Source organism: Dendrobates tinctorius, unplaced genomic scaffold, assembly GCF_039654945.1.
Source record: "Dendrobates tinctorius isolate UK_male_01 unplaced genomic scaffold, ASM3965494v1 ptg000014l, whole genome shotgun sequence".
Classification (NCBI taxonomy): domain Eukaryota; kingdom Metazoa; phylum Chordata; class Amphibia; order Anura; family Dendrobatidae; genus Dendrobates; species Dendrobates tinctorius.
In genome coordinates, this window is record NW_027361682.1 from 16,122,684 (window position 1) to 16,266,862 (window position 144,179).

At 44.5% G+C, this 144,179-nt stretch overlaps 4 protein-coding genes across 7 annotated transcripts; 2 read left to right on the plus strand and 2 right to left on the minus strand.

Annotated features, from left to right (window-relative positions):
- Nucleotides 1–1,283: 1,283 nt before the first annotated feature.
- LOC141070773 (uncharacterized) lies at nucleotides 1,284–88,314 on the minus strand. Its single transcript, XM_073559576.1, has 5 exons — nucleotides 88,182–88,314; nucleotides 61,068–62,684; nucleotides 44,533–45,628; nucleotides 4,520–4,553; nucleotides 1,284–3,729 (listed from the first exon to the last, which is right to left on the minus strand). The coding sequence occupies exons 2-5, from the start codon at nucleotides 62,603–62,605 to the stop codon at nucleotides 2,093–2,095; spliced, it is 4,305 nt and encodes a 1,434-aa protein (XP_073415677.1). The 5' UTR covers nucleotides 62,606–62,684; nucleotides 88,182–88,314; the 3' UTR covers nucleotides 1,284–2,092.
- On the plus strand, nucleotides 23,398–25,273 carry LOC141072225 (E3 ubiquitin/ISG15 ligase TRIM25-like). Its single transcript, XM_073559689.1, has one exon. It carries the CDS (start codon nucleotides 23,414–23,416, stop codon nucleotides 24,989–24,991), a length of 1,578 nt encoding a protein of 525 aa, XP_073415790.1. The 5' UTR covers nucleotides 23,398–23,413; the 3' UTR covers nucleotides 24,992–25,273.
- Nucleotides 78,480–81,886, plus strand: LOC141072241 (E3 ubiquitin-protein ligase TRIM58-like). The gene has a single exon (XM_073559690.1). It carries the CDS (start codon nucleotides 78,546–78,548, stop codon nucleotides 80,019–80,021), a length of 1,476 nt encoding a protein of 491 aa, XP_073415791.1. The 5' UTR covers nucleotides 78,480–78,545; the 3' UTR covers nucleotides 80,022–81,886.
- A 6,940-nt stretch (nucleotides 88,315–95,254) lies between the features above and the next one.
- Nucleotides 95,255–136,661, minus strand: NDEL1 (nudE neurodevelopment protein 1 like 1). Of its 4 annotated transcripts, XM_073559694.1 has the most exons (10): nucleotides 135,727–135,952; nucleotides 122,321–122,418; nucleotides 119,942–120,095; nucleotides 108,080–108,228; nucleotides 107,186–107,322; nucleotides 105,462–105,635; nucleotides 104,267–104,358; nucleotides 103,868–104,028; nucleotides 99,636–99,670; nucleotides 95,255–95,414 (listed from the first exon to the last, which is right to left on the minus strand). In XM_073559694.1, the coding sequence occupies exons 1-10, from the start codon at nucleotides 135,730–135,732 to the stop codon at nucleotides 95,407–95,409; spliced, it is 1,014 nt and encodes a 337-aa protein (XP_073415795.1). In that variant the 5' UTR covers nucleotides 135,733–135,952; the 3' UTR covers nucleotides 95,255–95,406. The 4 variants fall into 4 exon arrangements, with proteins under 4 accessions (XP_073415795.1, XP_073415793.1, XP_073415792.1 ...); XM_073559692.1 differs by lacking the exons at nucleotides 99,636–99,670; nucleotides 135,727–135,952 and adding an exon at nucleotides 136,505–136,661; XM_073559691.1 differs by lacking the exon at nucleotides 99,636–99,670 and having other exon boundaries at nucleotides 135,727–135,950.
- Between the last annotated feature and the right edge of the window lie 7,518 nt (nucleotides 136,662–144,179).

Sequence of the window (144,179 nt, forward strand, 5' to 3'; positions counted from 1 at the left end):
AGAACATTACCCACCTGACTGCATTGCATCTGCTGTACATTTTGGTGGAGGAGCATAATACTATGGGCTTATTATCAGGGGTTGGAGACAGTTCCTTAGTTCCAGTGACAGGAAATCCTAATCCTTCAGTACAAGACATTGTGGATAATTGTAGCTTCCATCTTTATGGGAACAGATTGGTGAAGGCTCTTTTTTGTTTCCCATGATTGTGCCCAGTGCACAAGCTCAATACAGACATAGTTTGGGGAGCATGGTGTGGGAGAGAGGACATGACCAACCGGCACTGAGCCAGGACCTCAGCCCCATCCAACACCTAAAATTGTGAGCACGTCCTCTCCCCAATATCTGGGTCTGACCTCACAAATAATGAAGGGGCAAAAATTCCCACAGACACCTCCAAAATCTTGCAGAAATCCTTCCCAGAAGAGCGGGCGCCATTATATGTGCAGAGGGGCCGACTCCATATTACTGTCTATGGATGTAGAATGGGAGTAAGAAAAGCTCCTGTGGAGGGGGCACATACTTTTCTCATACAGACTAGTGCACATATCACATACATGTGAAAACACTTTCATTTACTTAATGTTTCCCTTTGTGTTATCACTCGGTAATGGACATCAGTACAGATGAAAATCCCCTCTATAAGTGACATACAGCACAGCCTCCGGCCTCATCCCTACCACTATAATGCAACCCTTTGCCCTTCGAGGTAATTTGACGTTACGACTACTCTGGGACCATTGCATGACATTGCCAGTAATACGGCCAATGCTCGGAGGTGGTCGCCCATCAAACATCACAACGTACTGTGCTCACAGATCCTTCTGCTTATAAAAAGGAACATTACAAGCTGAAGTCTACAGTGCGGCAACGTAACAAGAGAAGCAGCTGGAAGTCAGGGGCTGCAAACGCTCCTGGACATTAGTGATCATGAGGACGGGGAAGATGCTGCTCTTACGTGACTTATAAGTGCAAGAAACTACGACCCGGTTATAGGGGCGGGCTGTGATGGGACAATAGTGACACCTTGTGCACCGTGTGGAATTACTACCGTCATTATGACCCAGGATAAATTCTTTTTAATGTGAACTGGCACTTTAAGAACCAACTGGCACAACAGAATAAAAGGGGGAATTCATCAAGATGGGGGCCAGTCCTGACCAAAAGAGGAGGTGATCAGGGGGGTCAGGGCGGGTTCTCGTCCGGCAGCCGGAAATGCTGGACCAGGGTCCTGTGAATCTTTATCAACTCTAGTCCTACCTAATAAAACTGATCAAATCGTGGACGTTTCCCCAGATTATTTTATTTCATTGACACACCAACATAGACTATATAATTACATGCAACGTGCTTTATATCCATAGGGTTTTAGTTTAACATTTCGATTACATATATATCATAAAAAAAATCATAGAAAATATACTAAACATCCACTAAAATAATTGATCAGATGTCCTAAGAGGAGCCCATGAAAGAAACTTTCTAGAAACAGCACCACTCTTGCCCATGGGCCGGGACTGGTATTGCAGTTGGATATTAATTTATAGTTAAACTGGAATATCAGACATAACCTATGGGTAACAGTGGTGTCATCACTAGAGAGGGAAAAAAAAACGAAAAAATACTTTGTTATATTCCTATACAAGTCCTTTAGAGAAATTCTCCAGTTTTATGCTTCCAATTTGGGCGGAAATCCCAAAATTCTGAAAACATAATCATCAATAAACAGCGCAGAGAAATATTAACCGATTAATTTTTTCATGTTAGTCTTGTCACATTTCAGTAGCTATATATAAACATTTGCACAATGATGAACATAAAAAAAACAACACCACCAATAGCAAACTCAAAATAGGCTTTAAAAAAAAGGTGCAAATAAAAAGAAAAACAAAATAACGCAAACAGATTCATCCACAATGTAAATGACAAGACAATTTTCAGGCCCATTTCCTCTCAATATATGGTGGGAATAATATCTTTGCAAGAGTTGGAGACCCCTGAAATGATGTCCATTAGATTTCTTTTGAGGAGCCGACATTGTTTGATGGCAAAAAATGCTGGTAACCTGGACAGACAGATGTAATAACTCCCTTCAAGCGATTCGAACCCAACCATTGCACACATAGAAGGCAGCATGAAGCGGCTCCTTGAATTTGGTGGTGACAACGTGCAAAAGTCTGATGGGGTCATTTAGTTCATAGAAGGATAGTTGTCCAGCCTCGTAATCTAGATACAGTCGAAATTGGTTATTTGGAGTTTTTTGCTCGATCAGGACTTCCCTATCGTTGTGCGCCACTGAATACTGGTTACTATTGTGGAACTTTGACAGACACCAGGACTTGTTGTTGCTACCTATTTCGGCCATATCTCCTGACTTGGGCATGCTGACGTAGCAAACACCTAAACTCCATGTTCCCGATTTACTGGTTTCCACGTCCCAGAAATGTCGTCCTGATGAAAACAGGCTTGAGCTTAAGACCTGACAACGTTCTAAATGCTTCTGCTGTCCTGGTCGTATCTGTTTTATTTGTGACCATGAGGCCATTTTTAAATCATCTGAGATATCCACGTTGACCCCGGCTCTTCTTGTGTCCAGTAGTAAGTCAGTCTCTTCATGAGTAAAAATGTTCTTCTTAGCATACGTCATTACATCAGTAAACCCTTTGTACAACATCTCCGAAATCACAACTGCATCCAGACCATCTGCAGCATGGAGAGCTTTACTCTCCACCAATGTGGCTTTCTCTTGGGCAACAAAAAGGTCCCCTTGGCTTGACAACGGTTCTTGCAAGATTGACCATGGATTAGTCATATGACACAGTTCCTCAAGGTGGCTTATCTTGCTGTATAATTCATCCTTTTTTATTTCCATTTCACGGATTAGGTCAGAAATGAGTGAAACATGATTGTCCGGTCTGGAGAGATGAGTCAAGACTTTTGTCTCCAGGTCGTCCAGCATGCTTCTGATGCTTCTGAACAAGGCAGTTACTTTTTCAATTTCTCCAGTTGTTGTTGTGTGTAAGCCATTTTGCTCTTCCTTTAAGCTTTGAAGCTTTTCCTCCATTTTTTCTTTTCTTTGGATCATCTTTTTCCGAAGATTTCGCATTTTCTTCTTTTTCTTCTTGGTGGCCTCATTTAGTTGCTCCACTGGATGTCCAATATGATCTCCAGCAAGACGACAGAGGAGACAGATACAGGTGGCATCCTTAGGGCAGTAGTATTGAAGGACCTTATCATGGATAGGGCATCTTTTGCTCTCCTTGAACACGATGGGATCGGTTAAGAGGTGTTCCTTTGACTTGCTGTGGACTTTCAAGTGACTATCACACAATGAAGCTTCACAGTGCAGACAGGATTTCACAGCAGGTATTGTGGCGTGAATACAGTAAGTACAGAACAATCCAGCACCCACCTGCTCAGACTGGGTAGACAGGAATCCCTCTGCAGTGATAGATGGAGTTACATTTCGGGGCAGGGTAGGATACTCCTCCAACTCTGCTTTGCAGTTAGGACAGGTAAAATCTTCAGGACCCTTGGTTCCCAGTTCCCACTCTATACACATACGGCAAAAGATATGCCCACATCTCATCGGCACAGGCTCTTCATGAATGTTCAGACAAAGTGAACAGAGAAGCTCATCTCCAAATTCTGCACACGCCATGGCTGTTGAGGAGAAATGAAACTTAAATGCATGGAGAGGGAGTTTTTCAAATAAAGAAAAAAACCTTCCTGTCACATGAGCCAATGTCTACGCTACTTATCATCTGAACTTTGTACTGTACTCAATAAACTGCAGCCAAAGCTCCAAAAGAGGGAGGAGTGGTTGTGAGAAATTAAAGAGGTTCAGTGTCCAGAACTTAAAGGGGTTGTCCGGGATTTCTGTATAATTTATGGATCTCGGAGTTGGAAAACCTCTTTAAGGTGGTCAAAAGACATTAGATAAGTCTGCCGAGTTTAGAATGAAGAGCTAATGATCTGATGTATATGATGGTGTCCAGAGGCAATACCCTTTGTATTGGTTTAGCACTGATAGGCCTTCTACAATACAGATCAGGCAAGTTTTGCGGATCATTACAAAAGCAACCGTAGGATGGTATATTGCCATAAAAAAAAACTAAGTTATAAAAATAATGCTAAAATGAAGATATTATTTATCATTCACAGCAGAAAACATAAAATAAATTACAAAAAAGCCCCTAAAACACCAATGTTAGAACTGCAGATTTTTGCGCAACATCAACACCTGTCTCTCCAAAACAAGAATAAAAAAAAATCCCACATGCTCCAAATTGGCACCTATGTGGGCTCTTGCAAAACCAGCTCTCATTCTGCTTTGTTGCCCCACAAAAAAATTCTTGGATGGTGGTAAGACAAAACAATTGGAGCCAGGATACAGTTTTAAGACTAATAATAATTTTATTTCTATAGCGCCAACATATTCCGCAGCATTTTACATATGAGAGGGGACTTGTGCAGATGATAAATACAACACAGGAGTAACACGTAATTCACCACTTACCAGGAGGAGTGAAGAACGACTCCTGAGCTACAATCTATAAAAAAATAAGGCGGACATAAAAAGTAAAAAAGTGCTTATACTGTATGGGCCAGGCATTGGTATAATCTATAGAGGTAATGATATAGACCTTAGGCACCATGGACATTGTGTCTATTAACTTAGGTGCGATGTATGTTTTTATTATGTTTCTCCTTCCCAGCCAGGAGAGGAATGGGTGATCAAAAGACTTTAGTTGTCCCTCGATTGCCTTGATCAATTTTTCAAAATTTTCCTTTGTATAGATCTGGGGGATTCTTGGTGAGGAAAATTCCTAAATATTTAATGTGGTGTGGTGGCCACTTGAACGGCGTCTTACTCTTAAGGAAGATGTCTTCCTCTGGGGCCGATATATTTAGTGCCTCTGATTTGTCCCAATTGATTTTGAAATCAGATAATTCGCTAAAATTGTGGAATATTTCAATTAAGTGCTGTATAGATTCTTTGGGGCTAGTGATGAGTATAAGCAGATCGTCAGCAAAGGCTGCACATTTCTGCTCAGCGTGTTTAACCTTTTATCCCTTGATGTCTGGGTTTTGACGCACTGCTTGCATTAATGTTTCTATTACTAGTATAAAAAGAGTAGGAGAGAGGGAGCAGCCCTGTCGAGTGTCGTTTCTAATGTCAAAGGAATGAGAGTATATCCCATTAATTTTAATCTTAGCGGACGGGTCTGAGTATAAGGAAAATATGGCTTTAACAAAATTGTTGGGAAACCCACATTCAAGTGTCTTTTCCATGAAATGCCAGTTTACACAATCGAAGGCTTTTTCGGCAACAGTCGATAAGAGAATTAAGGGAGTTTTTGTTTTGACAACATGGTTAATGGAGTGGAGAATCCTGGCCGTGTTGTCCTTCCCTTCCCTCCCTTTTACAAATCCAGTTTGGGTATAAGGCCACTTAGCCTGGTGGCCAAGATTTTTGCCCAGAGTTTGATGTCTATATTCAACAGGGAAATTGGGCGGTAGCTGCTACACAGCTCAGGATTCTTCCCCTCCTTAGGTATAATAGATATGAAAGCTTCCAGCGCTTGTTTAGGTAGAGGGGTGCCTTTTAAAAGTTCGTTAAATAGGCTAGATAGATGTGGGGCGAGGATATCAGCAAATTTTTTATAATAAATGATCGGGAAACCGTCAGGACCTGGTAATCGGCCCTTGGGTATTGATTTTAAGGTTTCTAGTATTTCGTTTGTAGTAATTAGAGCTAGTAATATGTCTATGTCTGATGAGTTAATTTTTGGCAAAGCAATAGAAAAAAGAAAAGCAGAAATTGTTTCCTCTGCTTTCATGGGGTCTTGCATTGAGATAGGTCTGGGCAAGTTGTAGAGGGCCTCGTAGAACCGCGTGAATGCATGAGCTATGTCGGCTGTCTGGAAAACTGTTTGGGAATATTCATTTTTTATTTTACGTATGAATGCTCAATCTATCTGTTTTTTTAAAAGCGAGGAAGTGAGTTTGCTCCCCTTGTTGCCATGCATATAAAATCTCTGCTTACAGCTTAGATAAGTTTTTGCGGAGCGAACATTTAAGATATCCTTTAATTTATTCCTCAGGGTTTTCAGGGATTCTTGGCCTTGGGTTGCTAAGGATTTTTTATGTACAGTTTCAAGAGTATTAATTTGATGGATAATAGATAAGATCTCTTTGTCTCTACTTTTTTTGGTAAATGAACCTAAAGCTATGAGTTCCCCTCTTATGACCGCCTTGTGGGCCTCCCAAACTGCAGGGGGGTGACATCAGGATGAATGTTTTCTTTAAAAAACAGTTCCAATGTGTTTTTGAGTTTATTGAGATTTTTATCATTATCCAGAAGGGTTTCATTTGATCTCCATGTTCCCATGGGCTTTGGAAGAGAGGCGATAGTGATTTCTAGATATATGGGCGCGTGATCGGATAGTGTGATAGTGCCAATATGGGTTTCCTTTATCAAAGGGAGTGAATGGTTTTGAATGAAGAAATAGTCTAACTTCTGGTATGATTTGAGCGGGGGGGGGGGGAAGAAAGTATAGTCTCTCATATCTGGGTTGTTTGTCCGCCACGGACCAATCAGGTTTAGGGAGTTCAGGGCGATATGGATCTTCCTAATTGCTTTTTGCGAAATATTTTTAGCTCCCGAGCATGAGTCCAGAGAGGAATTCAAAGTGACATTGAAATCTCCCCCAATTATAAGTAAGCCTTCCTTAAATAGGGATAGTGTCTCCAAAGTTTTGGACAGCCACAGGTCCTGTCGCTTATTGGGGGCATAGAGGTTGCATAAGGTCACCATTGTGTTGGCTAGATAGCCTTTTACCATAATCTAACGGTCCTCTGGATCTGAGAGCGTGTCCTTCCATTGGAAAGGAAGATTCTTGAATATTGCAATGCTGACCCCTTTAGAAGCGGAAGAACTGTTGCTGTTAAACCAAATGGGGAAAAGGGAACAGGATGTGTCAGGAGAGCGGCCTGTTTTAAAATGCGCCTCTTGGAGGAAGGCAATTTTTGTTTTATTTTGGATTTGCTGCGGTTTCTAAACCGCAGAAAGAAATGACATGTCAATTCTTTCTGCGGATTCCGCTGCGGTTTACCATTTCCTCCATTGTAGAGATGATAAACTGCACGGCAAAACCGCAGGCTAATCCACAGGTAAAACCGCAGGTCTTTTGACCTGCAGATTTACCTGCGGATTTTACAAAATTCGCACGGCCAAATCCGCAGAGCATTCCGTAGTGTGTGCACGTACCCTAAATTTTAAGTAGTGCTTATAAGGGTACGTGCACACGCTGCGGAATGCTCTGCGGATTTGGCCGCGCGGATTTTGTAAAATCCGCAGGTAAATCTGCAGGTCAAAAGACCTGCGGTTTTACCTGCGGATTAGCCTGCGGTTTATCATCTCTACAATGGAGGAAATGGTAAACCGCAGCGGAATCCGCAGAAAGAATTGACATGTCAATTCTTTCTGTGGTTTAGAAACCGCAGCAAATCCGCGCGGAAAAATCCGCACCTTCTGCACTGCGGTTTTTAATATCCATAAGATATTATGGTACTGTACACTGCAGCAGAAACTGCTGCGGATCCGCAGCGGCCAAATCCGCTGCGGATCCGCAGCAGAATCCGCAGCGTGTGCACACACCCTAATAATCTTCAGGGCTTGCTATACAGATACATTGTTGTGTTGCGTCTTATTTTCACTCTCCAGTGTGATGCAATCGAAGCGGGAACCATCTAGCAGATTTTGAGGCCTGAGCCTCGATCTAAACTTGTTCTTCTGCTGCCCATAAGGTCCCCCTCGACAGTACAAAGTGCTGTAGAGGGTGTCAGAACAGATGACAGAAGGACCAGATTCTGCTGAAAATTTAGAAAAGGGGAACAGGGAATAGTTTAGTGAGGCTATAGGCCCATCTGAAGAAAAGTGTACCGGCGCATGTAATGATTTTCGGCTTTGCCCGCAGTTGGGCAAAGCATACTGCGTGTGTATGAAGCAAGATTGCTTTGCGCACGCGCGAACGATGGAGAAGAATACCGGAGAAGAGCACGGACGGGGGGCCACGGATGGGGTGGAGAGAAAAAAGAAGAAACACCGCCCATCGGACCGGACCCAGGCCATTTACATAGGCCTACAACTTTCGGTGACCAGGGGAAGAGTCTTGAGGAGATCATTTGCATATTCCCAGTGCCTTCTGGGATAAGTGAAGAGTCTCCGCGATCACTGGGTTTTGGCCGTTGCAGCTGAAAAGAGGAAATCGGAAAACCAGGGGAAGAGTCTTGAGGAGATCATTTGCATATTCCCAGTGCCTTATGGGATAATTGGGATAAGTGAAGTGGGTTTTGGTCGTTGCAGCTGAAAAGAGGAAATCGGAAAACCGCGCGCCGAATTTTGGCTCATCTTTCATCCTTTTTAAGAAATCTCAATATGGAAGAGGCCAGGAGCCATTTGATGAGCTGCACTTCTTGCTACATGTTCACAGACTTACCTGTGGAAAAGCCAAACTTCACATGCCACAAATGCAAGCTTGTGTCCCTGTTGGAGGAAAAGTTGCAAAATCTCGAAGAGAGGTTAGCTACGTTGAAGATCATTAAGGAAGGTGAAGAGTTCTTAGACAGAGCAGAATTATCTCTTCATGTTACAGAAAGAGAAGACATTCGAAGTGCACCTGAAGAAACAGAGGAATGGAGACAAGTGACCCAGAGAAGCAGGAGGATCAGGAGGCAGTCAGCACCCATACTTCTCAGGAATCAGTACCAGGCTCTCACGCAGGAAAACAATGAAGAAATACTTCAGGATAAGACTTTGCCCACAAACAGCAACCTTGTACACCTTCAGAGTCCTCCTGGATGGAGAAAGAAAACTGTTGTGAAGAAGAAGCGGAGAGTGGTGGTCATGGGGGATTCCCTGTTGAGAGGAACAGAGGCCGCTATCTGCAGACCGGATATAACTTCAAGAGAAATGTGCTGTCTTCCAGGTGCAAAAATTAAAGATGTGTCTGACAGGATATCAGGACTATTAAGGGAATAGAAGAATCCAGGATATCTATAAACAGAAAGATAGTGAGGAAACACTTAGCTACCCTAAATGAATTCAAGTCTCCAGGTCCAGATGAACTACACCCCAGAGTACTGAAGGAGATAGCAGAAGAAATTTTTTAACCCCTCTCCATAATCTTTGAAAATTCTTGGAGAACAGGAGAAGTCCCAGAAGACTGGAGAAGAGCAAATGTTGTTCCTATCTTCAAAAAGGGGAAGAAGGTGGACCCAGGCAACTATAGGCCGGTGAGTCTGACTTCTATACCAGGAAAGATCTTTGAACAAATAATTAAACAACATGTATGTCAGTACCTGGATAAGAATGAAGTGATTAAACAGACTCAGCATGGGTTTGTAACTAATAAGTCATGTCAGACTAACTTAATTTCATTCTATGATGGAATCACTGATTGGGTGGATCAAGGAAATGCTGTAGATATCGTATATCTTGACTTCAGCAAAGCATTTGACAAAGTATCTCACACAATCCTTATTGAAAAAATGACTAAGTATGGAATGGACAAGGCAACTGTTAGGTGGATTCATAACTGGCTTAGTGATCGGACCCAAAGAGTGGTCGTAAATGGCTGCACATCCAGTTGGGAGAATGTCTCAAGTGGGGTACCACAGGGCTCTGTCCTGGGCCCTGTATTTTTCAACATCTTTATCAATGATTTAGATGAAGGAATTGAGGGTAAACTGATTAAATTTGCTGATGACACAAAGCTAGGAGGAATAGCTAATACTTGAGAAGAGAGAGAGAGGATTCAAAAAGATACAAATAAACTGGAGAAGTGGGCAACAACTAACAGAATGGTTTTTAACAGGGAAAAATGCAAAGTACTACATCTGAGCAATAAAAATGAAAAAGCATATACCGAATGGGAGGAATAGGGCTAAGCAACAGCACATGTGAAAAAGACTTGGGTATACTAATAGATCACAGACTGAATATGAGTCAACAGTGTGATGCAGCAGCAAAAAAGGCAAATGCAATTCTAGGATGTATTAACAGAAGCATACAGTCTAGATCACGTGAAGTCATTATTTCCCTCTACTCCTCTTTGGTCAGACCTCATCTGGAATATTGTGTCCAGTTTTTGGCACCACATTTTAAAAAAGACATCAACAAACTGGAGCAAGTTTAGAAAACAGCGACCAGAATGGTGACCGGTCTGCAAACCCTGTCTTATGAGGAAAGGTTGCAGGATTTGGGAATGTTTAGTTTGCAAAAGAGAAGACTGAGAGGAGACTTAATAGCTGTCTACAAATATCTAAAGGGCTGTCACATTGTAGAAGGATCAACTTTATTCTCATTTGCACAAGGAAAGACTAGAAGCAATGGGATGAAACTGAATGGGAGGAGACACAGATTAGATATTAGAAAAATTTTTTTGACAGAGTGATCAATGAGTGGAACAAGCTGCCACGAGAAGTGGTGAGTTCTCCTTCAATGGAAGTCTTCAAACAGAGGCTGGACAGACATCTGACTGGGATGATTTAGTGAATCCTGCTTTGAGCAGGGGGTTGGACCAGATGGCCCAGGAGGTCCCTTCCAACTCTACGATTCTATGATTCCCTTTAATTCTTGAAGCACAGCAGAAAAAAGAGCAGCACCGCTTACCTGCCCGGGTCTTTGAACAAATGCACTACAGGATGCAGCCAGCCCATATGGCAAGATGTTGGCAACACATGTGCAAAATAATAATTAGACAGCCACTCTCCACCTGCCTATTCATGGAGGGGGTGACTGCTTAGTATACATTTGCACAATAAAGGCCTGTATAAGGCGCTGTTCACGCAAAAGTAATGCATAATGTCTGGTTCTCAGCCTATTAGTAACACCCCTACTACTCGATTAGGCGGGCTGGCCAGCACACTCTCAATGCATCCCAATGTGAACACCCCTGTATACAAGACCTAACGTGCTGGGCTTGGCTACACCCTGAAAAATATAGTGCACAAAATACATAAAAATAGGTAAGGTAAGTGGTGCTGCCCTTTTTTTCTGCTGTATTTTTGAAATTTTGGAGGATTTTAGTACTCCTTTGTGGCTTTGTTATTAGTTTAGTGATAGGACTCACAAATGTGGGGACCCTTGGCGCTTGTTGCGAGCTTGCATATTTTGGCCAAAATATCAACCAATACCTCACTATAATGGCCTTGTTATACTAGTTTAATGGATATCTGTAGTGAAAAACACTGTAGTCTGGTTCTTTTTTAATTCACCTTAGAGGTTTTGGTGCCATAGACTCTTCGTGCATCAGGGCGGGACTGTGGGTAATGCCTGGCCTCGATAAAATAAAAAAAAACTATACTCACCTCCCATGCCGGCGGCGTTCCAGGTGTCAGCACTCGTGGTTCTGGAGCTTTGTTGTGACGGAAAGACACGTGTAGCCTGGCCCCCAATCAGCGCTGGTGTCACTGTCTCCACCTTCGTATGGATTGAACATGAACAGGAAGTCATGGCTGCAGCTGATCTGACTTCCTCTTCATGTTCAATAAGTACGAAAGCAGAGACAGTGACGCCAGCGCTGATTGGGGGCTGGGCACCACATGTCATTCCACCGCACCAGAACTCTGGTACCGCGAGTTCTGATCATGCTTGAATGGCGCCGGCACGGGAGGGGAGTATAGTTTTTATTTTATCGGGGCCAAACATTTAGTTATTTAGTTCAAGAAGGGGTTGTCCTAGAAGTGGACAGCCACTTTAAACTTTCTGAGTAATACTACACTCAGAATCAGAACCACAACGCTTATGGAAGCAGAAGTGAAGTGTTCAAAGCAGCCAGGTAAGGTCAATATGGATGTCCAGATTTGGGACTGCTGCAAAAGACATCCAATAATACACCAGAAAAGACACCAAAGGTGTTTTCCTAACTTGTCTTCTGCTGCAGAAATGATGCGGACACTCCGGCGTCTAAAACACACTGTGTGCACATACCATAGGGCTCCAAGGACGGACTTCAGAAACAACAACTGGACATGGTCCACAATTAATTAAAATCTGAACCTCAAAAGAACCATATTCAAACTGCAGAACATTTACCATTCTTTATTACGATATAAGTACATTTTGAAGAGAATCCCAGGTGGGGCAGAAATAGTCACTCAAATTCCATGCCATCAAGAGTAGATTGAAGACCCACTAGTTCTGGAGACTAAAAAGACAAGTGCTTGCAAAAAGCACCTCAGGGATCACTCCCTTGCCATATAAAAGGGTAACATTGATACTTCTGTTACACTCTGTATAGCTGGGATCAGTGAGCTTGGAGAAAAATATCAAGAGTTAATAGCATAAAAAAATCTTGCAAACTCATCTGATTGGTTAACACCTACACACCCATTACAGAGAATCGAAACTTGGCCTCCGTGTGAAGTACTGTAAGTCAGCGCCTAAATGGTCTTCCCTCCCCTCTCTCCATTTTCAGCTGTGGCAACTGATGTTTTACCAAAAAAAAAAAACGTTGATCTCTTGGTCTGAACAGTAAAGATAAGTGACAAGAAGCCTCATGACGCAGAATCAGCGTCCCATTGTTAAAACCCTAGCTAATGAATAGTTCAGAAATTCAGCAGATTGGGATTTTTTTGCCGCCTGTCACATTGCAACAAGAGACACCTTCGCCATGATTATGGCACCACGACATATCTCACAAATCGGCATGGAGCTCAAGCCTTAAGTTGGGGCTCAGTCGTCCTCCATAAAGGGCAAAGATTTAGTTTGGTGCTCTCCTCTATCTGTAACACTAAGGGTATGTGCTTGTGGGATCTTCCCACTGTAGACCTCTCACAGTAGAAATGCCACCGCCACATTTACTGAGTAAATAATGCAATCAAGATGCACATTTATTCCATCCTTTGTATTTCAAATCCCCTATACCAGAGGTGGGCAATTAATTTTCCCGAGGGGACATATAAAAGACCGTGACTGTTGTGGAGGCCAAACCAATAGGCTGAAATAAGTTAGGCTCAAAATTAATATTCATAATTTTATACTAATATTAATCGTATAACTTAATATTGAGCAGTTTTAAGTATGCAGACATCCCCCTATGTACACCGTATGGGCACCCACCATATAGAGTACGACCCCCCTACACAGCGTGTGCCCCACATAGCCTCTTATATACAGCATGTGCCCGATATAGCCTCCTACACACAGCAGGAGTGTACACATAGCCTCCTATATACAGTATGAGGCCCACATAGCCTTTTATATACAGTACTAGACGTGTGCCCGATGCTATCACATCAGGAGGGCAGTAACATCACGATGGGGGAGCTTTGTGGCGCTGGGGGTGGCGGCCCACCCACTTCCGTGCAGTCACAATTGGCAGGAAAGACGGTGTTTTGCGGCCTGTGCTGGAGATAGTGCGCGGCGCCCAGGGGTGAACCTAGCCTCTCTGCTGCCTGAGGCAAACAGCAAAATAACGCCCCCCCCGCGCACAAAGTAAATTCTCATATCTATCCTGTAAAACTGAGTACAGTAGTGGACATTTTGATTTAGATAAATAGAAAAAAAAAGGTGTCCAAACACAAGGATGTCAGCTCCATCACACGCACATACAAGAACAACACAGAAGTATCCAGAACATGGGTCATTAATGGCAATGGTAGGCCTGGCACAGGACCGGAATGGGACAAAACTGCAGCCCTGCCACACAAATCCCACCAGCCCACAAACTATAACACTCCTCACCCCGATCAGTGAATTTTTGCTATACTTTGTCGTCCCCTCATCACTCTCTTATAGGAGTTATTTGAAGAGCCACATGTGAATGGCACCACAGTGCGTATGACTGAACACAGCTCCATTTACATGGTGCTCTTCAAAGCTACATTTCCCAGGATCATGGGGGTCCCAGCGGTCAGATCCACAACAAACAGAAAGTCATCCCCTATCCCCACATAATGCGCCATACAGTATTATGTGGCCCATATATTACTTCGTACAGTATAATGGGCCCCACGTAATGCTCCATACTGCATAATGGGCCCCATATATTACCTCGTACAGTATAATGGGCCCCATATAATGCTCCATACAGTATAATGGACCCCATATATTACTTCGTGTAGTATAATGGGCCCCATATAATGCTCCATACAGTATAATGGGCCCCATATATTACTTCATACAGTATAATGAGCACCATATATTACTTCATACAGTATAATGGACACCATATATTACTTCATACAGCATAATGGGAACCATATATTACTGCATACAGTATAATGGGCACCATACAGTTGTGGCCAAAAGTATTGACACCCCTGCAATTCTGTCAGATAATACTCAGTTTCTTCCTGAAAATGATTGCAAACACAAATTCTTTGGTATAATTATCTTCATTTAATTTGTCTTAAATGAAAAAACACAAAAGAGAATGAAGCAAAAAGCAAAACATTGATCATTTCACACAAAACTCCAAAAATGGGCCAGACAAAAGTATTGGCACCCTCAGCCTAATACTTGGTTGCACAACGTTTAGCCAAAATAACTGCGACCAACCGCTTCCGGTAACCATCAATGAGTTTCTTACAATGCTCTGCTGGAATTTTAGACCATTCTTCTTTGGCAAACTGCTCCAGGCCCCTGATATTTAAAGGGTGCCTTCTCCAAACTGCCATTTTTAGATCTCTCCACAGGTGTTCTATGGGATTCAGATCTGGACTCATTGCTGGCCACCTTAGAAGTCTCCAGTGCTTTCTCTCAAACCATTTTCTAGTGCTTTTTGAAGTGTTTTTTGGGTCATTGTCCTGCTGGAAGACCCATGACCTGAGGGAGACCCAGCTTTCTCAAACTGGGCCCTACATTATGCTGCAAAATTTGTTGGTAGTCTTCAGATTTCATAATGCCATGCACACGGTCAAGCAGTCCAGTGCCAGAGGCAGCAAAGCAACCCCAAAACATCAGGGAACCTCCGCCATGTTTGACTGTAGGGCTGTGTTCTTTTCTTTGAATGCCTCTTTTTTTCTCCTGTAAACTCTATGTTGATGCCTTTGCCTAAAAAGCTCTACTTTTGTCTCATCTGACCAGAGAACATTCTTCCAAAACGTTTTAGGCTTTTTCAGGTAAGTTTTGGCAAACTCCAGCCTGGCTTTTTTATGTCTCGGGGTAAGAAGTGGGGTCTTCCTGGGTCTCCTACCATACAGTCCCTTTTCATTCAGACGCCGACGGATAGTACGGGTTGACACTGTTGTACCCTCAGACTGCAGGGCAGCTTGAACTTGTTTGGATGTTAGTCGAGGTTATTTATCCAACATCCGCACAATCTTGCGTTGAAATCTCTTGTCAATTTTTCTTTTCCGTCCACATCTAGGGAGGTTAGCCACAGTGCCATGGGTTTTAAACTTCTTGATGACACTGCGCACAGTAGATACAGGAACATTCAGGTCTTTGGAGATGGACTTGTAACCTTGAGATTGCTCATGCTTCCTCACAATTTGGTTTCTCAAGTGCTCAGACAGTTCTTTGGTCTTCTTTCTTTTCTCCATGCTCAATGTGGTACACACAAGGACACAGGACAGAGGTTGAGTCAACTTTAATCCATATCAACTGGCTGCAAGTGTGATTTAGTTATTGCCAACACCTGTTAGGTGCCACAGGTAAGTTACAGGTGCTGTTAATTACACAAATTAGAGAAGCATCACATGATTTTTCGAACAGTGCCAATACTTTTGTCCACCCTCTTTTTTATGTTTGGTGTGGAATTATATCCATTTTGGCTTTAGGACAATTCTTTTTGTGTTTTTTCATTTAAGACAAATTAAATGAAGATAATAATACCAAAGAATTTGTGTTTGCAATCATTTTCAGGAAGAAACTGAGTATTATCTGACAGAATTGCAGGGGTGTCAATACTTTTGGCCACAACTGTATATTACTTCATACAGTATAATGGTCCCCATATTTTACTTCATACAGCATAATGGGCACCATATATTACTTCATACAGTATAATGGGCCCCAAATAATTCTTCTCCCCAAACCCTGCTGCTCTGGTCTCCTCAGTGTATTCTGATCCTCTGCACTGCTTGGCACAGGGACATCATTAACTTTACGTATATAATTGTCCACTTGGACTGATAGTAATAGTGATTTGTTTGTACCCTGTTGTCTGGGGCTGGCCCACTTTATGGGGGTGCGCAGGGCATATGATTATACACCAGTAAAAAGTATGAGAGGCTCAATATGACCAGTGCCACCTAGTTTCCTACCCCTCTTATTCTACTGGTACTGTGGGCACACTGACTGGTACTGAGGAAAAGAAAGAAGGAACAGAGAGAAAAAAAACAGAGAGAGAAAGAAAGAAAGAAAGAAAGAAATAAAGAAAGAAAGAACAAACAAAGAGAAAGAAGGAGGGGAAAGAAAGAAAGACGATAGAGAGAGGGAAAGAAAGAGGGGAAAGAAAGAAAGAAAGAAAGAAAGAAAGGAAGAAAGAAGGAAAGAAACAGAGAAAGAAAGAACCAAGAAAGAGAAAAAAAAAAAAGATTAGAGAGATAAAGAAACAGAGAGAGAAAGATTCTATAAAGATACTATAGCAGCCCGGCTCCCACTGTAGTGCCCACCTGAGACTCCCGATGCAGGACATATCATGATCCGCTTACATGGCCGGCAACCCCAAGTCCAAAGCGATCCTGCTGTCCGCGCTGTTGGAGGAGGACACGTTGATGGATCTGAAACATTCCCTGAAGTGCCTCCATGGTTCCGTCACAATCTCCTCCCGAAATTACCTAATTTCCGTTCAGCTTCTAGCACATCACTTCCGGTAGAACGTCACGTGCGAATTTTATAGTACTCCGGCGGGGGTCCGCCGTGTACTCCTGTGTCCACGGGAAAAGTAAGCTCCCAGCCGGGGCAGTGGGACAGAATCTCTCTCAAAATCGGGACTGTCCCGCTGGGAGGTATGAATGCTCCCCACCATACACCTTGCACACGTATGGCTCTGCACACATTATAAACGGTTCCGCTTTTTATGCCTCGCACACACACAGCTCCGCACTGTACACCTCGCACACACACGGCTCCACTCAGTACACACATGACTCCACTCTGTAAACCTCGCACACATGCGGCTCTGCTCCGTACACCTTGTACACACGTGGCCACGCTCTGTAAACCTTGTACACAAATGGCTCCACTCCGTAAACCTTGTACACATGCGGCTTTGCTCCATACACCTTGTACACTCGCAGTTCCGCTCCGTACACCTTGCACACAGGCGGCTCCGTACACCTCACACATGTGTGACTCTGCTCCGTACACCTCGTACATGTGCGGCTCTGCTCCTTACACCTCGCACATGCGCTGCTCAGCTCCGTACACATCTCTGCTCCGTGCACCTTGTACACACACACGGCTCCGCTCCGTACACCTCGTACACACGCACAGCTCCACTTCGTACACACGCATGGCTCCGCTCCGTACACCTCGTACACACCCACGGCTCCGCTCCGTACACCTCGTACACACGCGGCTCTGCTCCTTACACCTCGCACACACACGGCTCCGCTCCGTACACCTCGCACACACGCGGCTCTGCTCCTTACACTGGCCGGGCTGAGATAAAAAAGCAGCCCTGACACAAAACAAAATTCACCAGCCCACATACAATGAATGTCCTCACCCAAATCGTAGAACACTGGCAGGTTGTGCCAACTTTTGCTTTAGCTCACACACACACGTGTCACACAGCTCACACAAGTAGCTCACACATAGCTCACACGTAACACACACACACAGCTTACACGTATCACACACAGCTCACACGTATCGCACACACACCGCTCACACGTATCGCACACACAGCTCACACGCATCGCACACACAGCTCACACGTAGCTCACACGTATCACACACCCAGCTCACACGTATCACACACACACACACAGCTCACACGTATCACACACACAGCTCACACGTATCGCACACACATACACAGCTCACACGTATCACACACAGCTCACACGTATCACACACACAGCTCACACGTATCACTTACACATACAGCTCACACGTATCACACACAGCTCACACGTATCGCACACACACAGCTCACACGTATCGCACACACACACACACAGCTCACACATATCACACACACAGCTCACACGTATTACACACACACCCAGCTCACATGAATCACACACCCAGCTCACACGTATCACACTCTGTATCACAGCTCACACACAAGTAGCTCACACAGTTCACGCTCACACAAGTAACTTACACACACGTATCACACAGCTCACGCTCACACACACATGTATCACACAGCTCACACTCACACATGTATTCCAAAGCTCACACACAGCTCACGCTCACACACACATGTATCACACAGCTCACACATGCATGTATCACAGCTCACACACTCAAGTACCTCACTCACGATGACAGCCAGCAGTCCTGCATAAACCAAGGAATGATGCACACAGGATCTGTGATAAGGTCACAGGAGGGGAGGAATCATGGGTCACATGATCAGGGGGCCCTGACACCTTACCTCCTGTGACCGCATCAATTACAGCCTCTTGCACGACCGCAGCATCAGCGTGCAGAGGCTAAATTGTAGGTGCTGCGGGTAGAGGAGCGCATAATGCTGCCCCCTGCTGCCTGCCGCTTGAGCAGCTGGTGCAAATCGCCTCATTATAGGTGCGGCCCTGGCGGCACCACCAGTGGGTGGCCGCACCCAATCTCCAGCACAGGCCTCAAGCCACGGTCTTTCCTGCCGGCTGTGACTGCACAGAGGTGGGTGGGCAAGCAGCAGCGGGATCTGGCGTGTGTAGTCAGGCGGTGGGTCCTGGCGGGGGTCCGGCGGCGGCATCCCTCTCATTATTCCCACCTCGTTACACCGCCTCATTACACCCTCTCATTATACCCCCTACATTACACCCCTCTCGTTATATCCCCTTGTTACACCCCTTTCATCACAACCTTGTGATCGCAGCGGCGGCATGGATCCGAGCAGCGGCTGGGATCTGAGCAGCGGCTGGGATCCCAGCGGCGGCCGGGATCCCAGCGGCGGTTGGGATCCCAGCGGTGGCCTGGATCCGAGCGGCAGCTGGGCTCCCAGCGGCGGTTGGGATCGCAGCGGTGGCTTGGATCCGAGCGGCAGCTGGGATCGCAGAGGCGGTCAGGATCGTAGCGGCATTCAGGATCGCAGCTGTCTCCTGGATCCGAGCGGCATCACTTGGGTGTTCCAAAATGGCGGTCGGCGTACTTCCGGTGCGAAGCAGTGGATTGTGGGATTCAGGGACATCCAGACGGAAGTGGATGACAGACAATTGAAGGCAATCATATATATAGATGGGCACACACAGTCCCCCTATATACACACAGCGTTTCAGAGTAAAACATACCTGGCTGAAATCACGCAGCCAATGTCTGAGACAGTCTGCCCACTGATCAGGAAGAATGTATCAGCTGCCAGGTTCCCTTAAAAGTGATTCTGATTAATTCCATAAATTTGGCACAACAATGACATTACATAGAACTTTATGTCCCTTAAAAAAAACTGATTAAAATAAAAAAATCGTTTTGAGAGGCTGCCAATAGGCCTACAAGCAACATTAAAGTCAATGCAATAATTTCTGCAAGTACTGGTTGTGTACTTAATGTGACAACAATCTCCCATTGTTGTGTCAGGAACGGGAACAACCTGTAATATATATATTCTCTGTGTTGAGTTTTTACTCCAATCAGAAAATTCCCTGTTGTTGCTAGGTGGAATTAGACTTTGTGAAGATTGTCCCTATGTCCCTCCCGTAGTTGGGCTCTATATTAGGTTGCTCCTCCCTTCTTCTTCAGTTTTGTCTACAGCAGCCATTACTCAAGACTCATGTGTACTCCCCTGTACAGATTACTCCTTTTTATCTACTGTTCATTGTAACCAATACAAGATTTTGGAAGAAAACAGCATCGTTTCTCCTGGTCTTTCTACAGTTCGCAGTGGCGGTCGAGTTTAACCTATCTGCGGACACCTGGTGGTGCGAGTATGAGTTCTACAATTATCCAAGAAGCTGAGAGAACGTTTGGGATTTTCAGCTATTTGGATGAGGCAGAATACCCATACTCTTCATATGGCTTGTCTATGGGGTAGGGTGACAAGACTGAAAGAAAGAACATCTAAGCCCTACTAAAAATGGCCAAAATCAATATCAACTCTAGCAAAAGCATGTGAGAAAATGTATTTATAGTCTGATGAGACCAAGGTGATCTTTTTGGCCCTGAATCCAAACAAGTACACCATGCCCACAGTGAGGCACGGAAGATGCATAATTATTGCTTTGGGGTTGTTTTTCAACAGCTGGAACTGGGGCTTTACTCAAAGTGGAGAGAATTATGAACAGTTCCAAATATCAGTCAAATATGCATCAAAACATTCAAGCATCTGCTAAAAAGCTGAAGATGAAGAATTTCATCTTCCATCACGACAACGACTCTAAGCATACCTCCATATCAACAAAATAATGTCTTCTCCAGAAGTAGATCAAGGTTTTAGAATTGTCCAGCTTGAGCCAAGACCTGATCCCAATTTACAATCTGTGCGTGACCTGAAGAGGGCGCTGTATGCAGGAGATGCCCTCGCAATATAACAGATGTGTAGCTACTGCAAAGAAAAAGCGGGCAAAGATTGCCAATCCTAGATTTGCCATGCTGATAGAATCCTACCCAAAAAGACTGAAAAAGGATATTTTAAAATATGCCGAGTGTGAATATTTATGCACCCACGTTTAGTTCTTTACTTTTAGTTTTCCACCGATGTTGGACTCCCCCTGTGCCGGAGAACGCACCTTTCCGGGCACATGACAGCTGATTTATACAGCTGACATGTGCCACGCAACAGCTGCGGTTGGAATCGTGATCCACCAGCGGTTGTTAACCCGTTAAATGCCGCTGTCAGCATTTAACTTGCGCTTCCAGCAAGCGCGCCGAAAATCCCGACTATAAGTGGCCCTGTGGTTGGCACTCCTAGCAAGTGAGCATTTCTGCTACATACAGGCAATTTGATAATCGCCTGTATGTAGCAGAGCCGATCGGGTTATGGCAGCTCCTAGTCTCCCATGGAGACTATCAAAGCATGCAAGAAGTTCAAAAAAAAAAAAAAAAAAGTTTTTAAAAATATAAAATAAGAACAAAGCAAAAGACCAAGTCACCCCCCTTTTGCCCCATTCAAAATAAACAATAAAAAATCAAATCTATACATATTTGGTATCGCCGCATTCAGAATCGCCGGATCTATCAATATAAAAAAAGAATTTACCCGATTGTTAAATGCCAAAACGAGAAAAAAAGTCAAAATTTCAGAATTACTTTTTCTTATTTGCTGCAACACTGCATTAAAATGCGATGATGAGCGATCAAAAGATCGTATCTGCACCAAAATGGTATGATTAAAAATGTCAGCTCGGCGCACAAAAAATAAGCCCTCACTCAATCGGAGATCATGAAAAAATGGAGATTAGACCTACCGGTAATATTGTTTCCAGGAGTCCATCCTGACAGCACCATGGAGGTTGTCCTTCCATCCTTATAGGGACAGGAAACACACAAGAGGTTAAAAGACCTCTCCCACCCAACTGGACATGGTCCATAATTAATTAAAATCTGAACCTCAAAAGAACCATATTCTAACTGCAGAACATTTACCATTCTTTATTACGATATAAGTACATTTTGAAGAGAATCCCAGGTGGGGCAGAAATAGTCACTCAAATTCCATGCCATCAAGAGTAGATTGAAGACCCACTAGTTCTGGAGACTAAAAAGACAAGTGCATCCAAAAAGCACCTCAGGGATCACTCCCTTGCCATATAAAAGGGTAAAATTGATACATCTGATTACACTCTGTATGGCTGGGATCAGTGAGCTTGGAGAAAAATATCAAGAGTTAATAGCATAAAAAAACTTGCAAACCCATCTGATTGGTTAACACCTACACACCCACACACCCATTACAGAGAATCGAAACTTGGCCTCCGTGTGAACCACTGTAAGTCAGCTCCTAAATGGTCTTCCCTCCCCTCTCTCCATTTTCAGCTGTGGCAACTGATGTTTTACCAAAAAAAAAAAAAAGTTTATCTCTTGGTCTGAACAGTAAAGATAAGTGACAAGAAGCCTCATGACGCAGAATCAGCGTCCCATTGTTACAACCCTAGCTAATGAATAGTTCAGAAATTCAGCAGTTTGGGATTTTTTGCCGCCTGTCACATTGCAACAAGAGACACCTTCGCCATGATTATGGCACCACACCATGGTGCTGTCAGGAGGGCGTCTTGGAAACCTGGGATTAGAACTACCGGTAATATTGTTTCCAGGAGTCCATCCTGACAGCACTGGTAATTCCCTCCTTTGAATTTTGTATTTGTGATGATTAACTTGTACAGAATTTCAATAAATAAGAATTGCATCCATCCTGGTGTGGCACTTGGGAAAATCAGTGGGGTGTGTGGGTGGGAGGTGTCTCTTAACCTCTCGTGTGTTTCCTGTCCCTAGAAGGATGGAAGGACAACCTCCATAGTGCTGTCAGGAGGGACGTCCTGGAAAATGGAGTCGCTACGGGTATCGGAAAATTACACAATTTTTTTTGTTTTTTTACGAACTTTGGAAATTTTTTCACCACTTAAATAAAAAAGTACCTATACGTTTGGTGTCTGTGAACTCGTAATGACCTGAAAAAATCATAGTGGCAGGTAAGTTTTAGCATTTAGTGAATATGGTAAAAAAAACAACTGTGGGATTGCACTTTTTTTCTGAAATTTCACCGCTTAGATTTTTTTTTTTACCAGTTTTCCAGTACACAGTATGTTAAAACCAATGGTGTCGTTCAATAGTACAACTCGTCCTGCAAAAAACAAGCCCTCGCATGGCCATTTTGACCCAAAAAATAAAAAAAGTTATGGCTCTGGGAAGAAGGGGAGCAAAAAAATGCAAATGAAAAAACAAAACAAAAAATAACAAAAATACCTCCGGTCGTAAAGGGGTTAAATAGAATTGTACAGATTACAGGTGACTTTAAAAGGCTAGAAGTGATGATGTGAACCCTACAGAGTCCTGACCTCAACATCAAGCCTGTTTGTAAAGTGTGTGCAGTTTTACATCTCTCTCAGCTCCAGGAGCATTATATTGACTAAAGTGGGTTGGTCCTAGGACTACAAGTCACAGAAATAATATGACGCAGATGGACAATTTTGTACTTCTCCAAACCAACGGAAAATTCCGTATATCAAAGTTTTTGAGCCGTGAAGACTTTCAGGTGAACATGGAGTTAATAGAGGCATTGGAATCACGTGTTCGAAAGGAAATGACATGGGACCCGCCTCACCGATTATTACTATCCTGCTTTCTGCAATGGCGTTTGCTGTCCTAAAAGACGAACTAACTTGCTCCATCTGCTTAAACATCTACACAGAACCAGTATTGCTGAGATGTGGACACAACTTCTGCCGGGTCTGCATCGATCGAGTGGTGGAGTCACAGGAGGCTTCTGAAGTCTATCGCTGTCCTGACTGCAGAGGAGAATTTCTGGAGCGTACCGCAATGCAAAGCAACCTAAAGCTATGTAACATAGTGGAATATTTCCATTCTACTCAATCCGAGACGGAGATATTCTGCGTTAGTTGTATAGACGCTCCTGTGCCCGCTGTTGTATGCTGCCTGCATTGTGAGGTTTCCCTGTGTGAAAACCACCTGAGAGTCCACAGCAAGTCCAAAGAACATGTCTTGATGGAGCCTTTTAGTTCCCTAAGGATGAAGAAATGTCCCTCTCACCAGAAGACCCTGACATATTACTGCTGTGATGAAAATGTTTGCATCTGTCTTTCATGTTTGCTGAGCGGAAAACATAAAGAACACCAGGTGATCGATGTGAATGAAGCATTCAGGAACAAAATGGACAAACTGAAAAGTATAATGGCAAAAGGAGCGTTAATGAGGGAAGAGGTTGACGAAAAAATCCAAAATCTTCAGACGCACAATCAGGACAGGATGGCAAAATCAGCAAATTTAACAGAGTTTGTTAATGTCACGTTGAAGGAAAAGAAGAGGCTGTTGGAGGTAGTAGCAAACAGAGTCCTGGGCGAGATTGCAAGACGCGAGGAGCAGACGTCACTCTCAATCTCTGATCTGAACTCTCAACTGGACAGAAAAAGGTCTGACCTGTCCAGGAAGATCCGCCACTTGGAGAAATTGTGTAACTCTGGCGATCCATTAAATCTCTTACAGGACCAAGAAACTGATGATGCCAATTACTTCTCTGACCTTGAGATGATGGACATATGCAGGAGAGTTGATAAACTCACAAATGCAGGAGAGAAGTTTGATAAGGGTTGGGTCTTAAAGATGGTAGACGTAGGTTTGTCTGAAATTATGGATGGCGCTGGCCAGATAAGAGATTTCCCAACCAACAAGGTTACTGAGATATTTTTAGACATCAACTCTGCTTCCAACAACATCTGTCTGTCTGGAGACCTGAAAACAGTATCTTGTTCAGAAGTAGACCAGAACCGTCCGGAGACACCTGAAAGATTTGAAGATGCCAAAGTAATAAGTACCAGGAGTTTTACATCAGGTCATCATTACTGGGATATGGATACTTGTAAGTCAGGGGGTTGGAGAGTTGGTGTAGCATATGCCAGTGTGGAGAGGAGAGGGCCTCTAGCTTTTATTGGGAAGAATAAGAAGTCTCTGGGTCTACGCAGGTTTGGTGACAACTACTTTATAAGATATAATGATAAAGAAATCAAGATAAAGCACAAGATTGTGTGTGAAAAAATCAGAATAGATCTTAATTATGATGCTGGGAAGTTATCATTTTATGAGCTGAGTGACCCCATCACTCACATACACACCAGCACTATTGCCTTCACGCAGCCCCTTCATGCTGCATTTGCCGTGTACGATAATGGGTGGGTCAGGTTAAGAAACTGAGGGTGAGCCCCAATAATACTCACAACCCAACGGCAATATTGACTAGTCATTTTCCACACGTTACTCCATTTCATTTTATGGGGTAAACGCTTTTTAATAATATACATACATCTGCCTTCATACACCATGAGAGTTACAAAAAGAAATCATACCCCCCTGCTTGTTCATTGTCTGCACATGCTTTCTCCAGTGATTTGCATGCTTGGGGATGTCTTTTCTTACATGTGTTGCAAGTTGAAAAAAAAAAAAATTTCAGAGTTGAATAAAAATTTTTTGACCCTGGTTCTCTCGTTTTACTGGTGCAGTAACTCTTTCTATACCTTGTACCTTAAAGGGAGACGTGTCACTTTAACGTACCGTAGTGAAAAGCTGAGAGGCTGCTGAAACATTACAACTCTTCCTACCTACATCAGATAGGCGTCTACTCTTCTACTCTCTAAAAGGATCATTTGTGCACCCGACTTATTGAGGACGGCAAGTGGTGTACACAACAAATGTAGTATTACAGCTCCTACATTGGGGTATCTTGGGTGAGAAGGGTTTAGTGTACGACTCAAATACACTAGTTATGCATGACACAAAAACAAACGCATATTTTAAGACCAGATCTATATTTCCCCCTAAGTGGAATACAAGTAACTGTTTGTTTGTTTTTACCACTATTGCTGAACATACTGAGACGCAAAATATTCCCAAGGTAGATGCTCGACAAGAGATAAATGCAGTAGCGTAGCTACCGGGGGACAGAGGCGCCGGTCACCCCAGGCCCTGTGCTCTGAGGGGGCCCACCCGGAGCTACGCTACCTTCAGGGCCGGCGTAAGGGGCCCCTGCCTCCGGTCAATGATTATCTTTTATTTCCCCTGCGTTTTTACGTACTGCGCATGTATCTAAAGTAACATGCATGGTACAAACGTGATCACAGGAAGTCGAATGACAGGCCTCCAATCAGAGTGCAGGGAGTGAGTCATGTGATCGCTCTTCTGCAGTCTGTGGAGGAGAGGGGGAAGCGAGGTCCCTCACCCAATCCTGGCTGAGAACGCTTTCCTTCAAAGTTGCCTGCTGCAGAGAAGACATCAGCTCCAGCAGCAGCCGGGACGCAGCGGGCTCACAGTCTGCACTCGTCTGTTTCTGCTTGGGAGGAGTCTGACAGCCAAGGAGCAGCACCCAGGACCAGAGGACACATTACACTGCATGTGGACTGATGAGTATCTTGGCACGTGTCATTTACTATTTGATATGTCTAATCTGTTGGTCGAATATATGCATACAGGTATATAAAGCAATGAAGGTTCTTACACTTCGAGAATTTTACTTATTGTTTCCATTTCTGGTTTATTTCTTTTGGTTTTGTGTCTGATTTTGTCGTCTTGTTTACTGATTGGAGTTTTGTTCTTATGTTTTATTCTGTTGTGTTTTATTTTGTAATGTTGTGAAGTATTTTATAATAATAAAAAAGACCTACAATTGTATGTCTTGTTTATCCTGCTAGCTGGACAGAGACTGAAAACTGACATGTGATTGATAAGTGTGTTGACACATAATTTATTTCATGTGTTTACAATAGCACAAAGCTAGATCAGATCTGGTGGGTTTTGTTATGTATACATCCACTAACTTGCCTACAATAATATGGAGATCCTCTTTGGCAGTGGCCAACGCATTGATCATGGGGACAAGATGAGACTGGATGACATAGGAGACGTCAGCCACATCAGTAAAGGGAGCAGGATGGCAATTGTAGGGTCAGAGGAGTCGCTGAGCTGGGACCATAGACACTCATCCGACTGGACGCTGCTGATTAGCTTACGAGAAGGAGAATGATTATTTTCTTATGTTTTCGAGCGGCTGGAATCTTGCAGGATGGCTTTTAAATGTGGCTAAAAGACGGTGGCTACAGGTCTTACAGATTAAAGGGATTGTCTGGGCCTTTCACATAATCTAAGTGCATATCTGGGCTGCAGAATGGTGACAATAAGTAATTTACCTTCTGTCACCAGTTTGCAGGGTTTTCTAGATATCACTCTCTTGCTTCTGATCAGAACGTCAAAGGGGGGGGGGGGTGTTCTGGCATTGAAATGAGAACTGATCGTTTCATCCTACTCTACTAAAAACCTGCCCTCTATAGCAACAACCCCACCCTCCATAGCAACAGGCCCTCCCCGTCCACGTGAACAAGCCCTCCTCACACAGTAACAAATCCTCCCCCTCTAGCAGCCTCAGTGCAGAGAGCAGAACCACCCAGCTGCTCCTCCCCCAGACACACCCTGAACAGTGATCAATGGAAAGTGAAACGCTAGTGAGGAGGGAAAATCGTCCTGTATTCTGTATTAGAAGCTGCAGACCCCCATCACTGGCCATCACACAGTCTGGTCTCACTGCTGCCAGCAGCTGAGCCCCATCACTGTCAGCCCAAGCCCCATCACTGCCATCCCAAGCCCCATCACTGCCAGCAGCCTGGGACACTGAGGGAAGGAATCACTCATAATGAGTGAGTTATGTATTGTAATCATGGAGTGGCCCAGAATACAGGACAATTTTCCCTCCTCACTAGCTTTTCACTTTCCATAGATCACTGTTCAGTGTGTGTCTGGGGGAGGAGCAGCTGGGTGGTTCTGCTCTCTGCACTGAGGCTGCTAGAGGGGGAGGATTTGTTACTGTGTGAGGAGGGCTTGTTCATGTGGAGGGGAGAGCCTGTTGCTATGGAGGGTGGGGTTGTTGCTATAGAGGGCAGGTTTTTAGTAGAGTAGGAGGAAACGATCAGTTCTCATTTCAATGCCAGAACACACACCCCCTTAGGACGTTCTGCTCAGAATCAAGAGATTGATATCTAGAAAACCCTGCAAACTGGTGACAGAAGGTAAATTACTTATTGTCACCATTCTGCAGCCCAGATATGTACTGAGATTATGTGAAAAGCCCGGACAACCCCTTTAAAGGGAGCCTTTCACCAGGCTGTCCCCATGTAAGGTCCAGCCAGCATTTGTACGCCCTCACATATAGAGAGCATTCTAGAAGACTATATGTCCTCAATCCTCTAAGCAAGGCACAAAAAAGAGCTTTTATTATCCTCACAGACAGCGCGGTCTGGGCATCCCTAGTCTTGATCCGGCGCCTACACTCTTCTTGTGATCGCTGTCCCGCTTTGTGTGGAAGATGCGTCCTACATCATGCATTCAGTGTCCTCTATCACACACCTGTGCAGGCGCACTTATCTTTGCCCTACTGAAATCAGAGCACAGTTTTGTAGTGCGCATGCGCCGGCTTTACTTTCAGGTCATCAGCACCCTTTGGCCTTTCCCAACACGTACGCACTACAGTACATAGCTCTGCTTTCAGCAGCCCAGAGAGAAGCGCGCCTGCACAGGAGCACAATGGGTGACAGTGTGTGGATGACAAAGGACGTGTCATCCAGATGAAGCAGTAATGGAGGATGGCGATCTTACGTCAAGACCAGCTATGCTTTGGTGAGCGCCATTGTTGAGTATAATGAGAGGTAATTTTCATGCCTTGCAGAGGGGATTGGGGACAGATTTACAGCCGTCCATATAGAGGCCGCCTATGTGGATGCATTACGCTATAGAGGCTGCATAATACTATATAGTCTTCCTATGGGAAGTGCATTACACTATAGAGTCTGCATATGTGGAGTGCTTTATACTATAGAGTTTGCCTATAGGGAGTGCAATATACTGTAGAGTCTGCCTATGGTGGGTACATTAAACTATAGAGTCTGCCTATGGGGAGTGCATGATACTATATGAAGGCCTATGGGGAGTGTATTATACTATATAGTCTGCCTATGGGGAGTGCATTATACTATATTGAGGACTATCTAGGGAGCCATCATACAGTGAGATTACAGTGATGTGGTCATCATGCAGTGTTGGAGCCATTTAACAGTTTGGGGGGATATTAAGGGGTCAGTATATATACAGTGAGGGGGCATTATGCTGTGTATAGGAGAGCATCATACTGTGTATAGGGGAGCTATACAGGCAGGAGGCTTGGGGCTTTATTAAATGTAAAGTGGGCACTTATTTTTATAGGGGAACTCAGGTTACTGTGACTGTCAAAGGGTCACACACAGGGTAATATTACTTTTTAGGGGACAAAATGTGGGCACTGTTTTCTAGGGCACTTGCACATGGCCTTGCTATATTCTAGAGGGTTGCTTTAAAATTTAGAGGTCACAGAGAACCACACAGTAAGTGCAGTAATAGGGACACATTCGGCAGCAGGGGCTCAGCACTGGGGTATCAGCAGGATGAAGAGTTTGTGCAGGTTGGGAATAGTCCCATTGGTGACATTGCTGAAAATGTGAGATGTGAAATGTGTCTTTGTTGTATTCTCTGCAGCCAAGTCCTGTCTGGAAAAAGTAGTAATGTCGGTCTGGGCCAGAGGGAAAAGACGTGAAAAGTGAACGACTCCATTAGAAAGAACATCAGCAGTAAGTCATTATCTGTAACTGTGCTGTTTATCTTACATTTTCTGTAGGACTGATATCTACCACTGACCATATGGCGGTAATATCCATGTTCGTCTATATATAAAGATTATTTTCAGTAACATCGCAGTCATCTACTGAGGTTCTCCTCAACTATTAGGGTGCATCACCCAGCTGTAATCAAGGTTACCTGGTTAGGGACCCACTGAGAAGTTCGCCCCCCCTGAGCCAAAACCCTATCTATGCCTCTGGGTAATTCCCAAGTAACATTTTTAACTAAAACTGGGTCCTGTTACAGTGTAGGAATGAATTTACTAATATTACAAATCAGTAGTGGTGCAACATAAATTTGTAATTACTCAATTAACATTTCCCTATTTAATGTGCATCACTGTATATCGCGCTGTTATGACTAAGTGTCGTCGATGTTTTTGCTCTGTCAACACGAATTTTAATTAGACCGATCAATAAAGCCTTGAAATTTCTTACATTAGCCTGTACAGACCCATTTCCAATTTTTTGCTTTAACAATTGGTCTGCCTAGATCGGCTCATGCACGAAAAAAAGGCAAGCTAGCGTCTATTATAATACCGCCTCCCATGCATAAGAATATAACTACTATACTACTACTCCCACATACAAGAATATAACTATTGTAATACTGCCCCCTATGTACAAGAATACTAACTACTATAATACTGCCCACTATGTACAAGAATATAACTACTATAATACTACTCCTACGTACAAGAATAGAATTACTATAATACTGCCCACTATGTACAAGAATATAACTACTATAATACTGCTCCCTATGCACAAAAATATAACTACTATAATGCTGCCCACTATGTACAAGAATATAACTACTATAATACTGCTCCTATGTACAAGAATATAACTGCTATAATACTGCCCCCTATGTACAAGAATATAACTACTATAATACTGCCCCCTATGTACAAGAATATAACTACTATAATACTGCTCCCTATGTACAAGAATATAACTACTATAATACTGCCCCTATGTACAAGAATATAACTGCTATAATGCTGCCCACTATGTACAAGAATATAACTACTATAATACTGCTCCTATGTACAAGAATATAACTACTATAATACTGCTCCCTATGTACAAGAATATAACTACTATAATACTGCCCCTATGTACAAGAATATAACTGCTATAATGCTGCCCACTATGTACAAGAATATAACTACTATAATACTGCTCCTATGTACAAGAATATAACTACTATAATTCTTCCCCTATGTGCAAGAATATACCTACTACACCGCTCAAAAAAATAAAGGGAACACTAAAATAACACATCCTAGATCTGAATGAATGAAATATTCTCGTTGAATACTTTGTTCTGTGCAAAGTTGAATGTGCTGACAACAAAATCACACAAAAATCATTATGGAAATCAAATTTATTAACCAATGTAGGCCTGGATTTGAAGTCACACACAAAGTTAAAGTGGAATGTAATGTCCTTAAAACAAGTCAAAATGATGCATAGTATTGTGTGTGGCCTCCACGTGCCCGTATGACCTCCCTACTGTACTACGCCAGGGCATGCTCCTGATGAGGCTGCGGATGGTCTCCAGAGGGATCTCCTCCCAGGCCTGGACTAAAGCAGCCGCCAACTCCTGGACAGTCTGTGGTACAATGTGAGTTTGGTGGACGGAGCGTGACATGATGTCCTAGATATCGTGTCTTTTGACAAGGAGATCTTTTTCCCACATTTCATACTAATAAGTCCATTTACGGGAAGTCAATGCAAAAAGTGATGTACAAGTGTGTAAAGTTACCATAAATGCTAATAGTTGTCCATATATGCGCCCTTTTCCATAGTGACCTCATGAGTACCACCATGTGAAATTGGTGCATGGGGGTGATGAAACACAAATTTCATTTTGGGTAATTGAGAGAGTTCAACCCAGGCTCTAGTCTACTTTTTTATGTGTTATGTCTCATTTTTTGAGTATTGGTAATTTTGCCAAATATTGATGTACATTATTTGTTAGGTTCTTTTGGGGTACATAGTTGTGTTCTGTGGAAGGGCAATTTATTCTAATGAGAATTGTGCTATTTTATTACATTTTGGGTTATTTTTTGATATATATTTGTGATGTTTTATAACATTATTTATATGCCGTTCCAACCTGAATCGCATTTGTCCTTGGAGCGTATTCTCGTTCTTTGGGCTGGTAAGTGAATTAGGGCTATTGCCATCGTGATTGCACCTCTAGCGATGGACTTCCAATGTTTTGCATGTATTCTGTGTTCCTTTTAGTTTATATCATGTGATCAGAGCATTGTTGCTAAGTAACCGCTTCTCCTCTGATGCAGTTCCTGTGTGTGGAGCGCATTCTGCGCTCCATTCACTATAATTGAGTAATGTGGCGTAGTAACCGCCCCCTTCCTGATGCATTTCCGGTGTATTCGTCACTAACCATGTGACCGGAAAAGATGCTGTATATGGGCCGCGGGAGTCTTCAAATGACGGCGCTTCAAGTACAGTTCACGCCGCACTCTGCATTCTGTTCAGCCGGTGGGGGATGGAACCCCTATGATTTTGCCCCTGATGAACCCTCAATGATTAGGAGGGGGAAACGCATCGGGCGTTTACGGCACATCAATGGCTGATAAGCATTTGTTTTGATTTTTGATTGTCAGACCAACTTTGCTCTGTGAATGTGCATCATGCTGTTTTCTATGGCTTTTGATGGCCATTGTGTTTGACGGTACATTGTTTCTGGTGCCTTGATTTGCCATGGAAATCATTTAATTTTGATTGCAATGAGTTTTTTTGATGGACTATTAGGTCTTTTTTGCATTGTTGGTTTGCAATTATATGGCTGAAGTGTTGCTGCTAATGCTGATGGTTATTGAGCCTGTTATTGTAGACGTTTTTTAGGCAATATTACTGATATATGTCCCACTGTAGTAGACGTATTTTTCATTACGAGATAAGATTTATGAACTACAGGGACTATAGTTTTTTCTGCAGCATATGTATTTTTAAGTACGAGATAAGTTATTCATAGCTGCATTATTCAATTTTCCTTGAGCCTTTTTTGACTACGTATAAATGTATAGCACTTCAGCACTTTCCTTCTATAAGGACATATTTATGTCTACCCATTAGGGTTTTTTTTTTCCGGGTATAATTGTTTGAGTGTGTATACTGTGTATCCCTTTTTTTTGTTTTGCTAGGGTGTTATAGGGTTTTTAGGGCTACCGACGTTGAGCGGGGGCGCCATATCGTCAACAACTAGGGTGCCAACCTCCGCGGCTAGGAAGGGACATATTAGGGTTTACTAGGGAGAGGTTCCCCCTTTCCTTTGATAGTGATTTTTGGCTATTCTTTATCTGGTTACTAATCTAAACCCATTATCACCTGGCACTTAGGTTTTCTATATCTATTTTAATGATTATTCAATAAAAGTTCTATTTTTTAGGGGCCTTTTTCCAATTTGTGCTCTTTTGGTTTTCAAAAAATATTTTTGGTCCTTATATTTTTTCTGAGGTTTCTTTACCACCATTCTGGACAAGATGCTTCAGAGCACTAGTTTTACATTAATCATCTAAGAGTCCTCCCCATGTTAGAGCCAGTTTAGAATGACGCTGATGATCCCGGTCAGTCTATTTTGTGAGTGTTGAAAGAAAACCCTTATTAAAATAAAGGAGGACATACTAACTCAGAACTAATCAAGTGTTGATCACATGATAGTAACAAAAAGCTGCAAAAGATGAATGTCTTGCCCTTGATGCTTTCTCACCATGTCAAAAACCTTAAGTTCTAAAGAAAGGCCCCAAAAATAGAAACATAAGAATATGTACTGGAATATGGCCAAACAGTCAGGTTCATTGTAACACAGGTATTAGGATGAAGTGACACAGAGGAACAGAGCAAGGGTTAACAGGGGAAAACAATTACTTGTTTAATAGGTACAGGGATAACCTCCTCCAGGGAGCAACAGGGAATAAACAAGTGAAGCCTGATGGGTACAAAGGAGAAGAGTAACTCAAGATGGCAGTATAGCTATATAGTCAACTTCACTTAACATAACTCTGTTGTCTTTCCCTATTCCTGGGTTGGATGGCTGGTTGCCGGTGCTGAGTTCTTCCAGCTTCCCCGCCTAACAAGTCGATCTCATTTCTGGCAGCAGCGGGTGGTCACCGGTCTTACCCGCTGAGCACCTAGTCCTTTATGCTGTAGCACAGCAAAGAGTAATCCACTGCGATCCTCCGCTCGGTGTACGTTCCTTCACACGCCCGATGAGGTCTGAGAGTACTTGCTGCACCCGGCTGTCCTTGCTGCTGTGCGGCCTATCTTTCCCCGAGGCCCAGTGCTGGTCCTCACGGACTCCTCTCTCCGGCAGGAAGCAACTCTCTTTTCCTGCACAAACCCTTTTATACCTCCCTGGCTCACCACACCTTTTCTACACAGGTCAAGGGTCTGCTCTGTCCTCAATCTCCTTCCCCCCTGCAACAGTAGGCCTGTGAAGGGTTAATACTAAAATCAGAGTTGAAGTTTCACTTCTCCATTTTTCCTGAAGGTTTCGTTTCTCCGTTTTTGTTGCTGTAAGATAAATTTTGTAATTAGGTAAAAGTTCAAACTGTCATGAAACCAGACTGTTCCCATCAGGTGCAAGATAAGGGAGACGGGTTGTAGAACTCTGAGAATATGCCATTTGGATACGGACATATACTGTATGTAGTTTCCGGTTTTCTTGCAATATTATTGGTTTATAAAGTAAAATGATGTTATTGGTAGTTGAGAACTTTGCATAATTAAGCAAAATGTTATAAAAGATGTGACTAAAATAAAGGGGCTTAGTGATCTGTCTCGATCCTCCTGTCTCCGTGTGGTCATTTGAGTTGCTAGCAACACTATGTGGAATAATTTGGACATCACTGGCTCAACCGTGAAGGGGTAATTTAGCCCTCCCTCAATAGCTACCCCGACAGGCCTGGCCCTATCAGAACCCACAGCCCAGTCTTCTACTCTACATCATAGCCGATCCAAGAACATAGTTGACTTGTCGCAGACAGGTTTATTGAAATGCTTTAATGTACATCAAAGACCGTTTATTGCTGTATACACGAATGGATATGCAGTATACCAATGTCCCTATATATGTTATCACTATACAAATTACATTAATGTAATTGCCCACATAAGAATAAGGTAAATATACTATATGAAGAAAAGTATTGGGACAGACATCTGAATCACTGAATTCAGGGTTTTCCATTCAGGTGTGTAAGATCCAGCCCCCCCTCCCCACCACGCCGTCTGTCATTAGTAACATGTTACACAATGGCTGGTGCTGCACACCTCACCGATACCAGCGCGGACTTGTAATAGGAGCCACGGGCGTAACAAGTCCATTCATCACATTTCTTCCTTAGAAATCTTCCCCCATCACCTGTGAGTGATATTATTGAGAAGTGGAAGGAATCGCAGCAACTCAGCCGCGAAGTGGAGACCTCATAATGTTACAGAGCAGGGGGTCGAGTGCTGAGGAGCAGAGAGCAGGAAAGTCACCAACACTCTGCTGACCCCCATAACTGCAGAGTCCAGACCTCCTCTGGTATTATCATCAGCACAAACACTGCACCCCCACCAGGAGCTTCATGGCCAAGCAGCTGTATGTGGCCTTATATCACCAAGCACAATGCCGAGAGTCAGATGGTGTAAAGTGGTGTAAGGCCGCCACCGCTGGACTCTGGAGAAAACGTGTTCTGTGCAATGAAGGATTACACGTCTCTATTTGGCATCTGATGGACAAGTCTGAGATTTAGGAAAACGTTACCACCGACTGCATTGTGCCACCTGTACAATTTGGTCTAGGTCACCTACTTAGTTATAGTGATCGGAAATCCTAATACTTCAGAACAAGACATTGTGGACAATTGCATCTTCCAGGTTTGTTGAAACAGTTTGGGAAAGGTCCTTTTCTGTTCACCATGACTATGCCCAAGGTTGATAAAGACAGGGTTGAGCAAGTTTGGTGGAAAAACCTGACCATCCAACCAGAACAGAGACCTCAGCCCCATCCAAGACCTTCAGGATGAATTAGAATGGACATTGTGAGTATGGCCTCTCTCCATCATCAGGGTCTGACCTCACAAATGCCTTTCTAGATGAAAGGGGAAAAAAAACTCCCACGGATGCCACCAAAATCTGCAAAACCCAAGACAAACAAAATGAAAAAATACAATGCAGTAAATAAGTGAAGGCAATAATACAAATAAATATTAAGAGTAAGTAGACAGAGGTTTGGATATAAAAAAAGATACCCTGCTATAAGTAAAGGCAATAATGCAAATAATAGCATAGGGTACTTAAAAAAAAAAAAAAAAAAACGCATAAAAGCCATCCCATCAACGCCAAGGTGTACCCAAGTTCAGTATGGTCCTAACCTATAATATGAAAACCATGTGTCATTGACGTACTGTGTGATGAATAAGGGCTGAGCAGGACCGGGTCCTAAACATGGACACACAGCTAGTGGGGAGCTTTTTAAGTGTAAAATCCAGCTCAAGGGAGGCCACACTCTTACCTGCAATAAATGCGGAAAAATTGTAATGGAGGTTAGAGGTTAGGACCATCCTGAACTTGGGAACACCTTGACGATGGTGGGATGGCTTTTACTTTTTTTTTTAATACTAAGTACCGTATGCTATTTGCATTATTGCCTTTACTTATAGCAGGGTATTTTTTCATTTTGTTGCTGTTTTGGGTCGTCCATTTTATGGCCAGTGTGAACCTGCTCCTATTTTGCATGGATTACAACTTGCACTCTGGTTCATTTTTTTTTCCAGTTTAGCCTCCCAAATCTTGTAGAAACCCTTCCCAGAAGAGAGGGCGTTATTAATATGATGTTAGTCCCTTTTCAGATATATCTATAGGTTTAGAATGAGATCAGAGAAGCTCCTAAAGCGTAATGTGGAGGTGTCCCAATACTTTTGTCTATAGTGTTATCTGAAAAAGAAAACATATCACACAAAAGTACAACACAATCAGTTTATATAGGTTTAGTTTATTTCTAATTTTACATCTACAATTATTCTACAAAGTCACTTTTCAAATCCATTGTGTCCACTTATGTGCGATCGTTACAACTTGTAATAAGGTTGGTGACGTTCCCTAATATGACAACCAACAGTCCCACTACCATAAAGATCTGAATAGACAGTTAGGAGTAATATCTACAACTTGCTATTTTAAAGTTCTCATGCATAGGGAGGAAGTATACAAGCTTCATGGTTTCTTATAATGCGTTACAACCATTTGCGGTACCATGAAAATCTGAATAGGGGGTCAAGGATAACCTTGAACATGATCTTGTATATCATCAATGTGAAGGAAAATGCAAGTTCCATGGGAATGTACCTAGACTAATAGATTGTGGGAAATCTAAGGGTGTGTGCACACGTTGCGGATTTGTCTGCTGCTTTTTCTACCGAGAATCCGCATCTCTTGGCAGAAACCGCAGGGTAAAAGACGTGCATTTTTCCTGCGGATTCCTAGCATTTGTACAGCGGATTTGATGCAGGTTCTAATGCGTTTGTACAGCGGATTTGATGCAGATTCTAGTGCGGATAGAGCTAGAGATACAAATATCTCTCTATGTCCCGGAACGTACACTGCAGCTGCAGTTCCGCAAAAAAGAAGTAACATGCTGCGGAAAATAAACCGCAGCAAATCTGCGCGGAATTTTCCGCAGCATGTGCACAGCAGATTTGGTTTTCCATAGGTTTACATGGTACTGTAAACCGCATGGAAACTGCTGCGGATCCGCAGGACCAAATCCACTACGGATCCGCAGCAAAAACCGCAACGTGTGCACACACCATTAGACTTCTGGAATTCTATCTTTTATACTAACATTGTGTGAGAGATATGCTTTTTGGATATATGTCTCCATTTATGCAAAGTGATTTGTGGGTGGTGACGATATCACTTATGCAGAATTGCTGACCATGCCCCAGAAGATTTTGACAGCGAAACCCAGGGTCGAGCTGACCAGGATGCTACTAAACTTAAACGTTGAAAGCCTTTTTTTTTTGTATTATACCTTTTTGAGAATTAAATCCTTTTTATAAACTGTGCATTACTAGATTGTTTGCTCTTTTGCACTTTGTTCACTTAACAGAATAGAACACAGGGAGAGATGGTAGATAAGAGGATTGCTTGGTGCAGAAGCCTGAGGGACACACATTGTTGGGAGGAGAGTTGAAAATGGACACAAGCAGCACACCGACAGTTTAGCCCAGCGGTAGAGCAGGGAGACATTATCTCCCCACTCTACCACGCTCTGTTGGGTAGACCGCAGGTCGCTTCAAGCCTGTGGTCTACAGAATTGGCAAAATGTGGACACTTTTCTAGGGCATTTGAACAGGGTATTCATATTTTCAAGGGGGCAATTTTACCATCTTTGAGGGCACAAAGGAGGCATCATTATGTTAAGGGCACAGTGGAGAACATTACTATGTGGGGCAGTAAGATAAGCACCGTTATTACACCACACAATAGGTGCAGTAATAGAGACATAGATGGGGATGGTGCTGGAAATGTGTGAAGTTAAATATGTCTTTGTTCTTATCTCTGCAGACAAGTCCTGGCTGGAAGAAGTCGTCATGTCAATCTGGGCCAGATGGAAAAGATGTGAAAAATGAACGACTCCATCAGAAAGAACGTCAGCTGTAAGTCACCATCTGTTATTGTACTGTAATCACATATATTCTGCAGGACTGGTGTATCACTATATGGTCACCTTATGGCGGTAATATTAGTGCGCCTCTCAGGGCTGCCACCAGGAATTTCAGGGCCTTATACTAGCAAAATTTTCAGGCCCCCTTGACACTCCACAAAGGCTCCACCCCAGCTCTGCCTCCACCTCTCGAACATTCCATGGTTACTCTTGGAAAAACTCCACTTCTGCACTATGTCCTCACCAATCACACATTAAGCCTGTTTCACACTTCAGTTTTTTGACGTCAGTCAAATTCCGCCATTGTTTTTGACGGATCCGTTTCCCCCCCCCCCATTGACTTGCATTAGCGGCGGATTTTGACAGCTGGTCATCCGTTGGATCCGTTTTTTGATGGATCCGTCATAATTTTGGCGTCTGCCGTCTTGAGTTGACGGACAATGAATCTTTTTTTGTTTGCGCCAAAACAGCGGATAGCAACGGATCCGCCGCTATTCACCATTCGTTATAATGGTCGCCTATGGGCGGCGGATCTGTTGGCAACCGTTAATTGACGGAATCCGGCAACGGAGCCGCTTATTTACACTGAGCATGCCCGGAAGGATTTCCTTACCCAATGCCGTTCTGGCGACGGAAAATTCTCTCTTTTTTCCCCCAGACTCGTTTTCCTTTAAACTTCGGTCACTACCTGCTAAAGCGGATCCGTCAAAAAACGGATACGGTGGCATCCGTTTGTGTCACAACGGTAACGGATCTGTTTTTCACAACCTGGCAGATTTTGACTGACATCAAACAACTGAAATGTGAAACAGGCCTTAAAGGCTATGTGCACACGCTGCGGTTTTTGCTGCGGTTCCGCTGCGGTTTTGGCCCTGCGGAACCGCAGCAGTTCCGCAGACATGGTACTTTACCATGTTAGCCTATGGGTTTTCAAAACCGCAGTGCTCACGCTGCGGTTTTTCTGCGCTTTTTTTCCGCAGCATGTCAATTATTTCTGCGGATTCTGCTGCGGTTTCACACCTTTAACATAGTAGAGGTGTGAAACCGCAGGGCAAAACCGCAGGCTAAAACGCAGGTCACTTTACCTGCGGTTTTACCTGCGTTTCCGCGCGGAAAAAGCCGCAGCGGAATCCGCAACGTGTGCACATAGCCTAACAGTTCCCATCAACATCACATACATAGCCAGCAGCTTTTGTTTTGGTCAAAAGATTTTTTTTAAGCCGAGCACTGCGCTAACATATTAACCAATTATAATATACTGTACTCATTTTAGGTTTACTTTTATTTTTCATTAAAGGAATGTATCTCATACATTTAACCCCTTAATGACCGCCAATACATCATTTTACTGACCTGAGATATAAGAGAATAGCATCCCCATACAAGTGACAATCCAGCAGCTGTCGGCTGTCCACTATAGCTGACAACTTGCTGTATCTTTTAAAACACAAATTTTATTTCAAATTTTCATAGACATTGCTTCATTTCACATGACAAGTCATTTTTCCAATAAACAGACAATAACTCAGCCTATCATCCTCCCTTCCTACCCTCCCTTAAACAAACCCTCTTCCTCTTACATTTTCAATGTTTTCCCCTAGCAACTTCGCACACATGTTATGTCTAGACCACTTGTAAAACACAGATTGCAAGCATCGCCTCTGTAAAATATCACCACACATTTTTCCTTTTTAACTCCTGTCCCTACCAGGACCTTACACCTCGCCTTCATTAGCCAACTTCAGATTCCCCAAATTGTTTTGGATGTCTTCCAGTAGGTACCATTCAGTATATTTAAAGGGCCTTACTATTCTCCTTATTTCCTCTTCATCACATTGTCTTACTATGAAAAGCCTCCATTTTTTAAAGAATTTACCCGTCAGACCCTCCTTGTTCCTTTCCGTCTCCAGCTGTTCGATTCTGAGTAAAGATTTAATCTGTCCCATCACCTCTTCCATCGACGGCACACTTCCCTCAAGCCATTTGGACAGTAGAGCCCTCTTACCTATCATAGCCACCCCATGAAACAATTTTGGTCATTTGGGCCTCTGTTCCTCTCCTCCTCTTACTACCTGTCCCTTGTTCCTATAATGAAAGATCCACAGCAATGGATCCATTTCAATTTCCACACTCCCCACTATTTGCATAAATGATTGCAATCCTTTCCAGAATTTCTGGCTCTCTGGGCATTGCCAGATCCCATGGAACAGGTCTGTTTTTGGCAATTTACATTTGGGGCATTGAGTCACTCTGTTTATCTGTTGTGTATTTGGGATGTTAAAACCATAAATTGCTCTATGCATCAGTCTATATTGAGTGTCCCTCCAACCTTCATTAATCACCTCCTTCCTCATCTTCATCCACCCCTGTAATATCTTATCCCCTGCTTCAAAGTCACCCAGTTGTCTTGCCCATGCTCTCCAGACTTGTTCTGGGCATATTGGAATCAAAACCTCCCTCAAAGCTTTATATAATGCGGAGATAGAATTCTCATGTCGGTCTTTCATAATAATTCTGTCCAACTAATTCGTCACCTGTTCCATTCTAACATCCCTCAGTTGTGACAGTAGCCCCTTTTCTATCTGTTTGTATTGGAGGATTTGAAATGTGGATAGCCCATATTTTGTCACGATTTCCTGGTATGTCAGCCATCTATTCTCCACCTCATGTATTAGATCTGTCACCCTTTTTATCCCCTTGTTCTTCCATTCTGAAAATAATTTGTTGTCTCTTCCCGCTGGGAAATCTGGGAACCTCCATATATCAAGATGCTTGGATATTCTCCAAGACAACTTTAATTTTTTCCTCACTGCTTTCCAGGCCATCACCGTATCTCTACATACCAGTGAGTGTTTAATGTTCCTTGGTATGTTGGCCAATGACGTGTGTAATAGTGCCCCTAAATCCCAGGGTTTACAAAACTCACTCTCCAAACGTATGTCAGAATGCCCATTTGTCTTCCTCAACCAGTCTATGGCATGTCTCATCAGGCATGCCAAATTATACCCTCTAATATTTGGCAGTTTAATGCCTCCTTGTTCCAAAGATTGCATCAATTTTTCCGTTTTAATTCTCGGTCTTTTCCCCCTCCATAGGAATGTCGAAAATGCTTTATTCAATCTATTTATGTCTGTGTGTTTCAACAACATGGGGATGGTCTGCATTGGGTAGAGTAACTTTGGAAAGCACATCATTTTCAAGAGATGATTTCTACCTAGCAAAGATAACGGTAGCCCTTCCCACAACTTCAATTCCCGTTCTATTTTCTGTATCAAAGGTTTGTAGTTTAATTCATATAATCGATGCTGACGTACATCCCATCTGTATTCCTAGATATTCAAGATGTGACTTTGCTATTGGTATCCCACAGATTTCCCCCCTTGTTCCATCTGCTACCATTAGTGGCATCCTTTGCCCACAGAGAAATAGTATTTCACACTTTGTTCTGTTCAATTTAAAACCTGACAAGCTCCCGAACTCCTCTATCTGTTTAATCACTTTCGGTAGGTCCCTCTGAGGATTGTTCATGAATAATATAATATCATCCGCAAATAGCGCTGAGTGCAGTCGTTCCTTCCCAACACTAATGCCTTCGAAACAATCTCCTTCATTTAACAGTCGAGACAATGGCTCAATGGCAAGGTTAAACAGGAGAGGTGACAGTGGGCATCCCTGTCTAGTCCCTTTGTTCAAAGGGAAAGACTGCGACAGGAACCCGGGCGTTGCCACCCTCGCCTGAGGATTCGCGTATAATACTCCTATAAATGTACGAAAGGCTCCCTCTATCCCCATATTGTCGAGTACCGTCTCCAACCATGTCCACCCCACGCTGTCGAACGCTTTTTCAGCATCAAGCGTGACCATGGCTGGACATTCCTCCTTTCGAAGATCCCTGTGTCTAATAGCATCCATTACCAACATGGCCCTCCGCACATTTGTCACCGCTGCCCTCCCTTTAACAAACCCCGATTGTGCCGGTGAAATTAAATTTGGTATTATCTCCGCCAACCTATTGGCCATCAATTTGGCCAAGATTTTACGATCCTGATTTATTAATGAAATTGGCCTATAGTTTGCTGGATTGTCTAGATTCTTATCACCCTTGGGTATCAATTTTATGTACGCAGTGTTGAGATGTCCCGAAATTCCACATCCTCCCAGTATTTTATTGTACATTCTAGTCAAAACCGGCGCCATCTGATCTCCCATTTCTTTAGAAAATTCCCCATTGAACCCGTCAGGTCCCGGTGCCTTGTGTATATTCAAATCCCTTATTACCGACTGTACTTCCTCTATTGTTATTTCCGCGTTCAATCTAGACAGCTCTTCCGAATTTATTTGCGAAAGTTTTATTTTTCCCAACAGATCACTTCCCCTGTCTCCCGTCTCTTCCCCCCTGCTATATAAATTCGCATAATACTTCCCCAAAATCTCTGTAATCTCCTTTGGGTTTGAGGATTTGCTCCCATCCGGTCTAGTCATATTAGTTATCAAGGTCATTGGTCGTCGTCCTTTCGCCAGATTGGCCAATAATTTCCCCGCTTTATTGCCAAATTTGTGTAGATCAACTTCATGTTGTGATCGTATCAGATCCTCTCTTTTCCCCACCCAAGAGTGAAATTCCTGTCTCGCTGCCTTCCACTCCTCTTTCGCACTTTGTGTCTTGTTTGCTAAGTACCCCACGTATTTCTCTCTGAGGGCCTCGCTTGCGTTTTGGTATTGTTTAGGAGTATGCTTTCTAAGTTTAGCTACATGTCCCATCAATCTACCTCGCAGTACTGTTTTTGCAGTTTCCCAGAACAACATTACATCCGCCGCATGTTCACTATTAGTACTGCTATAATCATCCCACCATTCGATCAGAGTTTTGGCAAATTCCTTGTCTCTAAGCAAAAACGACGGAAACCTCCACAGATAATCTGTCCCCCTCTGTATTGTATCAGTGATGTCTAAAAGCACTGGGCTATGATCCGATATCACCATATCCTCAATAACCACATCTCTAACCCTATGCATCAGAAGTTGGTCAACCAAAATGTAGTCAATCCTGGACCACGCTGCATGAGGATGTGAATAGTGAGTGTACTCCCGGTCATTTGGATGATGCAATCTCCAGCTATCTTTCAAATTTGTGTCCTCCAAAAGCTTGGCCATTAAACCTTTTACCTCCCTAATCGGCCTACCATCATCCCTACTATATCTCTTGTCTTCCCCCCTTGAAACCACCGCATTAAAGTCCCCTCCAACCACCCTTTTGAGTTCTGTATCCTTTTCCAATTCCTGAGTGATGAAGTTAAAAAAAGAAGTTTGTTCATTATTGGGGGCATATATGTTATGTATACCAAATTCTCCCTGTGGACTGGAAAGCTTGATGTAGATATACCTCCCTTCCTCGTCATTGGTCTGAGACACTATCGTGTGGTTAAAATTTTTGTTGATCAAAATCATCACCCCTGCCTTGCGTCCCATGGAGCCTGACCCAACTACTTTTCCCACCCATAGTTTTTGCATACGAAAGAAATCTCCCTGGGGTAGATGAGTCTCCTGTAATAATGCTATATCCACTTTCAATCTTTTGAGGTGCCTCAATATCATCATACGTTTATGTGGTGACTTCAATCCTTTCACATTCCATGTCACTATTTTAACCATTATCCCAATTCCTCAAATATGTCAAGTCGCCATGTGGTCTTTCATATGTGTGGTGTTGTGCTTCCTTCAAGCGTTCAGTGCGCTTATGCCGTTGCATTCCCTGTACCCATCCAACCTTCCTGTATCCATTAACAATTAACAACCCCTCAACTATCCCCCCCTGTACAATCAAATGTCTCTGCACTCCCATTTTTTCTGTGATGCTCCTGGCTCCGCTATTCCCCCTCAACCGTTTAATTAAGAATTATACATAGTCTATCCCTCGTTAATTTATTACCCAACTAACCCAGACAAGGCCTTCTTGTTCAGTAGTCTAGCCAACATATGGCACCCCCTCCCTCCTTTCCCATGCATAATATTTGTCGTTACTGAACCCAGAATCTTTCTTCTTCCCAGCATTGTGGATACCTCAACATCCAACAGAGGAGTTTATCAAATAAAAATATAAATGCGAAAGAAGCCCGATCCCCCCCAGATATTAGTACTCCCCTACCCCTACCCCTCAGAGTAAGCAAAACCCCAAGATCAATAACATCTGGAGAGACGAGAGGAACCAGTAAGAAGAGGCCACTTCAACCCCCACTATCCGTCAATCTCTCCTCCCATAAATCCCTCAGTTCAGTCTTCAAACCCACTCCCCAGAGTTTCTCTCAAGGCACTCCCCTGCCCTGGTTTCCCGACTTGTGTGACGGCGATCTTCGTGCCTTAGGGTTCTCCATGTGAGGCTCTTTCCCTTCCTCTCTCCTTTCAGTCCATTCGTTCCAGCCCTCCTCCCGAACCTCCCCTTCCCTCTCCCCGTGTCGACCACCCCTCCTCTCCGGAGATTCACTTGTCAGGTTTCTGTCCTCCATCCATCTCTCCGCCTCTCTCAAGTCCTTTGTCACAAAAAAAGATCCATTTCGTTTTGTCACTCTCAGAAGAGCAGGATAGAGTAGTTGAAACTTTATACCCTTGCGGTACAGTGTGGTGCATATCTTGCTGAAGGACTTCCTTTTCCGGGTGACCTCTGCCGAATAATCCCCAAAGATCAATATTTTATGTCCTTGAAGAGACAGTGGGGTCCTTCGTCCTCTAAATGCTCGCAACAACTCTTCTTTGTCCTTGTATTCCAAATATTTTATTATGACTTGGCGCGGTCTGGCTGATCCAGTCACCCCTGCATTACCCTCCTTCCCGTCCGCTCCCCATGCGCCCGTGTTTTCTCTTACAGGGCCCACTCTGTGCGCTCTTTCCACTCTGCATCTGTGTGTCAGGCCCAGCGCCTTGGGAAGCTCTGCTTCACAAATGTTATCCAGCTGCCGCATGGTTATTGATTCCGGTAACCCCACCAGTCTTAAGTTGCTTCTCCTGGACCGGTTTTCTAGATCTTCCAGTTTGTCTTTCATAGCCTGGGAACCCTCCTCCATCTCCTTCATTTTCCCCTTTAACGTTGTCACCTCATCCTCTTTATTAGATAATCTTTGTTCCAGCTCTGCCACTCTGGCTCCCTGCTGTGTGACCTGTTCTTTAATGGGGGATAGCGCCACCCCCACCATGGCCTCCAGGGACTCCTTTATCTTGTCCGCCAGGTGTGCTGCCACTGCTCCTGCCAGGCGATCATAGTCTATGAGCACGTCCGTTAACTGACTGCTCTGCTGGGCTGCCGGCTGCCCATGCTGCCTTCTCCCCTCCTCCTCCATCAGGCTCTGCTCACCTCCCTGCAGACCGCTGTATCCCGCGTCTGCCGCACCCGCCGCCATTTTGAGATCTCGTGCTGCGTGGTCTTCCCCAGCAGCTCCTGGCTTTAAGTGCTTGCCGCCGCTCCGGAGAAGGTACCGCTCCATATACCGGCGTCTCCTACTTCTTATCCCTCACTTCCCGCTGTCTCCCGCAGCCTTGGGGTGATCTTTGTCGGTCTTTGTAGCTGAGGGGAGCGCGGAGCTCTGTCTCCTGCGTCCTCACATCACAGCGCCGGAACCGGAAGTCAACTTGCTGTATCACAAATGATTAGTGTTGGCACCATCCAAATCTGTTTAACCCCTTAGTTGCTGCTGTCAAAAGTGACTACATCTAATAAATGGTTAATAGATTGTGGGGGCTTCCGCTTTAATCTAATTGACACACCGAGATCATGATTGTGTGGTCCTGATGTTTACCATAGCAGTTCATGGCCAAATAGCGGCCTTAAGGCCCCTTTACATTTAGCGATGCACCAGCGATCCGACCCGGTCAGGATCGCTGGTGCATCGCTAAATGATCGCTAGTGAGCTATCACACAGGCAGATCTCACAGCGATGCAGCAGCGACGCAACGCACGATACTCACCTTTCACACACAGCGATCCTGGCGTCCTCCCGCCCGCCTCCACGCGTCGCTCGTCGTCACACCAGGAAGCCAGGCAAGAAGCTGACGACGAGAAATGGAGCCGGACATTCTCGCGCGATCAGCGATGGACAGCAGGGGAGCCGGTCGGAGGTATCACACATAGCGATATCGCTATAACGTCACAAAATCGGTGACGTTATAGCGATATCGCTATGTGTAAAACCCCCTTTAGAGTCTGACAGCTATAGCGGTCAGTTCAGAAGTTAGTGACAATTAGGTGGTAAACAGACATTTTTTCATTCCGGCTATACCACTTTACATTAATTCCTGAAAATCACTTGAAGGGTTAATAAACTATTTGACAGCAGTTTTCAATTTGTCGAGGGGTGCTGTTTTTAAAGTGGCATCACATTTGGGGGTCTTCCAATATATAGGACCCCCAAAGTCACTTCAAACCTGGATAGGTCCCTCAAAAAAAAAATAACTTTTGTAAATTTCCTTGAAAAAAAATGAAAAATTGCATTATTAAACCTCCTAAAAGGCTAATAAAATAAATTAGCATTTTAAAAATGGCGCTGATGTAAAGCAGACATGTGGGAAATGTTATTTATTAAGGTTTTTGTGTGATATGACTATCTGGATTAAAGGGATAATCACTCAACTTTTGAAAATTGCAATTTTTTTTTTTTACATTTGTCAAATTTCTGAAACTTTTTATAAACAAAACACTTAACGACCTAAATTTAACATTATCATAAATTATAATGTGCCACGAAAAAAACAATCTCAAAATCAATGGGATTTGTTGAAGCGTTCCAGAGCTATCACAACATAAAGTGACACTGGTCAGAATTTAAAAAATTGGCTCAGTCACTAAGGGGTTAAAATGAACAATACCACACATAAGAAATACTGCCACACCATGGCCGAAGCACATATTACCACCACATAGAGAATGAATAATATACCACATACAAGGCAAATATACAGCCACACCATGACCAGACCACAAAGACCATATACTACATCATTGATCATTAATTTAAAAAAAATAAATAAATAATATTACCATAACTGCCATTATACACAGGATCTCTGTAAATAGTGTACAGTGTAGTGTCAGTGTACAGGGATCACCAGCGACATTATACCCAGGAGCTCTGTGTATAGTGTATAGGTAATATAGTGATCACCAGTGATATTATACACCGGAGCGCTGTATACAATATACAGTGCATAGTATCATTGTACAGGTAACACATTGACTCACGGTTGACAACTCTAGCTGAAGTCCTCCTTCATCGATCACAGACCACCATCACTTCTTCCAGCCAGGACATGTCTCTGCAGAAAATAACAGAGAATTGAAGAAAAAAAAAAAAGTAACAGTATCACCCTGCACAGTAACAAGACCACCCCCCCCTTGAAAACAGTATCCTCAAAGACTAAATACATCACAGCAGTAATAATATCCCTTAATTAGCCTCTACAATAACAATGTTCCACATTCTGCTCCCATATGTACTCCATTCTGGACCCCACATGTCCCTCTCCTTGCCCGAATGTTCTCCCATTCTGTCCCATGTGACTTCATCCTTCCCCCTTGTCACTCCATTCTGATCCCACGCCTCTCAGTCCTCTCTTTCCCCACCCCAAGTCTCTCCGTCCTGTTCCCATAGTGCAGATTATATATGTTCTCCTTACTTGGCCGCAGTCCAGCGATGTCTTCTCCCCGATTCATCTGAAGCGCCGGCATATGCAGTGATGCCATACGCTGGCGAAGTGCGTGCCAACGTCAGCTGCAGGCCTGTGATTGGCTGGAGGCTGTTAACTATTGGCTTCTTGCACAGCCATATAGATTTTAACTGAACCAGCAGAATCCTGAAGATGAGGACCGTTGATGAGAAGAGCGAAGCCCCATATGCCAATAAGGGCAGTAATGCCCAGATTGCAGCTCTGGTGCCACCATAGTTGTAATCAGGGTTACAGGTTAGGGACCAACTCAGATGGTTCGCCCCTCCTGAGCTGAACCCATAGCTATGCCTCTGTTTTAGATATACACCATTTGTGGGAAAAGCATAATATCTTAGGCCTGTTTCACACATCCGTTTGTCACCAGTCAGTCAAAATCCGCCGTTTTGCAAAAAAAAAAAAAAAAACGGATCCGCCATTTTTCTTGGCGGATCCGTATTTTACCCCATTGAGTTGCATCATCGGCGGATTTTGACTGACTCTCATCCATTGCATCCGTATGTCGGCGGATCCGCCAAAATTTTGGCATCCGCTGACATCACCGGACGGACAATGCAGTTTTTTTTTTTTGCGGCCGGATCCGCATTTTTGCCTTTTGCTACATATTTAACCCTGAATCCAATCTGGCTGCAGCAGAAAATCTCTCTCATCCCCGCGACATTGCCCGGTCGCCGCGAGATCTCTCCTCCAGTCCCAGCGAGATGCCGGCTCCCAGATACCGCCAGATGCCGACTCTCGGATACCGCTACATCGCCAGTATTCATTTTTTTTTCCAGGTGCGGTTCCTTTAACTTTCCCATATCGGCGGATCCCAGCGCACCAACTGTCCGGTGGCTCCAGTTGGTGTTTCGTCGGCCACGGATCCGTTCTCCGCCTTTTTGGCGGCTGCCAAAGGACACGAAAAATCCAAGTGTGAAACAGGCCTTAGCTGTGCTGAGGATTTCTTAATTTTTCTAAAATAGAAACGCAAAACTCCAGAGCTGCAGTCACTGTGTACATACATTACTTATCCTGAAATGTTGTGCTTTAAACTGTATATAAATAAAGTTTCTTCAAATATTTTGTCATATCAGCCTGATGAAGGGACATAAGCAGTCCCGAAAGCTTGCTTTGTAACAACATTCACTATTATTTGTTAGCCATTAAAAGGTATCATACCCACAAGATTCCTATTTTGTTTCTCTCACTGAGAGCACTTTATATATTACTTATCCTGAGTTAACTTATATCCTGTATTGTACTCCAGAGCTGCACTCACTATTCTGCTGGTGCAGGCACTGTGTACATACATTACTTATCCTGTACTGATCCTGAGTTACATCCTGTATTATACCCCAGAGCTGCACTCGCTATTCTGCTGGTGCAGGCACTGTGTACATACATTACATTACTTATCCTGTACTGATCCTGAGTTACATCCTGTATTATACTCCAGAGCTGCACTCGCTATTCTGCTGGTGCAGGCACTGTGTACATACATTACTTATCCTGTACTGATCCTGAGTTACATCCTGTATTATACCCCAGAGCTGCACTCACTATTCTGCTAGTGCAGTCACTGTGTACATACATTACTAATCCTGAGTTACTGTACCTCCTGTATTATACTCCAGAGCTGCACTCACTATTCTGCTGATGTAGTCACTGTGTACATACATTACATTACTTATCCTGTACTGATCCTGAGTTACCTCCTGTATTATACTCCAGAGCTGCACTCACTATTCTGCTGCTGCAGTCACTGTGTACATACATTACTTATCCTGCACTGATCCTGAGTTACATCCTGTATTATACCCCAGAGCTGCATTCCACTCTGCTGGTGGAGTCACTGTGTACATACATTACTTATCCTGTACTGATCCTAAGTGACTATTCGTTATTCAGATGTCAGTCTTTCATGTACACATTCTGTCTGTATTTTTTTTTTTTTGGATCAAACACATCCATAGCTCCCAATTCCCGCGGGACAGTCCCGTTTTTGACACCCCCCTCCCACGTCCCGCTATTTTTCCCACATTGCACTCAGCCGCCACGCCCCCCCCCATCCACCGTCCTCTCCCTCCCAGATAGACCCACCGCAGTCTGCAATGATGTGTCTGGGTTGTGTGTTCTGTGCGCACTGGACCTGTGAGAGGGGAGGAGTCAGGGGTCACATGATCAGGGGCCTCCGTGTGTCTGCGCTCTGCAGGACTCTGCTGTGCAGGTTGTCATGGTGCTGGATGAGGTAAAGTTTCTGTGTGGGGTCAGGAGGGGTTTACAGTGTGGATGAAGCAGAGCCGCGAGTGTACTGTACGAGGTGTGCAGAGCCGCGCGTGTACGAGGTGTACGGAGCGGAGCCACGCGTTTACGAGGTGTACGGAGCGGAGCCACGCGTGCACGAGGCATACAAAGTGGGCTTTTCCCACGGACACAGGAGTACACGGCGGAGCCCCGAATAGCACTTTAAAACTCGCACATGACGTTCCACCAGAAGTGATGTGCTGGAAGCTGACTGGAAAGGAGGTAATTTCATGAGGAGATTGTGACAGAACCAGGAATGCTTCAGATCCATCACTATGTCCTCCTCCGACAGCGCGGACAGCAGGATCGCCTTGGAATCGGGGATGCCGGCCATGTGAGCGGATCATGTTATGTCCTGCACCGGGAGGTTCAGGCGGGCATTACAATAGAAGCCGGGCTTCTATAGTAGTCGGCTCCATCAATTTCAAAATCCTATTTCAAAGTACTATTTCTAAGTACTGTTGAATTAGACTAGAATTCTAGAATGCATTTGGCCACTCATGACTCCTACAGTATTGTCATCATCAGCATCTGACCGAGATGTTCTTCTGTTCCCACAGGTATGCATTGCTGAATTTCCACCACTTTCCCATGCTCCCGAATGCCACATATGAACTGCATTGTATTTTATATGATATGCATTGCTGAATTTCCACCACTTTCCCATGCTCCCGAATGCCACATATGAACTGCATTGTATTTTATATGGTATGCATAGCTTACCCATCTTGTATCCATAATTGTACTCCATTCTTGTTATCTCTGCCACACATCTAAGTGGTCTGTATAACCCCTTCCCCCTTTTATGACCTCTGCATTTGGCCTGGGCAGTCACACCCCACTTTCACTCACACCTGATTGTGTTTATCTGCACATATATTCAGCACCATGGGTCTGCTCCAGACATAGTCGGCTCCATCAATTTCAAAATCCTATTTCAAAGTACTATTTCTAAGAACTGTTGAATTAGACTAGAATTCGACAGGAATTGACTGTAAGGTAACGGACTATAACACCACAACAAGGTTTCGCCTTCTTTTTACTATCACCCCCATACTACTCTATTTCTCCCTAACTCCTGCAATCCCCCCTCCTAGTAAGGAACTATTCATCTCCCCCCTCAATTCTCCCCAGCCACCTAACTTTCTCCTCACAACTGTTCCTCCCCATACAATCCTTTTTCTCCAGACATGCACGACCACATCATGTCCTATCCTGCTCCCACCTTCTAATGCTCTGTGTACTACTCCTTATTGCTGGTGATGTATCCCCAAATCCTGGCCCTCCTCAACACATCCCTACACTCACTTCTACCACGATCTTCTACACGTCTTCGTAACCATGACAACCTCATACCTATTCATCCAGCCCCCACTCCCCCAACCCCTTTACCTGGAGCCCTATGGAACGCACGCTCTGTCTGCAACAAGCTATCATTTATCCATGACCTCTTTATCACCAACAAACTCTCCTTCCTCCCCATCACTGAAACCTGGCTCACTCCCTCTGACACAGCCTCTCCAGCTGCGCTTTCCGATGGCGGATTCCATCTCTCTCACACCCCTCGCACCAGCAATAAACGTGGTGGAGGAGTTGGCTTGCTCCTGTCTGATACCTGCTCCTTTACCCCAATTCCTCTACCACCCTCCGCTACTCTTCCCTCGTGTGAGGTGCACTCCGTCCGCATCTACTCCCCTTCCAACCTCCAGCTGGCTGTCATCTACTGCCCCCCAGAACTAGCCATCTCCACCTTTCTCAACCACTTCACCACCTGGCTACTCCATTTCCTTTCTGCTGACATCCCCACCATCATCATGGGCGACTTCAACATCCCCATTGACACTTCCACCCCGGCTGCCTCTAAACTTCTATCGCTCACGGCTTCCCTTGGCCTCACTCAATGGTCCTCTGCGGCCACTCTCAAAGATGGTCACACGCTGGACCTTATCTTCACCCGGCCCTGTTCCCTCACTAATCTCAATAACTCACCCCTCCCCCTGTCTGACCACAACCTACTGACATTCTCTTCCCTCTCCTCTCCCACTGAGCAACCCCCGCTCCATAAACTCGCTCACCCTCGCAGGAATCTCAAACACCTCAATTTACAATCACTCTCTGAATCCCTTCTCCCCCTTACAGACATAGCTTCCCTTCACGACACAGATGCTGCTGCCACTTTTTATAACACCACAATAACAGCAACACTTGATTCGGCTGCCCCCCTCACGCAGAGCAAAACTCAAACAATCAACAGGCAGCCCTGGCTGACCAAGGAACGGAGACGGGTTTCCAGGGCCGCTGAGCGGAGATGGAAGAGAACCCATTCTACTGAGCACTTCAACGCATACAAGCAGTCCCTTGCCAGCTTTAAGTCCACGCTCTCTGCCGCAAAGCAAGCTTACTTCGCATCTCTCATATCCTCCCTGTCTCATAACCCTAAACAGCTCTTCAACACTTACAATTCTCTACTCCACAGCACCTCCTCCCCCTCCGCTCATCTGTGCTGAAGACTTTGCCTCCTTCTTTAAGCAGAAGATCAACACGATCAGACAAAACTTTGGCCCGCAGCCCCCAATGCCCCTCTTAACCGCTCAGCCCTGTTCTGAAAAAGCCAGCTTCTCCACCATGACAGAAGATCAGCTCTCCACCCTTCTGTCAAGATCACACCTCACCACTTGTGCCCTCAACCCACTGCCGTCCCACCTTATCCCTAACTTGGCCACAGTCCTCATCCCATCTCTAACACACCTATTCAACCTTTCACTTACAAATGGTGTCTTTCCCTCATCCTTCAAACATTCCTCAATCACACCCATCCTCAAAAAGCCCTCCCTTGACCCATCCTCTGTGTATCGCCCGATATCTCTTCTCCCTTACGCCTCAAAACTAATGGAACAGCATGTATATCTTGAACTGTCCTCCCACCTCTCCTCCTGTTTCCTCTTTGACCAGTTACAATCTGGCTTCCTACCGCATCACTCCACTGAAACTGCCCTAACTAAAGTCACTAACGACTTACTAACCGCCAAGAGCAAGCGACACTACTCTGTCCTCCTTCTCCTGGACCTGTCCTCTGCCTTCGACACCGTAGACCATTCCCTCCTGCTACAGATTCTCTCATCTCTTGGCATCACAGACTTGGCCCTATCCTGGATCTCATCATAACTAACGGACCGTACATTCACTGTCTCCCTCTCACACACCACCTCCTCACCTCGCCCCGTCTGTCGGTGTTCCCCAAGGCTCTGTCCTAGGACCCCTACTATTCTCCATCTATACCTTCGGCTTGGGACAGCTCATAGAATCCCACGGTTTGCAGTATCACCTCTATGCCGATGACACGCAGATCTACCTATCTGGACCAGACCTCGCCTCCTTACTGACCGACATCCCACAATGTCTGCTATCTCAGCCTTCTTCTCTGCTCGCTTTCTCAAACTGAACATGGACAAAACAGAATTCATCATCTTTCCCCCCATCTCACTCTACCCATCCACCAGACCTATCCATCAATATCAACGGCTGCTCTCTTTCCCCAGTCCCGCATGCCCGGTGCCTTGGGGTGATCCTCGACTCTGCGCTCTCTTTCAAACCACATATCCAAGCCCTCGCCTCCTCCTGCCGCCTCAAACTCAAAAATATTTCCCGGATCCGCTCATTCCTCAACCACGAAACCACAAAAACACTAGTGCACGCTCTTATCTCCCGCCTCGACTACTGCAACCTCCTACTCTCTGGCCTCCCCTCTAGCACCGCTCCAGTCCATCCTACACTCTGCTGCCCGACTAATCCACCTGTCTCCCCGCTATTCCAGGCCCTTCACTGGCTTCCTATTGCCCAGAGGCTCCAATTCAAAACCCTAACAATGACATACAAAGCCATCCACAACCTGTCTCCTCCATACATCTGTGACATGGTCTCTAGGTACCTACCCGCACGCAACCTTCGATCGTCCCAAGATCTCCTTCTCTACTCACCCCTTATCTCTTCTTCCCACAACCGCATACAAGACTTCTCCCGTGCTTCCCCCATACTCTGGAACTCCCTACCGCAACACATCAGACTCTCACCATCAACGGAAACCTTCAAGAAGAACCTGAAGACCCACCTGTTCCGACAAGCCTACAGCCTGCAATGATCCTCGGTCTACTGAACCACCGCACGACCTGCCCTACCCTCTCCTACTGTATCCTCGCCCATCCCTGCAGACTGTGAGCCCTCGTGGGCAAGGTCCCCTCTCCTTATGTACTTGTGTGTCCCTTGTCTTACACTTGTATATATTACACTTGTCTATTTCCCCTTTTCACATGTAAAGCGCCATGGAATAAATGGCACTATATAAATGCATAATAATAAATCTTTATAGAATCTTTATTTCTTTCGCTCTGTTTTTTAATCTGTTCTTTCTCTGTTTCTTTCTCTCTCTAATCTCTTTTTTCTCCTTTCTCTGTTCTTTCATTTTGTCTTTCTCGCTGTTCTTTCTTCCCCTCTCTCTATCGCTGTTCTTTCTTTCCTCTTTTTTCTCTCTGCTCTCTCTATTCTTTCCTTTCCCCTCTTACTTTCGCTCTCCCTCTGTTCCCTCTTTCGCTCTCTCTTTTCTGTCCCCTCTTTCTTTCTGTTCTTTTTCTCGCTCTCCTTTCTCTCTCTATTTTCTCTCCCTCTTTTCCTTAGTACCAGTCAGTGTGTCCACAGTACCAGCCCCTGTGCCTATAATGCCAGCCACTATGCCCCCAGTACCAGTCATTGTGAACAGCAGTGCAAAATGGGTGCGGTTGGGCATGGACATGGGTGTGACTAGTCGTGAAATGGGTGTGGTTGGGGCGTGGCCTAAAATTTGCAGCGGCATGCTGCGCGCGCCGCAGCCTGTGTCATTCTTTCCCTTCTTCAAGAGTTGGGAATTATGCATACCAATTATAATCTATGGAGGTGTTCACGTGTTCATGGTTTTTGTGGTCCTTGCAATATTTTTTTTGTGGAAACATGTCCATTGTTGAGTAAAGTCAAAAATGAGATCACCCGACAAGAATATGGGTCTGTGAAAAGCATAGACATCACCTCTGTGGAATCCAGGTCATGTCCATTTTTAACACTAATGAGAAGATTTTTTTTCGGCACATGTGAAAAAAACAAAAATAATTGATGGCAAAAATGGACACCAAGCAAGAGAAATTGGTTACTGTGTTTAGGGGTACTTTAGTTTGAATAATTCTTATTACTTGTATTAAAGGGAATCTGTCACCCCATTTTTTGACTATGAGCTGCCGGCACCGACATCAGGGGCTTATCTACAGCATTCTGCAATGATGTAGATAAGCCCCCGATGTAACCTGAAAGATAAGAAAAAGGAGTTAGATTATACTCACCCAGGGGCGGTCCGGTTTTGGTCCAATGGGTGTTGCGGTCCGGCGCCTCCCATCTTCTAACAGTGACGTACTCTTCTTTGCTGCCTGTCGTGGCTCCGGCTTAGGTGCACTGCTCTGCCGTGTTGAGGGCAGAGCAGAGTCCTGCATTGCGCATAAAAACATTCAAAGATTGTAAATTGCTGGGTTTTCCAAAAAAAGTCACGTCTCCGACATTTCGTAAACAATACATGGGCATACGTTTACCACCCCCATAAAGCCCCAATTAAAAAAAAACAAAAAAAAAAAAAACCCTCTCAAAATTACTGGGATATACTGAAACATTCTGAAGTTATTGCTACCTAAAGGGTCACATCAGAGTTGAAAAATTTGGGGTTAAAGCAGACAGTGAAAGCTCCATACTGTGCACATAGCCCTTAGCCAAATGTTAGAAACAAGCAAAAATCTCTTTCTAGCTGTAGACATTGTAGTAAAGATTTAGATGTGAAGTTGTATCTATCACTTGGCCGTCAGCAAATCATACAGTGGCCAAACTTTGAGCACCATGTTCTGTTGAGTGTTGACCACAAACGATTCTGGCCACAATCTTCGTAACCTGCATGAAGCCGCAGATGCCAAGTCCGATAAAAGTCGCTTATAGGAGGTCACCAAGAATCCCAAGAACAAATGTCTGATCTTACCAAAAGCCTTTTTCTGGAATTTTTCTTTCTTTGGACGATGTGTTGCAGGGATAAAAGGAACATCAAAACGGGGAGGGGCGGGAAACAGCATATCGTTGGTTAAAAATTAGTACCCCCATTACATAATCAAAACGTCTGAAACTGTAGCCTCTGCCTTACTTAGGGGAGGGAAGACAATTTAAAGCTGTGTCTTATTTCTTATGGAGATAGTTCAACTAGAACTTCATTTTTTAGCTGTGGCATCTGACGCTCTATAAAAGTTGTCCTCTTCTCTGTCTGAACAGTCAGGCTAAGTGACATGTGGCCGCAGGACAAAGGATCAATGTACCGTTGCTACAATCACAGCTAAAAAGATGCTTCATGTTGCAAAATGGTAACAGCCAAAAATCCAGACCTACCAGATTTTTGCACACTACACTCCCAACTGTGATAGCAGCATGCCACTGTTACATAAAGCTACATAGCCACAAATCATTATGCAACAGACAATATGGTTGGCTTTCTTTAATCAGGGGCATGATTTAATTTGGAGTTTCCCCCTTGTCTCTGAAACAAAGGGTATGACCAAGCAGGACATTTCCACTGGAGACTTTCAACACTGGAGGGCGAGATGGTGAGGTTAAGCTGCATATTTCACAACGGCTAAAATACCCAGTAACATCCTCAGCATTAATTGAAATTCTTCAGATTTCAAGCCCGCATGCCAATCAGTATACAATGCAGATATTTCTACAGCTTCTGTACGAGATTTCTGATAATCTCATACACCAGACCTTGGCAAACTGCGGCTCTCCCCCGTATGTCGTCCACCTGCTGTCAGAGTTCTCTGCATACTCGGGATGCAGACAGCGGCAAATACATTGGTAGCAAACAAGATCGCCTGCTCCATCTTCCACAAATCAGCGTGAGACATCAGATGCGATGACGTCATTTCATTGTGTCATGCGGAGAGTCAGTGTGTCGGGGAGAACAGGAGCGAGAGGAGTGCAATGGGGAAAATGAGTATTTCATTCGTTGCCGATTTTTCCAAGTTTTCCCCCAGTCAAAAAAATGCAGAGGTCTAATTTTTACTGTAGGTACACTTCAATTTTTAGAGACACTCAACCCCTTGACGAATAGGGGTACATTTTTTTTTTTTTTAAGTGATTAAACAAATTCCAAAATTTGTTTAAAAAAAACAAAAACACAAACAAAAAAAAAAGCGCCATTATCCGAGACCTGTATTGTCTCCGTTTTCGTGATCTGGGGCTGGGTGAAAGATTATTTTTTTGCGCGCCAAGCTGACATTTTTATTGATACCATTCTACTGTATATATGATCTTTTGATCGCCTGTTATTGCAATGTAGCAGCGACCAAAAAACACAATTCTGGCATCTTGAATTTTTTTCTTGTTGTGCCGTTTTTAGTGATCGGCTTTATTTTTTATATTGATAGATCAGGCGATTGTGAACTCGGTGATACCAAATGTGTATATTTGTCTTTTTTTATTATTTTGAATGAGGCAAAAGGGGGGGGGGGGGGGGGCGCGCGCGAGTTGAACTTTGATATTTTTTTTTTTTTTTTTTACTTTTGGCATGCTTCAATAGTCTCCATGGGAGACTGGAAACTGGAGTAATTCGATGGCCTCTGCTACACACAAATGCTCAATTGCTAAGAGCATACCTCCCAACTTTTGATGGCAAATTTTAGAACACTCCCATTTCATAACTAGTCACACCATTGTCAACGCCCAACCGCCCCCATTTGCCAGTGTTGATCACACTGACTGGAAGAGAGCGAAAGAAGAGAGCCAGAAAGAAAGAACACAGCGAGAAAAAGAAAACACAGAAAAAGAAGACAGAGAGAACAGAGAGAGAGAACAGAGAGAGAGAACAGAGAGAGAGAGAGAGAGAGAGAGAGAGAGAGAGAGAGAGAGAGAGAGAGAGAGAGAGAGAGAGAGAGAGAGAGAGAGAGAACCGAAGAGAGAGAAAGAAAGAACAAAGAGAGAAAAAAAAAAAAAAGAGAGATTAGAGAGAGAGAGAGAGAAACAGAAAGAAAGATTCTATAAAAGATACCATCGCAGCTTGGCTCCCACTGTAATGCCCACCTGAGCCTCCCGATGCAGGACATATCATGATCTGCTCACATGGCAGGCATCCCCGATTCCAAGGCGATCACGCTATCCATGCTGTTGGAAGACACGGTGATGGATCTGAAGCATTCACTGAAGTGCATCCATGGTTCTGTCACAATCTCCTCATGAAATTATCTAATTTCTAGTCAGCTTCCAACTTCCGCTGGACCGTCATGTGCGAGTTTTAAAGTGCTCCTTGGGGCTCCGCCGTGTACTCCTGTATCCACGGGAAAACTAAGCTTCCGGCCGGGGCAGACTCCAAATCGGGACTGTCCCGCTGGATCCGGGATAGTCGGGAGGTATGAATGCTCCCCATCATACATCTTGTACACGCACAGCTCCGCACACCTCATACAAAGCGGGACAGTGTGTGTATATGCCTCGTGCACACACAGCTCCGCTCCGTACACCTTGCACACACAGCTCCACTCAGTACACACCTGGCTCCACTCCGTAAACCTCGTACACACATGGCTCCGCTCCGTAAACCTTGTACACACTTGGCTCTGCACACACACTGCTCCGTTCCGTACACCTCATACACACACACAGCTCTGCTACATCCACCCTGTAAACCCCTCCTGACCCCACACAAACTTCACCTCATCCAGCACCATGACAACCAGCACAGCAGAGTCCTGCATACACCGAGACCCCTGATCATGTGACCCAACTCCTCCCCTCCTGTGACCTCATCACAGGTCCTGTGCGCACAGAAGAGAGCAGCCCAGCGACATCATTGCTGGCTGTGAGGGGTCTCTCTGGGAGGGCGGCTCAGTGCAGTGCGGGAAAAAGACTCCCGGGCGGGACAGTCCCACGAGAATCAGGTTGGGAGGTATAGCTAAGAGCACCAACCACGGAGTAGGTGGGAGAAACTTGCAAAATCGGCAGGGTATTGAATACTTATTTTCCCCTTTGTATGTGTTTTTTTAAATGTGTATGGGATGTTTGTATGTATATGGGAGGCTATATGGGTGCTCAAACTGCATATACAGGGGTCGTGTCCGCTCTTACATGGGTATATAGGGGGATATGTCTAGGCTCATATGGCGGTGTATATAGAGAGAGGTTAGCATAATCAATAGTAAGGGATATTAATTATAATTTTATATTTGTATGTTATTAAAATTGATCAGAATTAATTTCAGCTGATTGTTGCGAGGGCCAAACCAGTTTCACGTGGCTTTTTGGGAAAAATTAAATTACCCACCCCTATCATTCACAATGGTGAGGGTGTGGGTGTGTGTAGGCTGTAAGAGTAGCCGCCAGGCAGGGGCGTAACTACCACGGTCGCCACTGCGACCGGGCCCGGGGAGAATCAGGGGCCCGTAGGTCAGACCATGTTATCTCCCAACCGTGCCGATTCTCGCAGGACAGTCCCGTTTTTGACCCCCTGCGTCCTGCACTGAGCCGCCACGCCCCCCATTCTCGCCCTCCCATATAGACCTACCGCAGCCCCCCGCAGCCTGCAATGAAGTCCTTTTCAGTGCGCACAGGACCTGTGATGAGGTCACAGGAGGGGAGGAGTCAGGGGTCACATGACCAGGAGCCTCATTGTCTGCAGGACTCTGCTGTGCTGGTTGTCATGATGCTGGATGATGTAAAGTTTCTGTGTGGGGTCAGGAGGGGTTTACAGTGTGGATGTAGCGGAGCAGCGGGTGTACGGGGTGCGCGGCGCGTGCACGAAGCGTAGCCGCGCACGTACGGAGTGGAGATGTGCGTGTATTTTGGCATGGGGGGCACCATTTGAAAGTTTGCACCGGGCCCATATCTTTGTAGTTACGCCACTGCCGCCAGCACTTTAAGCATCTGAGGTCTGCATGTACCAACTCCGTTCATCAGTTGCATAGCATCATCTTAAATCATGATCTTCATATTTTATGCGGAAAAAAAAAAGTTTTGGTGGAGAAATTTTTTTTTCTTTTAGGAGGTCCTTCTTCAGAGTCAGAATCCGTACACCAGTGCTGCTACCATGATAGAACTCCGATTGGCAGAGATGAATGTTGAAGTATTCCCACTTCTAGAACTGATGCCTGAAAGGAAGGACTCTGCTCCACGATAAACAGTAGACCGAGAATGGCCAATATTAGGGACAAACCATCTGATTTTTTGCACACTGCACATCTAAAAACGTGTCATTCACAGTAATTTGATGTAAAACAAAATGGGCTACCCTAACATTGTAGCAGCTCTACTAAGCAGTGCATCTGATGATTTCTAATCACAACCAGCAGAACTGTAAATGCAGCTCCAGGCTATGAAACACTGGATTGGTGCAAAAACAAATTAACGCAAGGTATTATGCAACTTTTTATATAGATCTCACTGTAGACAGTTTACACGTTCCCTCAAAGGAAAACATCCATATAATTATAATGGTTTATTATTGAAACATAACTTATCATAAATCTGGTTAGAATTGCGTATCAAAAATTGACTTTTTCCTACTCTGTCAACTAAAGTGTATTTAATATAACAAGAGTATACTTGTCTAAATCTTTCCTTTTATCAGGTGGGTGGACAGGTATTTTTAGATTTAGGGGAAAGGCGTTTACCAAATTCATATGGCTATAGAGCTACAGTGCTTAGAGGGCCTGTACAGCGGGCGATGATTGACTGATCGATCGCTCACAATACTGTTTGTCTTCATCACATCCTGTATGCCCAAATACAATTAGTTTGTCCTCAGGATAGCCCCTTATGCAAATTGGTTGCTCACGGGCTTTATTAGATTTTGCTACCAGCCTATTTCAAGACCCTCACCCAAGCATTAGCCCATACAACGATCACTGGGTACAGCGCCTCAGTGAAGGTGGCATTGTACGTATATAAATGTCTCATCGAGTCACCCAGCTCATAAAAAGACAACAGTCCAGCTGCATAATCCAGAGAGATCCTCACTTTGTAGCAGGAAGGTCGACAAGCTAATGGAATTTCTTTTGCATCATGTTTTACTGAATACTGTTTGTTAAAGCTGCGCAGACCCCACGACTTTTTATTATTTCCAATGAGAGAATATTTTCCATTTCTACTTATGCTGGGATAAGCCATCCCCACTCTCCATCCTCCCTCCTTACTGACTTCTACGTTCCAATAAAGTCTTCCTGTAGAAAATCCAGTCGTGCCCAAAACTCTACGAATGGCAAATCTCCTCGGGGTTTTGGGACGATGCTGATGTACGTTTGACCAGGAAGCGGTGGTCAGGTCCTCCGAGATGTGCACGTCGTTAGCAGCAGTGTTCACGTCCAATAATATGCCAGACGCCTCCTGAACATAATAACCTTTCTGAAGGTTAGACATTATGTCCACCAGGTCAGAGTTCAGGCTTTTAATGAGCAGATCTTCAGACAGGTCAGGAACTTCCAGCTCTTTTAGGTTTTGACCGCTACCCAGCATCAAATCATCTTTGTCTGCTTGTAGGTAAAGTAGAGGATCGGTCACCTGGCATAGCTCCTCGATAGTAGTCAGTTTCTGGGACAGACTGTCCCTCTTATTATCCAGCTGTTGGATCAGATTGGAAACCGGAAGCGACACCTGCTCTTGTTGCTTTGAGAGATCGGTCAGTATACGGCTCTCTGCGGTATCCTGCTTCATCCGGATGTCTTGAAACTGGACACTGACTTTCTCCACAATACCTGCTGCTTTTTCTGAGATGTGTTTTAAATGGTCCTGGAGACTATGGACTTGCTTTTCAATCTTCTCCCTTTCTTGGAGGACACGGTCTCGAATAATCTTCAGTTTTGCTTTTTTCTGCCTATAGGCCACATAAAGAAAAGAAATTTCATGTCCCCGATGCTTCTCCACCAGCGAGCAGGAGGCACATAAACACTGGGCATCCTCAGTACAGTAATACAAGAATCTCTTGTTGTGGCGGTAGCATTTTCTGCTGCTGTAAGAGATTGTTGGTTCAATTAAGACATGTTCTGGTTGCTTGCTGTGTACGGTGAGGTGACCGTCACATAGGGAAACGTCACACATCAGACACGTTTTAGAAGCCACCATCGGTGTTTGGATACAGTACACACAGAGTATCTTATGTTCTTCCTGAGAACGGAAATGGTCTGCTATATTACACAGCGTGGTGTTCCTCTTTAGTGTAGGGCGTTCCAGAAACTGCGCTCTGCATTGAGGGCAGCTGTAACCATTAGACATCTCCTGTGAATCCAACACATTCTCGATACACTCCCAGCAGAAGTTGTGTCCGCATCTTAATGTTGCAGGATCGGTGTAGAGGTTCAGGCAGATGCAACAAGTCATTTCATTTCTCACATCGGTAGAAGCCATTGTTGTATGGTGATGGGAGGATGTAGACTTAAAGCTTTTGTGGAGGAGGGCGTTGTAGATTTTTTTTTTGTATGTGACTCTAGAAGTAGAACAAACAAACAATTGGTCCATTATCAGATACTATGTTAAGTTGTTAGACAGGTAAAAAGATGGAAAAATAAATAACCTGGTTACTGTAAAGTAGTGGTCTCCAATCTGCAGCTAGACAGCTGTTGCAACACTACTACCAGCATGCCCTCGAACCCAACAGTCTTGCAACAGTAGAACAGTCACAGGTTGGAGAATGTAATCACAACTGATTAATGAGCCCTATGATTAGGCCAAACATAGTGTCAGATCTAGTGAGCAAGGCTAGTCCTGGAAGCTCTTAGGGCCCTGTCACACATAGCGATCTCGCTAGCGAGATCACTGCTGAGTCACAAGTTTTGAGACACAACAGCGATCTCACCAGCGAGATCGCTGTGTGTGACAGCGATCAGCGACCGGCCCCCCTGCCGGTATCGCTGATCGCTCTTGGAAAGCCCTGGACATTTCTTTGATTGCTGGTCTCCCACTGGCCAGCACGCATCGCTGCGTGTGACAGGCGGGAGACCAGAGATCAGCTGGTAACTAAGGTACACATCGGGTATCTAAGGGACGTGCGTCACTTAGAAACCCGATATGTACCTTAGTTAACAGCGCACTGATGCAGGGAGCTGGTAACTAACAGAACACAGCGATGCCACGCACTCGGCATCGCTGTGCTAATCGCTGGTGAAGCTGTCTGTTTGACAGCTCACCAGCGATCACATAGCGACTTACCAGTGATCCTGACACGTTGATATCGTTGTCGGGATCGCTGGTAAATAGTCATGTGTGACAGGGCCTTTAGTCAGTGATTTTTGTTTTCCCACTTGTATGTGCATACCAGGAGAAGAAAATTTTGCCTAAAATAAAATTGAACTCAGAGATACACTTTAAAGGGTATACCTCCATACATGTTCTGAGAAACCCACCAAACATTGAAAAGACTGATCAGCAGCAGAAAGCTCAGTAAGGCCTCTTTCACACTTCAGTTTTTTGCATCAGTCAAGATCCGCCAAAAGGACGGATGGCGGATCCGTTTTAGTACTGATGCCAACGGATGTCACCTGTCCGTTTGAATTTTTTTTGTCCGCCACCCAGAAAGAATTTCGTGTTAAATGAGTGCCTGGAGGGTCCGCCACAGAAAAAAAACGTTGCAAGCTCAGTTTTGAAATCTTTGAGGATGGTGACGGACAGGAACTTTTGGTGGATCCGCAAAAAAAAAACAAAAAAAAAAAAAAAAAAAAACAGATGCAACGGACGGCAATCCTTCACAATCCGCCAATAATGGAAGTCAATGGGGAAAAAAAACGGATCCTCAAAAGAAAATTGCGGATCCGTTTTTTTCAAAACCTGGCGGATTGTGACTGATTGTAAAAAACGGAAGTGTGAAAGAGGCCTAAGCAGGAGCACGTACAGGCTCGATAATAAACCTAGGTGACCGTACACACCATAGCTTCCGTTCCTGAGCAGTCTGGAGTTGTCGTGAGCTCAGAAGCCGTTCCCAAATCATTCGGCAGGATATGCAAGGGGGTATAACATTAAAAGCTTTTTTTCTCTTTTGCAAAAACAAACACATTAGGATCTCTCCCCAATTCCCAAAGTTTTAAGCGTGCCTTAAAAACGCATTTGTTCAGACTGGCCCATCGCCGCAACGCATTAACTTAAATATCCCTGTGTGGCTCATTTCAAATTTTTTACCATTCCCGGTTCCTCACATCATGTTCTCACATGCTTTTTGCATTTAATAGCCCTCTGTTTCCGTACTGTTACATATTTAGACTGTCAACTGGTTCATGTAGCAACAGGAACACCCGATTCTTACACTAGGGAAGGTCCAAACCATAAAAGCAATTGTTGCCATCCACCTTTCGTGTCTCCCATTTTTCCTTATAGATTGTAAGCTTGCAAGCAGGGCCCTCATTCCTCTTGGTATCTGTTTTGATCTGTGATTATTGTTATGCTGTAATGATTATTGTCTGTACAAGTCCCCTCTATAATGTAAAGTGCTGCGGAATATGTCGGCGCTATAGAAATAAAATTATTATAATTATCACAATTGCCAGTCTTAAAGGGATGACTTATCTCTTCTGTTTGACAGCTTAGAGGAAATGGTCAGCAGGTTTTTTAATTTGAGCTACATGATGTTGGGTCGTCCAATTCCAGTGATGCGTCAATTACTGGGCTGCTTGTTGCAGTTTCAGTAAAATCAACTTTTTATGAGCAGGGTATCACTAGAGGGCTAGTTATATTGTGCCATCAAGTCCTCTTGCTGTGTAACTTCACCTCCACCACCGATTAGCAGCTTTCTGCCCATGCACAGTGTACCCAAACAGGTGCCACCAGTCAGTGGCGTGAACCGGTTTATACAGAGCTCAGCATTCAGTAGGTCTGCAGCAGAGAAAATGGATTTTGCCAAAATAACAGCATGCAGACCATAAGTCACAAAACGCTGGAATAAGAGTCTCTGTCCCTACATTATGCTGCTTTTAAATTATATAGCAAAAACCTGGTGACCGAAGCATACAGTAAAACAAACAAAATTCCTATGTTTCAGTATCTATAGTCCTAATAAGCTTGATTCACAGATTAACTTGATAATTGAATGTTAGGACACATACAGTAGCATAAATAAAAACCAAGCATCTTTTTTGTGTTATAACACCACTATTTATTAACACCAGTCTCAAAAATCCACTATAAAGGGTTTAGTTTATCATCTGGATGTAGTTTTATTATTCCATCTCAGTAATTACCAGTTTTCCAATAGAAACAGAAGTGGTGCATGAAGTCATTGTAGAAGAGGATACAAATGTTTCCACATAGCCAAGTCTGCATCAGGGATATCTGACCAGCCTCAAAATCCAGATATATTCCCAAATTGTGGCAGGAAAACGTACAAGAACTGTCAGGATTTGCAGCAGATATTTCAGTTCATTTAAGTGCACTGGAGAGAGAGACAAAGGACTTACAGCTCCCCTGCAACATAGTGCATTCCTGGTCATGTATCGGAGTCAGCGACCCGTCAATCAACCGCAGCAGAGTGGCGCCTGGCAGGGAATTCAGAGTGAGGCTGAGGAGATGCAAGTGCATCATCACGCCCCAATACATTTACAGACATATGGAGAATTTCAAAATATGATGATTTTTAGAGTATGACTTTGTGGTCAATATATTTATCTTTTAAGGGCTCTATAAAGTTAAATGGTTTAGCGGTGTGTGACAGGTTTCCTTTAAAAAGGGAGTCTAATTTTCACCCTGCAAAATTGCTGACAGCGCTGTACATTTAATTTGGCGTGTGCCGCTCCCAAAATTGATTTCCATAATGCCGAAAGGCACTCAGATGTTTGCAGTAAGCGCTCCACAACTCATTCCCTCTGCCTGGGTGCTGTCTGCAGTGTTTTATCGAGAGCCCACTACAAGCGCCTTAAGTGCAAAGGGGCTGGGTTATCCCTCACAACAAGATAGCATTCTACCATTAGGGACCACCCAAAGCGTGTGGAAGTGGCATATGCCGAATTAAAATACCTTCTCATTCATGTGGTTTCTAAAACCCTACGCAAGAATGTGGTCATAAATTGGCTTCAAAGATTTTTATCTAATGAATGACCAAGGTTACAAAACCCTGAATGAGCTCACTAATCAATTCATTGTCAAATCATTCTGCTGTCTGCTATGTGCTGTGATGCACAGGGGAACACTTTCAAAAATCTAGCCAAAGAAAATACAAGCTTTTAAGAGGACCCGTCACCAAATTGTTCTTATTTAACTGGATACATAATGTATTTCTTGTAAAGCAGGTTAAAAAAGAAAAGAAAAGAAAAAAAAAAGAAAAAAAAAAAAAAAAAAAAAAAAAAAGGGTTAGACTTTTTTTTTACATTTCACCTTCCCATTGCGAAGATAAGGACTCAAAGTATTTGGCACCCAATGCATAATTTTTGTCAAGTCCAAGTGGGTGTAGAGTTTTCACAGGGGTATGTACTTCTTACCCCTGTATGATGTTGCCTAGTCATAAGCAGGCAGCAAAAACAAAAACACAAAAAAACATAACTGCCCCACAATTGCTTAGGGCATTTTTTTCCCTCAGTGTTTGAGATGTAATACAAAACGGATACCCTGGTCTAGCCTCCTGCGTGATTAGAAAGTGCCAAGTAGGAACAGATGATTAAAGGGAATCTGTCACACCTTTTTTCGAATATGAGCTGCGGCACCGACATCAGGGGCTTATCTTATCCCCCGATGTAACCTGAAAGATCAGGAAAAAAAAAAAAAAAAAAAAAAAAAAAGTTAGATTATACTCACCCGGGGGTCCGGTCCGATGGGTGTCGCTGTCTAGTGCCTCTCATCTTCATACGACGCCATCCTCTTTCCTGCCTGTTGTGGCTCCTGCGCACTGCAATATTCTGCTCTGCCCTCAACAGGGCAGAGCAGTGCATCTGCGCCAGAGCCAAGATAGGCAGGAAAGAGGACGTCACCGTTAGAAGATGGGAGACGCCGGACCGGACCGCTACACCCATCGGACCAAGACAGGACCCGAACCGCCCCTGGGTGAGTATAATCTAACGGGTTTTTCTTCTTTCAGGTTACATCGGGGGCTTATCTACAGCATTACAGAATGCTGTAGATAAGCCCCTGATGGCTGTGCCGGCAGCTCATATTCGAAAGAAAAAAAAAAAAAAAAAAAAAGGGGTTACAGATTCCCTTTAACACCTTTCAGAGAAGGTCATGGCAGTCAGCACACTGCATATTCAGATACAAGAGTCCAAAAGGTGTCAGTAGTCCCACTTAGGGAAGAGTCAGAAGGCCACACAATTCGGACAGGGATCACAATGAAATGCTCTGACTGGCCAGCGGCTCTTCCCATCAGAGCATGACAGGATGTATTTCTAGTGTTTCGAGAAGGAAAAAGCGCAAAATAGGGTCTTATCCCAAAGACTTAGGACAATAAATATCAAGAAGCTGCTCACCCGATGATGAGAATTACACACAAAAATGTCGGCCGCTGCAGATCAAAGGGATGATAAATGACCATATGGTACAATGTATAAGAGGTGTGCAGATATTTTCTGCGCTGCCACAACAATACAGTTCCAAACTTGATGAGGTAGTAATGGTGGTTTATTTAACGACCATTACTACCGCATCAAGTTTGGAACTGTATCTATGCAGGTCGGGAGAGCCGCTGGCCAGTCTGAGCATTACATTGTGATCCCCGTCTGAGTTATACAGATGTCTGACTTTTTCCTTAGGTCTGTTGTGCTCATGTAAACCTGTAATCTCAGGCTGTCTCATTACACCTCACACTGGTCTTGCCTGCTCTGAGTTTGTGTGTGGCATGTTCTTATTTTCTCCTGTGTTTTATTGCCAGATTATAAACAGGGCAATGTCATACAGGGGAAGAATTACACTGCCCCCCCATGCAAATGAAAATTAACTCATCAGGTGCCCAATACTTTGATTCCTAATATCTCCATAATGGAGACAAAAAAAAAAAAAAAAATTAAAAAAGGAATTCTGCTCTGCAGCCACTATTACATTGTCTACCCAGTTAATAAAAATTGGGAGAAGAGTCTTTAAGTAAAAACACAGGTGTCCATATCCTTTATAAACCTCTACAGGCTGCTTTTCAGGGAGAGGATAGACATGAAAAGGTTATGTTTGCATTTTTAACACCATTTAAAAGTGAATCTGACAGAATAAACCTGCTAAGCCGTCTATTTGGGTATCTAGACCAGGGTTCCCCAACTCCAATCCTTAAGGCCCACCAACAGATCATGTTTTCCGGATTTCCTTAGTATTGCTCAGGTGATAATTGCTTTACCTGTGCAATACAAAGGAAATCCTGAAAACATGATCTGTTGGTGGGCCTTGAGGACTGGAGTTAGGGAACCCTGATCTAGACCATAGGAAGATGATAATGGTATATTGATATCACAGACATTACCACTTTGCTCAGTATACAAGCAGCCTCTTCAGAGAAAGGGAACAGGCACCAGTGCCATCTATGGGAGCTGTCATAGAATCGTAGAGTTGGAAGGGACCTCCTGGGCCATCTGGTCCAACCCCCTGCTCAAAGCAGGATTCGCTAAATCATCCCAGTCAGATGTCTGTCCAGCCTCTGTTTGAAGACTTCCATTGAAGGAGAACTCACCACTTCTCGTGGCAGCCTGTTCCACTCATTGATCACTCTGTCAAAAAGTTTTTTCTAATATCTAATCTGTGTCTCCTCCCATTCAGTTTCATCCCATTGCTTCTAGTCTTTCCTTGTGCAAATGAGAATAAAGTTGATCCTTCTACAATGTGACAGCCCTTTAGATATTTGTAGACAGCTATTAAGTCTCCTCTCAGTCTTCTCTTTTGCAAACTAAACAATCCCAAATCCTGCAACCTTTCCTCTTAAGACAGGGTTTGCAGACCGGTCACCATTCTGGTCGCTCTTTTCTGAACTTGCTCCAGTTTGTTGATGTCTTTTTTAAAATGTGGTGCCCAAAACTGGACACAATATTCCAGATGAGGTCTGACCAAAGAGGAGTAGAGGGAAATAATGACTTCACGTGATCTAGACTGTATGCTTCTGTTAATACATCCTAGAATTGCATTTGCCTTTTTTGCTGCTGCATCACACTGTTGACTCATATTCAGTCTGTGATCTATTAGTATACCCAAGTCTTTTTCACATGTGCTGTCACTTAGCCCTATTCCTCCCATTCTGTATATGCTTTTTTCATTTTTGTTGCCCAGATGTAGTACTTTGCATTTCTCCCTGTTAAAAACCATTGTGTTAGTTGCTGCCCACTTCTCCAGTTTATTTAAATCTTTTTGAATCCTCTCTCTCTCTTCTCTAGTATTAGCTATCCCTCCTATCTTTGTGTCATCAGCAAATTTAATCAGTTTATCCTCAATTCCTTCATCTAAATCATTGATAAAGATGTTGAACAATACAGGGCCCAGGACAGAGCCCTGTGGTACCCCACTTGAGACATTCTTTCAACTGGATGTGCAGCCATTTACGACCACTCTTTGGGTCCGATCACTAAGCCAGTTATGAATCCACCTAACAGTTGCCTTGTCCATTCCATACTTAGTCATTTTTTCAATAAGGATTGTATGAGAGACTTTGTCAAATGCTTTGCTGAAGTCAAGATATACTATATCTACATCATTTCCTTGATCCACCCAATCAGTGATACCGTCATAGAAGGAAATTAAGTTAGTCTGACATGACTTATTAGTTACAAACCCATGCTGACTCTGTTTAATCACTTCATTCTTATCCAGGTATTGACATACATGTTGTTTAATAATTTGTTCAAAGATCTTTCCTGGTATAGAAGTCAGACTCACCGGCCTATAGTTGCTTGGGTCCACCTTCTTCCCCTTTTTGAAGATAGGAACAACATTTGCTCTTCTCCAGTCTTCTGGCACTTCTCCTGTTCTCCAAGAACTTTCAAAGATTATGGAGAGGGGTTCAAAAATTTCTTCTGCTATCTCCTTCAGTACTCTGGGGTGTAATTCATCTGGACCTGGAGACTTGAATTCATTTAGGTTAGCTAAGTGTTTCCTCACTATCTTTCTGTTTATAGATATCCTGGATTCTTCTATTCCCTTAATAGGACAGTGAATAACAGTTGATGTTACATTTCCTTTCTGAGAGAAAACAGATGCAAAATAGGAATTTAAAAGTTCAGCCTTCTCAACATCCTGTCTTACCATTTCATCATTTTCATCCTGTAAAAATCCTATAGCATCTTTGACTTTTCTTTTACTTTTGACATATCCCCAAAATCCTTTATTATTGCTTTTGACATCTCTTGCAAGCCTCAATTCATTTTCAGCTTTAGATAATCTGATTTGAGCCCTGCAGGTTCTGCAGACCGCATTATATTCTTCTTTAGATATGCCTCCCTCTTTCCATTTTATAAACTACTCACGTTGCATGGAGCTGTAATATGGCCTCAGTAGTACAATTACTAGGTAAGGCTAGTTTCACACTAGCGTTTTGAGGCGCAGCGCACGCTTGCTGTGAAGCTCTGCCCCCCTGCCGCGCCTCCTCCGGTCAGCTCCGCCTATGAGCACGACGCTGTATGCGACCTGCATACCCTCTCTTTAGCATTGGGTACGCAGGCTGTGCGCAGGTGCCGGCGCATGCGTCCTTTTGATGGTGCGCCGGCAGCACCAAAATGCAACACGATGCGTTTGGCGCACTGTCAAAAGGACGCATGCGCCGGCAAAAGCATACCTGCGCATGGCCTGCGTACCCAATGCTAAAGATAGGGTACGCAGGTCACATGCAGCATCATGTGCCCATAGGCGGAGCTGACCGGAGGAGGCGTGACAGGGGGGCAGAGCTTCACGGCAAGTGTGCACTGCGCCTCAAAACGCTAGTGTGAAACTAGCTTAAGTGAGAGATTTGACTATATCACCACCTTTATGCAGATTTTCCAACTCTGAAGATGTCTAAACTTGAGTGCTTATTGGATGGAGCAGATCAGGTGATGTACATTTGTGTAATGGAGGGTGTAAGGATACAACACTCTTTATCAAGGTGTGCAGAATTAGCTTGTTTTCCTCAGGGAAAATGGTCCAAAAACTGATAAGTCAAAAATTGTTACTAGTCATATAGGTGGAAGCTGCACTCCTGAAATTGCTAAGATATTGGGACGATCACAGAATCATCATGGGTGGGGCTAAAGTGTATGGACAGAGACAGTTTTCTGGCAAGAAGTCAGATAGGGCCCAGCGTGTGCCAGAAGCAGATCTAAGGTCTGACTAGTCAGCAGAGCCACATGACATGGGTGCCCTCCCGAGATAAAGGATAGGGAGAACTGGAGTAAAGAAAAGGAAAAGTGACAGAAGGACATAGTGATGCACCGGAGACAGTTCCTGGGACATGATGCCTAGTGGTACGGCACTGAATTTGCCAGAGGTAACAGGGCAAAATTGAACAGAGACCGTGAGACAAAGAGTGCTCTGGGCAGGAGTTCAAAGGTGTTTTAGACAGCTGACATGTACCACTAACAGCCGCATGAGGAATCGCGATCCTCCCACAGCTATTAAGTTAAATGCTGCTGTCAAACGCAGACAGCGGTATTTAACATTCATTTTCGGCAATAGCGCCGGAAATCCGCCGATCGGTGACCCCCGCCACATGATTGCGGGTCACCGATGGGTTGGCATGACAACCAGAGGTCTCCTGGAGACCTCTATGGATGTCACTGAAGGACTGTTATGAGCACCACCCGGTGGTCGGCGCTCATACAAGTCAGCAATTCTGCTACATGCAGGCGATCTGATAGGGTTATGGCATATTCTAGTCTCCCACGGAGACTAATGAAGCATGTCAAAAGTGAAAAAAAAGTTTTTGGGTTTTTTATATATTTTTGAAAAGTTCAAGTCACCCCGCTTTTGGCCCATTCAAATAAAAAAAAAAAAAATTAAAAAAAAAAAACAAAACTCAAAAACATACACATATTTGGTATCTGCGCGTTCAGAATCACCCGATTAAAAAAAAAAAAAAAAAGATTAACCTGATCGCTAAATGGCGTAGTGAGACAAAACGTCAAAACGCCAGAATTACATTGTTTTGGTCGCCTCAACATTGCATTAAAATGCGATAAACGGGTGATCAAAAGATCGTATCTGCACCAAAATACTATCATTAGAAACGTCAGCTAGGCGTGCAAAAATTAAGCCCACACCCAACCCAATATCATGAAAAATAGACGCTATGGGCATCGGAAAATGGCGCAATTATTTATTTTTTTTAAACAAAGTTTGGATTTTTTTCTTTTTTTAACACCGCTTCGATAAAAAAAAAAAAAAAAAAAAAAAAAAAAAAAAAAGGAGCCTAGACACGTTTGGCGTCTATTAAATCGTAATCACATGGAGAATCATAATTGCAGTTTTAGCATTTAGTGAACCTAGAGAAAAAAAAAAAAAAAAAAAAAAAAAAGCAAAAAAACAACTGTGGGATTGCACTTTTTTTTTTTGCAATTACACGGCACTTGGAATTTTTTCCCGTTTTCCACGACACAATATGTTAAAACTAATGGCGTCGGTCAAAAGTACAACGCGTCTCGCAAAAAGCAAGCCCTCACATGGCCATATTGACGGAAAAATAAAAAAGTTATAGCTCTGGGAAGAAGGGTAGCAAAAGACGAAGACGCAAAACCAAAAATACCTCAGGTCATGAAGGGGATATATATTATACACATACACACCTCAAAAAATAAAGGGAACACTTAAAACAGAATATAACTCCAAGTAGATGAAACTTCTGTGAAATCAAACTGTCCGCTTAGGAAGCAACACTGATTGCACAACAGCATGTGAAATTGATTGTCAAAGTGAACAGACAACAGATGGAAATTGGCAATTATCAAGACACCGTCAATAAAGGAGTGGTTCTGCAGGTGGGGACCACAGACCACATCTCAGTACCAATGCTTTCTGGCTGATCTTTTGAACGTTGGTTGTGCTTTCACACTCGTGGTAGCATGAGACGGACTGTTGTGAGTTCATTTTCCCCTTCATTACTGAGGCCCGAGGAACTCCCTCTTCTGGTAAAGAAAGGTAGTGAGCCTGATTATCAAACACCTGAGGCTGATGATGATGACTGGCTGAGTGGAGTTACTGACTGGATATAAGGCTGCTGACGCCCTTCTGCCCTGCGGGTGATTTCTCTGTGGGATCCTTGGAGACCAGTCTGAATTCCTGCTCCTCTAAAGCTAAGTTTGCTGCTCGGCCTTTTGCTTTTGTGCTTTGACTTTGTTTTGCTTTGTTTTTCTGGATTTCTGCCATTCCCTGCTGGGGTGTGCTGAATTCATTTAGCTCTGTCTTCTGAAAATACCTGAGTGCTGATTTAGTTTTTGAAGCCTAGCTGCTTCAGGGCCTTTTTCATATCAGCTTGTTGGCTTATGTCTTTGATAGGGTTTTGGCAGATTGCAGACAGCAGCCTTCCTGTCCTTTCCTATCTAGGTAGTTTTGGGCCCCGTCTATCTTTCTGTCTGTGTTAGTATTTTCATCTTGCTTCACCGTCATTATATGTTGGGGGCTGCCTATTGCTTTGGGGCAGTTTAGATTTCCCCTCTTTCTTTCTTTAGGCCTATGTAATTCTCCGGCTGTGATCGAGGGGTCTAGGGCATCGTAGGAACCCCCCACGGCTACTGCTAGTTGTGTTGATAGGTTCAGGGGTCTGCAATCTGATAGTTGCCAACTTCTCTGGTTTTCTGGACTTAGCTTGTATTTCTGCTTTTGCCTCCTACGGTGACCCATTCATAACAACGGACTCTACAACCCACACAAGTGGCTCAGGTAGTGCAGCTCATCCAGGATGGCACATCAATGCAAGTTGTGGCAAGAAGGTTTGCTGTGTCTGTCAGCGTAGTGTCCAGAGGTGTATCAGGAGACAAGACAGTACACCAGGAGACGTGAAGGGGGCTGAAGGAGGGCAACAACCCAGCAGCAGGACCGCTACCTCCGCAAGGAGGAACAGGAGGAGCACTGCCAGAGCCCTCCAAAAGGACCTCCAGCAGGCCTCAAATGTGCATGTGTCTGCACAAACGGTTAGAAACTGACTCCATGAGGATGTTCTGAGGGCCCGAGATCCATAGATATTGCAACACAACATCAGGACTGGCAAATTCGCCACTAGCGCCCTGTGCTATTCACAGATGAAAGCAGGTTAACACTGAACACATGTGACAGACGTGACAGTCTGGAGACACCGTGGAGAGCGATCTGCTGCCTGCAACATCCTTCAGCATGACCGGTTGGCAGTGGGTCAGTAATGGTGTGTGGTGGCATTTCTTTGGAGGTCCACTGTATTTTTTCAAGACAAAAGTCAGCTCAGCCGTCTACCAGGAAATTTTAGAGAACTTCATGCTTCCCTCTGCTGACAAGCTTTTTGTAGATGGAAATTTCATTCTCCAGCAGGAATTGGCACCTGTCCACACTGCCAAAAGTACCAATACCTGGTTTAAAAACAACAGTATCACTGTGCTTGATTGGCCAACAAACTCACCTGACCTTAACCCCATAGAGAATCTATGGGTATTGTCAAGACGAAGATGTGCGACACCAGACCCAACAATGCAATCAAGCTGAAGGCTGCTATCAAAGCAACCTGGGCTTCCATAACCCCTCAGCAGTGCCACAGGCTGATCACCTCCATGCCATGTCACATTGATGCAGTAATTGATGCAAAAGGAGCTCTGACCAAGTATTGAGTGCATTTACTGAACATACATTTCAGCAGGCCAACATTTCGGATTTTTTTTTTTTAAGCTGGTGTTATAAAGTATTCTAATTTACTGAGATAATGACTTTTGGGTTTTCATTGGCTGTAAGCCATAATCATCAACATTAACAGAAATAAACACTTGAAATACATCACTGTTTGTAATGACTCTATAATATGAGTTACACTTTTTGTATTGAAGAACTGATATAAATTAGCTTTTTGATGATATACTAATTTTGTGAGAAGCACCGGTATATCTTTTGCTTTTTTTTTTTTTGCTATGGTACATATGATCGAGGGCTTTTTGGTGAGTGTTATATAACGTTTTGGATTGACAGACAGCAATGTAGTTGTGCATTAATAAAACTAATCAAAAATACAAGTATCCTAATTTTGCACACAGTATGTTGCTCTAAGGTACCTCAGTTTCATATGGAGGTACACAGAGAGTAAGGCTATGTTTCCACGGTCAGGAAACGCTGCGTGTTACAGCATTGTGGAGGGGGATTTCATGAAATCCCATCTCCACTATGCGTTAAAATACGCAGGAGGCAGACCCGCGTAAACAGACATGCAGCGCATCTTTCCAGAACGCAGCTTGTCTGTTTACAATGCGGCGACGCTCTGTCGCCGCACCGTAAATTTCCCATAGACAATTATTAGATGCGGTAAAAGGGCATCTAATGATTAGTGACATGCGTAGTAACCGCAGCTTACTACACGTCTACTAATTAAAATAAAGTTCTTACTTGTCCCGCCGCCGGAAGTCCGCGTCCACTGCAGTTCTCGCGATAACTTAGCTTATTGCGAGAACTGCCGTGTACATGACCGGGAGTTATCTCCGGTCACTAGGCTAGTTCTCACGGTCAGCTGACCGTGAGAACTACAGTGTAGGTGATCGCCAGAGAACATGGGTGGACATCTACAAGCTCTACTATATCTGGATGTTATGCATCCAGATGTAGCAGAGCTGGACTCGTCGTGCGACAGTCGTAATTAAATGGACTATGTCGGTACAGGAAGTATACGGTTGGTTATTTTATTTTTTCAGGAGATTGATGGCTTCACTTGGATTTGGGCTTGCATCTAAAATATGGAAAACTGTGTGTGGTGTTTAATTAAAATACTTTTTTCTGTCTTTTTTAACCCTTTAACTATAGGATTAATAATGGATTGGTATCTTATTGACACTTCTCCATTATTAACCGGGCTTAATGTCACCTTACAATCAAAGGTGACATTATCCCCTTATGCCACCGCTACACGGCAGTGGGAAGAGAGAGGCTAAGCGCCAGAATTGGAGCACCTTAGAGATGTGCCATTTCTGGGGCGGCTGAGAACTCATGTTTGTAGCCAGGGGGTCCAATATCCATGGATCCTCTCTAGGCTATGAATATCAGCCCACAGCTGTCTGCATAGCCTTTCTGGCTATATATTATATGGGGACCCCACATCATTTTTTTTTTTTTTGGGGGAGGGGGCACCCTATTTTAATAGACAGATATATCTGGCTCTCTCATTGCTTCTAAAACAGTCAGAGCGCTGCGGAATCAGGCTGTCAGAGTGACCCTAGAGTGCTGACCCGCAGGTGTTGGGCTGATGAGACTACTGTTCCCATCAGGCTAGGTCTGCTGTCACTAACAGTGACAACAGGTGCCGCTGATAGGAGCTCATCTGCCGGCACCTGTGCTCACAGTTAAGAATAAGAAAAAAAAAAAAAAAAAAATTACTTACAGGACACAACCACCACCAGGAGTAAATAACATACACCCATATTTGTTGATTTATTTTTTTTGTTTATTAGTAACTAACGGAGGGAAGTCATTTGGTGCTGTCATGGACTCCATAAAACACAATTACCAGTAAGCAATTTATTCTCTCTCACCACCACGACAGCACCCACCTGAGAGACTTTCAGAGAACCATCACGGTGTTGGGGGGGAGAGACCACCGTATCGATGACAGATCTCCCGAAAACCAAGTCAGAGGATGATGATAAATCATGTCTATAGTGGTTATAAAAAGGTAGTTGGTGAAGACCACGTTGCTGCCCTACATATCAGATCGATCGAGATGTCCGACTTCTCAGCCCAGGAGGATGCCATAGTCCGTGCTGAATGGGCCCTCACTCCATCTGGGGGGGTTTTCACCTTTCGCCGAGTAGGCCAGACAGATTGCATCTCTGATCCATCATATTAAAGTGCCCTTTGTAACTCCAAACCCCTTCCTGTGGCCCTGAAAGGACACAAACCGAGCCCTACTCAGCCTCCAGAGAGGAGTTCTGTCTATAGAATGTAACACAATTCTCCTCACATCTAAAATGTGGAATCTCTCTTCCTCAGGAGTAGAAGGGGTAGCAAAAAAGGAGGGAAGAAAAATCTCCTGACTTCTGTGAAATTTGGCAACTACCTTAGGTAGGTAGGAAGGATCTGGTTTCAGCACTATCCTATCAGGAAAAACTAAGAAAAGGAGGATCAATAGACAGTCTGTATGTCACTAGCTCTTCTAGCTGACGTTAGTCGCATAAACAATTTTTAACTAAATATATTTTAAAGAAGCAGATTCTAAAGGCTCAAATGGAGGATTTGTCAGGGCATCAAGGACCAGGTTCAGGTCCCAAGGAGGTAAACGAACAATGTCTACAGGGTCGCTACGCTCACACGCTGTAATAAACCATGAAACCCATCTATCATGGGCAATATTGTAACCATATAGGGCTCCCAAAGTTGATATCTGAACCTTTAGCGTGCTAACCGAAAGGCCCAGCTCCCGACTCCTCTGCGGAAACTAAAGGATTGCAGAAATTGGTACTTCATTAGAGAAGGGGACCGGTATGAAACTCAGGGAATTTTCTCCACACCCTACTGTATATTTTAGTTGTGGATTCTTTTCTACTTTGGAGAAGAGTGTTGATCCTCACTTGAGGATGATGGATTGGACCCTGAGAGCAGGCCCGGATCTAATGGGAGGATCTAGGGGTCAGATACAGATATGGCTCTGAGCCATGAAAACCAAGGCCTCTTGGGCCAGAAAGGAGCAATGAGGATCACCCTCGCTCTTTCCTTCCTGATTACTAATAGAAGCAGAATCATTGGAGGAAATGCATAGGCCAGACTGAACAACCAAAGAGACTGAAGGGAGTCATCTCCAGCTGGTCCGCCCTGTTCAGGGAGGCTAATCTCTGGACCCTCTGCAAGACGTTCTCCACACAGCTGGGAGTCCGACTGTGGCATTGACTAGTGATTGGTGATCAAACAAAGGAATCGATAGAATCAGCATAGGTAATTCTGCGAACATGCATCAAGATAATGGAAGATGAAAAGGCCCAAGAGTCGACATTTATTGTCTGCAGGATCAGTTTTTGGCTTGCCCTTGTGCTGCCCTCAGAATAGCTAACAGGAGGATTCCAAAAAGATCCAGCAGAGGAAGTTTATATACGGAAATGTGAAAGTTTTCTTCTTGTGCATGTGTATTCAATTAAAATTATAGTCTAGTCTAGCCAGGGGCAGAACCAGTTAATAATAATTCAGAAAAGGTGAGGTCTGACATTTCAGACTCGCCCTGAATAGGAATAAGGTAAAACACGCTCCACTAGATGTCTTAGACGTTTTTAACTCGTCTTCAATATTTTCCAGAATGGCGTCTGCTGATCTGACAGATACGCTCATCTGCTCCGCTTGTCTCACTATCTGCAAGGAACCGATAAGGCTGAGATGTGGACACAAGTTCTGCCAGGAGTGTATGGATGTGCAGAACACCCTGAAGGAATCTGGAGATCATATCTGTCTGGAGTGCAGAGTGGAGTTTCCAGAACGTCAGCTGTCCCCAGAGACACAGCCCTTGAGTGAAGACGATATCTTCCGTACAGATTGCACATTTTCTCCTCTACAAGCAGATATATCCTGTTCGACTTGTGATGCTTCTCTATGTGATAACCACTTGCGAGGCCACAGTAAGTCAGAGGAGCACATCTTCACGTGTTCCTCTCCCAAAAATGCCCTCACACATTACTGCTCTGAAGACGAGGCTTGCATCTGCGTCATCTGCTCTGGTGCTGAGGAACACGAAGAACATCAAGTGGAGCCATTGATGGAAATCTCAGAAAAGAGAAAGGAAAACCTAAAAAATGTTCTTGAGAAATTATCCGAAAAAAAAAAGGCTGCAAAGGATAGAGTAGAGGACCTACAAAAATATCTAACTGAAGCCCAAGAAAAAGCTTCCGGACTATCAGAGAGTGTTGTTGCATTATTCAGAGACATCAGAAGACAGCTGGATGCCCTAGAACAAAAAGCCTTAAAGGACATCTCCAACCAGGAGGAGCAGGTTAGAACATCAGTCTGTAATCTCATCCACGAGCTGGAAATCAAGATATCTAATCTGTCCAGAGATATAAAAGACATGGAGGAGCTGGGTACCATGACGGAGCCTTTGCCAGTCTTTCATAGATGGGAGTCAGTCAAACATGACCTTGGGGATGTTGAGGAGCTCCTTAATCATGACAGGTGTGATCTGGATGTAGGCCTGATTTCAGCAACACTACACACAGCCCTTTCGGATATCGTTACAAGTAGGAAAATGGGTTTCTACGTCGAGCAGACACCGGACATTGTGCTGGACCTTAACACGGCGTCTGACGACATATATATTACTGGGGACCTTAAAAGTGCATCTGGATCAGAGTTCAAGCAGAGCCGCCCAAAAATACCAGAGAGGTTTCAGTACAACCAGGTTTTAAGTGCCAGGAGTTTCTCTTCTGGTCGACATTTCTTGGAAGTGGAGACCTGTCCCACAGGGAATTGGAGGCTTGGAATTACATATCCCAGCGTTGCCAGGAAAGGCTACCACTCGCTTGTCGGACATAGTGATAAGTCTTGGGGTCTGTGCAGGTACTTGAATCAATATTTTGTCATACACTACAGAAAGGTCATTCCTGTTCCCCACAAGCCAGCGTCTCAGAGGTTGGGGATATATCTGGATTACGAGGCTGGACAAATATGTTTTTATGAGTTGTGTAATCCGATAAGACACCTGTATACCTACACCACCACCTTTAATGAAGGCCTTCATCTTATACTTGGTGTGTATACAGGCTGGGTAAGGATTAGAAGCTAACAGTTGGTTTCATTTATTCTGCTGGATTAATGTGATTATAATTTTTTTTTTCTTCAAAATGTTTATCATAAATATGTAAAATATGTTTGTACAAAAACATATTGAGCAACCTGAGACAGACTAGTTGCTTTAGATAAATTTATTAGCAACCAGTTTGTACAGTATAAATCAAAAGTCATTTGAGCCATTCTTAAGAGAGGGGTTGTCCAACTTCCAAAAGGAAGAAAATGTTATAAAAAGGACTCACCAGCTGGCTCTAATTCCCATGGCACCAGCAAAGGCCACTCCATTTTTCATGCACACATCATTACATCTTGCTCATCACCTACCACAACCAATCACAGGCATCAATCGTTAGGCAAGTTAAGAATGGGATGTTATTGCCTCCTGTCCTAGTGAGAGCCACAGAAGAGGCCTGTGCAGAAGCAATTGGGTTAGGGCTTCTTTCATAACATTTCATGCTAGTTGAATTTTTTTTTTTTTTGTTAGTTGGTCAACCCCTATAAATATTTAATAATAAATGTAATCAAGGGGTGACTATTAGGCCAGGTCTAGCTGGTCATAGTTCACTGTCCATACATGGACCGTAATTCCTGGACTGACCAGAGGTCTTCTGACTCGAACTTGGAGACTCATGAGATCAGCAACCAGTCCAGGCATTATGTTCTGTAAAATACCGTTGCCTGATCGAAGCCCAAGACTCAATATACTAAGTTATCTTAATTTATTGTCAAAGCTATTGGGGTAGAGAGGTATTTGTAATTTTTCATACACGAGAGACAAACTTATACACAAAACAACTCATGGGGCAATTGTGGAGCTTTTTTTTTTTTTTTTTTTTTTTTAAAGCCATGTGGACAGCTCCTTCAAAAAACAACAACTAGTGGTGGTGCTGGACACTTCCGTCTTGTTCTTGCATTAAGAAATTAGGGTGTGGCAAAAAAGGTCTGTGGCAAAAAAGGTCTGTGGCAAAAAAAGGGAGTCTGCATTGAAAAAAGTAAAATCTATCTTCTTGTAGCTGCCACTAGGGGGAGCTTAGATTTTGCATCATAGGTTTCTATAGTTAAAAGGGGCATTCCCAAAGCTGATGACTGGGGGTCTGACTGCTGCGATCCTAAGAATGGAGCGCCACCACCTCTCCATTAATGGTCTATAGCCCTGCTGGAAATAGAGTGCTGTACTCTGCTTTCTCATGTAGTCCTGTGGAGAATTAATAAACTGGAGGTCGAACACATGCACGTACGCTCTATTCAACAAGTCGCTCTGCAGAGCTTGGTTCTCAAGAATCACTGGAGTCCCAACAGTTGGACCCCAAGCAATCAGCAATTTATCCCCTATCCATAGGATAACTTTGGAAATAAATGTATGAATATGTTAAGGCCTGTCCCCCAGCGATAATGAGTACAGGGTCCAGTGTCCCCTTCCCCCTTGTGATATAGGAGTATGCAAAGCATGACCTTCGCTTCTATAAATCTATGCGAGTGATAGTGTGGATGTGTGACCGCCACATCTAATAACACAGGAAACAAGACTGAAGATCTCTGGATCAGTGGGGGCTAATACAGTCAGACTCTCACCATTCATGAATAAGTAACACAAGTTCAGGGAATAAAAAAAAAAATAAACAGCAAGCTCCTTCTAGTGGTGGTTCTATATAATAAGATCTGAGCTCCGACCCCTACAAACACATTGAGAACTGAAACAGCACGATAAAAAAACAAAAAAAAACAAACAAACGGCATTTTCTTTGTGAAGCACTCACCTATTATGTCATTGCTTGCAAAACAGATTACATTTCTACTCAGTTTTAGGAGCAAAAGAATGGCGGCACCTTTACTGACAAAATAAATACAATGTAAAAGTTGTGTGGGTTATCGTGTGTATATACATGAAGGTGGCGAGTAATCCCTGACGAGGAGAAAAATGTAGTTTGCAGTGGACGATGTGAATGATTTGGTATTTTAGCCAATCCCGGACAATGATGTAGGGGAGAAAAGGAGACCTTTTTTTTTTTCTGTTTAATTCAATCTAGAAAACAGACAAAACGCAACCCAAGACAGACCCCATAATAATCAATGGTGCCTCTTTCCTTTGGTTTGCTATAGATGCATTTTCGACATGCATGCCATTTGTCTGTTCCTAAAGCAGAAGTGTGAGCATCCCAGCTATAGATGCAAGTCCACTAAAAAAAAAAAAAAAAAAAAAAAAAAAAGGACAGACATTTAACACAAAAAGTGCAGATCCCCCTTTAAAAGTTTAAAATTGCCAAAATATGATTTAGAAAATGAACACTAGATGGCGAGAAACATCCAGAAATGATAGCTGTGCAGCTTGCATTAAATGCTATTACCTCAGAAATTCCAATCCATCAATGGTTAACATCTTCCTTTGGCACAAGTACTTACTACTCAGAAAATATTCAATACAAGCATGCATAGATTACATCACAGGTCAAGTCTGATCCTGTCATTAGTATTGTCTGATCAGGTATGAAAGATAAACATAATAACTGTACTATTTTCTATACAATTGGCTTCTTACTAGAGTTATATAGCTGCTGTAATAATGCCCCCTACATACAAGAATATAGCTGCTGTAATAGTGCCCCCTACGTACAAGACTTAAGCATCAAACGGCCAAGTTCTCCAAAAAATATGACATAGTTGTTATGGGAGATTTCAACTATCCAGACATTTGTTGGGAATCTCTCTCAGGCAAAACTAACAGGTCAAGGAAATTCTTATCCTCTCTTGCTGACAACTTTATCTTCCAAAAGGTAGGGGAGAAAACAAGGGGAACTGCTACCTTGGATCTAATCCTTATAAACAGGGAGGAAATGGTTGAGGAGGTAAAAGTGGCTGGAACCCTAGGAGGTAGCGACCATGCTATTTTAGAATTTTGGATAACTAGAGGCGGAAGACCTGTGAAGACTCAGACGTCAAGGTTAGATTTCAGAAAGGCAGATTTTAAGGGATTCAGAAAGATAATTGGAGGGATCCAATGGCTGGATATCCTTAAAGACAAAAATGTCCAGGAAGGATGGGAAATCTTGAAAAATGAAATTCTCAAAGCACAGTTGTTAACAATTCCGAAAAGAGGGAAGAATAGGAAGCATTTAAGGAAACCATGATGGGTGAACACAGAACTTAAGCACATGCTAAAAAGGAAGAAAAAAAATGTTTATAAAATGGAAAGAGGGAGGCATATCTAAAGAAGAATATAATGCTGTCTGCAGAACCTGCAGGGCACAAATCAGATTAGCTAAAGCTGAAAATGAATTGAGGCTTGCAAGAGATGTCAAAAGCAATAATAAAGGATTTTGGGGATATGTCAAAAGTAAAAGAAAAGTCAAAGATGCTATAGGATTTTTACAGGATGAAAATGATGAAATGGTAAGACAGGATGTTGAGAAGGCTGAACTTTTAAATTCCTATTTTGCATCTGTTTTCTCTCAGAAAGGAAATGTAACACCAACTGTTATTTACTGTCCTATTAAGGGAATAGAAGAATCCAGGATATCTATAAACAGAAAGATAGTGAGGAAACACTTAGCTAACCTAAATGAATTCAAGTCTCCAGGTCCAGATGAATTACACCCCAGAGTACTGAAGGAGATAGCAGAAGAAATTTTTGAACCCCTCTCCATAATCTTTGAAAATTCTTGGAGAACAGGAGAAGTGCCAGAAGACTGGAGAAGAGCAAATGTTGTTCCTATCTTCAAAAAGGGGAAGAAGGTTGACCCAGGCAACTATAGGCCGGTGAGTCTGACTTCTATACCAGGAAAGATCTTTGAACAAATTATTAAACAACATGTATGTCAATACCTGGATAAGAATGAAGTGATCAAACAGAGTCAGCATGGGTTTGTAACTAATAAGTCATGTCAGACTAACTTAATTTCCTTCTATGACGGTATCACTGATTGGGTGGATCAAGGAAATGCTGTAGATATAGTATATCTTGACTTCAGCAAAGCATTTGACAAAGTCTCTCATACAATCCTTATTGAAAAAATGACTAAGTATGGAATGGACAAGGCAACTGTTAGGTGGATTCATAACTGGCTTAGTGATCGGACCCAAAGAGTGGTTGTAAATGGCTGCACATCCAGTTGGAAGAATGTCTCAAGTGGGGTACCACAGGGCTCTGTCCTGGGCCCTGTATTGTTCAACATCTTTATCAACGATTTAGATGAAGGAATTGAGGGTAAACTGATTAAATTTGCTGATGACACAAAGCTAGGAGGGATAGCTAATACTAGAGAAGAGAGAGAGAGGATTCAAAAAGATTTAAATAAACTGGAGAAGTGGGCAGCAACTAACAGAATGGTTTTTAACAGGGAGAAATGCAAAGTACTACATCTGGGCAATAAAAATGAAAAAAGCATACATAGAATGGGAGGAATAGGGCTAAGTGACAGCACATGTGAAAAAGACTTGGGTATACTAATAGATCACAGACTGAATACGAGTCAACAGTGTGATGCAGCAGCAAAAAAGGCAAATGCAATTCTAGGATGTATTAACAGAAGCATACAGTCTAGATCACGTGAAGTCATTAGTTCCCTCTACTCCTCTTTGGTCAGACCTCATCTGGAATATTGTGTCCAGTTTTGGGCACCATATTTTAAAAAAAGACATCAACAAACTAGAGCAAGTTCAGAAAAGAGCGACCAGAATGGTGACCGGTCTGCAAACCCTGTCTTATGAGGAAAGGTTGCAGGATTTGGGAATGTTTAGTTTGCAAAAGAGAAGACTGAGAGGAGACTTAATAGCTGTCTACAAATATCTAAAGGGCTGTCACATTGTAGAAGGATCAACTTTATTCTCATTTGCACAAGGAAAGACTAGAAGCAATGGGATGAAACTGAATGGGAGGAGACACAGATTAGATATTAGAAAAAACTTTTTGACAGTTAGAGTGATCAATGAGTGGAACAGGCTGCCACGAGAAGTGGTGAGTTCTCCTTCAATGGAAGTCTTCAAACAGAGGCTGGACAGACATCTGACTGGGATGATTTAGCGAATCCTGCTTTGAGCAGGGGGTTGGACCAGATGGCCCAGGAGGTCCCTTCCAACTCTACGATTCTATGATTCTAAGAATACAGCTACTATAATACTGGGCCCCTATGTACAAGAATATAACTACTATAATACTGGGCCCCTATGTACAAGAATATAACTACTATAATACTGGGCCCCTATGTACAAGAATATAACTACTATAATACTGGGCCCCTATGTACAAGAATATAACTACTATAATACTGGGCCCCTATGTATAAGAATATAACTACTATAATACTGCCCCTATGTACAGGAATGTAACTACTATAATACTGTCCCTATGTACAAGAATATATCTAATATATAAAGGTGTGTGTGTGTGTGTGTGTGTGTGTGTGTGTGTGTGTGTGTGTGTGTGTGTGTGTGTGTGTGTGTGTACCCCGAGAGCGTCATAGGCTATGTTGTGAGGCGAAATTTTAACTCCGCGCGTTCCAATTCACCAAACAATTTTGCCCCTATCTACATAATGGGGAAAAAGTGTGTGCATCAAGCCCCGCCTCTCATTATGATGTCATAATGGTTGCCATGGCGACGCTGATTCATCATAGGTTGCAAGCCCCGCCGCTCATTATGATGTCATAATGGTTGACTATGGGATGGAGGATATGTATGACGGGTATATGGGCACTCGACTATGGGATAGAGGATATGTATGACGGGTATATGGGCACTCGACTATGGGATAGAGGATATGTATGATGGGTATATGGGCACGGGACTATGGGATGGAGGAAAATTATAATTTGTTATAACTAACCACAGTTAGTTACTATGCCCGGGCAGCGCCGGGCTCTTCAGCTAGTCTACTATAATACTGTTCCTACGTACAAGAATATAACTACTATAATACTGCCCCCTACGTACAGAAATATAACTATAATACTGCCCATTATGTACAATAATATAATTACTATAATACTTCCCTCTATGTACAGGAATACAACTACTATAATACTGCCCCCTATGTACAAGAAAATAATTACTATAATACTGCCCCTACGTACAAGAATATAACTACTATAATACTGCCCCCTACATACAGGAATACAACTGCTGTAATAGTGCCCCCTACGTACAGGAATACAACTGCTGTAATAGTGCCCCCTACGTACAGGAATACAACTGCTGTAATACTGCCCCCTATGTACAAGAATATAGCTACTATAATATTGCTCCCTATGTACAAGAATATAACTACTATAATATTGCTCCCTATGTACAGGAATATAACCACTATAATACTGCTTGTAGATCCACATTACAAGACATGGGTGATGTGATGTGAGGACGGCAATGTCAATGATTTAGAGGTCGCCGTATCCCCACACACAGACAATAGTCCTCTCATGATCACAATGGGATGTTTCAGAGATCTTGAGACTATGGAGAACACGGGATTCTCACATCGCTGGCATCTGCCAGACATGAATAGCCGAGAGCCACGTCCCACACACTGGACCATTGTCCGGTCACAACAAGGATCTGCATAATACAACCAGACATGGCAAACACAACAGTAAAGGGATGGGGGCCGATCAGCGCGGCCTCACTTTATACATACAGCTGTAGCAGAATTGTAACAAACCCTCAGCTGACATCAAGTAGAATGAGGCTGAAGTTGGTTTCTTATTTGGCAATTATAAAAAAAAAAAACAAAAACAAAAAAAAAAACAACAACACACGAACAAACGATAAGCATCACAATAATAATATACAATGCAGCGATGTGCCCTGATGACAATACACTTAAAAACAGCTACAAAAACTATAAAACTGGCATCAAAGTGGGCACCGAAGGGCGTTAATGAAAGGGTTAAATGACTTTGAGCAACTGATATTACACTGCAGACATATAGAACAGGAGCCCCACATCAAACCCAGGTCTCTCCAGCCTGGCCCAAAAGGGTTCTGTGCATTAGAACTGGCATCAAAGTGGGTAAACAGCTGATTTTCACAGATTTGAATAACTGATGATTTTAAGGGGTTAAATGACTTTGGGCCACTGATCTGACACTGAGAATACACAGATAGTGATGCCCTGCATCAAACCCAGGTCCCTCCAGCCTGGCCCAAATGGGTTCTGGGCATCAAAACTGGCATGAAAATGGGCAGTCGATTGTAGCCATTTAAATAGGAAACTGACAGTTTTAAGGGCTTAAACAACTTTGGCGTACTGATCTCACACTAAGAATAAACATCTGTGTATTCTTAGTGTGAGATCAGTGGCCCAAAGTCATTTAACCCTTTAAAAACATCAGTTACTTATTAAAATCTGTGAAAATTGGCTGTTTGCCCACTTTGATGCCAGTTCTGATGCCCAGAATCCATCTGGGCCAGGCTGGAGGGACCTGGGTTTGACACAGGGCATCACTATCTGTGTATTCTTAGTGTCAGATCAGTGGCCCAAAGTCATTTAACCCCTAAAAAACACCAGTTACTTATTCAAATGGCCAAAATAGAATGTCTGCCCACTTTGATGCCAGTTCTGATGCCCAGAACCCATTTCGGCCAGGCTGGAGAGACTTGAGTTTGATGCGGGGCATCACTATGTATGTAATGGTGGTGTGGAATCAGTGGCTCACAGTCATTTAACTCCTTAAAAACATCACTTATTCAAGTCTCTGAAAATTGGCTATTTGCCCACTTTCGTGCCAATTCTGATGACCAGAAACCATCTGGGCCAGGCTGGAGAGACCGGGTTTGATGTGGCTCCCTGTTCTACATGTTTGCAGTGTGATATCAGTGACCCACAGTCATTTAACCCTTTCATTAACGCCCTTTGGTGCCCACTTTGATGCCCATTTTTGCAGCTGTTTTTCAGTGTATTCACATCAGGGCACCTCGCTGCATTTTATGTTATTATTGTGATGCTTATATGCCTATAAAAAACAGAAAAGAAAAAATTGCCGAATAAGAAACTGACGACCACCTTCAGCCTCGTGCAACATATTATATCCATCTGTATACTGCAGACTTATTACCTGAGGTAATTTTTCCTCACAGAAAAAATAATGGCAGACAGTGAATGCTTCAGTCATAAAAATGCAACACGGAGGCAGAACATTATTCCTACTAGTCACACTGGGCTTCTTACCTGCCGCGTCCTGACCACACAGGCTGCAGAGAATCACTGCCGGGTGCTGGGCCTCATGTCACTAAACAGCCTTCACGTCTAATTAGTAATTACTAGTGTGGAGAGCAGGTGTAGGCAGTATTAACCAATCAAGTCACAGCTTCTTTGCACATTGATAGTAGCAACCAATCAGCTCACAGCTTTCATGTTTCTGCATTGGCCATAACAACCAATCAGCTCACATCTCTCATGGTATGTGAGAGTTATGGCAACCAATCTGCTGTCATGTTCAATAAATTGGCCGTAGTAACCAATCCTTTTGCTGCTTTTATTATTCTTTGCATTTACTTTAGCAACCAATCAACTCACATCTTTCATGCTCAATGTGTTACTAGATTGCAGGTTACATGTTAAAAGCACTGGCCACAGCAACATCAGCTAGCATGTTCAGCAAATTGACCATATCAACCAATCAGCTCACAGCTTATGTGTTCCAGACACTGGCTAAAGAAATGAGAGCTGTTATGTGATTGGTTGCTATGGGCAACTGTTTCACTTTGTCAGCACCACTTTCTCTTTATCTCTGTTAATGACTAATAAACAAATGTGCCGTTTTATTGCACTCACATGTTGGGGGATGAGTCTTGTGTACATAATATGTTGTAATAGGCTCTAACTTGATGCTCACTAGCGGGAACAACACTGCAGTTCCCAGGGCATGCTGGGAGATGTAGTTCTGAGCCATGTGAAGAGCTACTACTCTAATTAAAGGGATTTTATGAAAACCTTGCCACTTACCATGTCCTTTTAGTTTGTCAAGCGCCTTCCACAGCATGTATGAAAATAGATATAGATTTCGCATTCACAATATACAAGATCTTTGCTTGCTGTCAGTGAATGAAAACTATTTTTCCATCATCATGGGCAACTACCCTCACGTATAGCCATTGTTTCAGTGTCCGATGCGGCCAAATCATTCCCTCAATTAGTGGGTGGGATTTTGAAACTGAGGTTGGAAAGGTTGGGCTTGTGTAGCCTAAAAATACGCCTCAGGGGAAATCTCATTTACATGTATAAATATATGTGTGGTCAGTACATAAGACTGGCGCATGACTTATTCCTTCCAAAGACCATACTGAGGACTAGGTGGCACTCATTACAGGTGGAAGAAAGGCGATTCCATCAGCTAAATAGGAAAGGATTCTTTACAGTTAGAGCAGACAGATTGTGGAATGCCGACCATAGGAAGTGGTAATGGCAGACACTATAACAGCTTTTATACTAGGGCTGGATGATTTCCTCCATACACATAACATTGTGGGTTATAGATAAATTGGTGACAAAATGCACAAATAGTGGAGGAAGGTTAAACATGATGGACCGTGGTCTTTATTCAACCTATGTAACCATCTCTACGATTTTGCCTCTCGCTGTCCAAACAGCAATGAATTCCTATCATGGGCAAAAGGCAGCCGCTTATTTTAGAAGAAACAATGCCTTTGTCTGTCTCCCTAGACATGGTTGACCTTGGCGATGTCCTCTTACGGACATGTTGGTCCAATCTACTTGTGCAATTTAGAATAACTGGAGGCAAAAAATAAAAGTTTGCACCTCTTGTCAGATCAACATGGACCAGTTAATTAAAGAGGTTGTCCACTATCCTTAGGATAGGTCATCAACGTCTGATCCGTCAGGGTCCGACACCCAACACCGCCTTGCCGATCAGCTGTTGTCGGTGTCGGCGATAGCCAGAAATACTCACTTGTGGAGCTGCTCAGTCTTCTGATAGTGGCCATCGTAGGGTACTACACATCCGCCTGACTGGAATAGGAGGCAACAGCGTAGCGTCAAGCCTCGGCCACGGAATAGGAGGCAGGAGCGTAGTACCAAGCCACGGAATAGGAGGCAGGAGCGTAGTACCAAGCCACGGAATAGGAGGCAGGAGCGTAGTACCAAGCCTCGGCATAGGAGGCAGGAGCGTAGTACCAAGCTTCGGCCACGGCATAGGAGGCAGGAGCGTAGTGTCAAGCCTCGGCATCGGAGGCAGGAGCGTAGTACCAAGCCTCGGCCACGGCATCGGAGGCAGGAGCGTAGTACCAAGCCTCGGCCACGGAATAGGAGGCAGGAGCGTAGTACCAAGCCTCGGCCACAGAATAGGAGGCAGGAGAGTAGCACCAAGCCTCGGCCACAGAATAGGAGGCAGGAGAATAGCACCAAGCCTCGGAATAGGAGGCAGGAGAGTAGCACCAAGCCTCGGCCACGGAATAGGAGGCAAGAGCGTAGCACCAAGCCTCAGCCACAGAATAGGAGGCAGGAGCGTAGCACCAAGCCTCGGCCACGAAATAGGAGGCAGGAGCGTAGTACCAAGCTCCGGCCACGGAATAGGAGGCAGGAGCGTAGTACCAAGCTCCGGCCACGGAATAGGAGGCAGGATCGTAGTGTCAAGCCTCGGCCACGGAATAGGAGGCAGGATCGTAGTGTCAAGCCTCGGCCACGGAATAGGAGGCAGGATCGTAGTGTCAAGCCTTGGCCACGGAATAGGAGGCAGGAGCGTAGTAACAAGCCTCGGCCACGGAATAGGAGGCAGGAGCGTAGTAACAAGCCTCGGCCACGGAATAGGAGGCAGGAGCGTAGTACCAAGCCCCGGCCACTAACCGAAGACCCCCAGCATTTCCGGATGGCAGCCGCTGACAGAAAACAGCTGAACAGCGGTGGTGCCAAGTGTCTGACACAAACCAATCAGACACTGATGACCCCCTCCTCAGGAGAGGTCATCAATTCTAACGTAGTGGACAACCCCTTTAACCTTCAGTTAGTCGCGACAAAATACTTACTCGCTGTGGCACGTATAGTTGACGATGTGCCTCGTAATGCGCTGAGGAGGGAGAGGTGTTCGAGCTAGGAAGCTACTGAAACGAACGGTTACCTACCTTGCACACTTACAGAAATATGGCAAAAAAACTCGCTGGGACCCCACACGACTAAAGGTTAATGGGGGGGGGGGAGTAATCTGGCTCCATGCACATCTGCATCGGGAGGTGAACATGGCCGTGGACATCACATCTACATATTTACCAAACTGCGTGTTATGTATCACACTCCTGTCCCATTCATTAGCCGAGAATTGATGTAAGATCCCTGCCGCTCTCACATGTCCCAGCAGATAGCTGTAGATGTGATGTCACTGCTCACTCCCGCACTAGGAAGTCAGATTACCCCTTTAAAATAAGTAAAACATCGCTATTTCTTGGCCTCAGTTAAGCCTAGTAAGGCAGATCTTTTCCATTGAAATGAATGGAGCAGAGTAGCTATGGACATGTGTGGTGCTGCTTAGGGGAGGTTTTTTTTTTGTTTTTTTTTTTAAATCTTGCAATATTTCTTCTTAGGCCAGGGTTACACTTGCGAGAAACTAGCACGAGTCTCGTGTTTCAATACTCGGCACCAGTGTGTGCGGCTGCACATATTTCTATGCAGCCGAGCGCTCCGGTCCGATTGCCGGATATTGAGACGCGAGACTCGTGCGAGTTTCTCGCAAGTGTAACCCTGGCCTTAGTCAAACTATTCAAGCCAATTCAGGGAAGGTGAACAATCTTGTCTGAGAGTAGTAATAGATAAAAAGTTCAAGATTTAAATTAACAGAGGTAAAAATCAAAACTCTCACCTGGTGGGAGATGTGCAACATAGGTTTGCATATAGGAGTGAGAAAAGACACTTTGTCTGGGTGCTGCCCCCTCCTGGTAACCTGCAGGCATCTCCTCCCAGAAGAGGTCCAGCATAAAATAATAGTGGAAGGGTGAAAGGCAAGGTGATGTAGGACTCAGGATGTGAAAGGTGAAAAGTATAAAACCATCATATTAAAACAAAAGCACTTTTATTAAAAATAAAACACGCTTCAGCTACATTTTGCCGTGAACACCTGAAGGCAGAAACGCATTGTATTTTTTAAGGTGCTTTTGTTCTGTTTTTATACCATGGTATTTTACTTTTGACCTGTCATATAAGCTCTCTGCATCGGGAGCACCACAAAACCTGGTGCATTTCAGCCTTCCACGATAGATGAAAGGAGAGGTATGGTCCTGTGTGAATTTCTAGAAGTCTATACCACCTGTGGAAGCATTTATTGTGCTGCCATATAGTGCCACTGTTACAGTATCATAGTCATACATTATTATACCCATCAGATTTAGATTGGGGTCCTGTGTGTGCACCATATATTGGTATAATGGATCCATTACAGGGAGTTGGCTCATAATTTGAGGGTGTATTATACTTTCTGAGTCCTGCAGAGCAGGGGAGTTGGACCAGATGACCCAGGAGGTCCCTTCCCACTCTACCAATCTATGATTCTAATACAGGCTAATATATCCTTTTATTATGACCCTTTATCTTTGTGGATGCCACTCTTCTTAGAATCTATTGGCGCTTTCATTATTCACCATGGAGGTAGAAGTTGCAAACCAAAACACGCCATAGAAGGTCCATATAGGCCGGTGTTACCCATGGCAGTGTTATAGTCTAGAGATGTCTTACTTCGGCATTATTACTGTGAACATTTCACCCTGATGGGCGTCTGTGGCCTTGTACCAATATCCATTAACTGTAGAAACTTTCCATTTCCATCTTGTCATTGAGAGCCCCGCTTCCCCTCATCTCAATAACACACTTTCATTTTGTTCATTTGTTTTTATTCCCTTCTAAAATTGCCACCGTTTCCGACAGTCACAAAACAGATTTTGGGATATTACTTGCCGCGCCTGTGACGCACCCTCGCCTGCTGTCCTTGGAACATGCCCTATAGAATCTTCAATAAATATAGAACTACGTCGCCCGAGTTATGTACAAATATCTCAGGCCAAAAAAATATTATGTTTACAAATCTATATACAATAAAAACAAACAAAAAAAAAAAAAAATGTAAACAGTCACAACGTCAATGATAAGAACAGTGGGGGCGGGGCGGGAGTCAGGAGAGAGAAGGCGAGGGAGGGGCTAGGCTAAAATTAAGTGTGCTTTAAAATAATGTGCAGGGGAGGGCAATCAGAGAGAAAAGCAGTGGTCTTATGAGAAAAGTACCCGTGTATCAAACTGATCGATGCCCATCAATTGGAGGGAAGGGGGCTGGCATGAAAGTGCTCTTTACCTACAGTCTATAGAATCTGTAAATGAAGGCAGAGACTGGATGACTATTATACTTCAGATTGTACCAAAAACCTTGCAACTTTTTGACCCTTATAGGCCACTATATAAAAAGTGGAAACATATGACTGCTTTCAAAAAAACAGCGCCACATCTGTCGGTGGGTTGAGCTGCAACTCCAGACACAACCAGCAGTTCGGTGTTTTGACCCATGATTTTCTAGTCCCATACGACCCTTGAAAGGGGTTCTTGTTTTTGGTTCCTGATTAACAGTAAGATGTATAGCTGGTCTTAAAGGGATTCTATTAATGGTTTCAACCCTTCAAAACATCTGACGGCGGTAGTTTTAAATCCTCATCCTCCTGGCAGTGTAATCACGAGTCTCTGGGGAGTATCCTGTATTATGGAGTGTCCTCGGGTCACTGCACATAAAGCCCTCCAGACTCTAACCTTTAGCAGCCCCCAAAACAACCCCGAGTTCACAGCAGAGGAGAGAAGCCAGGGAGTTTACAGAGTCCAGGGCACTTCACATGAAGGTACCGCCCTCTGGACACAAAACAAGGATGACTATCAGCCCAGGTATGTTTTAACTGCAGTACTGCACACCTATCTAGTTTGGAGAGGTCATACTTACTGACAGACTCCCTTTAAGCTGCATCCTATGCACCGGAGGCCATAATGAAGTGTCGCTATATTGCCCTAAGTGGGTACAGACTGATCTATAATGGACGTCTCCACGTAGTTTATGTATAGATGTAGGAGGGAGAGGCCAAAATTGATCAGAGCATCAACCGATCAGAATATCAATACCCTGCGCAATAAGGGGCCCCGATATCTACATAAAAAATCAAGTTATGGGGCCTCCTCTTAAAGCCTTCTGACCAAGTTAAGGCAACAAAACTGAAATATGGGGTCTAATAATGTTGAGCGTTCTTTACATCATGTCTTATTCTCCAATCACACCCAGAGCTGCGATTGGCTGACAGCCTCTTGGCACTGGCAAGCAACGACCTGGCATCGTGGAGACTGCACAGTACCTGGTGTAAAGACTACATCTCCCACAATGCACCACAGCAGCACAATGTAAACAGCAGAATTTTGAATGCTGCTCTGGATGTGACTGGAGTATATCCCACAATGTAACTTATGATCCAAAGTCACTCTATATTCCAGCTGCTGAAGAAGTTTGGAGGGGGATGATGGGAGAATGTGGTATTTCATCCAGGGGATGGGACTTAAAGGGCCTGGCGATCTGACCTGCACTTATTTTTCTTGGGAAGTAAATGGGAGCTACACTGTGCAACACCTATGTACATTTCAGGGCAGGCATCCACAGGAATAGAGGCACAGAACAGCGGAGGGGATGGAGAGGTACAAACAGTATTTCTTTACCCCACATCCCTGTTGGTGACCCCATAAACATTACACTGTCAATACTGTTTAAAAAGGTGGAGAGGAGGGAGCGAGAAAAACAAAAAGACATTCTGATTGACACAAGCCGAGCTGCAATCCTGTAATATAGATCTGAGGTGGGAGAGAAGAAGGTGGGGAGAGAATCGGAGGCTCGAGATCCCACAGCCCAGTGCATCCTTCGCAGGTGTGGGACGTCAACAACCGTCCGCCGTTTCCACCTGCTGCGTCGTAGAGCCTCAGAGGGCGAAGTGTGAGGAGAGTACATACTTATTTTTAAGCCATGAGTGGTTGTGCCGAGCCTCCAGCATGATAAACACAGCCATTTCACAGCAGTACAGCAAACCGGGACACGAGAAGGAAGAAGTCGCGGAAGCCGTGTCCCAGGGGTTTTGAAGCATCCAAAATGACGGCAGCGGAGAGAGTATATTGCGCAGCCTCAATTCGAGCTCAAGTAAATATAGTTGAACCCCTTTTCCTGTTCCCGCCTGGTGGGAGCGGCGTCTTCTCCCTCCAAAAGGCAGTGAACAGGTTAAAGTGAAGCGAAGTTTGTCCTTTTTTTTTTTTTTTTTTTTTCAGAAACCGTGAAGAGTGAAGGTCCAGAGTCTTCTCGGGGGTTCCTGCGCTCATACACTGAGGGGGAGCATCCCAGGAGGAGACGCAGGCCGTGATCCTAGGATTCCCGGGGGGTCGTAACCGTTCATTGCCCTGCAGATAGAAATGAAGCAATATTAACAGACTGAAAGAAAACTACAGAGGAACTGACAAACCGGGCGCTGCGTGGAGAAGCAAATCAATTCTGTCATCGTCACTGAAAAAAAGGGACAAATTTCATTTTTGTGGATCTACCCTATGACTAGACTGAATGAGACATAATACACCCTGTATACGTGCTGCTGAATCTCCAATATAGCCTGACCGCTCCTCACTGTCCCTCCTCTCTGCTGCTGAACCTCCACCAACATAGCCTGACAGCTCCTCACTGCTGCTGAATTTCCAACCTAGCCTGACAGCTCCTCACAGTCACTCCTCCCTATTGCTGAATCTCTGCCAATCTAGTCTGTGCCCATCTAGTCTGATTGAAAGCTCACCTGTGTCCCTCCTACCACTGTTGCTACAGCTATTAAACTATCCTGAGCAAAAGCCTGTGTCTCTGCTCCTGCATCTTCGCCATCCCAGCCTGACCGACTGTTTCTCAGTGTCCTTGTTCCCTGCTGCTGAATCTCTGCCCATCTAGCCTGATTTACAGCTCCTTCAGTGTTCTTCCTTACCTGCTGCATTTGCAGTGATGTACCCTGAGCAACAGCTTCTCAGTCCTCCCTGCTGCAGAATCTCCCCCCAACCGTGATTGAAAGATCCTAAGTGTCACTCCTCCCTGTTGCTCATGGCTGCTCATCTCTGCTCATCTAGCCTTACTGCTAGTTTCTCACTGTCCCACCTCCTCTGCTGTTGCTACTGAAAGTATGCCAGCATAGCTTGACTGACAGATTCTCGGTGTCCCTCTTCCCTGTTGCTGAATCTCCACACATCAACCTTGCTCAGCAGTTCCTCAGTGCCCCTTCTCTGCTGAATCTACGCCCACAAACCCTTACTTTCACCTCCACCATGCCTCTTTGCGATGCTACTCAAACTCTGCCCACCTAGCCTGACTGATAGCTTCAAAGTGTGCCTCCTCTCTGTTGCTGCTGAATCTTTGCCATCCTAGTCTGACTGACAATTTTCCAGTGTCTCACTTCTCCTGCTACTGAATCTCCATCCACCAACCCTGTCTAACAGCTTTTCATTGTCACTCCTCCCATGCTATTGAATATCTGCTAACTAGCCTCATTGACGGTGTCAGTGTCCCTCCTCCTACATGCTGCTAAATCTCCAAATGCCTAGCTTAACACAGCTCCTCAGTGTCCCTCCTCCATGTTGCATATCTTCCCACTAACCCATACCCACAGTTCCTCAGTGTCCCTCCTACATGTTGCATATCCTCCCACTAACCCATACCCACAGCTCCTCAGTGTCCCTCCTCCCTGCTGCATCTCCACCACTAATAGAAAAAGATTAACCAGCTCACCCCAGCTAGGCATCCCAGGAGGCAAGGATCTGCAAGGAACCACTTGTGTAAATGAACAAAGAAGATGATCCACCTTCCAAAAATGTAACAAAGCTTTGTTAAAGAACGCAATGGATGTGCGAAACGCGTACCTGTGACTACACTCTTGATGGAATCTATTAATATTTTTTAATCCAAATAATTTTTACAAGCTTGGAAGCTGGATCATCTTTTTTTCAGCTCATCCACTATCCCTTACCCAAAGCTCTTCATTGTCCCTCCTCCCTGCTGCATCGTCTCTCACCCTTACCCACAGCTACTCAGTGTCCCTCCTCCATCTCCTCTCACTAATCCTTACCTACAGCTCCTCAGTGTCCCTCCTCCCTGCTGCATCTCCTCTCACTAACCCTTACCCACAGCTTATCAGTGTCCCTCCTCCCTGCTGCATCTCCTCTCACTATCCCTTGCCGACAGCTCATCAGTGTCCCACATCCCTGTTGAACCTGGTTCCAAGTGGATCCTGGAAACAAACACAACAAATCTGCTTCTCCCAAATGTTTCCAACCTTAACATATGATGATGCAGCCTGCAAAAACTTGGCACCCAATATGTACCCAACAGAGCGCTGCTGCCAGGAGTTTTTGCACCTTCATCATAACAGAGCATTCTGTATACACATATATACTTATTAGTGGAGGTAAAGTTAGGACACAGGTGCACAATACAAATGGTCACAGGAGAAGGGAATGTGCGTCCTGTTCTCAACACAACGGGGATTGGGGAAGCTTGTGTTCTGTTAAAATGAACTGTGCAGAAATCCAGTAATCTGGACCAAACCCTTGATTATCACCCTTGTATATAATTCAATAAAAGAAAAAAAATTGCAGTGTATATTAAAAATGTCAATCAGCAATTTACAGAAATAGGAGGGGGTGCTGTTGCATTGTTACCTATGGAAATCTATAATTGCAGTCAGTGGTCAAAAGTGGTACTGCAATTGATCAAAAGGATTTGAAGGAATTTTCCTTTCTTTCTTTTTGCCCAGTAACGTGTCTCAGCAGGTGAAACAAGTTCATTATCTAATTACACGCACACATGCAAATACACACACACATGCCTGTCCACATACGCACCTACTGAGCCTTTAAGGCTTTGCTTTTTTTTCCTGCGGCAGTAAGGTGTTGACCCAAGACTATTATGTAATCTTAAAGGAGATCAAGCAAGCGAGAGAGAGCGGCCATTGGAGCCAAGACCCTCTATTCTCAGGCCTGCTGACACACTGACAATCCTATTACTACTGAGACTTTGAGAGAAAGAAAGTGAAGGAGCAGCTAGGTATAGGAAATGACAATATGGGATGCCCATAAGCAGTGCAGCATCACATGCCGTGTCAGACTAGCAGCCCAAAGGCCCGGCCCTGCAGGATAACGACCTTCTCAGGGGATCATCACTAAGCTGGATGACCTTCGACGGCTCACATCTACCAGATGCCACTCTGCCAGGATTGCAGTTAACCAGTCTGTGGTCATATTAAAGGGCTTGTGTGAGAAGCAGCGCCCTTATTGTCCACAGGAAGAGTCTGGTATTGCATTTAAGTCCATGGAGCCAAGGAGAGGAGTATAGTAGTTTTCCCATCTACTTTTGAGCAGCCCCCTATTCATACCCATGTAATGATCACACAGACATACCCTTTCCTAAAACGCTATGAACGCTCCGCTTATCGTTCTCGGCGGCTCCAGTGATCGTGTTGCCCGCCATCTGTAAAAATCCACTATGTGAACAGAGTCAAGTCAGTGATGGATGGCGTGCCCACTGCCCCAAATGCGAGTCACCGGGGGTTATGTCGTTATTCGCATGAGTCAGTCATCATGCATTCAGTCAGTGGGTTATGAAAGGAAAGCATGCACTGCCACTACAGGACGAGGATAAGTACAGACCTGCGTGACGAGGCCTGGGGGGTACTGACAAAATTGTACACACAGGAGGGGAGGCCAACGCTAAAACAAGACAGGACAAAGCTGGGCGCCTAAATTAAATCTGATGATCAAAAAAATCCCCCAAAAACTAGGGTCCTCTTGTAGATCGCAACCACTGGGGGTGCACTAACCAAGCTGCATGGCTTGCACCTTTACAGGGTCGTTGATTCTATCTATAAAGGAGGGGTGCTGCGAAATAAAAGACTCTTCTCTACAGCCATTATAATAAAGGTTTTTTAGAGAACCCACTTTAATTGGCCAAACCACGCCTACATACAATATGTCACTTACCACATCCTCTGATCGCAGCTTGTACCATATCTTACGCTACATTCACTTCCAGAGCAGCGCTCCAAACCCTGTAACTCCTGAAGCTTCTGCTGTTTCACCCATTATGTGGCCGACATAGTTAACAATTGCCGCTCTACAGAAGCGGATCGACGGTGTTTGTGCAGATGACAGCCAGCAGAACTGTGAGTGCTGCTCTGGAAGTGTCTGGAGACTTAACACATCTCAAAACCAGTAACCTTCTTCTTTAGAGGGTTGCCCAGGTGCGGCCGACTTTTGCATCAATGGGTTATCCTGGACGCGTGCATTATTGGATTATTGGGAGGATGTCGTTAACATATCCTAATAGTGAGCGGCACCGGACAACCCGTCATATGAAGCATTTATAGCGTTAGTTTCATCTATCAAAGAGCTCTTGATCATTCTCCCCCCGTCACCCAATCATGATTTTTCGTTGACTCAGGTACCCCAGTAGCTCCCCCCGTTGTCCCCGGGGGGTTACTAACTATAGAGATCCACCCACATGCGGTTAGTTTGGACGCTTCGGAAAGAGTGGTTATTAATACAGTGCGCCACCCAGAGGTCACAGCAGCATGCAGCCTTATCACTATGTGCAATTACCCATAAACAACGTGGGGAATATGACCTTTTCCTGCCTAGTAAGGGGGAAAAGAAAAAAAAACAGATTACTCCGGCCGTCCGGAGGCACTTAAACACTGCACCAAACCTCCTGCGAGCACTTACCTGAGGGCCAGGGCACAGGCCTAAAAAGGAAAGGGCATCATCCAATGCCATGTAACCGGCAAAGAACAGAACTGGGCATGGACCAGCAGGAATAAACCTTTCCTGGTCGCCCAGTAAAGCGAACGAGCTGGTACCAAAGCGACACTATAAAAACAATGCGGGTCTTGTAGTAATCCGATGCGTCAACGCTGAGAGATCAAGCTATGAATTCACAAGGAAGTTCATTGGGGGTGTGTCAATACATTGACATGCCCCAAAAGCACTTCCTGGCTAATTTGCATGTAGCTATAAAGCTTGATTTCTCAGTGCTGGCACACAAGATTACTGCGAGACAGGGATAGTTTTTGTTCTTGTGCCACGGCCATACCATTGGCTTCAGTAGTAAAATCATCCTGACAGATTCGAGTTAAAGGGGTTGTCCACTACCAGGACAACCCATTTTCAAATGAAGTAGTCACACGTCAAAAATAAAAACACTTTATACTCAGCTCTTACACTAGCATGGCTCCCTCGATGTGGGCTCCAGGTCGCCTGAGGCTAGTGTGGCATTGTTTAGCCTTTTGTGCCCTGCAGCCAATCATTGACCACTACTGGGCTGCTCTGCTTTTACTACTTCCACTTATCTGAGGCTTGTCCAAAGGCGCGATCCTCCGAAAAATGGAAGACACGAGAGCGCAGCGGCCGCTGGGCTCATGTGGCTTAATGTCACAGAAGACTCGGAGCCGACATGGCTGAAGCAGTGCCAATGCAGGTGGGGGGGGGGGGGTATAAGGTGTTTTTATTTTACAAGGGGGAGAGTACATTTAAGAAAGGGGTCATCTATGTAGTGTACACCCCCCTTTACATTTAAAAAAAGGGGTCATCTATGTAGTGTACACCCCCTTTACATTTAAGAAAGGTGTACACCCACTTTTTACAAACACCTTAACCACTTCACTACCAAGGGTGGTTTGCACGTTAACTCCTGGGCCAATTTTTACAATTCTGACCACTGTCCCTTTACGAGGTAATAAATCTGGAACGCTTCCATGGATCCCGGTCATTCTGACATTGTTTTCTCGTGACATATTGTACTTCATGTTAGTGGTAAAATTTCATTGATATACCTCGCGTTTGTGAAAAAAATGGAAATTTGTCGAAAATTTTGAAAATTTCGCAATTTTCCAACTTTGAATTTTTATGCTCTTAAATCACAGAGATATGGCACACAAAAAACTTAATAAATAACATTTCCCACATGTTTACTTACATCAGCACAATTTGGAACCAAAATTTTTTTTTTTGTTAGGAAGTTAAGGGTTAAAAGTTGACCAGCGATTTCTCATTTTTACAACACCATTTTATTTTTAGGGACCACATCACATTTGAAGCCACTTTGAGGGGTCTATATGATAGAAAATACCCAAAAGTGACACCATTCTAAAAACTGCACCCCTCAAGGTGCTCAAAACAACATTCAAGAAGTTTATTAACCCTTCAAGTGCTTCACAGGAATTTTTTGAATGTTTAAAAAAAAAAAAAAACATTTAACTTTTTTTCACAAAAAAAATTACTTCAGGTTCAATTTTTTTATTTTACCAAGGGTAACAGGAGAAATTGGACTGCAAAAGTTATTGTGCAATTTGTCCTGAGTACGCTGATCCCTGATATGTGGGGGGAACCACTGTTTGGGCGCATGGCAGAGCTCGGAAGGGAAGGAGCGCCGTTTGACTTTCACTGCAAAATTGGCTGGAATTCAGATTGGACGCCATGCCACGTTTGGAGAGCCCCTGATGTGCCTAAACAGTGGAAACCCCCCACAAGTGACCCCATTTCGGAAACTAGACCCCCCAAGGAACTTATCTAGATATGTGGTGGGCACTTTGAACCCCCAAGGGCTTCACAGAAGTTTATAACGTACAGCTGTACAATTAAAAAAAATCATATTTTTTCCACAAAAATGATCTTTTCACCCTCAATTTTTATTTTCCCAAGAGTAACAGGCCCCCAAAAGTTATTGTGCAATTTGTCCTGAGTACACCGATACCCCATATATGGGGGTAAACCACTATTTGGGCACATGGCAGAGCTCAGAAGGGAAGCAGCGCCATTTAACTTTTTTTGGCTGGAATTGATATAGGATGCCATGTCGCGTTTGGAAAGCCCCTGATGTGCCAAAACAGTGGAAAACCCCCAATTCTAACTCCAAAACCTAACCCTAACGGGAAAATGGAAATAAATAAATAAAAAATGTATTTTATTATTTTTCCCTAACTAAGGGGGTGATAATGGGGGGTTTGATTTACTATTTATGGCGGGTTTTTATTTTTGGCAGCTGTCATACGCTAAAAGAAGCTTTTTATTGTAAAAATAGTTTATGCATCACCACATTTTGAGAGCTATAATTTTTCCATATTTTGATCCCCCGAGTCATGTGAGGTCTTATTTTTTGCTTGACGAGTTGACGTTTTTATTGGTACCATATTCGGGCACGCAACATTTTTTGATCGCTTTTTATTCTGATTTTTGGGACACAGAATGAACAAAAACCAGCGTTTAATGAATTTCTTTTGGGGGGTGCGTTTACACCGTTCCGCGTGCGGTAAGATTGATAAAGCTGTTTTATTCTTCAGATCAGTACGGTTACAGCGATACCTCATTTATGTCATTTTTTTATGTTGTGGCGGTATTATGCAATGAAAACCATTTCTATACAAAAAAATAATTATTTTTGCATCGCTTTATTCTGCGAGCGATAACTTTTTTATTTTTTTGCTGATGACGCTGTGTTGTGGCTCGTTTTTTGCGGGACAAGATGACGTTTTCAGCGGTCCAATGGATATTTATATGCGTCTTTTTGATCATGCGTTATTGCACTTTTTGTTCGGTGGTATGATAATAAATCATTATTTTTTGCTTCGTTTCTTATTTTTTAAGGGGTTGGCTAAAGGGGTTAACTAATGGGACAGTTTTATAGGGTGGGTCATTACGGACGCGGCGATACTAAATATGTGAACTTTTATTTTTTTTTAGTTTTTTTTATCTTCAAAAAATGAATTTAATAGGGAATTTTTTTTTTACTTTATTATAATGTCCCATGGGGGACATCACTGTCCTGTGACAGATTGCTGATCTGTCACATCACAGATCGCTGTGACAGATCAGCGATCTGTCACAGGCACTGCTCCAGGCTTCCTCATGCCTGCGCTCTGCGGGCAGTGAGGAAGCCAGCTCCCTGCAGGCCCCCGAAGGTCCCCGTTGCCATATTGGATATGGGGACCTGCAGGGAAGGCGACCCCCGCAGCGCGCTGCACATCGCGCTGCTGTGGGGGTCGCAGGGAAGCACGGAGGGAGCCCCCTCCCTGCCGATGCTTCCTTTAATCCCCGGTACACTGCGATCATGTTTGATCGCGGTGTGCCAAGGGTTAACGTGTCGGGGGCGGTCCGTCACCGCCCCTGACACATTATCACAGCTGACACCCGGCACAATCAGCTGACACCCGGCCGCGATCAGCTGTGCTCCCCCCGTGAGCGCCGCTGATCGCATTAGACATACTATTCCGTCCTTGGGACTTAGGTCCCAGCTCACATGGATGGAATAGTATGTCCAATGTAGGAAAGGGGTTAAAGGGAAATCTCCCTAAGCGTGTATGCCCAATCCTTCCATCCCATATGTATCGGCTGAGGCAATCTAAAGGGTCTGATATTAATTTAATGTGTAGGAGGTCTTGAGATAACCAATTTCTTGCTCAGTAACCCACTTTTATTGGCAAAAAACGCAGCAATATAAGTTATGGGTGCCAACTGATTAAGCCATTTACTTCTCCTTTGAACACCCCCTTTCAGTACTAAGTACTGGAGACCATGTTTTCTGGTAATATGCAGCTGTGGCGTAGTTATAGGAGACCATGCACGTTATTTCTAAGCAGCTGATAAATGTATTCATCATGAATAGTTACGACCGGAAGTGGCCATTTTGCTTTAGTTCCCCTTAAAGGAAGTGGAATCATACCGAATTCTGAATGATTCTCCGCAAGAACAGCCATCGGTCCTCCAGGAGAATATGCACAATATGGTATCATACAGTCCACGTCTGGGGACCGTCTGAAGGCCGCCATGTGTAGACTCACCCTTTATCGAAGTATGTTGTGTGCGCCGTATGTGAAAACTTGGTCCCGCTGTTTAGTATGCTGCTACTGCTGCTGCTGTTCAGACTGCCCGGGACGTAGGATTTCCGTGAAGCCTGATCCTTGGCAAAATTCCTGCATGCTGCCAGCTTTGATTCTAAGGCCTGGTGAGATGGAAAATAGCAGAGGTGAAATAGTAATACGTACCTACAACCTGGGAGCAAAGGTGCCACTTGTGAGACACGCCAATATTATATACCCGACAAACGAGACCCCCTTGAGCCCTCACTCGTCATTAAAATGAAAGAGATGGAAAAAAAAAAAGAGCTGCAAGACCTGCAAGTCTTGCTGCTTGTACATCGACATTCAGTATGAGACGTGTACAAAATGCAGAATACTTACACCCACTTTTCTTAAGAGGTCCCCTACAATGTTCAGGGCAGAGATTCTGGCGGACGGAGTTAGTGGCGTAGTACCAAAACCGTTTGGTATACCTGATATAAAAAAGCATTATGACTGTATTACACATGACAAAACTATTTGCACATGATTTAAAGGCATAGTCTCAGCACTGACACAGATGACATCTCTACCAGCGGCTCGTATCTAGAGAACAAAAGGATCGGCAGTCTGAAATCAGACATGGCAGATGCTCATCTCCCCTTATATGATCTGTCGGGGTCCCCATAGATATTAGACTGTCGGTCAAACCTGTCAATATAGAGGGTTTGGATGACATTAATCTAATGTGTATGGGGGCCATCACTGACAGGAACTCCTGGTGATGCCACCCGTGTCTGGTGAGACAACACTTTCAATGCGACTACAAAAGGTTTCACCTGCTATGTGAAATGATCATAGGATCCATCATGGGAGAATGATTTGCCTGTATAATTATATGATTTTGTGACTCAAAAGACTCCAAGGTCGCATCCACCAAATGCCCAAAATGCCAAGGCCGATAGACAAGACCACTTACATGAGGGAATCAGAAGCTCACTAACACAAGTGATGTCAGCTCTTTGCATTTGGATGCTGAATAGTGATGAGCGACTGTGCTTGGTTAAAGTGCTATGCGAACACTCTTGTGTGCTAACCAAGTGTCTTCAGTGTGCTTGAATAATATGTTCAAGTGTCCAAGCCTGCATGTATCGCCGCTGTCTAACAAACATGCAATCCCTTCATGTGTTGCGGCTGTTGAACAGCCGCAAGACACGCAACCGCGCGGACTCGAGCATATTTTTGAGTACACTGAAGTCACTCGATTAGCACCAGGGCATGCTCAGATAACACCTTATTAATGCTCCGACAACTTGAGGATCAATGGGAATCTGACTGTTGGGAGCCCCCACCAATCCTGAAATAAAGGATTCCTGTAGGAATGGAGCGGCGGCCACTCATTCTGAATGGGAGTGCTGCATGGTACAGCCCTTGGCTATCTCCAGCATTCCCCTAGAGAATGAGGGAATGACCCACCCTTTCGGTGTGAAGTGGAGACATCTGTCCAGATACAAGACATACAAATGTGTATAACGTAGGCCCGTTACTGCCTGGACGTCCTTGTGTTCTCGTGTGCACGACAAGAATGAAGCCATACCTTTCGGAGAGGTAAAACTGTTGTCTGAGATTTTGCCCACAGGGGTGGCAGGTAAGGAGAGCGAGGCTTGCACGGCGGAGTCTGCCTTCTCGCAGTCTAGAGTCGGGGAGCTGGGGGCGGATTTCCTTGTTCCATCAGTCTGTCTTTCCCGGACTGCCAGTTCCTGCCGTAAATCTATCAAAAAGAGAGAAAAAGGTGAAATATCTGAAGATCTCACTAATTAGAGGAAACATTGGAAAGATCTGATTATTTTTTTTTTTTTTTGATCAAATAGATTTTTATTAATCAGAATTCAAAATACAGAATATACAGTAAATCTTCCACAAACAATAGATTTACAAATTGAACATCCCTGTTCCCCCCCCATGTAGAGGAAAGATCTGATTATTAAAGAGCTAGCTGCTAAATGTTCCTACAAACCCAAAATAATCCCCTTCTATGAAATGCTGCCAGGGTGTGAGCAGCCCACCACTGCCTGAGGCACAGCCAGACCGGCCAAGACACAGACCTTGTATCAAAGGAATATACAAATGGCTGTCAGCTACTGTGTGAAAGTCTTTCCTGTCTGATCAGCCTCGCCATACTTTTCCCCATATACACTGAATGGCACAGACACTGGATATCTACCATGACTGCGTGGCTTTACTTGTTGATGATGAATGGCAAGATTTCGACATCTGCCAATAGGGTAAAATCGTTGCATGAACGCTAGGTTTCCCCACGTATCCGTGGCCTGATTTTTGCAATCAGATTACCTTGTTTTTAATAGGGAACTTAAACCCCTTAACTTGAGACGTATTTTTATATCACAGGTTGGGTGTGGGTTAATGGAGCATGCACAGGAGCGGAGCTTGCACCATACATGGCGAGTGATGGCTCTGTTATACAGCCGACGCCTGCCCCTAACAGCTGTTATTGCTGCCGCTTAACTATTTAGATGCCGCTGTCAATCTCCGACAATGACATCTGAAACAGTACGGGCGTCCGTTCTGGCACCTGTGGCCCAGCCCTAATCATCAAAATGATGGGGCACCAATGGGTTACTTCTGAAAAAGACTTGCTGCCATCTAGGAAGGTCAGCGTTAAGTATTTTTCTTTGCATGCCTGAAGTCTGGGAGACAGAACGACAAAATATATATGTAAAAAGTTAAAAGAAAAAAAAGAAATGGGTAAAAAGTTTGATCTGATGTTTCCTGCATATTTGAGAAAATCATCATGTGACCATCACTTTTGCCAATAAGGCGTTACCCTGATAAAGAGAGACAAGCCTCATTAACAAGGAAAATGGTAAAACCCGGTTATCAAGAATTTCCAGGAGGAGTAACAGAGGGTCTGAAGGTAAATGGCAGCGTACAGACTCTCCAACAGAGGCAGAGACAAGCCTCATCAACAAGGGCAATGGTAGTACTCAGGTATTGAGCATTTCCAAGAGGAGTAACAGAGGGTCTGTAAATGGCAGCGTACAGGAATGATACAAGTATGTAAGAAAGCAGAGGTGTAATGATCATCGTGTCTTTGTGGAGGGGGCACAAATTTATGTGAAGACCGATAGAAGCAGTCACACGAGTGTGGTTATAGCCGCGGATGCTGGACATAATGCTTCCCTTTGTCTGGCTATATTTAGTAAGGGAGCTTAATTTGGCAGCTTATTAATGCCTTTGGGTGTGTACAGGAAGATGAGCACATAAAGGTTGTTGTGTCCGCGCCAAGAGAGAAAGCCGTACCTCGCGCCTCGTCCTTTAATCTCTGCACAGACACCAGCAATGACTCCTTCTCGTCCAGCTCACTCTCTAAGAACGCGTTCCTCTCGATGGCCTGATTCAGCCGCTGTTCGAAGTCTTCCAGCGACACGATTGTGGCCCTACGGACGGGGGAGGGGGAAGAAAAAGGGAGTCATCAGCGGAGAAGTTTACTACAAGGGAAAGGTTTCTTCTGTTGTCCCTTTTCCTGTAGCCTGACAGTTCGGGGGGCAATATTTTGCCTTCAGACCACATCTGAGCCTGAAAAAAGGGTCTCAATGTGTTGACTACGTTTATCTAAAGTGAAGTCTACGGTTTGATCGGTGACACATATGGATCCATTTTACTGCAGTTTAAAGAGAAAACTCATGAAGAAACAGAGGCCAAATAGGTCTTTAAAGGGTTGTCCACTCTTGGGGACCTTTTTTTTTTTTTTTTTTTACACTTAAATCATAAGGTGCTTAATATTTTTGCAATTAAAATTTTTAAACCATTTGGCTTTTACATATTCTTTATATGTCCTGCCCATGAAACTTTTATGTTGAAAAAAATAAGTAAAAAAATCTAGAAACTCTCCCTTGAGACTGTCAGAATCAACTCACTGACTGATTCTCAGTTAGCTCATTCTGCAGCCAGCAATACACAGTGCAGCACAGAGGCTATAGAAAACCAAACTATTCAAAATTGTTAATGAAATGCAAAAAAATAATTTTTGGCCCCAAATGTATGCATTTAAGAAAAAAATAAAAAGGCGCCTTAAGGCGGAAAAACCAAAATAAGTATGCAGCAAAGAAATCAGTACAGAGCTCACATTGTATGTCTGGCTGAGGACTGCTTTGCTGTAACTCATATGTTCACCCCCTTGGGTGGTCCACTCACCGTTTCGCTCTTTCCAAGTCATCGTTGGCCTGCTCCAGCTCCCTCACGTACTTGTGCAGCTGGTCCTTGATGCTCCGGGCTCGGCTTAGCTCGTCCTCCAGAAGGGACACCTGCTTGTAGCTTTGTGCGTACTGATGCTCTAGTTTCTCCTGCGAGGTGCGACAATATCATTTTAAAGTCTGCACCACTACAAATCCCAACATACTCTGACAACCTGCGGTAGTAAAACACTGCTTTACCCCTAGACGAAGTAGGGTCAAAACACGTGTCAGGGTCTGAGATGGAGGCCGATGTGACATTCTGTTATTGGTTATGACTGATTGTAATGCAACTTTGTCTCTTCACTATTTATTTTATTTTTGAGCATTACATTGCACTTTGCTTTCTTATTTTTATTATGTTGTGTCTCTCATTGGCCTCCTCTTGCTTTCAATTGTTTCTTGCTTTCACTATTCACTTCTTTTTATTGTGTAGTTGTGCGTCTCAAAATATTTATGATATACCATATTTTTCGGACTATAAGACGCACCTAGGTTTTAGAGGAGGAAATTAGAAGGGAAAAAAAAAACCTGAATCAAAAAAATGTGGTCAATTCTGTACTTAATATCCCCTATCCAGGTAAATATGGCCTCCTCATCCCCATCCTGATACACATGGCCCCTCGTCCCTATCCTGGTATGCATGGCTCCCTCATCCCTACCCTGATAGGAATGATCGCCCTTATCCCTATACTGGAATGCAGGTTCCCCATCTCAACCAAGTATGCATGGCCCCATCCCGGCCCTGGTATGATTGGCCCCATCAGAGAAGATTAAAAACAAAAAACCATTACACTTACCTTCCTCCACTCCCTTGCATCATCCTGCTCCGTTGCCAGCAGCTGCTTATTGCTTGTAAGCAGCGGATGGCAGGGACGTCATGCGCTGCTTACAAGCAGAGCACACCGTCCGAAATACTTACCGGGACTGTTCATCCCAGAGGGCAGTGAGTATTCATTGCTCTTCAGTAGCGCGTAGTGTCAGCCAGGGCCTTCCTGCTGCTGCCGGCGGTCACCTGTGCCCGCTACTTGAGAAATGAATAGTCTGAATATTCATTTCTCTTAAGTATCGGCAGACGTGACCGTCAGTAGCAGCAGGAAGGCTCTGGCTGATACTGCGAGCTTCTGAAGAGCAATGAACAGTCCCGGCGAGTATTCCGGCAGCTGTGCTCTGCTTGTGAGCAGCGCATGACGTCCCTGCCATGCGCTGCTTACAAGCATTAACCCCTTCACCCCCAAGGGTGGTTTGCACGTTCATGACCGGGCCAATTTTTACAATTCTGACCACTGTACCTTTATGAGGTCATAACTCTGGAACGCTTCCATGGATCCCGGTGATTCTGACATTGTTTTCTCGTGACATATTGTACTTCATGTTAGTGGTAAAATTTCATTCAAATAACTTGCGTTTATTTGTGAAAAAAATGGAAATTTGGCAAAAATTTTGAAAATTTCGCAATTTTCCAACTTTGAAGTTTTATGCCCTTAAATCACAGAGATACGGCACACAAAAAACTTGATAAGTAACATTTCCCACATGTTTACTTTACATCAGCACAATTTTGGAACCAAAATTTTTTTTTGTTAGGAAGTTATAAGGGTTAAAAGTTGACCAGCGATTTCTCATTTTTACAACACCATTTTATTTTTAGGACCACATCACATTTGAAGCCACTTTGAGGGGTCTATATGATAGAAAATACCCAAAAGTGACACCATTCTAAAAACTGCACCCCTCAAGGTGCTCAAAACAACATTCAAGAAGTTTATTAACCCTTTAGGTGCGTCACAGGAATTTTTTTGAATATTTAAAAAAAATGAACATCTAACTTTTTTCATAAAAAAAATAATTCAGGTTCAATTTTTTTTATTTTACCAAGGGTAACAGGAGAAATTTGACTGCAAAAGTTATTGTACAATTTGTCCTGAGTACGCAGATACCTGATATGTGGGGGGGAACGACTGTTTCGGCGCATGGCAGAGCTCAGAATGGAAGGAGCGCCGTTTGACTTTTTCAATGCAAAATTGGCTGGAATTCAGATTGGACGCCATGTCACGTTTGGAGAGTCCCTGATGTACCTAAACAGTGGAAACCCCCTACAAGTGACCCCATTTTGGAAACTAGACCCCCTAAGGAACTTATCTAGATGTGTGGTGAGAACTTTGAACCCCCATGGGCTTCACAGAAGTTTATAACATAAAGCCATACAATTAAAAAATCATATTTTTTCCACAAAAATGATCTTTTCACCCTCAATTCTTATTTTTCCAAGGGTAACAGGACCCTAAAAGTTATTGTGCAATTTGTCCTGAGTACGCTGATACCCCACATGTGGGGGTAAACCACTATTTGGGCGCATGGCAGAGCTCGGAAGGGAAGCAGCGCCATTTGACGTTTTTGGCTGGAATTGAGATCGACACCATGTCGCGTTTGGAAAACCCCTGATGTACCAAAACAGTGGAAACCCCCCACAAATGACACCATTTTGGAAACTAGACCCCCTAAGGAACTTATCTAGATGTGTGGTGAGCACTTTGAACCCCCCAGTGCTTCACAGAAGTTTATAACGCCCGGGCGTGAAAATAAAAAATTCGTATTTTTTCCACAAACATGATCTTTTAGTCACCATTTTTTTATTTTCCCAAGGGTACCAGGAGAAATTGGACCTTAAAAGTTGTTGTCCAATTTGTCCTGAGTATGCTGTTACCCCATATGTGGGAGAAAACTACTGTATTGGCACACGTCGGGGCTCGGAAGGGAAGTAGTGACGTTTTGGAATGCAGACTTTGATGGAATGGTCTGCGGGTGTCATGTTGCCTTTGGAGAGCCCCTAATGTACCTAAACAGTGGAAACCCCCCACAAATGACACCATTTTGAAAACTAGACCCCCTAAGGAACTTATCTAGATGTGAGGTGAGCACTTTGAACCCCCAAGGGCTTCACTGAAGTTTATAATGCCAGGGCATGAAAATAAAAAAATCGTATTTTTTCCAGAAACATGATCAATTAGTCCCCAATTTTTTCATTTTCCCAAGGGTAACAGGAGAAATTGGACCCCAAAAGTTGTTTTCCAATTTGGCCTGAGTACGCTGACACCCCATATGTGGGAGAAAACTACTGTATGGACACACGTCTGGGCTCGGAAGGGAAGCAGTGACGTTTTGGAATGCAGACTTTGATGGAATGGTCTGCGGGTGTCATGTGCGTTTGGAGAGCCCCTGATGTACCTAAACTATTGAAACTCCCCACATGTGACCCCATTTTGGACACTAGACCCCCCACGGAACTTATCTAGATGTGTGGTGAGCACTTTGAACCCCCAAGTGTTTCACAGAAGTTTATAACACTCGGACGTGAAAATAAAAAAATCATTTTTTTCCACAAAAATGATATTTTTGCCCCCAATTTTTTATTTTCCTAAGGGTAACAGGAGAAATTGGACCCCAAAAATTGTTTTGCAATTGTTTTGCAATTTGTCCTGAGTAGGCTGATACCCTACATGTGGGGGTAAAACACTGTTTGGGCGCATGGCAGAGCTTGGAAGGGAAGGAGCACCATTTGACTTTTTCAACTCAGAATTGGCTGGAATTGAGATCAGACGCCATGTTGCATTTGGAGAGCCCCTGATGTGCCCAAACAGTGGAAACTCCCAATTATAACTCCAACCCTAACCCCAACACACCCCTAACCCTAATCTGAGCCCTAACCCTAGCCCTAACCCTAGCCCTAACCCTAGCCCTAACCCTAGCCCTAACCCTAGCCCTAACCCTAGCCCTAACCCTAGCCCTAACCCTAGCCCTAACCCTAGCCCTAACCCTAGCCCTAACCCTAGCCCTAAGGCTGTGTGCACACGCTGCGGATTTTGCTGCGGTTCCGCAGCAGTTTTGGCCGCTGCGGACCAGCAGCAGTTTTTGCTGCGGTGTACAGTACCATGATTCCCTATGGGAATCAAAAACCGCAGTGCAGACGGTGCGGAATTTTCCGCGCGGATTATCTGCGGTTTTCAATCCGCAGAAAGAATGGACATTCACCCGCGCAGATTTTGTAAAATCCGCAGGTGAAACCGCAGGTCAAAAGACCTGCGGTTTTACCTGCGGATTGCTCTGCGGTTTTGTCCTGCGGTTTGCCATCTCCTCTACTGAGGAGATGAAAAACCGCAGGACAAAACCGCAGAGCAATCCGCAGGTAAAACCGCAGGTCTTTTGACCTGCGGTTTCACCTGCGGATTTTACAAAATCTGCGCGGGTGAATCCGCACCTAATCCGCAGCGTGTGCACACAGCCTTACCCTAACGGGAAAATGGAGATAAATACTTTTTTTTTAGTTTTATTATTTTTCCCTAACTAAGGGGGTGATAACGGGGGGTTTGACTTACTATTTATGGCGGTTTTTATGTTTGGCGGCTGTCAGACGCTAAAAGACGCTTTTTATTGTAAAATAGTTTTTGCATCACCACATATTGAGAGCTATAATTTTTCCGTATTTTGACCCACTGAGTCATGTGAGGTCTTATTTTTTGCGGGACGAGTTGACGTTTTTATTGGTACCATTTTCGGGCACGTGACATTTTTTGATCGCTTTTTATTGCTATTTTTGGGACGCAGAATGAACAAAAACCAGCGTTTCATGAATTTCTTTTGGGGGGGTGCGTTTACACCGTTCCGCGTGCGGTAAAATTGATAAAGCGGTTTTATTCTTCGGGTCAGTACGGTTAAAGCGATACCTCATTTAGGTCGTTTTTTTATGTTTTTGTCGGTTTTATGCAATGAAAACTATTTTATATAAAAAATAATTATTTTTGCATCGCTTTATTCTGTGAGCTATAACTTTTTTATTTTTTCGCTGATGACGCTGTATTGTGGCTCGTTTTTTGCGGGACAAGATGACGTTTTCAGCGGTACCATGGATATTTATATGCGTCTTTTTGATCGCGCGTTATTACACTTTTTGTTTGGCGGTATGATAAATCATTTTTTGCTTCGTTTTTTATTTTTATTTTTTAAGGGGTTCGCTTAAAGGGTTAACTAATGGGACAGTTTTATAGGGCTGGTCATTACGGACGCGGCGATACCTTATATGTGTACTTTTATTGTTTTGTTTTTTTTATTTCCAAAAAATGGATTTATTGGGGGAATATTTTTTTTTTTTTTTTCTAATTTATTTGGCGATTTTTTTTAATTTATTTTTACATTTTTTTTTAATTTTTTTTTACTTTATTACATAGTCCCAGGTGGGACATCACTGTCCTGTGACAGATCGCTGATCTGTCACATCACAGATCACTGTGACAGATCAGCAATCTGTCACAGGCATTGAAGCAGACTTCCTCTTGCCTGCGCTTTGCAGGCACTGAGGAAGCCAGCTTCCTCAGGTCCCCGAAGGCCCCCGTCGCCATCTTGGATTCGGGGGCCTGGAGGATAGGAGCCCCCCGCAGCAGCGCTGCACTTTGCGCTGCCGTGGGGGGCTCAGGGAAGCACGGAGGGAGCCCCCTCCCTCCCGATGCTTCCCTTTAACTCCCGGTACACCGCGATCATGTTTGATCGCGGTGTGCAAGGGGTTAACGTGTCGGGGGCGGTCCGTGACCGCCCCTGACACATAGTGCCGGGTGTCAGCTGTGATAATCAGCTGACACCCGGCCGCGATCAGCGGCGCTCACCACGTGGGCGCCGCTGATCGCGGTAGACGTACTATCCCGTCCACGGTCATACGGGCCCGGGTACCGTGGACGGGATAGTACGTCGGATGTCAGGAAGGGGTTAAGCAGCTGCTGGCAACGGAGCAGCATGCGGTGAGGGAGCGGAGGAAGGTAAGTGTTATGGTTTGTTTTCTTTTAATCTTTTCTGATGGGGCTATGCATACCAGTACCGGGATGGGGCCAATCATAAGGATGGGACCATGCATACCAGGACTGGGATGGGGCCAATCATACCAGAATAAGGATGGGACCAATCATACCAGGGATGCCAAAAATAAATGAATATTCACTGCCCTCCAAGCCCATGAAATGCAGTGAATATTCATTTCTCTTTAGCAGTGGGCACAGGAGTTAGCCGTAGCCGCCGGCTCCTGCCTCTATGACCCGCTGCTCCACCAAAACCGCTCCCCCACACTTCCCCACCACAGCCAGTGCTGGTACATCCGGACTATAAGACACAACCCCCATTTTCCATCACATTTTGGAAGAAAAAAAGTGTGTCTTATAGTCCAAAAACGGTAATTAGACCTACCGGTAATTGTGTTTCCAGGAATCCATCCTGACAGCACATTGGAGGACGTCCTTCTCATCCGTAGTGGCACAGGAAACCACGAGAGTTTAAAAGGATCCTCCCTTTCCCATCCCTCAGTGATTTCACAAAGTAACACCTCTGGATGGATGCAAACAAAGATTTTATTTAAACCAACATTCTTCATACACATGTTACATCACAGTTGTATGGAAAGTATTATCGGGAGGGATCTAACAGTGCTGTCAGGATGGATTCCTGGAAACACAATTACCGGTAGGTCTAATTACCTTTTCCAGGTCACCACCTGACAGCACATTGGAGTAGTACCAAACTATATTGGTCCTAGGGCGGGACAACTGCATGGAGCACTTTTCTCCCAAATGCCAGCTGTGTGGATGCTATGTCTAGTTTATAGTGTTTGGAGAAAGTACTAAGACTAGTCCAAGATGCCGCCCTGCAGATCTGCTCTGCCGAGGCACCCCCCCTTTCTGCCCATGATGCGGCCATGGCCCTAGTTGAGTGGGCTCTAAGGTTCCCCGGGGGATTTTGACCCTGTGTTTTGTAGGCTATGCTAATAGTGGATCTAATCCACCTTGCTATTGTCAATTTTGATGCCTTTTTCCCTTTATTAGGGCCTCTAAACTATATAAAGAGATTGCTGTCCTGTCTCCAGGGTCTGGTTGCATCCAGGTACCTGAACACAGTTTCTTTTACGTCCAAGCTATGGTAGGTTTTTTCCCTGCTATTTTTGGGAGACTGGAAAAAGGAAGGAAATACTACTTCCTGATTCATGTTGGAGTTCGAGACGACTTTGGGTAGGAAGGCCGGGTCGAGTCTTAACACTAACCGGTCACTAAACACCTGAAAGTAGGGATCCTGGGTTCATAAGGCCTGCAGTTCTCCTAACCTCTTGGCTGAGGTGACTGCCACTAAGAAAGCTGTTTTAAGAGAGAGATTACGAATACTTATCTCTGCCCCTATCTGATATGGCTGCTTGCAAAGTGTATTGAAGTCTAGCTTAAGGTCCCAAGGTGGTATGCTGTTCCTAATTAGGGGTTTAAGCCTTTGCACCGCTCTCGAGAACCAGGCTACCCATGGGTGAGATGATAGGGCTGTGTCATAGAACACGCTCAAGGCTGCTATCTGTACTCTCAGTACTGGGTCTAAGGCCTTTCCTGAACCCTTCCTGCAAGAAGTCAAGTATTTTCAGAATGTCGGGCTGGTCAGTTCCAACTGTCTCCTCCCCACAAAAGCTGCAGAATTTTTTCCAGATTTTATTATATATTGCCGCGGTCACAGGTTTTCTACTTGCTTGTAGGGTAGAAATTACTTTGTCCGATAGACCCCTTGCCTTTAGGACCTGCCGCTCAGGATCCAGGCTGACAACTGGAAGGCTTCCGTTTTTTGATGCAGAACCGGACCCTGATGGAGGTGGTCTTTCCCTCTTGGTAGGGAAATGGGTTCCTCGCCCGCTAGCTTCCAGAGTAGGGGAAACCAACTTCTTCTTGGCCAGTAGGGAACTATCAATATAACGCTGGCTCTGTCCTCGCAGATCTTTCTGAGGACCCGTGGAATGAGGGCTAGGGGTGGGAAGGCATACAACAGTCCCCTGCTCCAAGATTGTGATAGGGCATCTATTCCTGCCGGATTTCCCAGGGGGTTCAGGGAGTAGAAGGTCTTGAGTTTTGCGTTCTCTTCCGCGAACAGGTCTACCGTTGGTTGTCCCCAATGATAGCACAGGCTGCTGAACACATCGTCGTTGAGCTCCCAGTCCGTTGCAGTTACCCTCCTCCTGCTGAGGAAGTCTGCGATCTGGTTCTGAGAGCCCTCCAGACGTACGGCCGAGATTGAGAGGACTTGCCTCTCTGCCCATCTGAAAATCTGATCTGCTAAGGCCTGAAGTGTGGGATGTCTTGGTCCGCCTAGATGACGGAGAAAGGCCACTGTTGTGGTGTTGTCTGACAATACTTTGACGTGTTTGTTCTTCACGTGGGACCTGGCGACGAGCAGCACTTTCCAGACCGCATGTAATTCTCTGACGTTGGAGGATCTTTTGCTGTCCTCTGGACTCCATCGAACCTGGTAATATTTTCCTGCGACGTGTCTGCCCCAGCCAAATAGACTTGCGTCCGTCGTCACTACAACCTCCGGGGGACTGAACCCATGAGACACCCCTTTTTAGGTTTCTCGGAATGGTCCACCATAGTAGCGATCTTCTGGCCCGGAGGGTTAAACGTATTTTGCTGTCCAGAGAAGTCTGCCTTCTGTCCGAGGATGCTAGAACTGTGTGTTGGAGGTTGCAGGAGTGGAACTGACTCCATCTGAAATGCAAGAAGTCATCAGCCCCAGGATCCTCATTGCATCTCTGACCGATACCCGATTTTTTGAAAACTGACGAATCTTCTTCGGCATTGAAGTCTGTTTCTTGGCTGGTAGATACGACATCCTTCTTTCTGAGTCTAACATGACCCCCAACAATTTTACTCTGGGCTTGGGTATGAGATCTGATTTTGCCCAATTTATTATCCATCCTAAACTCTGCAGCGTGGAGATTGATGATTGACAGTCGATCCTGAGCTGGGTTGCTGAATCGGCTATAATTAGGAAGTCGTCTAAAAATGGGACCACCGTGATATTTCGGGCCCTTCGGTAGGCCACTACCTCTATTATTACTTTTGTAAAGACCCTCGGGGCCGATGCTAGGCCGAAGGGTAGGCAACTAAACTGATAGTGGTATATTGTGCCGTCTCTTTCGACCGTGAACCTGAGGTATCTTTGGTGATCCGGATGGATAGGGACATGATAATATGCGTTTTTTAGATTCAATGTGCACATTACCACATCCTTCCCCAGAAGAGGAATCGTGGATCTTATCGATTCCATTTTGAAGCGCCTGTAAGACACCCATTTGTTTAGAGGTTTGAGGTTTATTATTGTTCGGGTTTCCCCCGAGGGTTTTTTTATTGCAAAGAGGCTCGAGTAGTGTCCTCTGCCTTCCTCCTGGGTGGGAACCGGAGTAATTGCTTCCATGTCTAGGAGATCTTGGATGTCCAACCACATGGGGGAAGCTGAACTGAGGCGTGAACTGGTCACTAAAAAATCTGTTCGGGGGCAGGGAGTTGAATTCTATTTTGTACCCCCTTGAGATGACCTGTAATACCCAGGGACTGGAGGTGACTTTCTGCCACTCTCCCGAGAATTTGAGTAGTCGCCCCCCTACTCTGGTGGCGTCATTTCTTCCGGGAGCTGGACCCTGGGCCGGAAAAGATGTTATCTCTATTCCTATTTCTACCTTCGCCTCCTTTGGGGTAGCTCCATCTACCCGATTTACCTTTCCCCCTGTAGTCCGCTCTATGGTTGTAACGGGGCCTACGAAAGGGCTGGTATCTTTTACGTTTCTCCTCAGGGAACCCCTTTTTTTCATCCAACGCTTTCTCTAAAATTTTTTCGAGCACAGGCCCCAAGACCCTGCCCCCCGAGAAAGGAATTGAGCAGAGTTTATTTTTTGACTGCATGTCGCCTGTCCAACTCTTAAGCCAGATAGCCCTTCTGGCTGTGTTGGACAGGGACTGGCTTCTGGCCGAGAACCTAACTGATTCTGCTGAGGCGTCGGCCAAGAACCCCGTAGCCAACTTAAGTAAGGGGAGTGACTTTTGGATGGTTTCCCTTGGGGTTCTATCTGACAGATGCTCCTCTAGGTCATCTATCCACAGATGCATGGAGTGTGCTACCGATGTCGCGGCTATATTTGTCTTTATGACCGCTGCTGAGCTTTCCCAGGCTCTTTTTAAGCGCCCGTCTGCCTTCCGATCTAGGGGTTCCTTCAAACTCGAGGAATCCTCGAACGGAATTGCCGTCTTCTTTGATACTTTAGCTACGGGAATGTCAATTTTGGGGATCTCTTCCCAGACTTTAACCTCCTCAGGGTCAAACGGCAGACGCGACCTAAAGTCCCTGGGAATAGTTAACCTTTTCTCTGCCTCCTCCAACTCCTCCAGTATCATTGCCCATATGTGGGTGTTTACTGCGAAGACCATCGAAGTCTGGGAGCGAAATCCTCCCAACATTTCGTCCTGTATTGAGAGGGAAGAAGGGGGTTTCTTAATCTGCATAGTCTGCCGCACCGCTCCCAATAGTTCGTCTGTATCCCCAGACGAACACAGGTATTTTCTCCCCCTTTCTGGGTGTTCTCTAATCTCCTCTTCCTCTGCGTCTGAGTCGGACAGAATGCCTTCAGATGACGTATCAGACTCCCTCTGTCTTTTCCTGGATGACTGGGGGTTCGCCTGCGGGGTCTGGGCAGTGGCTAGGCCGGATACCGAGGCTTGCACTTCTTCCCTAATTATCGCCCTCATATTAGACATAAAAGTAGCCTGCTCGTCCCCCATTATACGCCTTGCACATGCGTCACAGAGGGTCTTCTGTCACGTGTCCTTTAGCTTCTTAGAGCAAACCGGACAGTTCTTATCCTTCCGTTTAGGCTCCTTTTACTCAGAGGTAGAGGTTCCCCCCTAGAACATATAAAATACGGGTTCTGTGGGGTCTATCCTTTCGGGGCCCTGCAGTGACCGCTTCAGAGGTTACTCACGTGACCCTGGCACTCTGCAACTACCTCCGTCTTCTCCTGGTCCTCCATGTTCCTGGTGGTGATGGAAACCGCTGCTGACTGCTGTGGAGACACAGACCTGTAAGCGGTGACGGGCGCCCCCTGCCACCTGCCTGTGGAGCAGAGCTGCATACCGCCTATGTTGCCGCTGCCGATCCAGCCTCTTGACGCCTGCCCTTCTCCTGATGGGCCTATGCCGCCGCGGTGTGCTTGGTACCGGGCGGTCGCTGCCTGAGGTGTCCTGACGGTGACGCAGCCGGAAGTAATGCGTCCAGCCGGAAGTGACGCGCCCGTGACGCGCGCACCGGAAGTGACGGTCCTCCTCCGGTGGGACGGCCGACCCCGGGGAGCCCCCGGACTCTGACGCGCGCCTACTACTGCGCGCTCCTGCCTCCGAGCATAGCGGCCCCTCCCGGCGGTAATCTCCTGTAGGAGGACCGCTTGCGGGCTCTGAAACCCCAGCGGCGGTTTTCCGGTGGTGGCGTCCAGGGTCAAGAGCCCCCGTCAGGGGGAAGCGACCCGGCGTCCGGGAGCAGCGCTACACCGGAGAAGCTGAGTGACCCTCCATTGGGTGTCAGCTGCAGATCTCATCAGGTAGGAAGGGTGAGGCTGGGCCCCCCGATCCTGACCATCTGCATGGAACGGCCGGATCTTCTCTCGTCGTTCCCATCCGCAGTGGGACAGGAAAAACACTGAGGGATGGGAAAGGGAGGATCCTTTTAAACTCTCGTGGTTTCCTGTCCCATTACGGATGAGAAGGACGTCCTCCAATGTGCTGTCAGGTGGTGACCTGGAAATAAAAAAAAAAAAAAAAAAAAAATTATATATATATATATATATATATATATATATACACACACACACACACGTCTGATTTCTGATTAAATTATTATAACTCTTATATTTTACTTGTTTACAACCTCCCACATATACTTCTGATTCACATTACCCACGAGATTGACATTCTGGGCCCTCGTGGCAGACCCATACCTTTAATGACTCCACTTCGTATTTAAGTCTTTGGTTATCTGCTAACAAATCCCGGTTCCTCTGCTCTGCCTGCACCAGTTGAGTCTCTAGCTCGGCCTCTAACTCTCGGCTCCCTTCTTGAAACTCCACCAACTCGTCACGTGCTTCCTGGTAACTAAAAGTTAAAAAAGGAAACAAAAATGGGTAGTGTAGGATAAGAAAAAAAAATGGCTCCTTTCTTTTAAATACAGAGAATGTATGGGTTGGGGCTGGTATTGCTGCAATACCACATACAACCTTTGGACAAGAGGAGGTGCTGTATCTGGGAAAAAAATTTTTATTTCCTACAGCACGGAAATTTTGAGGTTGTCCCAACTTCTTTAGATGCATTAACCCCTTAGTGAAGGAGCCAATTTGCAGCTTAATGACCAGGTCAATTTTTACAATTCTGACCACTATCACTTAATGAGGTAATAACTCTGGAACGCTTTAATAGATCCCACTGATTCTGACAATGTTTTGTCGTGACATATTGTACTTTATATAAGTCGTAAAACTTCTTCGATATGACTTGCATTTATTTATGAAAACCGGAAATATGGTGAAAATTTTTAAAATTTCACAATTTTCCAACTTTTAATTTTTATCCCCTTAAATCGGAGAGATATGTCACACAAAATAGTTAATAATTAACATTTCCCACATGTCTACTTTTGGAAACAATTTTTTTTTTGTTAGGCAGTTATAAGGGTTAAAAGTTGACCAGCGATTTCTCATTTTTACAACAAAATTTACAAAAAAATTTTTTTTTTTTTTTTTTTTTTTTTTTTAGGGACCATATTTGAAGTCACTTTGAGGGGTGTACCTGAAGGAAAATACCCAAAAGTGACACCATTCTAAAAACTGCACCCCTCAAGGTGCTCAAAACCACATTCAAGAAGTTTATTAACCGTTCAGGTGCTTCACAGGATGTGGAAGGAAAAAAAAATGAACTTTTTTTCCCACAAACATTTTACTTCAGAACCAGTTTTTTTTTTATTTTCACAAATGTAAAAAGGGGAAAATGAACCACAAAATTTGTTGTGCAATTTCTCCTGATTAGGCCGATACCACATACGTGGGGGTAAACCACTGGTGCACGGCAGAGCTCGCAAGGGAAGGAACATCGTTTGACTTTTTCAATGCAGAATTGGCTGGAATTGAGATCAGACGCCATGTAACATTTGGAGAGCCCCTGATGTGCCTAAACAGTGGAAACCCAAAAATTTTAACTCCAACCCTAACATCAACACACCCCTAACCCTAATTCCAACCCTAACCCTAATCCAAACCCCAACTCTAGACCCAACCCTAACCATACCTTTAGCCCAACTCTAAACCTAATGGGAAAATGGAAATAAATAACCTTAAATCTCAGCGGTGCTAAAAAGCAGCGCTGTGGTTTACATACGCCTTTTCACGGTGGCAGTTAAGGGTATCAGTGGTAGTTAAGGGGTTAAGCCTTTTACCTGCCATTTTTATTTATGACGTGTGCTCTGGACAAAGTGAATGCATGCTTCCCCAACTTCCTTACAAGCATGATCAAATAGACAAAGTGATAAGCAGCTGCCGGTTATCCAGCGTGCCACTTCTGAGAATCAAACCTCCAAATAGGAGATGTTGGGGTACAGTTGGACTGTCTCCATATGTAGAGGGGGTGAATTGGTACTTCATAGAAGGCCAACGAGACCAACTCTCAGTCACAGCGGAGGTATTGCAGGAAAATGTAAAACACGGTCAGAGGAGCGCTTAAGAAGGCAATCACAATTTCAGGGTTTTCTTGCTTTATTACACAACACGTTTCGACGGTCAGAAGCAGTCTTCATCAGCTGGCAAGTCTGACCGTGTTTCACATTTTCCTGCACTTCAATCCCTCTGTTGAGGGTACCCGGATGGAGCTGCCACGGCATCATCGTTCTTATAGTTCTAGAAATCCCCAGTGGTCTGTTCCTCAGCTCCCTAGTGACCGTTTTTTTCACCTGAACAGCGGAGTTTAACACTTTTCTTTGCTGCTTAGGAGACCTACCACCACCGCTGCTGTCTAGCTTCTGAGCACTGTCCTGAAGCATTCAAGCATTAGGAGATAACAGTGAGCTCAATGCATCCTGCCCAGCTTCAAAACAGTGAATACAAGCTAAACAGAAAGCTTGTAAGCACTGAGCATACAGTATTCTGCTGTCTGACAGCGGTGGTCGGTCTCCAAGGCAACCAGTTGAAAACAAAAGAAAAGCAAATATCTCAAGAATGACTGAAAATTTTAACAAGTGGTAAAATGCAAAAATTTTTACAATATCCATCTGTGTAGATGGGAATAACCCTTTCTATGACCAGCGTTCTAATGGGGTGTCTGGCACCATGTACCTCTGCTTGTAGGTCTTGGACAGTTCCCTCCAGTAGACGATTTCTTCTTTCGGGCTCATGAACTCCGGGACTTCTTCATTGTCCATGTTTAGGGAGATCTAGAAATAAAAAAAAGGACTAGATGACTATGGACATTGGCATAATGAGGGCACAATCCCCATGAAAAAGATAAAGCAGGCAGCTTCGTCCTGTAGAAAAATCAAGTGGGGGGGGGGGGGGGGGGAAACATAGCAGGAAGCCTTTAAGCTGGCACGGACCACATGAATCAGAGTCAAAGCCAATTAGGAATGCCTCCTGCCCGCAGGCTTACACATAAGACACACTACGGAGAGAAGATCATGTGGTGCCATCGTCCCTGCACCCGGACTCAAGGGCAGCACAGAAAACGAGTCGTAAATCCACGGAAGGGGGTAAACATATGGATTATGTAAGAGGTAATTGGCGGTCGCTGAGAGGAGGCCACTGAGGATAGATGCACCAGAATGGATGAATACAGCGGAATTTACTACAAGCCACTAAGGTGCCACTTATAGGAGTCTTTGATTTCCTTTGGGTTGTGTGCCCCTATTGCCAAAGAGGGTCTCATTTCTGCAGTCCACTAGCAGTAACTCGTCACGTTCAGTGACCTCATTTCAAGAAAAAAGTTTCCTACAGAAACAGAACAATCCCAACGTCTTAATTATCACAAATTGGTTGATCATAAAGACGGCACCCTTCGGCGATCTGCTGAGATCTGTGAGAAACCTTGAGTTAAGTGTTCAATTCCCCTGAGGCGCCTCAAGAGGCGAAATAAGGCATACACATGGCAGACATATTAAAATACATACAGGACTGTTAAGGTCCTCCAGAGAAAGAGACGCTCTTTGTATCACTCTGGCAAAGAGATCCGGATCCTGATCAAAGGACCCTCACAATTAGCTCTGACTTCCCCAGTAGGGTGTATGAAAATGGCATTTCTAAACTGGAAAACCCCTTTAAAGAACAGACCACAGAAGCCTCAAGTAGTCGCCAATAAACAACAACTAGCTGGGCTCATGCGTTCCACCAATTGTCAGCTCAGGTAAAAAGGCCTTATGACAAGTTTGGTGGCGGTTTAACCTCAGGAGAACAAAAGGATGAGACATATAAACTCGAGATGCCCGATCCATTCATCGAAAAGGCCACCCCATATACCGTATATACTCGAATATAAGCCGAGATTTTTAGCCCATTTGTTTAGGCTGGAAGTCCCCCTCTCGGCTTACACGCAAGTCATATACCTGGGGGTCGGCGGGGGGGGGGGGGGGTGTCACAGATCATACTTACCCCCCCCCGGCTCAGTCTCTGCAGCCCCCCCGCTTCTCCACGGTCTCCCTTCCTGCCTACAGCAGTCACGTGGTACCGCTCATTAAACTCATGAATATGCACATATTCATGAGTGTAATGAGCGGTACCACGTGACCACTGAAGGCAGGAAGGGAGACCGTGGGAGAACGGGACTGCAGAGACCGAGCCAGGACGGGGTAAGTATAGGCTATATTCACCTGTCCCCGGTCCATCGGTGCTTGCTGCTGTCTGATGTTTCCTATTGTCAGTGACATTCAGACAGCAGAGGGCGCGGTGACGTGGTTAGTGTGCGCCGTGCCCTCTGCTGCCTGAACGTCACTGACAGACGATGTGGCAGACAGCAGAGAGCAGCGATGGCCGCAGGTCAGGTGAATGTCTCAGGTGCCGGGTCCTGAGGCAGCAGCGACCCCGACACCCAGTGACGGAGAGGTATGTCATTTTTTTTTTATTTTTATTTGCAGCAGCATATGGGGGGCATAATCTATGGAGCATGATATGGGGGGCATGATATGGGTGGCATAATCTATGGAGCATGATATGGGGGGCATGATATGGGGGGCATAATCTATGGAGCATGATATGGGGAGCATCTTATGGGGGGCATAATCTATGGAGCATCTTATGGGGGGCATAATCTATGGAGCATCTTATGGGGGGCATAATCTATGGAGCATCTTATGGGGGGCATAATCTATGGAGCATCTTATGGGGGGCATAATCTATGGAGCATCTTATGGGGGGCATAATCTATGGAGCATCTTATGGGGGGCATAATCTATGGAGCATCTTATGGGGGGCATAATCTATGGAGCATCTTATGGGGGGCATAATCTATGGAGCATCTTATGGGGGACATAATCTATGGAGCATCTTATGGGGGGCATAATCTATGGAGCATCTTATGGGGGGCATAATCTATGGAGCATCTTATGGGGCAGCATATGGGGCATATTATTCTAGGGAGAATCTTATGGGGCCATTATTAACCTTTGTGCAGCATTATATGGGGTGTATTTTGTAAGGAGCATCTTATGGGGCCCATCTTGAACTGTATGGAGCATTATATGGGGCTCCTGATTCAATATGGCTAATCAAAAACATTTATCCTACTGATGTCTCAATTAATTTTACTTTTATTGGTATCCATTTTTATTATTGAAATTTACCAGTAGCTGCTGCATTTTCCCCCCTAGGCTTATACTCGAGTCAATAAGTTTTCCCAGTTTTTTGTGGCAAAATTAGGGGGGTCAGTTATACTCGAGTATATACGGTAAATTAGATGGTCAGCAAGTTTTGTCCAAATTTATCGGGCCTTTTAGACAAACACGAAAAGCAGACAACATCCTACACTAACATCACAGCAGCACGGTGGCTCAGTGGATAGCACTGCAGCCTTGCAGCGCTGGAGTCCTGAGTTCGAATCCCACCAAGGACAACATCTGCAAGGAGTTTGTGTTTGCGTGGGTTTCCTCCCACATTCCAAAGACATACTGATAGGCAATTTAAATTGTGAGCCCCATCTGGGACAGTGATGATAATGTGTGCAAACTTTAAAGTGCTGCGGAATATGTTAGCGCTATATGAAAAATAATTATTATTATAGCTAAGGATTCCTGATATATCCAGAGATATGGACTCAGGTGGGCATGAGGACTATTAAAGGTTATTCAACATCTCCTTTAGGTCAAATTTACCTGTATACTGACTGCAAAGCAGGGACTGCCCGAGGTCCTCCCGGCCCGAACGAACATATACAGCCTCATAGAGATGATATGGGGCTGTAAGTTCGGGAAAGGAGACCCATGATCAGTCCCTTTGAGGACAAGTGAAACCATGTCATCTGGAATCTGCCTGAAAGGATATTTCCAGCATTAAAAATTATCACCTATCCAAAAGCAGCGTATCGGTGGAGGTCTGACTTCTGGCACCTGCACAGATCCCGAAAACTGGGCTCTAAAATGTTCAATTCATTGTCTTCAGAAAAAATCTGAGAACTGTGGAAGACCCTCAGACAATTAGTGGAGCATCAACCGTGTATGTGTTCTGTCAACGGACCCCTGAAGGTTATATTACCTATCCATGGAATTAACCCTTTTACTCTTACCCACGTACTAATACATCCTGTGCTGCCATCCAGGAGGCTGTTATGGGGGCAGTAGCGACCGCCTCCCACCTTTCCAGTTGGCAGCCTGACGGAAGGACGAGTCAAGGACTAGTATTTTGTGGGGATTTTCAGCAGTAAAGCCGCTTAGCGTTTCTTTCCCCTAGTCCCCAGCTTGTGATCCTATAACATAGAAGCGTTGCCAAAAATCCCCCGTTTACCGCGTGAGATTACAAGTGCCGGCGGATTCCCTGATGGCGATGACGTTGCAGAAACATTCCTGGAAATGAGTGAACGGCCGGCGGACTTATCATTGCAGCATCCGCTCCAAGAACAATGGGTGGTTATCACAAGCCCTGGACCAGGACTCACAAGATATATTTATGATGGCCACTTCCTTTCTAGATGGCCCCTCTCCACGTGACATCAGCCCCCAGGAATGTGGAAGGACTGTGCGATGCATTCTGTAAGACCGGAGACTTGGAAATCCTACAAAACACTAATGGCGGGAAGGAAAAAATGATATGAAGACAAGAGGCTGAAAAAATGTGCAGCCCACTGTAAGACACAGAAAAGGTCTCCCACAGCAAAGGCATATTTGCTTCAATAGAGCAGCGCAGCAGTGTAAAGCATGGAAGAGGGAAAGAGTTTTCAGATGGCCTCAAAGTACTCCACTATATTGAAGGCTTCACAAGACAATCCAATAAGAGTTACGTGAGAGGAGGGGAATGGCTGTATAATTATTGAACAAGCAGAGCTGCAGTGTAAAGCAGAAAGGCTTATGAGAATACTGGAGAGGTATTTTCACATATTCCACTATATTAAAAGGCAAAATAAAATAATAAGTCTATAGACGTCTGGTGGATGAGGCTTGAGCCAAGCAAAGCTGCAGTGTAAAGCAAGGAAGAGGAAGAAAGCAGCAACAAGAGCTTTTATAATGCTAAAAGGGAGATTGCAGGTTTCTCAAGTCAATACAATAGGTCTGTGACAATGAGAGATCTAGATATGTGATGATTTGGTCTGAACAACCAAAGCTGCAGTGTAAAGCATGGAGAAGGGATGTAGTAGTAGACTGGCTTTAAATAATACAAAGGGGGGCGGGAGGGGGGATTTCAGCCTACATAAAAAAGTTTATGATGACAATCTAATGGGTATAGTCTATGAGACAAAGGGCTTTGGATGTGAGGTGGACTGGGTTTGAGAGAGCAAAGTTGCACTATAAAGCATGGAGAAGAGAGAGCAGAAGTCTGAGCTTCTGATACTGAAGACCAGAGACATCAGGCTATAGTGAAGGCTTCTCAGCCTGGAAGGGGAAAAAAAGAGGTCTGGTAAGTTTAGACTGAACAAGCAGAGCTGCAGTGTAAAGCATGGAGAAAAGAACTTCGGATAATGCTAAAGGGGGATTTTAGAATATATTGGAGAGGATTCTAACAGTAATGTGTGGGGGATGGTACCCTGCAAAAAAGGATTCATCAATAGCCTTCTTATGGGACCGACAATGGCAGGAAGACGAGGAGAGAAGAGCCGCAGCAGACATAATAGTGTAGTGTGTGGGAACAGATCATAATTCCCGCATTCACTAGAGCTGCAGCTTGGAAGAGAATAATGACAAGGGTACAATAAACAATCGGGGCGGCTGCCACTGATGCCACCGCTGTAAAGACTGCTGCCAATGATGCAGGAAGCACAGCCAGAACTACAACCCTGAGCATGTCCGCACAAACCAGGGAACTACACAAGTTACAGAATATGCAATATTGTCCCGATAGTCTTCACAACACCGGTTCTGGTGGCGACTAGATCCTGACTGACCATCAGGGCACTATAAATGCAGGGCCACCAGAGACTTCAATAAAAAATGAGAGGGGAGAGGGGGCGGCTGCAGGAATTCCATGGAGGCTAGAACCCTGCATGACGTCACCTGCCTGCTGAATGCTTCCCTATGGGCAGTGCAATGGCGGACGTTAGTGGCCCTGAAGACATCACTGCGCCCCCTAGAGGCCGATCTATCCCCAAAGACCTTTCCAGATTCAGTAACAAGATAAATAAAAGACACTTGATACGTCTGACAAACAGGGTGACGCAGGCAGGAATGTGTTTGAAGCCGACAGCCGCCCATGTTCGCACGGGAAGGAGTGTCTGACCATACACCGAGAACAATAAATGTGGCTCAGGGACTCGATACCATTGTCCTTTTGGAATAAGATCTCTTATGCAGGCAGGCCCAGACAAGTTAGAAAGGGGAACTACAAGTTCAAGCATGCCTGTCCAAATACTTCATAGACGGGATCTTCAGAATTACATAGACAGCGGTCAAAAGTTGCAAAAATAAAAAGTCAAGGTCGAGCAAAAGGGAAGAGTGAGCAGTGATTTACAACCTCTGGTCAGGAACGATGTGGCACTGACTGGCATCGGATCTAATCACTGCTCCCATAATGGGTGGTAAATCTCTGCGGTGGTCATGGCCGATTACACCATGCAGCTGTCCTAGCAATTTCCCTCCACCGTGACCTTGGCAATCATATTGTGTTCACATGCTCCAGACGTGAGCGGGAAAAGGGTCAGCTCTGGGCTACACGACTACTTGTGCCAGGCTGTGCCCAGGGGCTGAGCTGCATAGTGCACCGCGGTTGTGGCGAGAGGGGCTACTGATTGGCAGCCTCACAAGGCAAAAAAAAAAAGGCGCACCCCATTTGGTCGATGCATGGACTACATCCACAGGCTGAGTCCTTAAACCGCCATAGGATGCCATACTGGGTGACGGTAGGGTGCCACATCCAGGGCAGCGCCCACTGCAGAGTGGGGCTATAGTTAGGGTGCCACATCCAGGGCAGCGCCCACTGCAGAGTGGGGCTATAGTTAGTCTGTCCCCATGTTGAAGCGCTCCTCCCCCCACCCCATAGCCTGGAGAACGCTAGTAATCAGATCCATTCCCCTTTGCAGGAAGCCTAGAGAGGGATGGCTCCAATTTCTTCTAATCTTTTCGTGATAAATGAAAGTTACAAAAACTTTTTGTTTCTCAATGAGGAGAACTCTTCGTTCTGTAACTGGAGACTGGAGCGTGACTTATCTGGTATGCAGGGCAGTAGACTAATCAGAGGGACTATGCAGAACTGCACTTTTATATACCCAGCAAGCTTCCGGCTGGCATCACTATACGGTAGATATATGCCTATAACGAGTACCAATCGACAATAACCAAGTGCTTGTTTAAGGGGACGAAGCAATGAGTACGGGGGCAAACAATGCTGGGCATCATCACTCGCTCCCACATCGTCAGCACGAGGCGATAAACGATTTAATGGCTGATTCAATCAGTTTTTGCTCTGCATCATGTTTACATGGGCCATGATCAGGAACAACCAAGACCCACTACTTTTAGTGACCAACCGGACCAAGTGACCAACCGGACCCCTGAAGCTTCTGCGTACTGCTGCCCTTATACCCTACCAGTTTCCTGCTATAAAGGGAGCGTCAGATGACTGCTGCAGCCAAAATGTGGCCACTGTCAGTGCCCACTAGACTGATCCAAGTCACATGAGATTACCGGAGAACACGGACAGCAGAACAGAGGTTTATTTGGGGGTCGGCAGGTAACGTTAAGTTAGTTTTTAAACAGGTCCCCCCCCCAAAAAAAAGGGTCACCTACGGGACCCATGGCTTCTCTGCCCTGCTGCCAGTCTCCCTCTACCAGGGCTGTGGAGTCGGGAAGCCAAACCTGCGACTCCGACTCCTCAATTTCCCTTACACCGACTCCAACTCCACGACTCCCACATATATTGCTTATATTTAAGTGAAAAATGTATTGTAGTACAATGTGAACATCAGACATTTAATCATTTCTATGATCCAACAATCAAGATATTTAGATAGAACATAATATCTATTTAATGGAAAACAACTTTAGAACACAAAAAACTAATAAATTGTAAATATGTAATACACTGTATACATGTACATACATATGGTACAGACCAAAGTTTGGACACACCTTCTCATTCAAAGAGTTTTCTTTATTTCCATGACTATGAAAATTGTAGATTCATTCTGAAGGCATCAAAACAATGAATTAACACATGTGGAATTATATAATTAAAGTGTGAAATAACTGAAAATATGTCTTATATTCTAGATTCTTCAAAGTAGCCACCTTTTGCTTTGATTACTGCTTTGGACACTCTTGGCATTCTCTTGATGAGCTTCAAGTGGTAGTCACCAGAAATGGTCTTCCAACAGTCTTGAAGTTCCCAGAGATGCTTAGCACTTGTTGGCCCTTTTGCCTTCACTTTGCGGTCCAGCTCACCCCAAACCATCTCGATTGGGTTCAGGTCTGGTGACTGTGGAGGCAAGGTCATCTGGCGTAGCACCCCATCACTCTCCTTCTTGGTCAAATAGCCCTTACACAGCCTGGAGGTGTGTTTGAGGCCATTGTCCTGTTGAAAAATAAGTGATGGTCCAACTAAACACAAACCGGATGGAATAGCATGCCGCTGCAAGATGCTATGGTAGCCATGCTGGTTCAGTATGCCTTCAATTTTGAATAAATCCCCAACAGTGTCACGAGCAAAGCACCCCCACACCATCACACCTCCTCCTCCATGCTTCACGGTGGGAACCAGGCATGTTGAGTCCATCCGTCCACCTTTTCTGCGTCGCACAAAGACATGGTGGTTGGAACCAAAGATCTCAAATTTGGACTCATCAGACCAAAGCACAGATTTACACTGGTCTAATGTCCATTCCTTGTGTTCTCTAGCCCAAACAAGTCTCTTCTGCTTGTTGCCTGTCCTTAGCAGTGGTTTCCTAGCAGCTATTTTACCATGAAGGCCTGCTGCACAAAGTCTCCTCTTAACAGTTGTTGTAGAGATGTGTCTGCTGCTAGAACTCTGTGTGGCATTGACCTGGTCTCTAATCTGAGCTGCTGTTAACCTGCGATTTCTGAGGCTGGTGACTCGGATGACCTTATCCTCCGCAGCAGAGGTGACTCTTGGTCTTCCTTTCCTGGGGCGGTCCTCATGTGAGCCAGTTTCTTTGTAGCGCTTGATGGTTTTTGCCAATGCACTTGGGGATACATTCAAAGTTTTCCCAATTTTTCGGACTGACTAACCTTCATTTCTTAAAGTAATGATGGCCACTCGTTTTTCTTTACTCAGCTGCTTTTTTCTTGCCATAATACAAATTCTAACAGTCTATTCAGTAGGACTATCAGCTGTGTATCCACCAGACTTCTGCACAACACAACTGATGGTCCCAACCCCATTTATGAGGCAAGAAATCCCACTTATTAAACCTGACAGGGCACACCTGTGAAGTGAAAACCATTTCTGGTGACTACCTCTTGAAGCTCATCAAGAGAATGCCAAGAGTGTGCAAAGCAGAAATCAAAGCAAAAGGTGGCTACTTTGAAGAACCTAGAATATAAGACATATTTTCAGTTGTTTCACACTTATTTGTTAATTATATAATTCCACGTGTTAATTCATAGTTTTGATGCCTTCAGAGTGAATCTACAAATTTCATAGTCATGAAAATAAAGAAAACTCTTTGATTGAGAAGGTGTGTCCAAACTTTTGGTCTGTACTGTGTGTGTGTATATATATATATATATATATATATATATATATATATACACATACACACATACATACATACATACATACATACATACACACACACACTATGACTTATCTCGGCTAAGATAAAGCCTAGATCCTCAGGCTGCATTCACACTATGGGCGTAGCCAGGATCAAACCTGGGGGGGCAGAATCTCATACTGTTCCGCAGAATTTCATACTGCACACCTCAGCTGCTGCAGAACCTCATACTGCACACCCCTACACTTGAAAATAAAGCCTGCACCTTAAGAAGATGTGGTGATGAATGCAGTCTATTTATTCCAACTATCAGTTGATGTTACTGAAGACGAGCAATGCCTGTCCTGGGCGTCCTTTTGGGCAGCCATGAGGTGTACCTGACTGGTGCTTAAAAAAAAAAAAAAAGGAGGAGTGTTAGTCTGTGTGCTATCCGGCTTTCATTCTTTTTGGTACAGATATGATATGGATAGACAGATATGGATAAATGGATATATAGATAGAGCTGATTTCTAATCTGCTTTTGCTATTGAAAACATTATCTATGAGCTCAAAGACCTTTCAGGTGATGCGGTTTTTTAAAAAGCTGATCGGCTTTTGCAACTGATAAACGTATCCTCAAGAAACGCAGGAAAAACGCTGTGTGTGAACGTAGCCTTAGATCAGGAATAGAACAGTCATTTATAGGACATTTCATAACTTTCCCAAATTCCTATGAAAAAATATTCATCACATTCTGCATTGAACTACTGTACCCAATTTATTATATATTTTAGGAGTCGGTCCATTTTATACCAACTCCGACTCCACCAAAATGAGCATCGACTCCACGACTCCACAGCCTTGCCCTCTACTAGGGGAAATTCTTAGGAGGAATCGGGTGACCGCTGCAGCCACTCAGTGGCCTCCGTTTGGCAGCATCGGTCATGTTCAGTCAGCCTGAAGCAGCAATTTCCTGACTCAAAGGGACTGTGACCACTGCAGTCAATCTGTAATAGGCCTCAGTGTTCATAAGAGGAATCCAGGAGACTGACAGGGGACACTGACAACTGGAGTGGCGGGGTCTGGTAGGTAACTTTTTTTTTTTTTTTTTTAATTTTAGCTTTAAAATGTTGGTTCTAAATAAAATTAGTGGTCAACCCCCTCCATGGGTGGGCGAAACCTAAGCGACAAAATTCAGGAGGTTTCAGGGTATATCACAATAACGTAAAAGGAAAGAAAATGGGGGTTTTACTTCAGTGGGTGCAGCTAAAAAGAGTGCTCAATAAAGATCCTGCAAGGGGGTGGGGGGTGCAGGAGTTTGTTTTTAAGGGGGCTTTCCGGTGCTGCTCACTTCCGCATGCATTGCTGAAAGGAGCTAAAGATGTCCTATCGGCACACACCGGTAACTGCGGGGAAAGTCACGCTCCTTCAGGTAACGACATTTATATCTGTGACTGAGAAGAATGTGGCAGAACCAGCCTTCGTTTTCTGTAAAGGCCTAAATTACAAAACCACCACGTGCTCTACAAAAAAAAAAATCTACAGATAGATGTGGGCTACAAGAAAATATTCATGGTGCTGTTTTTTTTTTTTTGGTTTGTTTTTATACACTTTTGGGCAAGTAAAACGCTAACAAAAAAAAATGAAGAAATCCTACAGGAGATCTGCTCGGGTGACATAACACTGTGCCAGATGTGTGTGCTCAAAGGTCAATGTCTGCATTTCCCAGGGTCACCCATGAATCATGACGACCACAGACAACTTATCAGCCAACCACCACTTTCACCTTTATACACAAGGGACGGAGTTTCTCTCACATGGGCCGATGGTCGTACATCCGTTTCCGATCACTGCCCCACCATCCCATTAGCATGTGTGCTGCCATCAAGAATACAAATAGGATGGGGACTGATGGAAAACCCAGACCAGATTGTAGCAAGTAAATGAATCCATCTGCATTCGTGGGTCTATGCTGCCAGAAGTTGGAGCCCACCCGGCCGTTTACAAAACTGGCAATCACTGGTCCCAAAATGCACTGACTTCTGGAAAAGAAAATTCTGTCAGTATGAGGTGGGACCCGGGGCTGATGTTTGGAGGAGGTCCGACAGGAAGTTTCCACATGGATGACACCGGACATGTTTCTCATCTCAACCTCACTAATACCAGATGTTCCCACCAGCTCCATCCTGAATGGCAGGCGGTCCTACAAGTCGTCCTGAAGGATCACATCGGAGGGATGGCTAATAAAAATCACACATTGGCCTGTATAGTGCCAAGTCACAAGGATCGGCTGGTCATGCCTGCTCTGTGCGGACTCTATGGACATACCTAGAGCAGACGCACCAGACCAGACCAATCAATCATGCGTTAATTATAAGTAAACCCATGCCTCTTCCTAGTTGTGATCTAACAATGCAAAATTTGGGGGGATTCCCAAAAATCGTCAAAGGATAATCAATAAAGATCGGGCTAAGAGACATTGTCTGAGACACTAATCTTTCCCACATAATGGCTGACCCTATAGTGTACGGAGGGGAATCACTCCACGCCACTGTGGCTTTCGACCGCACTGCAGCCATGTCAGTGTTGGCCCATGTGGCCTTATCCTTAATGAATATAGTCCACTGAAGCTCTTGGCACAACGTGGCCCCTTGGGATGGCACCGCTGAAGCGGTCACATAGGACGGGGATGTCATCACAGCAGGCCACAGTGTTGACAGGTAAGGAAGCACAAAACGTAGCAGGGGATGGGAGCATATTGTTCTGTCTGCACAGAGACCAAACTTTATAAAAAATGGAAGTCAGATCTCTGGGACTGCCAAGATTCTAAGACGAAAGGGTGGCAGCACTGCTTTAACTTTATTAAGGAAGGATGTGCTGCTCCGGAGGGAACTGCAGCACATCCACATTGCAAACTTGGAAGGGGATATAGCGCTCAACGATTGCCACAAACCCTATCATCTTTATGATAATTTTCCCACTCATCACAACGTGAAGGGGAATCCTAGAAATTGTCACAACCCTTTAAGGACACAGTCAGCCGGCCATATAAATTGCACCGACATTGGAAAACAATGCTCGGACTGGCCGGCAGCTCTCCTGACCCGAGCGTGACAGCTGCATAGAAATATATGAAGCGGTCACGCTCGAGAGAACTGCCGGCCAGTCCGAGCATTGAGTTCCAATCTCCGTCCCATTTCTACGGCCGGGGGGATTAGGGGGATCAGGACAATAGGTCAATTATAGAAGTCGAGGAGATAGATAACTTACCCAAGCCCATGTACAAATGCCATACAATAGTCACAGCACAAGCAGCAACATGTCACATAACACCACAAGCTGTCACATTTAAGTAAATTCAATGATCACCTAAAACGAATCTGCCGCATCATTCATTTTACTCACTAAGCCAGATAAATGCATAGGACAGCACCGGGAAAATATATCACCCACCGTACGATCCCTCCGATCATGAGGGATTCTCTATGCATCTGCGGCCCCCAAAAATAAGCACAACATCCTAAAAGGGTCCTTCGTAAATACCAGTAACTAGCATCCACATGTGATGTTGACAGCCGAAAAAAAAAACCCCGCTGTTTCCTTTAACAGTTCAGTCCAGAGATGGGTAAAAGCCCCAAAGGAAGCGGCCGAGGAGACCCCCGACGCTTGTCCTCGGCATAAACAGGATGAGATCACGCCAGGGTCCTGGGAATATCGAGCCGATCTTGGAAGTCAGGGAACAGTGTCGTGTTTAAAGGGATCCTGAGAGTCAGCTCCTTGTAATCCCATAGAGGAGAGCGGCACATACCATGCTATCCTGGCGGCTGCACACACTGGGGATCAGACGTGTCAGCTTACAACTATGGCCACAGACACAACATAGGGAGTGAGTGATCCCAGGCACGGCCAATCAGGCCTACACCCTCCCCACATCAGCCGGCCAATCAGAGAGGAACAGGGGTGATAACAGGTTGACAGCTTTTGGATGTGCTCCCCCACCCCTCCTACACAGACATAACAGGTGACAATGAGAGCTTACAACACTTCATGCTGCTCACTGACATGTCACCTCAAACAATGCAATAACACGAGCCATGTACCCTGGCGGTCAAACCAAGCGGCAAAAGTGAACTTCCCCTTTAAGCATCCTGCAAGGATGTGGGGTTAAAGGCCACAACATCTGTAACACAGCCGGTATGAGGGACCACACACAGGCGATGCTGGGACCCCTCATCTATGATTCAAAACTGCAGCACGGACACAGCTTCACCACATACAGGCTGGCACAGAGGGGGCACTGGCAGGATCTGCTCCACCAATGACAGCAGCAGATACTGACAGTGCACATATCGCTGGACCAAAGGGTACAAATACCGTGACGGGCACACACCGCGGCATCACTCACCTCCATGCCAACGAGGGCCACATAACAGGTGTGGGGGTGAGATTTGCCCCCCCAACAGGTAATGTGGGATCATTTACTAGTTTATCACTTGTGGAAGCTTTTTGCGACCCATAAAACTAACCCGCAATATATTCCTCATGTCCCCAACCCCATGTCGCCCCTAAAGCCACAAGTCTCATCCCCAAATCTCAGCTCTTTCCCATAAACCCCAAATGTCAGCCTTCTATCCAGTCACCCCCAAATCTCACCCTCCTCCCCCCCAGTCACCCCCGAATCTCACCCTCCTCCCCCCCCAGTCACCCCCGAATCTCACCCTCCTCCCCAGTCACCCCCGAATCTCACCCTTCTCCCCAGTCACCCCCGAATCTCACCCTCCTCCCCCCCAGTCACCCCCGAATCTCACCCTCCTCCCCCCCAGTCACCCCCGAATCTCACCCTCCTCCCCCCCAGTCACCCCCGAATCTCACCCTTCTCCCCAGTCACCCCCGAATCTCGCCCTCCTCCCCAGTCACCCCCGTCACCCCCGAATCTAGGCCCCCTCCCCAGTTAAGGCTTCCTCCACCCCCAAATCTTCGCCTTCTCCCCAGTCACCCACAAATGTCGGCCCCTCATCAGACACCCCAAGTCTCTGCCCCCTCCTTGTCACCCCCAAATCTCTGTCTGTCCCTCCCTGCCTCAGCCTTCTTCGTCTTCCCTTCCTCCCTCCATATATCGCAGGCTCCACCCTACGTGACAGACACGTCAGGCTCCCCGGTGACCCGCGAGTATATGTTCTTACCAGTCACGGAGGGCCCGGTTCTCCCGCTGTCCCCGGTGACTGAGCGGCGGTTTCCGGCAGACACGCAGCGTCATACGTCAGCAGCAGCCAAGGGCGTGTCCGCGCAGCCAAGCAGCGGGGATGGCCCCGCCCATCCAAGAGTGACGTACCCCGCTGACGCCCTGTCAATAACGTCTGGGTCCCGCCCACCGTCACGTGATACGATGACAGCTGACGCCCTGTCAATCATTCCACTGTACTGAGAGTGGAGGCTGGAGTCGAGAGCTGCAAAACTACAACCCTCAGCATCCACGCACATATATATAACCTCCCAACATTCTGTGACGTTGTACAACGGCCCAGAACACCACAGCCCATAATAAGATCACGGTGTGCTGATGGATAGTCTTGTAGGACCCCACAACACGACCCCTGGTCTAGAACATCCTGACCCATCTCCCCCTTCCCCCAGTGTATAATATGCGGCCTCATTGGCCAACACCCCATATCACGCCCGGAAGTGTAACATCTGGCCCCTCACCCTCCGTGTATAATATCCAGCCCCCTGGTGTATGACATTCGGCCCCATGGGGATTCTGATCCAGCCCCTCGTCCCCAGTGTATAGCATTCATCCCTATTGCCCTCAGTGTATGACATTCGAACCCTCGTCCCCTATGTATAACCCCCTCGATCTCGATGCTTAACATTCATCCCGATTGCCCCCAGTGTATAACATCTGGCCCCCCGCCATGCCGTCTGTCATTAGTAACATGTGACACAATGGCATGTTGTCCAGAGCTCACTGATACCAGGGCGGTCCTGTAATAGGAGCCACCGGGGTAACAAGTCCATTCATGACATTTCTTCCCTCCTAAATATTCCCCCATCACCTGTGAGTGATATTAATGAGAAGTGGAAGGAACTGCAGCAACTCAGCCACGAAGTGGAGACCTCATAATGTTACAGAGCAGGGGGCCGAGTGCTGAGGAGCAGGAAAGTCACCAACACTCTGCTGATCCCATAACTGCAAAGTCCAGACCTCCTCTGGTATTATCATCAGCACAAACACTGCGCCCCCACCAGGAGCTTCATGGCCGAGCAGCTGTATGTGGCCTTATATCACCAAGCACAATGCCGAGAGTCAGATGGAGTGGGGTAAAGCCGCCACCGCTGGAAACGCGTTCAAACCAACTCCATATTACTGTGATGAGAAAAGCTCCTGTAGTGTAATGTGGAGGGGGCACATACTCTCATACTTTTTCACCTATTTGCACTTTTAAAAGAAAATATAGAATTTTCCCTTAAATTTTGAGCAGTGACTATATGATGAATATGGATTCAGAAGCAGTAACCAGAAGTAACCCAATGATGTGCCCAGGACAACTCACGTTGTTACCATGGCACAAGGCAGGGCACAGGTGACAGGACTCATAGCCCGTAGGGTACTGCCCGGGCTGGTCGCTATCTTACTGTATTTAGTACATACCTGGAAAATGATTTACCTGCTTAATGACCGCCAATACGCCTTTTACCGGCGGTAGTTAAGGGTACTTAATCCACAGCGCCGTTAATTAACGGCACTGTTGAAAAAGCGTATAGCGCCCCCCAGAGTCCAATTTTCTCCGGTGTCTTGGCTAACGGGTAACCGAGACCCCAGATAACATGATTCCAGTTTTGCGATCGCCGTTATTAACCGTATAATGGCGACAGCAAAAAAGAAAAAAAAGTCTGATGTGCCGTTTAATTTCTCTCTCCTCTGATGTGATTGCACATCAGAGGATAGAGAAATAGGGTCCCCCGATCCCCCCCCTCAGTACCTCCCGGTGTCCCTCTGTCTCCTGGCCTCTCTCCACAGCCGCCGGCATCTTCTTCCGGTAAGAAAATGGCGGTTGCATGCATAGTGCGCCCGCTGAGATCTGCCGGCCGGCATCCAGCAACAATAGGAAGATTTTTCCTATTGGTTCATTTTGGTCACTGTGATAGACCCTATCACAGTGATCAAAATAAAAAATAGTAAATAAACCCCCCCTTTATCACCCCCTTAGTTATTGGTTAATAATGAAACAAAGAAAATATATTTATTTTCATTTTCCCATTAGGGTTAGGCTAAAGTGAGTTGGGCTAAAGTTAGGGTTAGGGTTGGAATTAGGGTTAAGGTTGGAATTAGGGTTAGGGTTGGAATCAGGGATAGGGTTAGGGTTGGGATTAGGGTTAGGGTTGGGAAGGGGTGTGTTGGGGTTAGGTTAGGGTTGGGATTAGGGTTGTGGTTAGGGTTATTATTTAGGATTAGGGTTAGGGGTCTGTTGGGGTTAGGGTTGTGGTTAGGGTTTTGTTAGGGTTGGGATTAGGGTTATGGGTGTGTTGGGATTAGGGTTGGAGTTAGAATTGAAGGGTTTACACTGTTTTGGCACATCAGGGGGTCTCCAAACGCGACATGGCACAACCATTGATTCTAGCCAATTTTGCGTTCAAAAAGTCAAATGGTGCTCCCTCCCTTCCAAACCCTGACGTGTGCCCAACCAGTGGTTCCCCCCTACATATGGGGTATCAGCGCACTCTGGACAATTTGCACAACAACTTTGGAGGTCTAATTTTTCCTGTTAACCTTGGGAAAATACAAAATTAGGGGCTAAAATATAATGTTTGTGGGAAAAAAAAGATTTTTTATTTTCACGGCTTCGCATTATAAACTTCTGTTAATCATTTAGGGGTTCAAAGTTCTCACCACACATCTAGATAAGCTCCTTGGGGGGTCTAGTTTCCAAAATGGGGTCACTTGTTGGGGTGTTTTCACTGTTTAGGCACATCAGGGGCTCTCCAAACGCGACATGGCGTCTGATCTTAATTCCAGCTAATTCTGCATTGAAAAAGTCAAACGGCGCTCCTTCCCTTCCAAGCCCTACCGTGCGCCTAAACAGTGGTTTGTTCCTTGACCGCCACGCAGGTGTTGACAATCCTGGTAACAATGATAAGTGCACTTAACTCTATTTATACCCACTCTATGAGCACTATTCCATCTTCCCCTGACGAAGCTACACTAGGTGGCGATACGCGTAGGGATGTTTCATATGGCTTCATACCATTAATCTGGCAAGTATACATTTTTGCTTATAAGCATGTCTGGCTAGCACATTTGGGTGTGTATTATGTCTTATATGACTTTATATGGACTATCTGACAATCACATACTTTTACTCATAAGCATGTCACGCCAGCATTTTTTGAGCTAGGCAGGCGCCTATATTTAGACACATAAGAGGCAGGAATTTCTTTGTCGGCTATATTAGGTAGCCTAAGGGTACGTGCACACGCTGCGGAATGCTCTGCGCATTTGGCCGCGCGGATTTTGTAAAATCCGCAGGTAAATCTACAGGTCAAAAGACCTGTGATTTTACCTGCGGACTAGCCTGTGGTTTTGCCCTGCGGTTTATCATCTCTACAATGGAGGAGATGGCAAACCGCAGCGGAATCCGCAGAAAGAATTGACATGTCAATTCTTTCTGTGGTTTAGAATCCGCAGCAAATCCGTGCAGAAAAATCTGCACCGTCTGCACTGCTGTTTTTGATATCCATAGGATATTATGCTACTGTACACTGCAGCAGAAACTGCTGCGGATCCGCAGCGGCCAAATCCGCTGCGGATCCGCAGCAGAATCCGCAGCGTTGTGCACACACCCTTATAATCTGTACTTTTATGCTGACATAAACATGACATTGAGGGGTGCAGTTTTTAGAATGGTGTCACTTTTGGGTATTTTCTGTAATATAGACCCCTCAAAGTGACTTCAAATGTGATGTGATCCCTAAAAAAAATGGTTTTGTAAATTTTTTTGTAAAAATGAGAAATCGCTGGCCAACTTTTAACCCTTATAAGTTCCTAACAAAAAAAATGTTCTTTCCAAAATTGTGCTGATGTAAAGTAGAAATGTGGGAAATGTTATTTATTAAGGATTTTTTGTGACATATCGCTCTGAGTTAAGGGCATAAAAATTAAAAGTTGGAAAATTGCAAGATTTTAAACATTTTCGCCATATTTCCATTTTTTTCATAAATAAATGCAAGTCATATTGAAGAAATTTTACCACTAACATGAAGTACAATATGTCAGGAAAAAACAGTCTCAGAATCAGCGGGATCTGTTAAACTGTTCCAGAGTTATTACCTCATAAAGTGACAGTGGTCAGAATTGCAAAAATTGGCCCGGTCATTAAGGGGATAGAAAAAAAATCCATTGCCAATGGCAAATTTGATCTTCAAGGGGACAACTTTGACCTTGCCTTAGTTTAGGGTGAACTTTTTATACGAAACATCTGATGTCAGAATAAAGGACGTTCCATACAGTTTGCTCTCTTTTACTCTCCTGGAAAACTGAGACACGGCTGTGAAGTAATATATTACTACCCAGTCCACAGCATTAATAATACATTGTGCCGCATCCATTATTGCCCAGTGCCTCGTAGCCTGATATCACCACCAAATCAACAGCAGGATGAGTCAGGAGTGGTGAAACGTGAGCGTCACTTCATGTGTCATATGATGATCGCCAACACCCTCAGCTAAGGAATGAGGAACAAAGATTAACCCCTTAAGCCCCAAGGGTGGTTTGCACGTTCATGACCAAGCCAATTTTTACAATTCTGACCACTCTCCCTTTATGAGGTTATAACTCTGGAACGCTTCCATGGATCCCGGTGATTCTGACACTGTTTTCTCGTGACATATTGTACTTCATGTTATTCATAAAATTTAATTAATGTAACTTGTGTTTATTTGTGAAAAAAACGGAAATTTGGCGAAAATTTTGAAAATTTCGCAATTTTCCAAATTTGAATTTTTATGCCCTTAAATCAGAGATACGGCACACAAAAAACTTAATAATAACATTTCCCACATGTTTACTTTACATCAGCACAATTTTGGAACCAAAATTTTTTTTTGTTAGGAAGTTATAAGGGTTAAAAATTGACCAGCGATTTCTCATTTTTGCAACACCATTTTATTTTTACGGACCACATCACATTTGAAGCCACTTTGAGGGGTCTATATGATAGAAAATACCCAAAAGTGACACCATTCTAAAAACTGCACCCCTTAAGGTGCTCAAAACAACATTCAGGAAGTTTATTAACCCTTTAGGTGCGTCACAGGAATTTTTTGAATATTTAAAAAAAATGAACATTTAACTTTTTTTCACAAAAAAAATACTTCAGGTTCAATTTTTTTTATTTTACCAAGGGTAACAGGAGAAATTGGACTGCAAAAGTTATTGTGCAATTTGTCCTGAGTACGCTGATACCTGATATGTGGGGGGAACCACTGTTTCGGCGCATGGCAGACCTCAGAAGGGAAGGAGCGCCATTTGACTTTTTCAATGCAAAATAGGCTGGAATTCAGATCGGACGCCATGTCGCGTTTGGAGAGCCCCTGATGTACCTAAATAGTGGAAACCCCCCCAAAAGTGACCCCATTTTGGAAACTAGACCCCCCAAGGAACTTATCTAGATATGTGGTGAGAACTTTGAAACCACAAGGGCTTCACAGAAGTTTATAACGTACAGCGGTACAATTAAAAAATCATATTTTTTCCACAAAAATAATCTTTTCACCCCCAATTTTTATTTTCCCAAGGGTAACAGGACCCTAAAAGTTATTGTGCAATTTGTCCTGAGTACGCTGATACCCCTTATGTGGGGGTAAATGACTATTTGGGTGCATGGCAGAGCTCGGAAGTGAAGCAGCGCCATTTTATGTTTTTGGCTGGAATTGAGATCGGACACCATGTCGCGATTAGAAAACCCCTGATGTACCAAAACAGTGGAAACCCCCCACAAATGACATCATTTTGGAAACTAGACCCCCCAAGGAACTTATCTAGATGTATGGTGAGAACTTTGAACCCCCAAGGGCTTCACAGAAGTTTATAACATACAGCCGTACAATTAAAAAATCATATTTTTTCCACCAAAATGATCTTTTCACCCTCAATTCTTATTTCTCCAAGGGTAACGGGACCATAAAAGATATTGTGCAATTTTTCCTGAGTGCGCTGATACCCCACATGTGGGGGTAAACCACTATTTTGGCGCATGGCAGAGCTCGGAAGGGAAGCAGCGCCATTTGACGTTTTTGGCTGGAATTGAGATCGGACACCATGTCGCGTTTGGAAAGCCCCTGATGTACCAAAACAGTAGAAACCCCCCATAAATGACACCATTTTGGAAACTAGACCCCCCAAGGAACATATCTAGATGTGTGGTGAGCACTTTGAACCCCCCCCCAGTGCTTCACAGAAGTTTATAACGCCCGGGCGTGAAAATAAAAAAATCGTATTTTTTCCACAAACATGATCTTTTAGTCACCAATTTTTTTATTTTCCCAAGGGTACAAGGAGAAATTGGACCCCAAAAGTTGTTGTCCAATTTGTCCTGAGTACGCTGATACCCCATATATGGGAGAAAACTACTGTATGGTCACACGTCGGGGCTCAGAAGGGAAGTAGTGACGTTTTGGAAGGCAGACTTTGATGGAATGGTCTGCGGGTGTCATGTTGCTTTTAGAGAGCCCCTGATGTACCTAAACAGTGGAACCCCCCCACAAATGACCCCATTTTGGAAACTAGACCCCCTAGGAACTTATCTAGATGTGTGGTGAGCACTTTGAACCCCCCAGTGCTTCACAGAAGTTTATAACGACCGGGCGTGAAAATAAAAATATCGTATTTTTTCAAAAACATCATCTTTTAGTCCCCATTTTTTATATTTTCCCAAGGGTAAGAGGCGAAATTGGACCCCAAAAGTTGTTGTCCAATTTGCCTTGAGTACACTGACTCCCTATATGTGGGAGAAAACTACTGTATGGGCACACGTCGGGGCTCGGAAGGGAAGTAGTGACGTTTTGGAATGCAGACTTTGATGGAATGGTCTGCAGGTGTCATGTTGCCTTTGGAGAGCCCCTAATGTACCTAAACAGTGGAAACCCCCCACAAATGACCCCATTTTGGAAACTAGACCCCCTAAGGAACTTATCTAGATGTGTGGTGAGCACTTTGAACCCCCAAGGGCTTTACAGAAGTTTATAATGCCCCGGCATGAAAATAAAAAAATCGTATTTTTTCCACAAACATGATCAATTAGTCTCCAATTTTTTTATTTTCCCAAGGGTAACAGGAGAAATTGGACTGCAAAAGTTGTTCTGCAATTTGTCCTGAGAATGCTGATACCTCATATGTGGGAGAAAACTACTGTATGGGCACACGTCGGGGCTCGGAAGGGAAGTAGTGACGTTTTGGAATGCAGACTTTGGAATGCAGACTTTGATGAGAGCCCCTGATGTACCTAAACTATTGAAACTCCCCACAAGTAACCCCATTTTGGAAACTAGACCCCCCACGGAACTTATCTAGATGTGTGGTGAGCACTTTGAACCCCCAAGTGCTTCACAGAAGTTTATAACGCCTGGGCGAGAAAATAAAAAAATCATTTTTTTCCACAAAAATGATATTTTTGCCCCCAATTTTTTATTTTCCTAAGGGTAACAGGAGAAATTGGACCCCAAAAGTTGTTTTGCAAATTGTCCTGAGTATGCTGATACTCTATATGTGGGGGTAAAACACTGTTTGGGCGCATGGCAGAGCATGGAAGGGAAGGAGCACCATTTGACTTTTTCAACGCAGAATTGGCTGGAATTGAGATCAGA

Bases quoted from the DNA above. Each gene is read 5' to 3' on its own strand.
- LOC141072225 (XM_073559689.1), top strand. From the start codon at position 23,414: ATGGCGTTTGCTGTCCTAAAAGACGAACTAACTTGCTCCATCTGCTTA.
- LOC141070773 (XM_073559576.1), bottom strand. From the start codon at position 62,605: ATGGCTTCTACCGATGTGAGAAATGAAATGACTTGTTGCATCTGCCTG. The intron at 45,629-61,067 runs GGCTGGTAGCAA...CCTTCTCCGGAG, and splicing joins TGGGTGAGGGTCTTGAAATA to CGGCGGCAAGCACTTAAAGC. The intron at 3,730-4,519 runs GTAAGTGGTGAA...CTCATGTGACAG, and splicing joins GTCGTTCTTCACTCCTCCTG to GAAGGTTTTTTTCTTTATTT.
- LOC141072241 (XM_073559690.1), top strand. From the start codon at position 78,546: ATGGCGTCTGCTGATCTGACAGATACGCTCATCTGCTCCGCTTGTCTC.
- NDEL1 (XM_073559691.1), bottom strand. The intron at 120,096-122,320 runs GTACATGGTGCC...TTTAACTTTTAG, and splicing joins TCCAAGACCTACAAGCAGAG to TTACCAGGAAGCACGTGACG. The intron at 107,323-108,079 runs GTGAGTGGACCA...CCCCGTCCGTAG, and splicing joins GACTTGGAAAGAGCGAAACG to GGCCACAATCGTGTCGCTGG.